The 142,510-nt window shown below is 36.2% G+C and overlaps 16 protein-coding genes, 1 long non-coding RNA gene and 2 pseudogenes across 28 annotated transcripts in view; 8 read left to right on the top strand and 11 right to left on the bottom strand.

The window, feature by feature from the left end:
* LOC103957055 (phospholipase SGR2) overlaps positions 1–6,623 on the top strand; it is a 10,207-nt gene extending 3,584 nt beyond the window's left edge. Inside the window, exons 9-22 of one of the 4 annotated variants that reach the window (XM_018649830.2) lie at positions 882–1,031; positions 1,162–1,227; positions 1,325–1,867; positions 1,962–2,040; positions 2,145–2,266; positions 2,457–2,529; positions 3,002–3,104; positions 3,404–3,497; positions 3,652–3,714; positions 4,057–4,105; positions 4,372–4,475; positions 4,747–4,793; positions 5,052–5,274; positions 6,409–6,623. In XM_018649830.2, coding sequence (XP_018505346.2) covers positions 882–1,031; positions 1,162–1,227; positions 1,325–1,867; positions 1,962–2,040; positions 2,145–2,266; positions 2,457–2,529; positions 3,002–3,104; positions 3,404–3,497; positions 3,652–3,714; positions 4,057–4,105; positions 4,372–4,475; positions 4,747–4,793; positions 5,052–5,274; positions 6,409–6,444 — 1,752 coding nt within the window. In that variant the 3' untranslated portion in view covers positions 6,445–6,623. Of the gene's footprint in view, positions 1–881; positions 1,032–1,161; positions 1,228–1,324; positions 1,868–1,961; positions 2,041–2,144; positions 2,267–2,456; positions 2,530–3,001; positions 3,105–3,403; positions 3,498–3,651; positions 3,715–4,056; positions 4,106–4,371; positions 4,476–4,746; positions 4,794–5,051; positions 5,299–5,322; positions 5,869–6,408 lie in introns of those variants that run through there. The other 3 variants (XM_009369133.3, XM_009369130.3, XM_048581210.1) reach the window with 3 other exon arrangements.
* A 1,565-nt stretch (positions 6,624–8,188) lies between these two features.
* Positions 8,189–10,525, top strand: LOC103957122 (wall-associated receptor kinase 3). 3 transcript variants are annotated; one of them, XM_048581186.1, is made up of 3 exons: positions 8,189–8,389; positions 8,525–8,689; positions 9,184–10,525. In XM_048581186.1, the coding sequence occupies exon 3, from the start codon at positions 9,192–9,194 to the stop codon at positions 10,371–10,373; it is 1,182 nt and encodes a 393-aa protein (XP_048437143.1). In that variant the 5' UTR covers positions 8,189–8,389; positions 8,525–8,689; positions 9,184–9,191; the 3' UTR covers positions 10,374–10,525. The 3 variants fall into 3 exon arrangements, with proteins under 3 accessions (XP_048437143.1, XP_048437147.1, XP_009367491.2); XM_048581190.1 differs by having other exon boundaries at positions 8,190–8,389; positions 9,227–10,525; XM_009369216.3 differs by having other exon boundaries at positions 8,190–8,389; positions 9,163–10,525.
* A 241-nt stretch (positions 10,526–10,766) lies between these two features.
* Positions 10,767–13,242, bottom strand: LOC125475829. Of its 2 annotated transcripts, XR_007257233.1 has the most exons (6): positions 12,714–13,242; positions 12,360–12,429; positions 12,166–12,247; positions 11,940–12,002; positions 11,081–11,155; positions 10,767–10,915 (listed from the first exon to the last, which is right to left on the bottom strand). It is a non-coding gene; the product is annotated as an uncharacterized LOC125475829 (long non-coding RNA). The 2 variants fall into 2 exon arrangements; XR_007257232.1 differs by having other exon boundaries at positions 11,940–12,247; positions 12,714–13,239.
* A 6,046-nt stretch (positions 13,243–19,288) lies between these two features.
* Positions 19,289–22,223, bottom strand: LOC103957121 (gibberellin 20 oxidase 2-like). Its single transcript, XM_009369215.2, has 3 exons — positions 21,439–22,223; positions 20,873–21,194; positions 19,289–19,792 (listed from the first exon to the last, which is right to left on the bottom strand). The coding sequence occupies exons 1-3, from the start codon at positions 21,999–22,001 to the stop codon at positions 19,517–19,519; spliced, it is 1,161 nt and encodes a 386-aa protein (XP_009367490.1). The 5' UTR covers positions 22,002–22,223; the 3' UTR covers positions 19,289–19,516.
* Positions 22,224–27,970: 5,747 nt separating this feature from the next.
* On the bottom strand, positions 27,971–28,924 carry LOC103957054. Its single transcript, XM_018649822.2, has one exon. The coding sequence runs from the start codon at positions 28,922–28,924 to the stop codon at positions 27,971–27,973; it is 954 nt and encodes a 317-aa protein (XP_018505338.1).
* Positions 28,925–32,563: 3,639 nt separating this feature from the next.
* On the top strand, positions 32,564–32,926 carry LOC125480146. The gene has a single exon (XM_048590541.1). The coding sequence runs from the start codon at positions 32,564–32,566 to the stop codon at positions 32,924–32,926; it is 363 nt and encodes a 120-aa protein (XP_048446498.1).
* Positions 32,927–34,624: 1,698 nt separating this feature from the next.
* LOC103957120 (early nodulin-55-2) lies at positions 34,625–35,595 on the top strand. Its single transcript, XM_009369214.3, has 2 exons — positions 34,625–34,833; positions 35,093–35,595. Exons 1-2 carry the CDS (start codon positions 34,659–34,661, stop codon positions 35,350–35,352), a joined length of 435 nt encoding a protein of 144 aa, XP_009367489.1. The 5' UTR covers positions 34,625–34,658; the 3' UTR covers positions 35,353–35,595.
* A 3,110-nt stretch (positions 35,596–38,705) lies between these two features.
* On the bottom strand, positions 38,706–39,649 carry LOC103957053 (transcription factor MYB73). The gene has a single exon (XM_009369128.3). The coding sequence runs from the start codon at positions 39,548–39,550 to the stop codon at positions 38,834–38,836; it is 717 nt and encodes a 238-aa protein (XP_009367403.1). The 5' UTR covers positions 39,551–39,649; the 3' UTR covers positions 38,706–38,833.
* A 7,582-nt stretch (positions 39,650–47,231) lies between these two features.
* Positions 47,232–48,285, bottom strand: LOC103957052 (protein MIZU-KUSSEI 1). The gene has a single exon (XM_009369127.3). The coding sequence runs from the start codon at positions 48,058–48,060 to the stop codon at positions 47,356–47,358; it is 705 nt and encodes a 234-aa protein (XP_009367402.1). The 5' UTR covers positions 48,061–48,285; the 3' UTR covers positions 47,232–47,355.
* Positions 48,286–51,756: 3,471 nt separating this feature from the next.
* LOC103957051 lies at positions 51,757–57,395 on the top strand. Its single transcript, XM_009369125.3, has 18 exons — positions 51,757–52,065; positions 52,172–52,359; positions 52,501–52,605; positions 52,701–52,772; positions 52,897–53,044; positions 53,289–53,371; positions 53,882–53,937; positions 54,204–54,340; positions 54,450–54,540; positions 54,647–54,712; positions 54,835–55,057; positions 55,349–55,450; positions 55,680–55,765; positions 55,854–55,976; positions 56,264–56,333; positions 56,425–56,516; positions 56,686–56,790; positions 56,886–57,395. Exons 1-18 carry the CDS (start codon positions 51,773–51,775, stop codon positions 56,997–56,999), a joined length of 2,154 nt encoding a protein of 717 aa, XP_009367400.2. The 5' UTR covers positions 51,757–51,772; the 3' UTR covers positions 57,000–57,395.
* A 4,883-nt stretch (positions 57,396–62,278) lies between these two features.
* On the bottom strand, positions 62,279–63,301 carry LOC103957050. Its single transcript, XM_009369124.3, has one exon. The coding sequence runs from the start codon at positions 63,299–63,301 to the stop codon at positions 62,279–62,281; it is 1,023 nt and encodes a 340-aa protein (XP_009367399.2).
* An 8,054-nt stretch (positions 63,302–71,355) lies between these two features.
* On the bottom strand, positions 71,356–75,297 carry LOC103957049. 2 transcript variants are annotated; one of them, XM_009369120.3, is made up of 12 exons: positions 75,022–75,297; positions 74,712–74,783; positions 74,102–74,203; positions 73,881–73,997; positions 73,440–73,683; positions 73,147–73,307; positions 72,751–73,058; positions 72,546–72,645; positions 72,331–72,390; positions 72,119–72,202; positions 71,925–72,041; positions 71,356–71,817 (listed from the first exon to the last, which is right to left on the bottom strand). In XM_009369120.3, the coding sequence occupies exons 2-12, from the start codon at positions 74,769–74,771 to the stop codon at positions 71,518–71,520; spliced, it is 1,653 nt and encodes a 550-aa protein (XP_009367395.1). In that variant the 5' UTR covers positions 74,772–74,783; positions 75,022–75,297; the 3' UTR covers positions 71,356–71,517. The 2 variants fall into 2 exon arrangements, with proteins under 2 accessions (XP_009367395.1, XP_009367396.1); XM_009369121.3 differs by having other exon boundaries at positions 74,102–74,197.
* A 10,796-nt stretch (positions 75,298–86,093) lies between these two features.
* On the top strand, positions 86,094–89,906 carry LOC103957119 (annotated as a pseudogene).
* A 2,167-nt stretch (positions 89,907–92,073) lies between these two features.
* On the top strand, positions 92,074–97,390 carry LOC103957118 (annotated as a pseudogene).
* Positions 97,391–97,812: 422 nt separating this feature from the next.
* Positions 97,813–101,652, bottom strand: LOC103957047 (uroporphyrinogen-III synthase, chloroplastic). Its single transcript, XM_048581162.1, is given in 11 exon segments — positions 97,813–98,199; positions 98,298–98,371; positions 98,579–98,713; positions 98,814–98,899; positions 99,383–99,438; positions 99,683–99,778; positions 100,128–100,197; positions 100,199–100,247; positions 100,339–100,408; positions 100,686–100,773; positions 101,397–101,652. Coding segments are annotated over 10 exon segments (897 nt in total). The 5' UTR covers positions 101,595–101,652; the 3' UTR covers positions 97,813–98,199; positions 98,298–98,322.
* Positions 101,653–104,082: 2,430 nt separating this feature from the next.
* LOC103957117 (polyadenylate-binding protein RBP47-like) lies at positions 104,083–108,064 on the bottom strand. Of its 2 annotated transcripts, none has more exons than XM_048581158.1 (6): positions 107,287–108,064; positions 105,585–106,065; positions 105,012–105,079; positions 104,795–104,925; positions 104,599–104,695; positions 104,083–104,442 (listed from the first exon to the last, which is right to left on the bottom strand). In XM_048581158.1, the coding sequence occupies exons 1-6, from the start codon at positions 107,671–107,673 to the stop codon at positions 104,269–104,271; spliced, it is 1,338 nt and encodes a 445-aa protein (XP_048437115.1). In that variant the 5' UTR covers positions 107,674–108,064; the 3' UTR covers positions 104,083–104,268. The 2 variants fall into 2 exon arrangements, with proteins under 2 accessions (XP_048437115.1, XP_009367486.2); XM_009369211.3 differs by having other exon boundaries at positions 104,083–104,445; positions 107,287–108,054.
* Positions 108,065–124,898: 16,834 nt separating this feature from the next.
* On the top strand, positions 124,899–132,529 carry LOC103957048. 4 transcript variants are annotated; one of them, XM_048581146.1, is made up of 16 exons: positions 124,899–125,252; positions 125,843–126,231; positions 126,377–126,602; positions 126,715–126,957; positions 127,093–127,208; positions 127,365–127,463; positions 127,573–127,660; positions 128,237–128,466; positions 129,446–129,630; positions 129,723–129,922; positions 130,449–130,781; positions 130,902–131,003; positions 131,186–131,483; positions 131,628–131,776; positions 131,849–132,133; positions 132,221–132,529. In XM_048581146.1, exons 2-16 carry the CDS (start codon positions 125,933–125,935, stop codon positions 132,428–132,430), a joined length of 3,063 nt encoding a protein of 1,020 aa, XP_048437103.1. In that variant the 5' UTR covers positions 124,899–125,252; positions 125,843–125,932; the 3' UTR covers positions 132,431–132,529. The 4 variants fall into 4 exon arrangements, with proteins under 4 accessions (XP_048437103.1, XP_048437102.1, XP_048437107.1 ...); XM_048581145.1 differs by having other exon boundaries at positions 126,715–127,208; XM_048581150.1 differs by lacking the exon at positions 125,843–126,231 and having other exon boundaries at positions 126,715–127,208.
* Positions 132,530–132,779: 250 nt separating this feature from the next.
* On the bottom strand, positions 132,780–134,875 carry LOC103957046 (probable inactive heme oxygenase 2, chloroplastic). Its single transcript, XM_018649828.2, is given in 6 exon segments — positions 132,780–133,202; positions 133,307–133,442; positions 133,547–133,654; positions 133,957–134,180; positions 134,267–134,557; positions 134,560–134,875. Coding segments are annotated over 5 exon segments (999 nt in total). The 5' UTR covers positions 134,834–134,875; the 3' UTR covers positions 132,780–133,202; positions 133,307–133,340.
* A 465-nt stretch (positions 134,876–135,340) lies between these two features.
* LOC103957045 lies at positions 135,341–141,344 on the bottom strand. The gene is given in 12 exon segments (XM_009369107.3): positions 135,341–135,918; positions 136,124–136,222; positions 136,311–136,412; positions 136,549–136,632; positions 136,740–136,824; positions 137,352–137,428; positions 137,666–137,707; positions 137,803–138,525; positions 138,527–138,958; positions 139,111–139,487; positions 139,490–140,267; positions 140,603–141,344. Coding segments are annotated over 11 exon segments (2,859 nt in total). The 5' UTR covers positions 140,217–140,267; positions 140,603–141,344; the 3' UTR covers positions 135,341–135,807.
* Positions 141,345–142,510: the final 1,166 nt, after the last annotated feature.

The raw sequence follows: 142,510 nt of genomic DNA, 5'->3' as shown, positions 1-142,510 counted from the left end.
AATCTCTTTTGTATGCTGTTCATCCCATTTTCTTTCTACTTGTTTTTTTTAATTATCGCAAAACTCTTCTGTTTCTTACTATATGAAATAAAATGGATCACCGCTCCTGTGATGCTTGTGAGACTAACTTGTGTTGTTTGAGTATTATAAACAGGGAGGTAAGAGAGTACCCACTGTGTTGGATGTGGTTGTCTATCATAATGATGATCACCATTCTTCTCCTTAAATATGAGTAAACATTCGTTTCCTAGAGTAAAAATATTTCGTGGTCGTCATTCTTTTCCTTAAATTTGACTTGCTAATCATCTCCTTACCTTGATGGTCTGGTCTATTTAAATTACTTCTATTTAAGAGGTCTGGTCTAGTATTTTAGATTTAATCTTTGTCGGTGGATTCCTTGTCAACTTTTTGTAAGTCTTCCCGTTAATAAAAAATCTGTTTCTTGTCAAAAGAATAGGAAATGAAAATCTTCTTACATTAAAGCTTGTTAGGCTCCTCACTTCCATGGAATGTGTAATTTGAAATATCATGGAGATTTTAGAAACATGAATTTGAATTGGCGATCACTCGGAGATACCATTATATGACAATACTTCTTTATATGAAGAAAAATTAGCTAAGGTGGCTGATTTGTTGCGGTATGTGCTGCATTCTGTTCTGATATTTTGCGTGCCTCTGTTTAATGTCATTTTGGATTTATATGTTTCCTTTTCAAACAAATAATTTGGTTTCATTTCTTCATCATCTTCTCATTTTCATTCCTCATTTTCCTTTTGTGCCTTTAATATGCAATTCTATCCTAACTTTACTTTCCTCTTTTTTTTTTTTTTTTTTTTTTTTTTCCCATTGCTTTTACAAACTGATTGATATTTTGATTTCAGTGGAGAAAAGGTTTGAAGCTTAGTGGTGAAACTGCAGTCGAAAAATGTACTTTAGATGGTGTTAAGGGTTTACGTGTCATGCTGAGTGCAACTGTTCATGATGTGTTATACTACATGAGTCCCATATATTGTCAGGACATCATCAACTCGGTAGTGCATACTTATGCTTTAAATTTCTGTGTCTACTTTTATGATAATGTTGGTATGATTTCACTTTTCCAATTCTTTTGCATTCTTGGATGTGAATGGCATCTTACTTGCACACAATTTTTCCCAATAGGTATCCAACCAATTAAATCGGTTATATTTGAAATTTCTTCGGAGGAATCCAGGTTATGATGGAAAGGTATGCGGTTAAAAAGCGTTTTACTATTTTCTTTAGTCACACTTTGTCCATATAAGATTATATTTAAATTGAGTGCTTTCATCTCACATCCGTATAGGTTTCCATATATGGTCATTCTTTGGGAAGTGTCCTCTCCTATGATATCCTTTGTCATCAGGAGAATTTGTCCTCCCCATTTCCAATGGATTGGGCGTTCAAAGAACAGGCTAGAGATGGAGAATCTTCGCCTGATAATCAATCTACATACGACACTCCAACTAATTTGGGAGATGCAATTGCCTTTGTAAACAATCAAACTGATGACACAATGGGTTCAATTCATGACGGCAATATGAGTGCACAACCAAATCTTTTGATACATGAGGATGGAAATGCTGAAGATGCCTCGAATGTTGTTGGTTGCAACACATCAGATTCTAATGAGTTTGTTGCAAGGTCTATGGACTCGAAACAACTACATGGTGATAAATATGTTAATGAATCAGTTTGTAAATCAAATGACATGCTTAAATGCGATGGGTTGGATGAAACCAAAACCATAAACTGTGGAGTCCGGGTTGATGGTGCTGATGATGTGGTAGAAAAAGTATGCGAAGAAATGAGCAATAAAGACCAAGTAGTCAAATTGCTGAGGGAAGAGGTGAGAATATATAATTGGATAGGCTGTTCTGCCTAGCCTTTTGTGGGCACCATTTATATAAAATGTATATATTCAATGAATTCTCTATTTTCAGATTGATTCACTCAAGTCCAAAATATCAGAATTGGAAGCCAAATGTGGTGATAGAGATCGTAGTCCAGGATTGCATCAAGGTGCTCTATGATATGTGGATTTAATTGTTTTTTTTTTTCATTTAATTTTTTGTTTTCAGTGTATAAAATGGGCTCTTATGCGTCCATATATATAATCTGAACAGAAAATGAAGAGGTTCCTGCAACTGTGGCAAAGCAACCCATTTCTGTGGAATTGCCTGTTGCACAAGATGGTTCACCCAAGAATTATACCCCTTATATCACATACACAAAACTTGAGTTCAAGGTGCAAGAAAGTTGTCCATTTGTTGTATATCATTCTTCCATTTTGACAGTAGCATTTGCAAAATTAAAATTTTGAATTTTTGCATCTAAAAAATACGGATTGGATTCTTTCATATTTCTATGAATGCAAACAGGAGATATAGTTTGTTTTGGATTTCGCTACTCATTAATTGTAAATCTTCATATTTCAGGTTGATACATTCTTTGCAGTTGGATCACCCCTTGGGGTTTTTCTTGCCCTTCGTAATATTCGTATTGGGATTGGTAATGATCGATGACTATGTCTTAATATGCTTTGCATGTTGATGTTTTTCATTCTTTGCAGTTGGATCACCCAAATTCCTAAATTTTCTCTATGAAGGATCTTTTGATGCTCTTGTATGCTTATACAATTTCAAGGCACATGCGTGCTGTGTCCAGTTATATTGGGCTCTTTAAAAACAATTTAGTTTTGTTACCATGTCTATTGGTGTTTGGTGACATCTGCGCTGATTCTACTGAGTGGGTTTTTTCTGTAATTGAAATGATACATGTCATTTTTCTACTGCATATTGGTATGCTGGTGGGGATCCGTGTTTAAGGTGTTTTGTTGTTTTGTGCATTTGTTTACTCACTTTGTATATCTTTCCTTCTTCAATAAATTTAAGATCTGCCAGGAGATGTATTTTCAGATATTCTTGTTTTTGCTTTTGATGTGAGGCCTAAATCTGAATTTAATTTATCATTTCATTTTCAGGAAAGGGGACAGAATATTGGGAAGAGGAAAATATAAGTGAGGAGATGCCAGCTTGTCGGCAGATGTTCAATATATTTCACCCCTTTGATCCCGTTGCATATAGGTCTGCTGCAATCCAGCTCTCGTGATGCTAGTATTTAATATGAAATCCAATTTAAGTTGAAGCATTACCGCATCATTTCTCTGAGGGATGTGGTTCGTACAGTGCATGACATGATACCTTTTGTTGAATAGATTCCACTTAGTTTGCTGAAAGTGCAAAATATTGAATGATATCATCTGGAAATTCTTATATATACAACTTTATGTTTATCGCTCGTATTGCTTTATCTGTTAGTGTTCTCTTGTTTGTTGATCTAGGAGCACAGCACATGATAGAACTTTTTTCATATTGAAATGCAGAATAGAACCACTTGTGTGTAAAGAATACCTCAGCAAGCGACCTGTTATCATACCCTATCACAAAGGTGGAAAGAGGTTGCATATTGGATTTCAGGTAAAGCATTTTTAACATACATGATTGTGGATTGCCTACCTCAGCTCTATCTCTTCCCCCCTCCCCCACCCACACTCACACGCACGCACGCGTTCTCTCTCTCTCTCTCTCTCTCTCTCTCTCTCTTACACTCGAGCACTGCTATGTGATGCAGGAATTTACTGAAGATTTAGCTGCTCGTTCTCAAGCAATGATGGATCGTCTAAACTTCGTAAAGGTGGGTGTGGTTAGACTCCTAGAAGTTGATATAACTTTCTAATCTGTTATAGGCGTATATCAGCTGCGTCTATAGTAATTGTATATATGTTAAGATACACTTTAAGTAAACTAGGGTTTTGAACTTTGCATATGTGAATCCCCTCTCTCTGTCCAAATTAGTTTTTTAAGTTTCAAGGTTGAGTGTCAACTTATAGGTTATTTATAAGTTGCGACAAAAAAAATAAAAATCGTAATATGAGACTCTGCAAGGATGGGTGGTTTGAAACCCTCCACGCTTTGGTTCCTATATTATGTTAGAAATTATTCTAATATCAAGATTTTGTTTTATGTTTGAACACAGATTAAAGTGCTGACAGTTTGCCAGTCAAGAAATGCAGACACCCTAGAAGGTAGTAGATTTTGTCTTTTGATCCTTCACTCTGTATCCTCCTCTTCTTAATGATACAGATATCTGAGAACAAATTTTTAACAAAAGTGGTCCTCTGTAGTGATCTTGTTTTCATATAGAAAAAAGAAAGAACAGTCTGGGGTTTGGAAGTATAAACGACCCTAGGCCCTAAATATGAAAACGTAATTCAATACAGTTTCTTTTCCGTCACATCTTTCATAAAGCTCCTGCATATTTCTTATTTTTGTTAATTTTGTTACATGGTAGAAGGAGCAGAAACAGCTCCAGAAATGGAAGAGAGATCCTATGGTTCTCTTATGATGGAAAGAGTAACAGGAAGTGAAGAAGGGCGGATTGATCATGTGCTTCAAGTGCGTAGATATGCCCACCATCTCATTCACTCCACATAGACATAGACGTAGACATACAAACAGAGACACACAAGAATTCACACTTGTGCACACTCGTACCTGTGCATGCCTGAGTCTCATTTATTTTCCTTTCAAAAATATGCCCTGCAACTGCTTGCCTTATAGCCTTGTTACTTTTACCCAGTTAGACACGTAACAACTACTGACCTTATGCCATTAGTACCAGCTCATTTCTTTGATTCCTCAGTGAGATTTTTTGTTGATCATGCAGGATAAGACATTTGAACATCCGTATCTTTCTGCAATTGGAGCACATACGTACGTACTCACTTCAAATGTTTCCTCATACTTGCAATTGGAATTGTTATCCGTCATTTGTTTATCAAGTGAACTATTACTACTGTAAACTGTTGATGCAAATTGTCGTGTATGCCTAAGCCATATTTGTTTATTTAGTTGTTGAGATTTTTCTTGCAATTGTTTAACGACCATATTAATTCAGCTCTTCTTGCCTTTATCTGCAACCAGAATGTTCCTCATTTTCATTTGAAAACTTAACTGAGTCTTGTTGTGCAGAAACTATTGGAGGGATTATGATACTGCCCTTTTCATATTGAAACACTTGTACCGAGAAATACACGATGAGAGCTTACTTGAGGAATCTAGTAGGCGAAACTCAAAAACTGAGAGTGGTTTCACAGGCTGGTCTGATCAAAGAGAGACGGCAGAGGAGCAGCTTCCCTTGACATTCTCTGAAAGTACGGTCAGAAATTTCTCAAAGAAAGCTAACAAGTTTCCGAAAAACTCCATAGTTATAACATAGCTTTCCATTCATTTGTGGTTGCAGGATGAGGATGCTAAATTAGGTGGTTGCGGCAGGGATTAAAACCATTTGGAGTTATATAACCTTAGTCTTTTTTCCTACAAACAATTGCTGCACGGCAGGATGTCCAAGCTATCCCAGCTTCCATAGGACCGTGGCAGACTGGAACTAGTTAAAAAACCTCAAGTTACGATATGAAGGTCGGCGGGCGCAGGGAGCGGGGAGCAGGTGGGGTTGCGTGCTGGTGTTAATTCATATAGGTGCACGTACAAGATATCTTGTTTTATGTATATCTGTGTAAAGAAACACAAATGCGGTCTGATATGCTGAATGAAATTAGTTTTAGATTTCAGAGTTGAGAATGTCAGTAGAATATTTGGTCAAGAATTATAAATCCTTGGATAGTTATTCCTAACATATGATTTTAATTTCAGATTAAACATTTGTTGCTTTCAAAGATTTGACTAAAGTGCTTTGACTTATGTATATAGAGACGTAAGGTATGTGTAAAAATAATACATATTAAATGTAAAAATTCTATCTGCGGTGCAAGTTACCGTGTTTGTTCAATGGCAAATTCTCGTTTTTTTAGTCATTTGGTAACCAATGATTCATGGTCATATGCAATCTTGAATTTGATATTAAAAGTTGAAATTAAAATAGTAAAGCACGGCCATATTCTTCACCATTAATATCAAATTCAAAAGTAAGTGACCATACATTTCTTGGTTACTTGTCAGTATCATGACCAAGAGTGAATTTGTGTTCAATCCACGGCAGTCTGCGGAGGAGGATCCCAGCTTCCTTCGACATTCTCTGAAACAAGTTTACGGTCATAAATTTCTCAACGAATGCTAACAAGATTCTTCAAAACTCAAGAGTTATATAACATACCTTTTGCGAGCTTATTGATTAAAATTATATTTTCATTGTTTTTACTTTTCGTATTTAATGACGAGCCAAGGAAATAATTTTTTTTCTTTTTTAAAAAAGTTTCTAATCAGGGGACATTAATTTTACCCCACATAATAAAGAAGAAAGAAAAACAGAAGATACATGAAATAGAGATGGAGGAGGACATAAACCCTAATTCCTAAACCCTCTAAACCAAAACTTAGAAGGTCTAAATCTGCAAAAAATTGTTGAAAAACACCAAAATGCTAGGAAAAAAACAAGGAAAGTCTACGATGTCTTTGTTAAGTGAAGGAGTTGTTTTAACAAAAATACCGTTAAAATGGTGGTCACGTAGTCGTTCAAGTGACAACTTAACGAGGATATTTGATAAATTTTTCACGGAAATATCAAAATGATTTACGATAGACAAACTCAGGGAAGTTCTATCAAAAATACCGTTAAAATGGTGGTCACGTAGTCGTTCAAGTGACAACTTAATGAGGATATTTGATAAATTTTTCACGGAAATATCAAAATGATTTACGATAGACAAACTCAGGAAAGTTCTATCAATTTTCATTGTCAGATATCGAAATGAGGAGTTATGTCAGTCTCAAGAATCCTTTTAGCTAAAAAGCAAAAAAAAATAAAGGTGGAAAACTACATTTCAAAATCCATCTAAGTCGTACGTGTTGAGAGTTGTCTCACATCGGTGAGAGGACAAGTTTGTTATGTGCTTATATGATCTTGGGCTACTCCCTATATTGTCAATTTGTTTTACGGTGGAACCCCTATTTCATCATGGTATCAGAGCAGGTTGTCACACGTGTGAAGCCCAACGGCCACACGCGTTCCACGTCACCCTGTTGTGTTGTCCACGTGTTAGGCTTGAAAATCGACCACACGTGCGGGGACGTGTTGAGAGTTGTCCCACATCAGTGAGGGGACAAGTTTGCCATGTGCTTATATGGTATTAGGCTACTCCTTATATTGCCAATTGGTTTTACGGTGGAACCCCAATTTCATCAGTACGATCATTTGGAATTACATTTATGATCAAGGATAATGTTAGGGAGACTAAATTTTTAAACTAATTTTTGTAACTAAATGATGTGAGTGTTGATGATTTGATTATTACCTAAGGTATTGATTAACATGTTTATTTTTTATTAATGAGTCAATAACACTTATTTAATTCACAAATTTAATTTAAACATTTAACCTGTCTAGCATTACTCTCACTACCAATATCCAAAGGGGTTTGAACTGGTAAGATAAGTAAGATAGCAATAGCTCTGGTAGCTGAGTGCAAAGTCAATGTATTGACAAAGTATGAAATTTGTTTTCTTGTTCAAAGAATGTATGAAGTTGAGTGCAACGATACTTTAAAACTAACTTTCCACGAAACATGTACACAAAGAAAATTCTAACCACATGTCTTTGATATAGACGATGAGTTTGCATGAAAAATCAAAGACAACGACAAGAGTAATTGTAGAGAATAATTTGTCCATTGTAATCAATTAATATAATAAAAATGAAGGAAGTTAAGGTTCTACTATAAAATTAATTAGTAATATGAAAAGTAGTTTAGATTATATATAAGCATATGCAAGTCTCTCTTTTTTTCGATGTGGAATTTTTCAAGCATAGCACGTAAATAAGACAAAGTAGTCATAAAGCATGTGTGGCCGTTAGGCTTTACACGCAGGATAACCTACTATGATACCATGAAGAAAGTTGAGGTTTCATTAATAAAATCAATTAGCAAAATGAGAAATAGCCCGACATTTAAGCCAATGCAAAATAAAATCACTTGAAATATTTTCTTAACAATGAGGCACGAGATAATTCACCAAAAAAATAAAAAGCATTTAATCGGACTCGAACTGGTCCGATTCACATTTGTGGCAACGATTGTTCGTGGAAAGTTTGTTCGAACTCCAACTGGTCGTCATCGAGTTATACATGCGACTAGTCGCATGTTAAAAATAAAAGAAATGCTAATTGGCAAAGTCTAGTCTCCGGGGAATAGTCGGTCTTCTTCCTATCTAGCTATGATCTATCAACAAAGGGGCCAAATTGATATCTCATTTCAGAAACAAACTAACACCTTAAAAATTTCATGACTACCACGAGTCTGATGAACCTGCAAAACAGCAGAAAATCTTCAAAGAGCTCAGCGGGCACCAGTGTGGTAATTTTCATAGCTTAAGCTTGTTTTTTGTGTATCTTTCAATCTTTGTAATGTCATTTGCTTTCAAAACTTTAGTACTACTACTAATTAATACAACTTGCTTTCTGAAAATTATGGGTCATGTTATTTTTGCAGACATTAATGAATGTGAGGATGCAAACCTCAATAACTGCGAACAGAAATGTACTAATACAGAAGGAGGCTATGCTTGTTCTTGCCGCAAGGGGTACCATAGCAAGGGTAAAGTAGACGGAGAAGGTTGCACCCCTAATCCAACATTACTTGTTCAGATTATCGTTGGTAAGTATGAACATATATATTTGTTGACTGGTTTACTGCTTTTTCAACATTTATTCCGACTGTTCCTACTTCATTAGAAATGTGATTAGTGAATGGCATTGGTTGAAGTCAAACATATATAGCAGTGCAACCATCATACTCCAAAAAGTTAACTTGGGCTCTCTTTTTTTACCTACTTGCCTGACCTTAGGACTGACCGTTAAAGATAGTTTCTAAACGTGGTTCAAATAACAACGTCCAATCTGCAATATACTGGTTACAAGAAAGACTATTATGGTTGATATCCGGCTACGGAACAAACGTCCGTTCTATGTCAAACTACATTTCGTTGTTGCAGTCAACAAAACGTAGCAACACATTATGTTGAATATATTAATAAGTTAATGATGATGCGTTTGGTTTTCTTAATAAAGAATGGACACCTTGCACACAGACGTTATAATTCATACTTAATTTGTTGGAAATTAATGTGGGAATCGGGGTTGGCCTCATAGCGTTGCTAATGGGAAGCTCTTGGTTGTATTTGGGCTACAAAAGATGGAAGCTCATAAAGCTGAAGGAGAAGTTCTTCAGGCAAAATGGAGGACTAATGCTACAACAACAACTTTCAGAACGACAGGGGTCCACTCATGAAACTGCCAAAATCTTCACAGCAGAAGAACTTGAGAAGGCCACAAATAATTACAATGAGTCTAAAATCATTGGCAGAGGAGGTTTTGGTACAGTGTACAAAGGAATTTTAGTAGACGGCCGAGTAATTGCTATCAAGAAATCCAAAATGGTGGATCAAAGCCAAATAGAGCAATTCATAAATGAGGTACTGGTGCTTTCACAGATCAACCATAGGAATGTGGTTAAGCTTTTAGGTTGTTGTTTCGAGACACAAGTGCCACTGCTAGTTTATGAGTATGTAACAAATGGAACACTCTTTGACTACATCCATAATACAACCAAGGAATCCAGACCAAACACCTCTTGGGAAATCCATCTAAAGATAGCTTCAGAAGCAGCTGGAGTGCTGTCATACTTGCACTCTGCGGCCTCTGTTCCTATCATTCACAGAGATGTCAAGTCAACAAACATACTCTTAGATGAAAATCTCACAGCCAAAGTGTCTGATTTCGGAGCCTCGAGATTGGTTCCGTTAGGCCAAGTTCAGTTGTCCACAATGGTGCAAGGAACTATGGGGTATTTAGACCCCGAATACTTGCAGACAAGCCAATTGACTGAGAAAAGCGATGTCTATAGTTTCGGGGTTGTCCTCGTAGAGCTATTGACAAGAAAGAAGGCGGTTTTCTTTGACAAACCGGGGGAACAGATAAATTTGGCTATGTATTTTCTTTCAGCATTGAAAGATGACCGCTTGCTGCAAGTTCTAGATGATTGGATTGTGACTGAGGCAAACATTGAGCAGCTTAAAGAAGTTTCTATACTTGCAAAGAGGTGTTTGAGAGTAAAAGGAGAAGAAAGACCAACGATGCAGGAAGTTGCAATGGAGCTAGAGGGACTGAGAAGGATGGTATTGCATCCGTGGGTGAATGACGAATCCATTTCAGAAGAGACTCAGCACTTGCTTGGTGGAATATCATTGGAAACTATTAGTTATGAAGGAGGTGGCGATTCAGTTTTAGGGTATGATACTATGAGGAACCACGTTGTATTACCAGTTAATGGTGGGAGATGATTGTGCCAGTGAACAAGTCCGTTTTATAATTTTATTGTGGGTGTTTGTGTGCTTTTTTTGCCTAATGTTCGACGGAGTGATATCTATCAGTTAATTAATTTTAATTACCTTGTTTAGTTTGGAGTAAATGTAATTTTGTAGTGAAAGGAAAAATCTCGTACTTAATGCTTGCATCCGATGGAGTGTTTTTTTACCCCTTCTCAAACTACGTTCATTGCTTTTTTTTTTATGCACACTTAACTTAAAAATGAATCATCAAAATCAAAATTTTATGTGACACCAGGGTTTTTCTTAAACAAGCATTAAGAATTAACTAATTCAAATTTAAGAAAGTGATTCTAACGCACCCCCTTTTAACTTCTCATATTTTTTTTTTTTAATAATTGGATTGAATAAAATAAAAGAACCATCAGGTCCTGATTAAATAGTCGATACTTTCACATTTTGACTGGACAAAGGGGCCAAATAAGCAGGCGTTTGGTGACACATCCTGATCCTGAATGTCTATCTAGACATCCGAATTGCAATGTGTTGGCCGACACCTAAAAGGTGATGAAGCCATAAAATGTAGTAATGTGAAAAATGTGAATAAATTAAAACCGAAAAGTGACTAATTTAGAGTGCATGTGAGCATGATTGAACCCATATCATACAAATGATGTCAAAGCATAGATAAATTGTATTAAAAGAAAAGTAGACATTTATACCGAAAGGAGAAGTCTTCTACATAACAGCTTTTACCAACAATCTTTGTCGTCACAAAATCTCTGCCATTAAAAATCCTGGATGAGCAAAAAACAAGGATGAGTGGACCTGAAAATAAAATTTTGTAAAACCTTTTCGAAAAGTGTAACCCCTCGCTGTAAAACAAGTATATGGTTTCCCAAAAATATTATGGTAATAGTATACAATAGGTACCCTGCAATAGAAGTGAGTCAAATATGTAGGGTTAAACAAGGTATCTCAACATTAAGTCTCAAACCATTATTATAAGAAATCAATGCTCATTAATTTATATAGGCACACAAATCTATTGCAAAGATATTCAAACAATGGAACATGTTGGGTGTAGGTTTACATTCTAGTCCTCCATGAATTGCGCTAGTGGCATCACATCACACAAAAGGACAGGCTGACATCTAACTTTGTATCCAAAGTGAATGAAAACGGTGCATGGTTTACATTCTAGTCCTCCATCACGTGAATTGTGCTAGTGACATCACATACAAGTCCAAAACATCACATCATACAAAAGAACAGGCTGACATCTAACTCTGTATCCAAAGTGAATGAAAACAGTGCATGTGAACTACACGTGAAGTTTGTCCTTGGCTAAGGACAGTACAAATAACTAAGAGACAACGTGCAAACATGTAATCTTGAGCAAATAAAACGTAAGAATATCATGCCACAAGTTTATACTCACAAATAATATTAAAAACATAAAGTGTATAACAAGTCTATTTGTAAAACTAAATATGACATGTCACATCTTAGTAATGAAAGCAATTGTCGGGAAAATCCATATATACATATATTTACATAAAAATAAAGAGACCCACTCACAAATACTTGTGAAGTCACATCCTTTCAAGCTGAGAAAGTCGGAGTCTCTGATAGTTATCGCACCTAAGTATAACATTGTGACGCATTAGTAAAACTCAATTTAAACGGTCAAATTTGAGAAAACAGAGTGCGAATTTGAAATCAGATTGTCAAAATACGCTAAGAGGGATTCTGATCAAATTTTGTAAAAAGTCAAACACAAAATATTCCATATGCATTTTCGAACCGGGCCGGGCCGGATTCCGGGTCGCGGATCTGGATTCGGGTCGCGGATCTGGGCTTCCGTTCGCCGCTGCAACCGCCGAAAACTGGCGATTTGGCCGGAAAACTTCAAATGGTCATAACGGGTTCATTTTTCAACCAAATTTCAAAGATTCAAAAGCCAAAATGAAGCTCAAGAGGTAAGGAGCAAAAATATACCTAAGTGGGACACAAGTTGTGCCGGAACTAGTCGGAAATGGCCTGCAATTCCGCGGTCCTTCGCCGGAAACTGGAGAAAAAAGTATAAACATGCATGCAGGGGTTAGAGCTCGAGATTGAGTTCAGGACTATTCCCAATCTATCACAGAGACATAGAGGGAGAGATTTGATGTGTTGGGAAAGCCCACCAACTTTGAACTCGACGGCATTTCGCCGGAGTTCATCGTCGGGGATGAGTTCGAAGCACAGATGATGATAGAGAGTGAACCCTCAATTTAAACTTATAATTCAACATCACATAGGTTAAAATATCATCCATAAACCCAGAAATTTAGAGAACAAGGCATAGTTCACCTGGGTTCAAGCTTTGAGAGCTATGGAGCTCTCAACTTCAATGGTGCCGAGGTCCTCACTGCAGCGATCTCACATGCAAGACCACGATCCTTGCATCCCACAGACTTCGAATATGTAGAAAATAGGGCTTAGTTGTGAAGGTAAGTGGGAGAGTGAGAGCTCTCTTCTCTCGGGTTTAGAGAGAGTGAGGTTTTCAGAAAAATGAGGGAGTGCATTGGGAGAGGTTGAGAGAGATGAGTGAAATGAAAGTGGAAATTAATTGTTGAGTGAGTGGGTAGAGAGAGAGAGAGAGAGAGAGAGAGAGAGAGAGAGTTGTGAAGTGAAAAGGGACATAGTGAGAGATGCGACGTGAGATAGGCGAGAGAGGGAATCCGATCCTTCCGGTCCCAAATAAACTGAACTTATTCAGCAAAAAATTTGTACTATTAAAATTTGATCCAATAATAAATTTTACCGCACAAATCTTTTGTTTAAAAAGCTCAGTTTATTTGGATAGGGGATCGGTTTTTGAAGAAAGAAAGCAACGGGAGAGAGAATAAGAGACCGGCCGAAAAGGAAGAAAACTATGGTCATGTGTGTGATGGAACAAGTGTGGGCTTTCAACAGAAGAAATATTATTTTAATAACACACTTGTCCACAACCCATGTGATGTTGAATTTTTCAAACCCATGCATGCATTTAGTCTGCACCAGGGTCATCAGATAGATAAGAGAAGGGCAGCCTACTGCGCCAAGCCACAGTTCAAGTTTTCAAATTATCCCGGTAATTTTACATTAGAAATGTTATTAGCATTTCAAAAATCTCATTCTACATTTTTTATAAGTGTTTTTTTCTTTCTTAATATAAAAAGTTTAGAGTGTAAATGTGATTTTGAAATGCTAATAACAATTCCCTTTTACATAGTTTCGAACATACCTGGTTCGTCACAATTCTGAATTAAGTTCTGCTTATGCCCACACGCTCGTAAAAATAAGCACTATTCAAAAATAGTAAAATAAGAGTAAAAAAGTGAAAGGAAAGTTGAGATCTGCGTGGAAGGCATACGTGGCATCTCATGAGCATTCTGATAATTTCACTACTACTAAGAATAAAATACAATAAATTTCGAGACGAGATGTCACAATTGGATTAGGAGTATGAAGGAAAATGCAATGGAGATAAGGATGCTTTGTTGGATGTGTGAGCACACGAGAAATGATAGGATTAAGAACGAAGATATATGAGTTAAAGTAGGAGTGGTCGTAATTGAAGACAAAATGAGAGAAAATTGGTTAAGATGATTTGTACACCTGAACCTAAGACCTATATATGTTTGGGTTAGAAGATGCGGCTATGCAAGGGAAGCTTAGGGTAAAAGGGGTAAAAAAGACCTAGGAAGACTTTGAAATAAACTATAATAAAAGATATGAAGTACTTTGAGCTAACAAAAGATTTGGCGTAAAACTGAGCGTAATAGCATTTTAGAATTCATACAGTTGATCGTACTTAGTAGGATAAAGTTTAATTGTTGTATATAAATAAACTTAAAATTAATTGACTTTCCAAGATAAACCCAAAGAAGATTCACATACCATGATTTGTATGAAAATCATAGACAATACAACAAATACTGTAATGAATTCAGATGTTTGGAGCCGCTAATATAATAAAATAGAAAATGTAACTGGTTCTCTAAAAGGATCGAGACTACCAATTTATCAAGAGGAAGCACTATTACTATATTTAACTTAACCCAAGTTACCAACCATTATTGGAGGAAGTCAACAACCCTCTAAAGTAAACACTTGCTATGAAGCACGCGAGACAGAATTACCAGAACAAAAATTTGGCTTTTGGAATTGTTTGAAGAACCAGCCATATACAAAAATAAAAAGGATTTAGAGCAATGAATCATATTTTATATAAAATGTATGTGGGTGGCTAGAGTCGAAAGGGAATTATCTTAGTTAAATAAATGAGTTCATAAAGGGAATTATCTATCTACAAGACTACAAACAATGTAGTTAGTGTGAAATGAGTTGATTAGTGGTTTTCATCTCGTTCGCTGAATTGATGTGATCTTTTATTTTAAGAATGATTTTATGTGTGCTTTAGTGTAGAATCTATTGCGTCTATCATCTTTGCAAGTTTATGATGCGAATTACTCTCCAAATTAAAAAAATTAATAATTGAAAAAAATGTGTGCTTTAGTGTAGAATCTATTGCGTCTATCATCTTTGCAAGTTTATGATGCGAATTACTCTCCAAATTAAAAAAATTAATAATTGAAAAAAATGTCATTTTTTTGTCAAAACTTAAAAAACAAAAAAAACAAAACCAAAAAAAAAACAAAAACAAAAAAAAACAAAATAGATATACTCACTATCACATCTCGGACCCACTCCACCACTGTAGCACGATATTGTCCGCTTTGGACCCCGACCTATGCCCATTCCCGCTCATAGCGCCTTCTGGTATTTAAACACTCTTAGATTCAAATTAATTCATATTTTTTTTTATCATCATCGCACTTTTTGGCTTTGTCACCTTCCGGGTGTCGACCAGCACAGCTCGATTCGAAGTCCTAGTAGATATTCCGGGTCAGGCTGTGTCACTCGCTTTGCACCATATTGTACATAATATGTTCTTAGGAGACATGAAGATGTAAAAAAGAGGATCCTATCAACTTGTTCCGACCTAGAATAATAAGTTCATGTGTCAAAGTAAAAACATTGGTTTTTTGGTCAGTTTCACATCAGCTAATTTAACCATTTTCTTGACCAACTTTATGAAATGGATGACATGACAAAATCAGTGAAAACAAAAAAATAAACTCACAAAGTTGCAATTTCAAGGAGAAAAATGGAACGTACAAACAATTAAGCCTAAAACAAATATTAGGTGGGCTGAACATCTGTACTTTGATTGGTTGGCAAAACATATAAAGTTAAGGAAAACTAATAAAAATGACTTGAAAATTTTAAGTTTTAATCAAAATGATAAAAAGGCGTTGTAAATGAATAGTACCAGGAGTAACTTTTTAGAGTAAAAATGTCATTTTCGTTAAAAGTGAACAGTACCGGAAATGTTTCGTTAAAATTCCCATACAATTATGGCCTTAGGCTTATAGAAATATTTGTGGGCGTTAAAGCACTCTCTTAAGTTTTTTCATTAGGCACAACACCTCATTGGCAGAAAAATATGAAGTTTCTCCAAAGACTTGCCTAGTGCTTTAATAATACTTGTGGATAAAATTGGTGGCTCATCAGACAATTGTATATAGAGATCAATTAGTGATAGTAATTTAATTGTGAAGTTTGCCTATGTGTTAGATCTAAATGCTAATATGAATACCAAGTGACGATGGAGCTTTATCTGGGAGTTGCATCTTCCTCCTAAAGTGCTCTCTTTTCTTTGTTTTGTGTTGCTAGACAAATTATTAACCAATGCTCAACGAGTTTGGCTACAGATTCTTCATGGCGGCAGATATGATGTTGCTTTTGAACCAATTTTCACGTCTTTGGAGAAGTTTTCCTGTTTCCTGATCAATTTTTACTGATGCATGTACTACTAATTGATTCCAAAATAATTTCTCTTCCAAAACATTAGTCTTGGATAATCTGGAATAGAGGCTTATTTTTTGTATCACTTTTTGGTTCTTGTTGCCCTGCGAAACAAATTAAAGTATTTTTGAATAGGATTTTGCTCTTTATAATGATCCAAATCTGTTATTATTGCCTACTTGAAAGATTGGCTTCAAAGGAAGATGGTTTCCTCCATAACGCCCATTCGAACACATGTTTTCTTTATTGGGAATCTCCTCCTGAGGGTTGGATAAAGCTTAATATTATGGGCGTCACAAGGGGTGGCCAATTTCATCGATGCTGGTGGTGACCTCAGAAACTCGTCGAGGTAGTTCTATGGCTTTTGTTCTAATCTTGGTCGAGATGAGATCTTATGTGCTTGCAGTACAATTGATTTCAAATGCAAAAGTGGATAATCACCTTCTAGGAAGTTTAGTACTGAATTGTCGTACCCTTATGCACCAAAGTTGGTCTTGTGAAATTCGTAAGCTCTTCTTTCTTGTCGTCAGTTGCTAGTTATAGATATAAGTGAGGTCTTGTGGCCTCATAATATTATTATGTAATTTTTCCTTTTCTTTCGGGCTTATGCCCTGTTGTCAACCAACAAAATTTGAAACTTTTGAGTGCCTCCAAAAACAAGGTTAAATATATATCTTTGCACGGAAAATATATATTAACTACTGAATTACATATCTTCTCAGTTAAATACCAATTTTATCTTTTTGCTTTGCTCAAATATTTGACCAATTTGGTCCTTCTGTTTTACTCCGTTAACAATCTTTGTCCCTCCGGACTAAAAAATTAAAAAAATAAAAAATTAAAAAAACAAGAAAGAAAAACAAAACTTGGTCCCTTCTTTCGAATGTGACGTTAATATAATCTGATGCACATGCTTCATCTAAAAGGTTAATCACTTCACCTGTGCAATCTGTGTAAATTTCTTTATCCAAAATTTCAGTATTTCAATTCAATCGAAAACTGCTGTAATAAGTGTCCGGATCAATCTAGAGAAATGTAGAACAAATCGATGACTTTAGGAAATTTCTGATTACACCTCTGCTGGGCAAATTCGACACCAAGGGTCCCAAATATTTGTCCAACCTGCTGACAAACCTGCTAGACAGAAATGAAATCATGCACGTTGCTGCCCTTCTTTTAAAGAACCAAAATCGTAGCTGTTAGTGGCCTCTGAATTATTGACATTGCTTAAATATTGGCCCGATTGATCAGTCCATAATTTGCGTTTATTTGTACGTACTACTACTTGTTAGCTTATCCAATATTGCACCACTTCTAGGACCAAGTTGTTTTCAATGGGGAATATAATATTAGTCCACTTATAAGGGGATCAATACTTGTATTGCTATCGGTGGGGGCCGAGCTAGGATTTTCATCTTCATTGAAACACGGACTAACATGTATATTTTTGTATCGATCGGCAAACATAAACATAAACATAATTAAGGGGTCCAATTTATAAATGCATGCATTATGTATTTCCTACCAAGTACAAAACATGAGACGTTTTAATAACCATTTTTTGCTTGTAGTTTTTTGTTTTGACTTTTTGTTTATGAGATATGAGGAAAATATATAGAGGGGGAAGGGATGAAGAAAGGTGATGGGAGATAGGAAAAGAAAGAAGAGTGAACAAAACAAAAACTATTTTTTTTAGTACAACAAAAGAAAAACTAATTGAAAGTGAAAACAACTTAAAACAATTTTTTGCTGTTGGTTTAGTTTTCATCTTTTTAGTTTTGCTTTTGTCTTTTTTGTAATATCATTCATCCACTCTTCTTCGACTCTCATTTTCCTTACATTTTTCTTTATTACACTAAAACAAAAGTAAAAACTAAAAACGAAATAATTATTTAATGAGCTAAACACATTGAATTTGAATTGCGGTAAATTGTTATCTTCTCTAACAGAGCTTTATTAATTAACAAGATCATTCACACTTGGAGATGTTCCAGTTTTGTCTCGTTTTCTTTAATTTTCTTTTATGACTTTCTTCGATATGATCATTTGGTAAAACAACCCCACCACCTACTTTTGGATCAATCATCTAAATTCTAAATATCTAAATAGGTTAACTCTCCATTAACTGAGATTTTGAGTTATTTCAGTTAAAAGAAAGCTAGATTCTATGTGGTTTATATTCACATTTTGACAACAAAAACATATTTTTGTGTTGATCAACATATATATGGAAACATATAATATATAATCTGCCAATGCTTGCATTACTCGTTGGGAAAATAGTTGTTATAAACTACAAAAGTACAAGTTGAAGCATGATAGTTTTAACTTACTAAACACAAACATTTGAATACTTAAAACACGCGCATACAGATTTATAGACCTACCTCTGCAGTCCTTCTATCTCCTTTCGATCCCAACAAATGTGGTTGGTTGGTCTCTAGCTGAAGACCATCTGAGTTGAGAAGCTAAAGGGAGTTTTGGTTGTCCGTAGCTTTGGCTCCTAACAAATTTATTTGTTTCCTCCTTGGGATGTCCATCTTGGTTGTCCTATATTGCAAAGGAAAAAAAAAAAAAAAAGAGCCTCGTGTCAGGGTTTTTATTTTTTCGTGAAGCTTTGCATGTCCCAGTAAAATGTACAAGTGGATTCCCTCGAAATCGTGAAAAGATATTTAACTGACGAGTAACTTATGCATTCTCATTTTCATCTGTTACGCTCTCCTCTTTTATCTATCGGTTAAATTAAATAAATCAAAAGATAACTAAATGACATGTACGACGGTGTAGGTACATTCAAATAGAGACATGGAGGCAATCTTTTATCTCCTTTTGTGATTCTTGCTAGAGTTAGATTATATACGACCGTTTTGTCTTTGAGATTTGCTGTCACCGTCAACGTCAGTGTGTAACTAAAGGGACTAACACTACATCTGATTCTTACCTAACCCGACTGTGATGAGTCAAACTATGAGATATTTACAAGGCAAAAACAGAGAGAAAGGAAAAGAAGAACTCCTGCATGCATATGGTAATACAATTAAAAATGAGCATTCATTGATAACTAAGATTTGCATTAATATTTATTATTGAAACTAGCTAGCTACTTATTGGTTAAGTACTCTTACAACTCGATCAACTGCGTACACTGTTTAATATAAAAATATCACTCTCTTACATGAGCGCGCACCCTCTCATAGAACTAGAGAACCAGAGAACTTCAACTGTGTACTACTCCATTGCTAGCTAGCTAGAGATATATTTTAATTGGTGGAGTTGGATTCAAATAGGAACCAATTGGTGAAGTTTTGGAGGGTAGCTTCATCAGCCCTGTAATGGCATTGAGTGAATCGGAGCAAATCTGACCATGTGAAATCCGGGTACTTTCTTGTCTCTTGTTCTTTGCGCAGAAGATCCTCGGGGGGCTTCACAACCTTGTCATCCCTTGGGCACAAAAAGAACGCCAACGATCTCCTCTCCTTGTACCTGTTCACCGTTGCCCTATGCAAGCAACTCTTGTATTTCCCATTCGATAATGCCTATATACAAACATAATTAAAATATTGATTAATTAATTAATAAATTAGTTAAACTATATAATTATTGGCCAATAGGATCCTCTCCAGATCCTTTTGGTGAGAATCCTAGGGATCCGTGAATATTGTCCGTTTATTGTACATCGTGCAATCAATTTTTATCAGGTACTGTTTGTATTTAATTTTAAATAAAAAAATTTAAAATGATTTCTGACCGCACGATGTACGATGAGTGGACACGATTCACAAATCCCCTGGATCCTCACAAAGAGGATCTGGTGAGGATCTGGATTCAATTATTGGTAATCGCACTATTCAACTTTATGAGAACAAAATATATAGTGCAAGTTGGCCCTTTACGACGGTGAAAATGTGTTAAATTCTTGTGTTACGGTCTGATTTTGAATCATGTCAGCTCCTAATTAATTTAACCAAATTTATCGTTTAACAAAAAAAAAAAAAATATATATATATATATATATAGTATATATGTGCATGCAGGGAACAATTTATACACAAACAATTACTTGATAATGTTAATTGATGGGGCATTGATTATTATTTTCATTGCATTCTTCAATACTCTCAACATATGCATCATGATACTACCTGTTCCCAGTGGCTTTGAGTACTCATTGCTTGTCTGCCATGCCATACATTGAGACTCATTAATTTGGTTTTTTTTTTCTAGAATATACACATACAAAACCCTAATATTTGCACCAAAAATATGCATGTGTTTACGCGTGTGCAACAAAACCGCAGATTGTACAAATGCTAATGGGGGCCGACCACTAGCCACTAGGATTCTTGTATTTTCTGTTAACACTAACCCAGCCCCCATATCAATCCTTTACTATTCTTGTACGTCAAGAATTCCTAATATCCATAATCTGGAACATCGATGGAAAGACACCTTGTTTTTTTCTTTTTGTTGGAGTGGCCACAGTTTTTTTCCTAAAATTGATTAATCTATGAAACCATAGTGGTGCCACGTACAAACTTGGTGGGGAAACCAATATTACTCAAGCATAATTACTATCCTAAATATTCCTTTTCAATTATAAGGGCATGTATGCGTACCGAGAAGGTATCACCAATGTTGATGACTAGGGCACCTTGAATCGGTCGAACCGAATGCCACTTCTTGTTGACAAACACATCAAGCCCTCCAACTTGGTCTTGATTGAGTATGGTCAAGGATGTTGGATCACAATGAGGTCCGGTTCCGAGAGAAAGACTTGGCTCTTGGCAAGTCGGGTAGAAGTTGCACCTCATGATTGAGTGAGCATCTTCAAAGAATTCTCTGTAATGCATCCGATCCACTCCCAAGCTGATTGCAAGCAGTTCCATTATTGAAAGAGCCAAAACATTCATTGATTCACAGTACCTTTGATAGACCAGCCTATATAAACAAATTAGGAAGCAAATTAAGAGTAGTGTTTATAATAGTTTGTGTACTTTTAAATTAACTTGTGTTTAATTTGTTTGCAAACACTAAAATTGTTTGCAAACACTAATTTAAACACGTCCAGCTTGTTTATAAAAATACTATTTAGAAAATGCTGCCCACACGTGTAGGAAAAACAAACGTAATTAGTGTGTCATGTAGCACTACTGATCATGTACCATTTATAGATAAGACTTACCCTGTTTGTTCAAAATGTTCGCCTAGTTTGGACTTGAAGAAATCCGCCACAACTGTGTCGGTGCCATTCGCTTGGAAACCAAAAGACAAAGTTTCCTTCCATGGCAAATTGGTTGAGAATCGATCAGCATGAGACCCAGAATAACCCCAAGGGCTACTAGGTACCCTTTTCACCTTTGCTTTCTCTTCGACGGGGAGCTTGAAGAAATGATCCATGTGATCATCAGCGAGTTTGAGGAGATTTGGATCAACGCCGTGGTTGGTCACTTGAAAAAAACCATGGCTCAAGCAAGATGCCCTAATGAGCTTGGCAGCATGCTCGGTTGCCACAGCATCACCCTTGAAGAAACCCTCAAGATCTACCAATGGTTCATTGAGCTCCTCAAGAGCAGCAACCAAGTGTCGTTCAGGCCAAATGAAACCAGTGGGGACATGGGATTGTTTTTGCAAATATGATGAGTCAATGAAAGGAGCAATACCTCCCTTTTGGATATGGCTATTGGTTTCCTGATGGTTTTCGAGCTTTGATGGAGAGGACAAGAGAACTGAGGCACTCGAATCCATAGTTTGGTATTGTAGGACACGGACAATTTTTTTTTTTCGGCTAAGGAGACACGGACAATTGTGAGAATAGGCCAAGATAGGTTCCAATTTATATAGAATTCATAAGAGGAGTGTTCCAAAGGGTGGGGAAAGAAACTTGGGGTCTGGTATTCGGACGGCCAAGACGTTCGTGTGTATACACGATTATATTTGGAAATTGATTTCAAAGGAAATATTTGGCTGAATGAACGATCTGTATTTCGTTGCCAAAACACTGAATCTTATCAGTAATTTTTTTTGGTACGTAACGAGCGTATTTGGAAGATTGATTTTAAAGAAAATATAGAGGTTGGATCCTTTTCCATAAATAAAATGAACACAATAATGAGTTGGGTGTACATTGAACACAATAATGAATTTGATTAAAACATCGTATGGTAAATTTCTCTTACCAAAACACAAGAAATCGTTTACTAATTTTCTATGGCGGATCTTGGAAAAATAATTCGAAAGGCCACATGTAAAAATTCACGAACATTTCTTACACATAAAATAATCTTAAAATTTATTAACTAGTTGGAGAGCATGTATAAACGGCAACTCCAACCTTTAAAGGGGCAGCACCCAAGTCATCTATGGAGATTCACCAAAGTTCAAAGGATCGGCTGACCCCGCTTGCTCCTTAATGGGTCCGCACTTGCTAATTTTGTATTTTATTTTATAAATACAATGTACTTCACATTAATTAGATAAGAAATAATGAAATATAGAAGTAAACACGATAGACAACCGCCACTAAAACTCATGTATTTGGGAAGTAAACCAAATTGAGAAGTAAATACGATAGACAATGAACACAGTAATGAGTTGGGTGTATTGTATGTGGCGTGTACATTGAACACAGTAAGAGTTGGTTAAAACATCTTAATACAAATATATTTGTTTGGGATTATCCTTTGTATACCTACATGTAGGGTAAATTTCTCTTACCAAAACACACGAAATCATTTAGGGCTCGTTTGTAAGTGCTTTCTAAATGACTAAAACCATTTTTAGTTAAATTGATTTTGGTTTCCAAGGGCACTTTAAGTATTTTTTGGAAGAAGCACTTGGTTCTATTTGCAGAAAACACTTCGAGTGCTTTTCCAAGACTCACTTGAATTTTTACTAAGGATTTGTTTCAAAAATATTTTCACCACAAATGCTTTAAGTCATTTAAAAGCACTTCCAAACGAGGTCTAATTTTGTTACAAAATACAATGTATTTTATCTATATCTAAACTACATATTAATGAAACCCTCTTTGTCAACTAAAAGAGGGTGAAGAGACATTTTTATCTTCTATCACAACAAAAAATTTAAGGATAATAACGTAATTTCACAAAACAAAATTTTGTTTTTTTTGTTAAGCCTCACCTACAAGTGATTCTATCATCTCTAATTTTTTTTTAAATAAAAAATAAACCTCTCTCCCTCTCTTCCCACCCTCACGTTTTGTCTCTCTCTTCCTCTTTCCTTTGATTTCAAAATAAAAATGAAAAATTTCACACACATTTTATGTATGGGCATATACTAGTATAGTATATATAAAGGGAGAAGGCAAAAATGGTGAAACGTTCATAATTCCAAAATTGCCCATTTCCCATTAAATTTTCAAATAAAGTAAATAATTTACAAAAAAAGAACCCCATGGATTAGTTAGTAACTAACTTTATTATTTTCTAAAATATATTATTATTATTTTGTTTTTCTATTTTTTCAAATAAAAAATAAAAAAGTCAACGTGTGTGGCAAGAGATTAGTTTTATATAAACTAGTATATGCCCACACACAAAATGTATGTGAAATTTTTCATTTTTGTTCTTAAAATTGAAGGATAGAGGCAGAGAGACAAAACGTGGAGGAGAGATAGAGGGAGGTTTATTTTTTAACTTTTATTTAAAAAAAATTAAAGATGATAGAATCACCTATAGGCGAGGTTTAAACCAAAAAAAGTAAAATTTTATGTTGCAAAATTACGTTACTGTCCTTAACTTTTTTGTTGTGATAAAAGATAAAAATGTCTTTTCACCCCTTTTTTATTAATAAAGAAGATTTCATTAATATGTAGTTTAGATACAATATATTTGAAATAACTACATATAGTTCACATTAATTAGATAAGAAATAACAAAATTGAAGTAAACACAATAGACACCGCCACTAAAACTCATGTGCTTGGTTCCCCTCATCAGTAGGGGCATTTTAGGCAACCGAAAATAGAAATTGGGTGAAATTAAATTTAATTAATGAATTTGCTTAGTTAGTGATAGAAAAGAATACTTGTGGTTTTTAAATAAAGAAAATTCAATTTCAAAGGGTAAGTCACATTTTCAAACTGAAATTCACACACCTGTTGAATAATTTAAGGTTGAAAACGTTACATCGTCCGTATGACTAACCCTAAACTGCATCAAGAATCCATGGTTAGGTAGCTTAATTAGCCTTTATTTTCCTCAAAATTTTTCATTAGAAAATAGCAAATGCTAAACAAAGGGTTAATAATACTAACATTCTCTGAGGTTTATTGAGTTTTCACAAAATCCCTAACTCTTGAGACATTACACTAACATCCCTTGGGTTTTAATTCCCTTGTCATCTAACCCCTTGAGTAAAAAATTTGCTTGTAAATTACTTAACGACCCGCTTATTAATTACTTGAAACTAATAAAGAAAAGCTTTATAATTATATATAAACAAATTATAAAACATTAAAAATTAAGAAAAGGACAATACGACAATGATCGCAACATCAACCCAAGGGTTTTTGTATTGTAATTTAATTCTACTATTGATTCCTTGGGGCCATCCAAGACGATGAAGCTCTGAGTTGTCGCTCTAATTTTTCATTTGAGTGGATACAAAGAATCCAAATTGAATCTCAAAATTCAATTTACTAAAACCTACACAGAAGCCATATAGGCTGGTTGGACACAACGACACCAGTGAAAACCAAATTAACGAGCTTGGCGAGATAAACAACTACGTCGTCCTTACCTCTGACGTTTTGATTTCTAAATTTTTTGTTTTTTAATATATAATGTTTTGATTTCATATCTTTTTTTTCTATATATTTATAAAGATTTTCTTATTCAACAAAAAATTGAGCTTTTCTTTACTTGTAAGGGTAAATTAGTAAATTTATAACTACATTTTTTTTACTCAAGGGATTATTATATGAAAGGGAATTAAAATCTGAGAAGGTATTAATTTAATGACTCAAACATGAGTGAATTATGTGAAAAATTAATAAATCTCAAGAAATGTTAGTGTAATTGACCTGCTAAACAGAAGATGAAGTGCTCCCAGCCGACAGGGATATCTTGTTTTTATTTAATCCTTTTGATTTGTAGCAATATATATCAAAACGGCGTCACGTGGACTCGACATTCTTGTTTTTCTCAAGGACACAATATATCTCATATCTATGGCCTACCTGTCCTTCCTTTGTTTAGTTTTTTTTTTTTTTTTGCTGAAAGCCTGAAACAGTGTCAAAATTTAGGGTTGATGGAATTTTTGAGACAATTATGGAGGGATTCGAACGGATCAATCCAACGTCAACAGTTGAAGATGGAAATTTTGATGTGTTTGGACTTTGATTGATAGCATAGATAAACTCAGAGTCAAGCTCACTTTGTAGCATCTTACGAGTTGTTAAATTTATGCATTAAAAACAAATTCAGTCACACGTCATTTCGATTCTGTTGGAAGAAATAGGGTCTAATTGTTATATTAAATCACATAGAAAATTAAGAAACAATTCATGCAATTATATATCAAAGTAATGCATGTATATGGGTAACCAATGTTAAATGAACATGAGATAATGGATTAAAAAAACCTGAAAACACGGTCGAGGAAAGTGTTAGACCTTGTGTTATTAAGACAATTTTATGCCCCACTATGGTGCTCATGGTTGATCGGCACTTGTCTCCCAAGATACAACGATCACATCCATGTAATAGTAGCACTCCAGATCACAAGGCTCATGATTGTGTTGAAAACTCTCTCATATGGATTTAGTGAGACTCTCTAATATTTAATGCACTATATGTATGAATATATGTATGATTAAAAGTTGTTTTATGTTTATAGGAGGTTTCCCTATTTATAGAATTTGAGATACATCTTTAGAAAACATGTGACTATTTATGAAGAATAAAAAGTTACAACTCTTCATTTGAATAGGCACATCTTTCTACCAAAACACTCTACTTCTAATTTCCATTCAATTAATAAAATTAATATAATAATAATAATAATAAATTTTCCAACAGATTCGTCTCTCAAAACAAAACCAAGGTGCAAAACAGTCCGTGAAGGAACTCCCTCTCAATGTTCCATGTCCAATCCAATGCCCAAAATGAAACTCAGAAAAAGAAAGGCCCATGAACATATTGATAGCCTTTTCTTTCAGTTATTTTTTCCCAACATCTTGATTACAAGGGATATTTTAGACTAAGGTAAATTTTATTTGAACTCACATAATTTTTTTTCTATATTCAACTTAAATTGTAAAAGAAAATTGTCTTTTTTACCCTATTGCATAATTACCATCGAGTATAAAATGAAATTAACATTAAAACTAAAATTTATCAATAAACGCACCCCTAATAATCAAACCCTACCATACCAAATCACCATTTTTACAAAACACTATCAATACTGACAATAAACATAGACAAAAACACTGAAAAGAACCTTCAAATGGTGGTCCATAAGGATCTAAACTATTGAGATGGTCGAAAGCCGAGCTAATTGATTTCACAAGCCATGCAGATTTGATGTCCGAAAACCAGGCCACTACATAATATACTGGGAGATCAAAGGATAAGTTGACGAGAGAGTTCTGGGTGAATGTTGTAGAGAAATGGATGAATCAAATTTGGATCATGGCTATGTGGTCTCGAGGAGAAGCAATTTGATATGGCCTCTTGAGCTTCGAATTGTGAAGAAGGGAACTTTCAAGAAATTTTTGGAACAGTTCAAGTGAAAAACTGATCAGTTTTTCAAATTATTAACATTCAATAAGCCAATAATATATAGAACATTTTCATATGTACCCAAATTCAAGCTAGTTAGCTATAAGGGGATTTTTTTTTTTTTTGTTAGATCCAATTTAATTTGAGATTTTATTTTATAAATGGGTGTAAAAATAATTGTATGCTCTGAATTGGGTTTGGAAGGGTAGTTTAGGTGATAAATTTGGGTTTAAAGAGATATTAATTCTTTAATTGCAAATAATATGAGTGTAGAAAGATGTTACATGGGTTCAAATAAAATTTCCCTTAGGCTAATATACACTATAGAAAAGGAAAGGATTTGAACCACCTGACACAATATGTTAAAGAGGAAGATTTTAATTGTCAGGACAATCTACCACTTGATTTTTTTTCAACATTAAAAAGAAAATACAACCAAACTAAAAAGTTTGATGATATTTCTCCCTATCTAACATATTGAATAGCATAGTCACGTAGTACTACAATCTAGTGATATTTTGTTTCACTTGTAAGTGGAAGATTTTAAGTTTTACTAGATCACTACCAAATTATTATAGTTGGCCCAAATCATTCACCTTAGTGTAAATGTATTGTTGCACTGAAAAACAATATAACTAATATTATGATTATATGATGATATTCACTTTTAAGTGAATTCGCTTGATTTTCTCCACCAAAAAAAAAAAAAAAAAAAAAGCATCAATTATATTCCTCGTATTACCTTTAAATCAAATGTTTAAATAAGGATACAAATTTTTTTTGAAAGCTACTAATAAAATTAAATAAAAACCCAAACCAAATAAATATACAGAAGAGAATTAATTAGTTGGATGATCCAGTAGATCATTTCCACATTGCCAAACCATAAAATGAATAATTTCACAACCTTTCAAATATACGCATGACCACACACACACGCACACGCGCGCACACACACAAAATATTAATCTACAAGAAAATAAAACAATCAAGAGAAATTAAAGGGTTATCAATGTCCTCAGCAGGAAGAGAGTCCATATAGTCAGCCAATGCTTCTCCAGCTGCAACCTCATCGATTTTAGAGGTGATCCTGTGAATTCTCATCTCTGTTTCTCTGCTGTTCAAACAAGGCCGGAGTCGCCGGCTCGAATTGTTGTAATTCGCGTTGGGGTTGTGTGGCTCGATACAAGTCTTGGATGTGGATTTAGTTGCGGCCTCACGCTGGTCCGTCGCGCAACAATATGAGCCTGCAGGCCTAACATTCAATGCACCGTTAGGTCTCAAATGACTTAATTCTTTTGGTGGGATTGGCATGTTGAACCTTCTACTTGGGGAGGGTGACCTCGAAGTTCTACTTGGATGTGAATATGCAGAGATCATAGGCCTCTCTGGCTCTTTTCGGAAGCTCTTTTGCCTTCCTAGAGAAGTTGGCGAGCTTGATCTCACTCTCTTCCGTGGCGTAACTGACACATTTGCCCTTTTAGGGTTCGGCAGCGGCTTCTTGTTCACTACAGTGGCAGAAACAGGCTTTTGCGGCAATGCCGATGGGGAAAATCTCGAAAAGCTTGCATCTTTGATCGAGTTAATGCGAATGACATGCGGGTTCTCCTTGTAACACGACCACAAGAACTCGTTGGAGAAAGACCGATCAATTTTCGAGCTGGAGGCTGAAGAAGCACTTGACAAGGCTGAGCTCAAGGAGGAAGCGCTTGTGTAGGAAGTGCTTGTGGTGCAAGGGAAGGAGGAGGCAGAGGAAGTGGAGTTGGAAGGGGATTGAGGACAAGGTGAAATTTTGTTGGAAGCAGAAATTGGAGGGATGGTGATCCTAGGAGGAGGCTGCGAAATTATCAACTTGTCTTGGACATTGTTGAATTCTTGCAGGAAGTGTTTTTTGGGTGTGCATTTGCTAATGCAGGAACCCATTTGCTGGAATTTGAATTAATGCAGGAACATAATGGTAAGTGATTACACAATTTATATGGTTGGTAGTAGCTTTTTTTTATTTAATTTGTGGGAAATGATGGAAAAAGTGGGTGTGTGAATGTGGCTTTTGCTTTTTCTTCTTTTGCTTTTCGGATATTTGAATTTTGTTGCCGGGTATGAATTCCGTTGAGCAACGGCTAGGTTGACAGGGACGATGATATCAAATGGTGGTGGCTACTTTCATCACATGCCTCTTCAGCTTCTAGAATACACATTGCAGCCAACTTTTTTGTAAGATTTTTTTTACGTGCGAATATTGCACGATGATTGAAATTGTTTATTTTCTAGTTCATCCTTTAAATGTCAACTTTGTAAAAAATTCAACCAAATCAAAATTTGTTTAATTGTTCGATTAATGTTTTGAAAATTGAATGTTTAACTAAATAACATTGTTAGATAACTAAACGATTTCTGATCTAATCGATTTTTGTCAAACTTGATTGTTAAAGATACTATAGAAAATAAATAGTTTGGATGCAACATTATAGGATAAGAAAAAGAACTAAGAAAATAGCGAAAATGTTAAATAAAAATATTACCAGCATGCCTCTGCAAAGAATATCTTATACGGCATCCAATTAACTTCTTGTTACACTTTGGGCATGGCAAAATAGTCCACCGACGAATTGGTCGGCCCACTTAAACCCAATATTTATTTGGGGCTTAAGCTTTACCCAAGCCTATTTGCACTTTTAGGTACATTTGAGGTCCACTATGTAGGCAGTGCCTCTATTGCTTCACTGTTACTTCAATTAGGGTAGTAAATCCACTGGATACAATTCCAAGTTATATTTTAAATTGAATTAAATTCTAGATTGAAAAGTAATCCTTTATGAATATATATTTCTCTTAATATAATGTTCACTAAGTCACGCCGATCTCAAATTTAAACTCTTTCTTAAAACGAGTTCAGCCGAGTAAACAACCATAAGCTCAAGCTTCGTCCAGAAACAAGCCAAACCAAGCTAAGCTCGAGTTTGAAAATTTTATTCAAGCCAAGTTGAGACAAGCTCTAAAGCCTTGTATTCTACGTGGCTCGGCTCATTTACACCCTCAACCTTCAATGGTTATCCATTTAGGCAAATTTCATTTTTCGCAAATCCACACCATCGTTACTTGATAATCAACGATTCAACCGCATTCAACTAAAATTCGTGATTTAGTTGGATTTCTCTTCCGGGTGCGGGAAGAAATTCTAAATTTGAATGCTCCGTACACTTGAATAAAATTCGCAAAAAATTGAACACAGTCAAGAAAATTGTCATTAGCAAGCAATTAACCGACTTGATTGTCCAAAAGAACAAACTCCATTTGCAAGTTGCAACTGATCATCTGACTCCCATAAGAAACAACTCATCGTGAACAATACTAACATTAACTAGTATCATCACCAAACAAGATTTGGCAAATAGATCCATACAACTTGCAACCCTAATTACACTTCCCCCCACCGAACGGGGGATTTCCTGTGGTTATTTCACAACTAGATAGGCTTCATAAAAATATACATATAAACGTATGGGTACACATCGTACTTAACTTTATGACGACGAGTATGTAGATCAAATGGTTACGGGCGATTAACTAAGTCGGCCAAAATCTGCTTGATTACGGCTCCTCTAGGTGGCACTGGTGCTCTACCCCCACCGCCGTTTGGCGGGGCCTGGCCGGGTCTTCCTCCGCCGTTGGGTTCGCTCATCTTCACTCTTTCTGCTTGGCCTTGGATTAAATTAGCCAATCCCCAACCAACAAACACAACACAAGAATTTTTGTAAGGTGCTATTTATCCTCGGGCCAGCTGTTTAAGCTTCAACATTATTCATCCATTTCTTGTCCTGTTGTGATCATGTAGGTTAAATTATGAAGTGGGCATCCCCATAGTCTTACTGTGGATTACTCATCAGCCCCACACAAAATTCCACCTACACAAATTCAAGAATCCGATTACCACGTTTTATTACGATTTAACAATATTTTTTCTTCAAATTTGCAAGTGGAAGATTTTGATAAACTATCATAAATGGTAAGTTCGATATTAACTTAGTATGATGCACAACTAAAGTTATGATCAAGCTAATTACTTGAAAATAGGGTAACTTAATCCGTGTATAAAACCAGTTTTAAACTGGTTATCTGGACAATGCGATGTGATTCGTTCAATCATTTAGGATTGGCTCAAAATAATAGCATGGTCCTGCACACCGTGGAACCCAATCATAGGCAGTGGCGTCACCATGCTTACGTCAGCACTAGTCCGAGGCCCGACAATCTTATCCATACACTTGCACATGGCATCTAGAAGGCGGTTTAACTGAGAAGAGATAAGAAATGCTCAGGATATTCTCTTCTTTTTTTTTTTCTTTTTTTTTTTTTTTTAACGAGACATGTTTTTAGAAGTATGGCTCTTTATAGCTTTTCTATCTCCTCACATTTTTGCTACATCGATTTATAATGTTGGTATAGAAATTGACATTAAATTGTAAAATGACAAAGAGTTTCACTTTGAATGAAAGAGTCTCTTTAACATTTCTTATAAGATATAATATTGTTGTTCAGTTTATTAACAAGCGATATTCTAGATTAAATTTATTTAAACTACAAAATAACAGAAATTCGAACTTTAATATCGATGAGATAACTTGTTGCAGGGTCAACCCTTTATTCTCACAAGGGGCCCAAGCCCAAAGAAACCTTTGCGTAAGTAACAAAAATCAAAAGGTGTAAAACAATCGAAGCCCAATTACAAGCCCAATTTTGTCAGGCTCAATCCCCATCCCATATTACATGTTCATGAATCATGTGTGACTCGGAGAATTGGCGGTGGTATTTGTTAGCACGATTTCTTCACACGGTGACAGAAGGGAACTGACATAGCTCGATGACGTTTTTCCGAAAAGTGCTTCTCTTGGAAAGTGATTATACGCTTCCAAGATTCCAACTATTCCAGTTACTTTTTACTTTGCTTTTGTCCTTTACTCACCCTTGGGTTCCTCCAATTTAAATATAACTTAAGTGAATGATTGTATTACGAGCTAGTGAAATATTTTTTTGTACTTATAAATAAAAGATTTTAAGTTCAAATTTTGGAAATATTCCACCATCTCATTTAAGACAGTCGCATCGAACTTTCCTTCACCTCTAGAGAACTTGCGTAGGGCATTTAGACGACGTCATCTATGAGAATCTCATAAATATATAATCTTGGGTATTACTGTTACATTGATTTCTTTCACTAGCTACGAAAATTGTTCTAGTCGTACTACCTTACCGAAAATTTACTTGTCACAAAAGGGGTAAAAGCCGTAAAATAAAAAATCAATTGATGAGAATAAACTTTAGATCAGGCCTTTTCTTCCAAACATGTGAATAAATCCCTAAAGCCTAAATCCAAGAATCAAGTTCCAAAAAGCAAATAATGCATTGCTCACAATAGGCCACAAAAACCCTAAAGCCTAAACCCTATTCTGATTTCTTGAGCAACTCACAAAAAAGCTTTAAACTTTTGCAGCATTTGGACAGCATTTCAAGGCACAAGGAGCAGAAAACCCAGCATTTCCCTCTTCCGGGTCAGCCCAAAAAATGTCAAGGCCATTTGATCAGACCCAGCAATCTCCACCAGACTTTGTGCTGCAGCAAAGCACCAACACTTCTCACTCACCCCATGGCTCCGTTGGAGCAGTTGTTGGTGTTCTTATTGTGGTGCTACTTTTGGGTCTGGTTGCTGCTGTGATTGGAAGGGTCTGCTCTGGAAGGAGTATTTTGGGGTACGGACATTACGATTTGGGGAGCTGGGCAGAAGCGAAATGTGCATCCTGCCTTGATGGAAGAATCAACACTCAGATTCCAAGGCCTAATGTGTCTGCTACTTCATCTGCAACTGCAAACCCAGCACAAACCCAGCAAGAATCTGAGCTTCAACCTCCACAAACTGCGAACGTTTGATTTCTGGCTATTGGGTTTTGGATTTGGTATTGGTACCTACCCAACAAGTTTCCTATTTTTTTTTTTTTGTTTGTTTATTCTTTATTTTCGATCTTCATCTGTTCTCTGTTGCTGGGTACATTATTAGAGCGGGGAAGCCATACATTCTGTGATGTTGGTGTCAATGATTTTGGAAGGATGAAATGAATCAAACTGTGATTTGTCTGTAACGTATCGATTCAAGTTTTTTCCTTAAGCAATTGCCATATTTTTCATTTGATCGATCACCGGAGTCACATGATCTTTACGATCACATTAAACCATTCAACAGAAAAAGTAATTGCAAGGGAAAAGTAGTCAATGTGGTCTACTGAGCACAATAACTTCAGCAGCTGGTAGAAATTGGTGACTGAATTGGGGGAATAGGTGGAAAAGGCTAAAAATTCAAAAATCCACATGCTATAACAAGCTTAACAAGGCCTAGAACGCATCGTTTTCAACCCAGAAAAGGGAATAATTTTGTTGATTCTGCAAGCATATAACTCATCCAAGTCACATTCAAGAATACTTGGGGTCCACACTTGCTTTAATGCCCTTAGCTGGCGGTAGTTTACAACTTCCAGATGAGTAATGTTGAATCTCCAGATTTTTAGTTGTGTTAAATTTGATTTTTGCTTTCAATTGAGCTGCAGGTAAAAGTACGTTAAAACAGTAAGCCGAACCAGTTCTACAGGATTTGCCACGTATCTGCAAAGAAATTACTGTTTCTGTTTCCAGTTATATACACGGTCGATATTATTATACTTTAAACTAATCTAAACAGCTAGGAAGAGGATTGAAGTAATGTGCATAGGGTGGAGCAAATCCGCAATAAACAATTCCCGCTATTTGTATATTTGTGGGGTAAGAATACGTTAATCACAAGTAGGCTTTTAAGAAAACTGTTCAGACCCAGAAAAGGGTGCACTTTTTAGCAAGCCCAATTGTCATTCATCATAGGGTTTCCAGAGAACAGCTTTTCTACCCTGTGCATTGCCCCCTGCACATGGCTGCGTGTTGTGCGTATCAACTCATCACATCCACCGGTTTTTAATCTATAAAAAATGGAGGGCTGATGTTTGTTGTAATTGGGGCATGCGCGCAGTACATACGTGCAGGAGAGTAAAAATCTTCCAGAGAAATGTTCAAAACTTATTATTCCTTCCCTTCATCCAAATTTTCTCATTAACCAAACAGACACCTTGATCATATTAAGATTGTAAAAATTCCCAAGTTTCCACATGCCGTTGTTTGACCGTTTAATTCTCGTCTGTAAACGAACCCACACCTACCCTCCGTTGCCTTAGCTGACCTCTTAAACTGTTAATGCGCCACTAATCATAGCCATTGCATGACATTCTTGTACTTAATGGATGATTACCAAATTTACGATGACCAGAATCACTTGTCAACCATTCATTTTTACTCTTTTACCCCTGCAGTCTTCTGGTCATGCTGTCACACAATCAACTAACGAGTAAGGTTATGATGTAATCTGAAAGTTGGCAATTCAGTAATTACCAAATGAGAAAATAGGGTTTGAAATTCAGCTTCTGGAATCTGAAAATGTGAAAAATGTTGAAACCAAAGAGACAGAGGCAAATCTAATCACTTTCGATTTCCTATATAAACCCCATAACCCTCTCACGTTTTCTCATCGCCTTCTCACACAATCAAGTTTCTATATTTTTATAAGGACATTACTAGAGGAGCAATGGCTTTCAGTTCTAATGCGCAAGGGTTCATCCTCCTCCTAGCTGCTGCCTCTCTCTTGGCAGTGACTGAGGCCAGAACCGTGGTTGTTGGTGGGTCTGAAGGCTGGCGTTTCGGCTACAACTACACTGACTGGGCGCTCCAAAACAACCCCTTTTACATAAATGACCAACTAGGTTAGTATCATTTAACATCAAAATTCTATGTGCATGACATCCCTTCTTGAATTTTAATAGACATGCTTTTATATTGTACGATAACATGTGTATGTGACTACGATATCAACGCACTATCAATGGCAACATCGGCAGTTAGTTCTTTAATAAAAAATGGACATACAGATGTCCATTATTCCGTAGATCGATTATTCCATGCATGCATACGTCAACTATTTATGTGTGTGTAGTGTATAAGTTCTTGGTTTAACTTTTGCAGTTTTCAAGTACGATCCACCGAGTGAGGCGAACTCCGGCTACAGCGTATACCAACTGCCGAACCTATGGAGCTACATAACTTGCGACTTTAGCAACGCCAAGCTGCTGGCGAGTCAGATGCAGGGAGGTGGCGACGGCTTCAAGGTGGAGCTGACTCAGTGGAGTCCTTATTACTTTGCCAGTGGTGAAAAAGATGGCAAGAACTGCAAGGATGGGCTGATGAAGCTGTTTGCCATCCCACTGCCACGTTGGAATAATTAATCGCAGAGTTTGAAAACACACAAATAAAAAGGTCCGGGAAGACGAGACGGTGTACAAAAATACACACGCACGCACACCAGATTGATTATGTACTTCAATTATTCTGGAGGGTTTCGAGTCAAATAATAATTTCCCCATGATACTTGTAGAGGGAATCGTGTCTGAATAATTTGTACTTGTTTCTTGATTTTCATAGAGTCATATACACAATAAAGATGATTTTGTCAGTTTAAATCTGAACCATTAATCAGGTTGATTCTTATCCGAATGATTAATCTGAACCATTTATCATAATTAATTCTTATCTGAATGGTTAATTCATATTCATACAAGTTAAATTTGTGCTAAAACATGAAAGCCTTAGGTAGGGATTTAGTACCTAGTATCCGGTCTACATCTCGTTTGCACTGTGATCCGTTGCCTCATATAATATAGTTCCTACTCAAATATACTAATGTTCAAGCCTGACTTGCTGCGCCAAACTAGATTTGGTTTGTTTCTATCGTGAGTTAAATTTCGACGAGCCAATGACAAGCCATACCTGGTACTAAATCGAACTAGAACCAATTTATAGCAGTAACTGCAACCGACACTCTCTCTCATGCATTGTGACGGGCTACTTCACACTGTAGTTTATATCCAAGAATATCTGTCTCCTACAAAAATTGGCCATGGCCTATGGGCCTTTAACAGTCCAGAAACTATGACCAATAATGTCTATTACTTGCATGACTCAATTCACAACCATAAAAACTTTTCTACGAAGTTGGCATGAGCATTTAAAACGTGCAGACCATGCATGCGTGAATCGATCACACAAATCCAAAAGTGCTTCTGTAGAAGCAGAAGTGGGGAACACAAAGTGACAGTTTTGCTTCCAACCGCGCCAAAACAAGGTCCCGCTATTCGACCATACGTATGCTTTGTTAGCTTTTCCTCCAGTGGAAGAAAAGATGGTGAAAAAGTCCTCGCGTACTTAGTTTTCAAATATATATTACAAGTCGGCGGTGGGTTTAAATTGTTTTCAAAGACTTTGAATCTGTTTTTATTCGGAAACATGAAACATATTCTGCTTGATTCTAAATAGTAAATACCTAAACTCTTGAAGAAAACCTTTGGCTTTCAAGTCATTTGTATTGATTTAACGGTTGGCAAGTTGTGGAGTTGATTTTAGCCGTCAAAACTTACTATCAATTTGTATTATATCTCTAATACAGGTAGGATATATCTATATATATGAGTATCATCTCTATTAGAAAGATAGTACGATTACATAGTAAGAATAACATTTTTTTTTTTTCAGATTTTGGCCTTCTTTCCTTTTGAGGGTACACTAGCTTTAGGGCTTCCTAGGGGTGTGTCCATAGTCGGAGGCGAGACTTTATACTCGTTGTCTGAAAAACCTAGTTTTCCTAAGGTTTTCTTGCTAACTTGAAATGCTTGCCTAATTAGATAACTGATTCAACCAATTTTCCCCACTCATGTATGATTGAAGATAATGGACACAAATTTATGTAAATATCTTACCCAATTTCTTTCTTAATTAGGTGTAACAAATAATATGCTTATTATTCCATGATGTGTAAGTTAACTAATTTTCCATCAATATTGAAGTACTCTGAAGTTGGTCAACAATAGCGTTGACCAGTTTATTAATCTTATTTAGATTAAATAAATTATGTCGTTAGCGTTTGTTGATATTCGATAATAAATTAAATAATACATTCTTATCCCAAATGTTGTTCAGTGTTTCAATGGATGTACACAACATGCTATATGCTGCTAATCATATTCTCTCACCAGCTGGAATTTCATTAGCTAAAAGTGTTATACTATATTATACTAAATTAGTTACGGAAAATCTGCCATACCAACATAAACGACATGGTTAATTCAACCGTGTACACGATATTTTTAAGTCGTACGTGTTTTTATGACAGATAATCTCAATTTTCAAAAAAAATAATTGGCATATGAACATGTATGACATGCAAATTTGTCTGAACGATTTGATCAAAAAAGTTTCCTACTTCTTAAAAAAAAAAAAAAAATCAAATTACAACAAAATGTCCATCAAGCACCTAAAATTTTCTAAATCCCAAAACTAGTTGGTATCGCGATAATTTGAAGATTCCATCACACTAGAAAAAGAAAACTGATGCGCATAAACAAGCACATCCGTCAAATTAACGTTCTAATAAATATGACGAAACAAAATATCGTGAAATCTACTTTCCCGTTTTTGATATCTAGCTATATTATATGTGATATACGTTATTTTGCAAACAATCTTAGACTTAAAAAAGCACATGCATGTCATTAAACAGTGAAAATAATTTTATATTTGGACAAAACAAAAAAATAGGCATCAAAATAATAATATTTTTTATTTTTCAAATTACGTATGAGTACATATGCAATATTATTTCTGTTACTACATTAAAGTTTCATCTATCTCGAACTAATTAATTGTAGCACGTAACATCTTGATTTTGAGAGATTTTTCAGTGTAATCGTCAATGGCGTAGCCACACTAAGGGCTACGGTGGGCTGTAGCCCAGGGAGGATTTGTAGCAATATGTATATATACTTTAGTGTGTAGATATAATAGACAAAAAAAATGTGTAAGAAGAATTATTTTTAATGAAACTAGCCCAGTGAGTATTTAGCACAATTAAAAATATAAAAATTACCATGAAAATTGTGATGTCATTTTGTTCAAGATTATTATGCTTTGATATAGTGGGGTTTATATTAGTTTCAACCAATTTTTTAATATTGTCTTTACTTCTATTTTCAGTGTTTTGCTTTGATCTAGTTGTGTGATTGTAATTGAGATATCAAGTTTTCTATCTCCTTCTTGTGTTTAAATCTAAATATATGTGAAATTTGATGATTCATTGTAATTTTGTTAGTTTGCAATTGCGAAGCTTATTGAGTTCCTGCCAGGCAAATTTTAAGTATATAAATACAAAAGTTAAACTTAAATTTTTGCATAGAATACGTGTCTAGCAAAAACCAAAAAATTTGATTTTAGGGTAATTTTTTTAGCTAGCCCACCCATAAAATATTTTCTGGCTCCGCCATTGCTAACCGTTACACGAGATGATACACCACGTGTTCTTATATAAATGATGAGTTATGTGTGTTAAAAGATTAATAACTTAAAAATTAAAATTTTTCACTACTTGCATAAAAATACATAGTGTATCATCCTTGTTTCCGTCACAACTAAATATTTCCCCACAACTTTTGTGTCTATTCTACTCGGTTTCCACTTGTTCGTTGATGACAGGCCGGAACACCAGTTTTAACAAAACTAGACTTTCATAATTTTTTTTTTTAAACAAGAATTAAATATATTTTTTTTAGTTTACATTCATTCGAACAATCTTACAATTTTTAGCCTCTAAGAATTAATGGAAGCCAACATATTAACAAAAACATAATCCGAAATTAAATCAAAACATCATTAATTTTATCAAAGAAGCCCCGAAGGCTCTGAAAATGTTGTCGTCACGTAATCTCTAACCTCCCTGGCAATCACATCCCTCATCGCGTCCCAAAACCCCGCCGGCACACTCTCATTATTCCTCCGCTGCTCCGCCACCATCGCCCCGCCGCTTCCGCTACCAATCCCCGGCGGTGCCAAAGTCAACTCCGTCAACGGGTCAAACTCCATCGACCCATTAACCAAAGATCCGGAAACCGAACTCGTGCTCATCCCCTCATTGCTACCCACATTGCCGCCGGCGCCAAGAAAACTGCCACCCTCCGTTAGTTGATCTCCCCTGACCCTCCGCTTCAACGTGGAGTTCCAGTGATTTTTCACCGCGTTGTCGGTCCGACCCGGAAGCAGGCGCGCAATGGTGGCCCATCTGTTTCCGAACCGGGCCTGTGCGGCCAAGATGGTCTCGTCCTCGGCCTGCGAAAAGGATCGATGCTGGACGCTCGGGCTCAGCTGGTTGCACCACCTTAGCCTGCACGACTTCCCGGACCGTCCCTTTATATACCGGCTTATCAATGACCAGTTTCTAGGCCCGTAGCGCTCGACGAGCCGGGTCAAGACCCGGTCCTCCTCAGCGCTCCACGGGCCCTTGATTCGTTCGGGCTTATTGGGATTTCTCGGAAGAGAAGACTCCGACGAGGACGTGTCGGAAGACGAAGCAGAAGACGAGCAAATATTCAATGCTTCCATGGAAATACAGTGTTGGTGTTTGTTCGAGGAGAGTGAGGAGTGAGTGCCCGAGAGGTGTTTGTGAAAATTCCTAGGAAGGGGGGGGGGGGTGAGGGGAGGACTGAAATGAATGAGAGAAAGGTTGTGTGTTTGGGGATTATATATTTAGGGAAAGAGGTGCATGCACTTCTGAGTACTTTTATGGGAAGGGATCGAGAGGGGAAGGGCTACTTCCACGAAATTGGCTTTTGTAAAGTGGGTGGGGGTGCTAACTTGAACCGAGTGCGTAGATGCGTACCCCTTGTCTGTATCATCATTTTTTATTTACGGATATTTCTTTCCCTTGTCTGTAGCCTCTGGTTTTGTTTATTTTACTATTTTGAGCTTCCCACGATATATTGAGACAAGGTGAGCTGTCATGTTTTCTCCCTTGTGACAATTTTTTGAAAGCGTTGAACTGTCATTTAATATTATCGGTTAAATTTATACAAGACATAAATCATGCGTAAAATAGATAGTTTGGTTAAATTTGATCAGACACTTACTAACATTTTAACTCAAGGGTAGCTATTAAATTTGATAATATTTTTTCCAATTTAACAATTGTCGTATAAGAAATTTAACTTAAATCATCTCCAATTAAATAGAGAAGTATCATTAAACAAAATAATCATTAAAAGATACTCGAGGACGAGACCATCTCGTCCGAAAGTTGGTCTCAGCCTGCGTAAAGTTGAAAATAAAAAGGAATAAAATCATTCTCGTACATGGGACAAGTCTCAAGAACAAGAAGCGTGACTACTTTATAAATTAGGGAGCGTTTAACACATGACAGGAAACTCAGAGCTGTTAATCACAAAACAAAGTTTCAAAACCGCAAGTGGGCCACAACCAACTTTTTTGACCATTTTTTAGCCCCAGACACACACTCTGTCTCTCTCTCTCTCTCTCTCTCGTTTACAACCAATTTAACAGCTGTGAAAAATGGACCAAGATTGTCTTCCTCTTCACTTTTTATCCCCTTTCATCATCTTTTACTTTTTCAGCTATTGGTTCCATGTCAAGTTAATTTAATACTTTAGATTTTATCATCTCATCAATAGCACTAAAGCATCTTTTAACCCAATTTTCTTGACTTTTTATGCTGCCTTCCCGCTCTTCCAATTTTTCTGAACTTCACTTCTCGCCGATTCAATTTCTGGATCACAATCACAACAAAGTTCATCATCTAAACTTTTGCAACTCTATCCTTATACCATTTTACACCACTGCATCTTTATTGGGTCTTCTCGGGTTTCTGTTTTATGTTTTTTATTTTTTATTTTTTGCTTGTTTTTACTATAGGATTTGGATTTTCTTTTTAATAACGTGTTGGGGTCCTTTTTTTTATGATTGAACGTGTCCCATTATTTGTTTTTATAGAGTAATTGAGAACAATTTTAAAGTATACAAAAGTTTTAGTACTAGTTAATTAAAGTTCACATCCTCCTCCGTAAATAAACAAATTTGAGATGATGATTTTTTTCTCACCTATATCTTTTTCTCTATTGCATATAGGATGGAAAATGATTGATTTTGATGATTATAGGCTTTGAGTTTGAATGTAAGTGGTGACCACTGGAGATGAAGAGAGGAAGACAACTTATTGTTATTGCAGAAGCAGCTATGCCATACATAAAGATTGCAGAGGCCAATTTATTGTTATTTTGGACTTGTTGAGCCTGCATTACCAGAGGCTTAATTGAAAATTTTGCTTCTATTGTAAGTACAACAGATTGTAGGCAAAGTTGTTGAGTTAGATAGGTTTGGATCTCGTTGGTTTATGCGAAACAAATATTTTGTGCATATTTTTGAATCTGCATATTCTTGTGCTGCAGTCCATGCTTATTAATTTTGAATATGCAAAAAAGTTATGCTTGTATTGGAAGCATGTATTGGTACTCCAGTCCAGGCTTATGTAAAATGCATTTCAGAAACAAAGGCAACATAAAAGGCAGATAGGAGAGGGTGGAAAGGCAGCAGAAAAAGTTAGGAAATTTGGGCTTTAAAGTTGTTTTAGTGTTGTTGATGAAGTGACAGAATCTGGAGTATTAAATTAACTTGGTATGAAATTAATGACTGAAAAAGTAAAAGAAGATGAAAAGTAAAAAGGGCAGACAATCTTAGTCCGTGAAAAAGTCCCCTTCAATCAGTCCCTTTAGCCTATAGAGTCACTTAAATATGGAAATCAACGGCTTCTGATAGAACCTGTCCCAAAAGCAAACCCCGATAAAAAGGAAGGGCCTCCTTGTAAATAACAAAAAATTAAGATTAAGATTGACTTTAACTTCTTAGACGTAGGAAGGTCCCACTCCCAGGCTGTAAGAATCTCACGTGATTTCAGTTGAACCCCCTCTTTGACTTTTGAGGCTCTCTTCCAATAAAGTTATACTCATCTTCGTCGAGCGTTACCCGTCCCTCACTTAATAGTAATACCCCAAAGTTTTCATTGTTTTGTCGTCTAGTGCAAAATGTGTAAAGTGATTATCGATCGATCGATATATAATCTAAAGAAACGAATTATGTAGAATTTGTTTGGTGTTTATGATATTTGATAATTCTTTAAGTTCAATGTACAAGAATGAAGAAATGAATGCATACTTCTAAAGGTCGAATTCAAAGTAAACTTAACATTTTCAACTCTACATTACTGTTATAATTGAACTTTATTATGATACAATGCATTCATGTTCAATGTACATTGGATTTATTAAGTTATCATATCCAATTTAATTCTAAACACCAAATAACGTCATAATGTTTTAGACTAATTAAATGATAAAGTTATAGTGTTTCTACTCTCCATACGCTATAATATGTCAATTTAAAGTGTTCATATTGAGTACGGCCTCAGCCCTTCTGCTACATCTTTAATAACCCACAATCAGCACGAGACCATAGTAGCAAACATACAAATCTCTTTTGGTTGTTTAATTTGTTTCAGGTTAAATAAATTTTTGTCGAAAAAAATGAGCAATTTTTTAAGGTTAGTGCTTTTCACACATTTTTTTTTATTTCTCATACACTCCTTTCAATTTTCGATCATCGGATCAAACGAACTTTCACTCGGGCTACCTTTCTTATTGGGCAAGTTGCCACACATTGTTCGAACCAGGATCCTCGCCGGATCCATTCCCTAGGGATCCTAGGGATTGCGCAATTGTGTCCGTTTATCGTATATCGTGCGGTCAATTTTCGTTAGGTACTATTTATATTTGAATTTTAAATTTTAAATGATTTCTGACCGCACGATATACGGTGAACGACATGATTGTGTGATCCTTATGATTCCTAGGGAATGGATCCGGCGAGGATCCTGGTTCCCATTGTTCAATACCCTAACTATAGTAAATAGCTTAATTTGTCGAGAAGAACCAAAAAACAATTACTTCATACCGATCACGCTACCAGTGGCGTCGTCACAACCATCAATCAACTACTTGATGCTCTGGTCTCTGAGTCAAGCATGCCCAAGAGAGTCTTCAAACAGAAAAGGAATACAACCAGGAGGACTTTGCGACTAAAAATAGCCTAGGTCATAAGTCAATCGAATGGTTGCCAAGTATCTGAAGAAGATCCAATGACCAAAATTAACAAAAAACGTGTGAAAGTAAAAGTGAATGTGTGGATAGTTAACCTTTATTAAAATTTTAGATAACATCTTGTAAAACAAAAGTGAAGATCCTCGTCGGTCCTCTTTGTGAGGATCCCAAAGATCCTCAAATCATATATATTCATCGTACATTGTGCCGTCATAAATCATTGTAAATTTTTTTAATTTAAAACTGAATATAAACAATACCTGAAGGAAACCACCGCTGTACAAGTATCAATTTTTTAGTAATTTTCAAAATTTTGGGCAGAAAACTGAGACCCACGCGCGGACGAGCTCAGTAGTAATATAGATCCCGCGATCTGAACACGATCGTTGTGATGATTGCATTCTAGGAGCCCACGTGGCATTATTAATGAATTTTGGCGGACTTGTGGTGAACTTTTGGCAAGAAGCAGTTGGGCAGTTGATACCACAGCTAGCTGGCATCAGATTAGTCACCGACTTGTTTCAGATTTTTCATTACAACAAAAAGAACTATATACGTACGAATGTCCTTTAGTAGAAAAAAAAGCCCTCGAGCTGTAGGGCACTGACCATAATGTTAACTTTTAGTCTCAAATTAGAGTCGCGCTAGAATTGGTCATGTAGACGCAAAAGAGATGTGCTAGAATTAATTGTGTGAGCGATGCAAAAAAGCAGATGGTGATTAGTGTGTGTACGAACGATTGAGAGACACGTAAATGCATGTTGTAAGATCATTTAGAGTCTCGTTACGAGTAATAATTTGGTGAAGAAAATCTAGTAAATACATTTGATAAAATAATCTGTAAATTCCATATTTAGGGTAACTCTCACTCTAAATTGCACTCTCATACGTAAGGCCCCGGAACTCTAACTCCAACCTCGAATTTTCTGAAAAAAAAAAACATTTTCTTTATACCATCGCTCCAAAGGCAGATCTACAGTGCTACTATAACTATAGAAATACTTTCTTATGTTTTTCTGATATAAGTTGCAAAGTTTTTTCCAAGCAGAACAATGTAACAAAAATTCGAAGAGAAACAGATAAAAAGAGATGATTATGTACGGTAGGTACCGGCAGGTGGGCCCCAAATTTGGACTCCTTTTTTCATTGGTAGATATATTCACTGATGGGAGGAGATTTGGGATGCCTGGTCTGGTAACTATCAGGGTGTCCCGCGATGTCCCCTTCCAACCCAGTTGCCGGTTGGGTCGGTCCCACGGTTAGGGTGGCAGCCCAAACCGCGTGAGAGCTAGTGCCTTGTCCTTCTCGTGCCGGTCAACAGTTTGGTCAACCACGGTTGTTTGATATTCTCCTTGTTTTTCTTATACCCGCCCGGTTTTTTTCCTTTGCCTCTTGTTTTTGCGTTCATTCGTTTTAGATTAATATATTAGGAAAGGCTCCTTTCCTAAGCTTAATTTGTATGTGTTGATTTCTTTCGAAAATTTGTGAATACCGAAAATTAGAAAACGACACCTCATCTCTTTGCATACGTAGATGAACAGGTCAAGACATAACTCTAATATAATAGTTGTATAAAAAAAAAAAAAATTATCATCATCAGATTAAATAAATGAAACAGAAAACATAAACAAGATTAAATAAATATATATACACAAAAAGAACGCTTTCCTGCCCCCCTCACAAAAGAGTTAAATTGTCTCTTTTGTGCTATATGACTAATAACTGTAACCTTCCAAAGATCAAAAGCTATAAATCTAGCAATTATCTACAATATTACAATTAACAAGTCGCTTTTATAAACAGAAACTCAAATGGATGCAAAGCTGCTGACAGATGGATCAAAATTAAAAAAACCAAAGCACAAGACTTCTCAAACTAGGGAAGATCTAATTAAGTATATTCTTCTTACCAACCTAACCCAATCCCTATCCAATAAGGTTGGCTTCAATTCATTTGGATGAGGTTTTTCTGGACAACTCTCTTTGACCATCTTTAATTTAATGCATTCAAAGCTGAAACGTAAGCCCTGTTTCTATTTCTGTCTATTACGTCGGAAATTATTATGTCCAAGAGTTGGACTAGGTGGATTGTCCGACGTAGTGAAAAGAAATAAGTAGGGTTTTTTCATTTGAGTACCACAGTCTCATGTACATGCAAACTTCAATGCTAGCGTTATGCTCTTTAGTGATTGGGCCAGACAGTCTATTAGATATTTCTGTTGAACACAATAACGATTCCTAAGTGACAGAAGAGAAAAACTAAAAATAGTCCCACAAGCGCGTATAAGCTGATCTTGACCGTCACCAGTATCTGAGTCCCGGACAAGCACGGATAACCATGGTTAGTCCGCGCACACACATCCTGGCATTTTCCTTGACAAAATGAAGCCGGCTGTAAATAACAAAGTTGGGTTAGCAAGGATTCATACAAGGATTTTGGAAGCTTGAGCAATTGCAGGTTTTGTACAATGCTGGAAGCCCATTCTTGTTGCCCGTTACTGTCCTTGTTACTGGACCATCAACTGAATCCAGTACAACTCACTTTTGGGCTTTTGAGGCCTCACTAAACATTATACGTGGGAGTACGTATTCAATTAGAAATTTGAGAAATTTCAATGAATTTATAAATTAATAGATTTTTAAGGAGTTTAATTGATTTATAGAGATTTCATGTAAAATTTTGATTCAATTCCCTTGAAATCTCATGGGGAAAGATGAGATATATTTAAAATACACCACGAAATCTCTCAAATTCTCTCTAATTCCTCAACCTTTTCAATTTCTTTAAAATCAAATTTTAATTAAATACAGCTGGAATGTTATAAACTTCTTTAAAATCTTAATTGGATGCCCCCATATTTCTAACAATGTTGTTAAACTCTCTCAAAATCCTGATTAAATACACATTGAATTTCAGAGAACTACTTAAAATCCTGATTGAATGCCCCTAGATTCATTAAAATAATTAAAATTACTCAAAATCCCAATTGAATACATCCCCCCTTAGGTTTTCTTCCTTGCACTTGCGGATTCTGATCATGAATTGCACATGACCCGACGAAGTGACATAGACGAGATATAGTAACCAAATATCAACATCATCTTGACAACGTTATATTGATGTACTGATACAAAATATCGACACTATACCAACAATATCTACCTAATATCGATGTAACATTTGCTGAATATCAATGTTGTTGCCATATCATTGATATTCAATTGCACTATTGTCATTTGTATCGCTATTTGAGTCATGCCAGAGGGGAATCTTTTGAATTATACATACTAGAGGCACATTTTAATTTCTTTTCCTTCTTGTTTTCTATAAATTTATTTTGGAAAGGGGGTTGCGTGCATAGATGGCACATGACCCGACTGAGCGACATAGACAAGATATAGTAACCAAATATCAACGTCATCTTGACAACATTATATTGATGTACTGATACCAAAATATCGACACTATGTCAACAATATCTACCTAATATCGATGTAACATCTACTGAATATCAACATTGGTACCATATCATTGATATTCAATGGCACTGTTGTCATCCGTGTCGCTATTCCGGTCATGCCGGAGGAGAATTTTCTGAATTATACATATAAGAGGCATATTTCAATTTCTTTTCCTTCTCATTTTCTTTAATTTTATATTTGAAAGGGGGTTGGGGCAGAAAACATTAATTTCAAAGATAAAAGAATGTGGTCCAAACACTTTCCAGCCCTTTATTCTTTCCTATGTATCATCATGGAATGATCAAGACAATATCTTGAAGGCAATTCATGAGATTTGAGAGACATTTTTTATTTTATTTCTTCTGCTGTGATTTGTGTGGTAAATCAATTTGGTGGCCTAATTGTAATGTGCTTTCTATACCTTATCCGGTCGTTAAAACTTAGGCTAGCCCAAAAAGTTTAGTTGTTATTTATTTATTGTATAAGTCAATTATAGTCCACATGAAGATTTCCTCCATGCTAAATAGACCATTGCTAATTGGATAGATAATGTCACATTGCACTCGAATTCGAATACCTTTTCCGTCAAGTGGAGAGAAGTTTCAGAATTTACTTTGTCAGAGAAAAATGAAACTTTTTGGAACTCAACTACTCCAATCATTGAAGCTCAAAACAATCAATTCATGCATTTGAGAACCTTAATTAGTTTACATAGACACAAAGTTATATTATATATAACCTAGATTAATTAATAAAAAAAGTACATAATTTTTTGCTAATTAAACTAATGAGCTCTTACAAAGAAAATACTTAATTCTGGCCCTGCAGCACCATCTGGATTAATCATGTACAAAGCTTCAGAGTCCTTTGATCCAACCACCCTCTCAAACCTTGCCCTAATGTAAGTCAGCTCCCCATCTCCTGCATACTCCTTCTGATCAGAAGGGCATGGAAGAACCCCTGCCCCCATCGAAACACCCCTCAAAGTTTGCATAACATGAAGCTCATCCTCCGACATTTGCTTCCTCCTAATAGAATACCCTACCTTTCTTCCATTGCAGTATACAGCCCACACAAACTCCTCCATAAGCTTCTTCTTGTGTGTCTTCGTCTCGCTCTCCAGCGCGATTCGGACTATATCCGACGCCATTTCCTTGTGAAACACACTACTGTGCATTGGCAGCTCTATCACAAAGAGTGGCATGCAATGAGGGTCTTCTTGTATGGCTAGGCTTACCCTCCCCTTTCGATAGCCGAAAATTGTACCTGTTGTGGCATGATCCTTCAGTAACGGCTTCCGGGGCCTGCCTAGCAAGGCAACCATTTTGCAGCCTGATGTTAACATGGGAAAGAGCTTGAACATCTTGAGAAGGCCTCCGGATGAAGATTTTGTTGAACGTTTTTGGCCCGGCGTGTGAGCATGCCGGATTAGGTTAAATATGGCTGAGTTCTCTATGTGGTGGAAGGGGCTAGAGTGCACAGACGGCATTGTAGTTAGGTTTTGAGGTTCAGAAATCAATTAAGAAAATACAAGGAGTGGTAAGTTAGATAAGAGTGTCTGAAATTGTACGCTAATTGGAAATATATATAGAGAGAGTGGAAGGTTGGAGAATAGGGCTTCAAAGTTTAGTTCGGTTGGTCACTCGGGACTCTGTGTTTGGATACTTTCAGTTGAACGACGTCGTTTCGGGGTTTGTTTGTGTGATTGAAATCTTTGAAGTGGGAAAGGGAATGGAGACCCTTCAATTTTTTTCTCAAGTTGGTTAAGGGAGAAAGGGAACTTAATGGGGCTAAAGAATAAAGTATGATGTGACAAAGTTTAGTGATGAAAAGTGGAGGGGTGTTGAATGTGATAAGAGAGGTCGGACCACACAGATTGTGGGTGAAGGGGCCATGGCAGGAAGAAAAAGAAAAACAACACTATTTGTGTCGTTATATGTGACAAGTTATTTCTTTTTATTTGTAGGTCATTTATTGTTCGTAAGGAGTTAAATTTCTCTGCCTACAAAACTATTTATTGTATGTAAGAAGTTATTTTTCTTTATTTGTAAATCACTCATTGTATGTAATGGCTTATTCTCTATTTACAGATTACTCAGTGTGTGTAATGGCTTATTTATCTCTACTAGCAGATCACTCGTTTACAAATAATGATTTTTTACATGTAAGTAGCCAAGTATATTACGAAAAGAAACTCGAAATGACGTATAAAAAGGAACGTGGAAATGTTGGTTATGCATGTGACTCTCTGGTCATCAAATAAGGCATCAATGTCACTAGCTTTATGCTTTTCCAAACCCCATCCTAAATGCCTCAATAATTATTGAGGTGCAGCTCATCTTTCCCCTCATAATATTTTTCTCCTGTTTATCCATATTGGAATTAAACTATGCTTTCTTTCCATTGTTTAGTGACTATCCCTTTCACTGTTCCATTTTATAGTTATTTCCTCTTATATGTCAGAGATGGTCTTATCACAAACGCCATGTTAGGCATCAAAAGTTAGTGCTGCAAATAATTGGATTCTATATATACCAAGTGTTTTTCTAGTTTCTGGTTTGTGTTCAACTAGGCATCCGTGGCACAATTAGGAGCAAAACTTTCACGCTCCCGAAATGTCTTGGTGCCAATATTTGAATCCAATCACGCACAAACTTGTCACGTAAAATGTGACTGATTTAAAATACCGTCATCGTGACATCTTAGGTTTGACGCAAAGTTAGAAACCCTAACTTTTAGTAAGTAACAAAATCGTTTATTTGAAGTTCTTCCACATGTTTAACAAGAGGGTCCAAACATGAGATAACTAGTGTCCATGCTGGGGCTCCTTTCCCATGATCTAGTATTTAGAGGCAGTATTGTCGGTATCACCAAAGCATGATCATTGACAAAGTTAACCAAAACAGCATCTTTTAATGGTGCCCACAATCTCAATAAAGTTTATAGCCTCTTTTTTTTGTTTAGTGCAACTAAACGTGGTTGTGTTTGTTTTACACTTGAAACTTTAATCTTGCTTTGCAACAAGTATTAACCATAACTAGAAATGGAGTAGAGAGATGGAACAATGCTTAGTCTTTTTCAATGAGAAGTGAAATATGTGAGACGTGACGTTACTGGTTATGTACAATCATGTCTTTGTTTTTGTTTTATCAAACGTTTAATCATGTGATTGTATATAACCGCGTATGAATCATATGTGCTCTTGAAATAGAGATTTCGCAAACACAAGTGCATGAGCCGATCACCTAACAACACATCTGCTCGATAGTTTGGTTTATTGGGAGCATTAGTTAAAGCTGTGAAACCTAGTGAGGAACTTAGGTATGGGAGATCTTTGGCAATGCAATAATACAAGTCCAAGGACAAGAAAGTTGAGTGCTCGTATAACTCATTAAAAAAAGGGATTTAACTCCATGACCATGTCCATTTGGCTTTTGGGAAATGACCCACTGACTGAGCGATCATGTACCACAAGCATATGTTGGATAGAAAAGCTCTGGTTACTTTATAATTTGGAGTTTGGAAGCAATGCAAGACCAAGTTACCTGCAGCAGAGGTGGGTTCCATATGCATATGCATATGTATTTACCAAAGGAGTTTTAGTCTTCACTGATGCAACATAAAGTTGCAACTAAACCATGATCTGACCACTTACAATAGTGAAAAAAACCAATAATATAAGATTGGATTGGTTTGAGATGGGGACGTTAATGTTCGGTTTTTCATTTCGATACCGACACCAGTTACTCGGCCATCCTAAATGGTTACAGTGTACTTTTGTCATTTTTGATGCATTAATTTCTTACTTAGATTTCAAGTTGAACACTTGAGTTTTTAGCTAAGCTCAAGAGTGAAAACTTAGAATCCAAGCTTGTAATGCTATTTTTCATCCTTCAAGAATCAACACTTGTCAAAGATGAGCTCAAAATTTACAAAATAAAAAAATTGATGAAACGTGGCATGTTTAAGGTAAGTTGCAACTTTCATTCTAAAAAATGATAGTTTTGGTGAAACCAGACTGACAACGCATTCACACGTAATTCATGGTTAACGCCTGGATGAAAATATAATTATGTATACAAATTTGATTTGATAACTGAATCTTGGAGGATTGATAATTGAATATGATATTTTTGGCACGTAAAGCAAATTTAAAAAAGAGTAGTTAGAAGATTGTTTGAAAACTCCTCCACCTTTAGAATTATTATTGCGCTTTGGATGGGATCGTCAACTCTTTTGGTTTTTCAAGTGACACGATATCTATAAAAGCACTTATAAGAAAAGCTTTCTTGAATGTGGAAGTTAGCTAGAGATTGGACAATCCATGGCCAAACAAAGAAGTGAAAATCTCTCTCATCACTCAATTTCAATGATTGATCTACAAGTTGTTAACTCAGGCGCTTGTTTACTAGAAAAGGATTGAATTTGTGTATATAAAGATTTAACTCTTTTCACTTGTTTTTAAATAGTTTTTATTTGGATACTTACGTTCTAACATGATGTTAGACATGTTATCTATTTGCGTCTAACGACTATACCCGCTCTTGCGTCTCCAAAATACGCGTTGTTCACTTGTTTGGCAGAAGGGTGAAATCCTTGCATTATTGTTTAAGGGTTGTGCTATCCACACACTCAATTTTACCTTTCACATACTCTTGTTAATTTCTATTTTGATCTTATTTAATTCATTCAATCCGACGTGCAGAAAATTGAAAGAGGTGTGTGAATAGCACCACTCTTGTTTAAAACGATATTGAATCTCTTCACTTACCAATTAGTTTTCAGCTAGATGCTAACATCATAACTATTTGTTTGTTAAATAATATTATTCCGCAGTCCTTTTGCACGATTTAGAATGTTCTCATTTCGCTCACCGCTACAGTACTAAGTTTGATGGATCCAGAAGTTCGAATCCACACACTCATATTCGAAATAAAAAAAAGAGGATAATGTGTTAGAAGGTAGAAACTTAGAAAGTCTAGATTGGGCTTAAAGGCTAACAACATATGCGGCCATAAAAACTTAGAACCATCTCACGGCCCGTATGAAGCCTCAGAATCACAGTCGGCCTCTAGCGTTTGGAAGGCCCGCGTATTCCCGCCCATTCCGAAACGCTCCCAAGTCCCAACAGTTATTTATTTTTCTGTAAATGTTTAAAAAACGGTTTTATATTTTTAAAATATAAAAACGGAGAGTCAGAAATGGCTGCTCTCACTCTCACTCTCACTCGCACTCGCTTATCTTCGTCTTCCTTCAATCGAATCAGTCAACGATTGAGCTCCAGAGTACAGACGAACAGCCACCGTCGCCACCAAATGGCTACTTCTTCCTCCCCCGAAGTCAAGCAATCGGAGAAAATCGTAGCTCCTTACGGGTCCTGGAAATCTCCAATCTCCGCCGATGTCGTCTCTGGCGCCTCCAAGAGACTCGGCGGCACCGCCGTCGATTCCCTCGGCCGCCTCATCTGGCTCGAGTCCCGTCCATCTGAATCTGGGTAACCATCTCTCTCTCTCTCTCTCTGTCTATATATGTATCTCTGTACTTTTTCGATTCTTCGTGAATGTATGTATTTAATGAGGAATTATTTGGTGGATGTATAGACGTGTGGTTCTGGTGAGGGAACCGGAGAGGCCGGAGGACGAACCGGTTGATATTACGCCGAAGGACTATGCGGTTCGGACGGTGGCGCAGGAGTACGGCGGCGGTGCATTCAGCGTTTCAGGGGATACAATCGTTTTCTGTAATTACAAGGATCAGCGTCTTTACAAGCAGTCCCTAAGTTCGAAAGGTATGTGATGTTATCAATCTCGCAGCTTTTATATGCTTGTTGTGATTCTAATTCTCGAGAAAAGTTGGTAATAATTGTTTAATTTGAAAAGATGATAACTTGTATTAATATTGGTGTTGTGTTCGTATGGGTGCCAATTAGATTCTGCTCCTACACCACTCACTCCGGATTATGGCGGGCCGGTAATTAGTTATGCTGATGGCGTGTTTGATGCACGTTTTAATCGTTTTGTCACTGTACGGGAAGGTATGTGAATGTAGTGCATTGTATTTGTATATACATTTTCTTTTCAGTTTATAACTTATGAGGAATTGTGTATCAATTTTCTCATTTTTGTGTAGATCGTCGTGAAAGCAGCATTAATTCGATAACAACAATTGTAACAGTAGAGCTTGATGGCAAGGAAATTCAGGGTAAGGGTTTATCAAAAACCCATGTCTTGCTTCAGTTTACAGTGCCATAGTATATGTTAACTGCGAAAAACATTGCGGTATATTTGACAGTACTCGACTAATGTGGACACCATTTGACATACAGAACCAGAAGTACTAGTTGGTGGGACGGATTTCTATGCCTTCCCGCGTTTTGATCCGAAGGGTGAACGTCTGGCATGGATTGAATGGTGCCATCCTAATATGCCATGGGATAGGTCTCAACTTTGGGTTGGGTATATATCCGAGAAGGGGTAAGAAAATCTCTTTTCAGGATGCCATTGCCCTTCTTATCATTTCCTTTCTAAAAGTAATCTTTCCAAGATAAATTAGGTCAACACCGAAGAAACTAATAACCATTGGAAGTTTGATATGTCAGTACACACTCCATGCAGATTGAAGTCAGTTTTATTTATGCATTACTACTATAATAGTATAATACATATAGTCAATATGGAATTATTACCAAACCAAGTGTTATATGCTGCTTTCTCGCAGAGAAGTCTATAAACGAATTTGTGTTGCTGGCTCTGATCCTTCCATTAAGGAGTCCCCAATTGAACCCAAGTGGTCCTCTAAAGGTACCTTTTTTTACTTGCTTGAGTAACATATTTAAGTAGCTTTTACTAAACAAATGGTCTATCTTTGAATTATTAAACAGCGGAATTTTGGTATCTGCAGTCTTATCAAATTGTCATGCTAACAATAAGATATAATAGACTGAACTAGGTTGACTACAGGAATCCTCTATGATCGCTATCAAGGAAACGCTAAATGTGCATCCTTTGCAAAAAGGGAAATTTCTTTTATCTTTGGAAAGTACTGGTGGGATAAACAATATTGAATGATTATACAGTATCAACTAAGGATCAGATTTTCATGGCTAGTTCTTGGCTTTTATATTCACAATGGAACACTTAAAGCATTCTACTCTCTTAGAATCTACCTATTTCTTTTGCTCTTGTTTATTCTGCATAGTGATAATTATGTATTACACGTTCAAATATTTTTATTAATGTTGGCCAAAAACCGTTGAACTTTCAGATGCTTGATGCCATTGCATGTTTTAATTGGTTATACTTGAATTACAGGGGAACTATTTTTTATTACTGACAGAAAAAGTGGGTACTGGAATCTTTATAAATGGGTGAGTTCTGTACTTCAGCATTTCTGTCTGGCTTATTTATTGCAAATGATAAGAACAGTATACTCCATCTAACATGGTTAAGTTACATCGTGTTTAATTGGACAATGAATTTGTAATTTCCATTTAATTGGATAACAGTATTTGGTGTCAAAGAAGAGTGCTCAATTTAATTTTTGCTGGACCTGCTGTCTAGTCAGACAACAATTGTTTGGCAGTTGGCATTGATTGGCTTCAATATGATATATTCAGTTTTTCTGTGTCCACAGGTTGAGTCTAGTAATGAGGTCGTATCAGTTTATTCCTTGGATGCCGAGTTTTCCAAGCCATTATGGGTTTTTGGCATGAATTCTTATGAATTTATCGAGAGCCATGAAAGTAAAAACATAATTGCTTGCAGCTACAGGTAAGAATTATTTTTGGTTGTTTTGAGTCTATCTTATTTTGACTTGTAATTTGCAGTGATTGCATCAATGTGGTTTAGTCTTGCTTAAGTAATGGATGCTTGTGTGCAGGCAGAAGGGGAGGTCATATCTTGGAATCCTGGATGATGCTCAGGGCTCACTGTCTCTGCTTAATACTCCTTTTACAGATATTGATAATATTGTACGCCTAGAAACGTTGTTTTCACTAAGTTTCAGTGCTGAAGTTGTGAAGTATTCGACCTGATTATAGTTTTTTCTTTGTTAAATTTTCATATTTATCTATGCAGACCTTGGGGATCAATTGCCTGTACATTGAAGGAGCATCAGAAGTTCAACCTTTGGCTGTTGCTAAGGTGTTTGCCATCTTTTATGTCGCGTCCTAAATTACCTTTTTCTCTTGTCAGGCAAAGGCCATTGTTTTGGAAATTGAACCACTTGTGTTTTTGTCTTCAAATAATTTCATTCTCCCTTGCAGGTGGCTTTAGATGATCATAGAACGAAGGCAGTTGACTTCAAGATTATTTGGTCTTCCTCACCTGATTGCTTAAAATATCAGTCCTACTTCAGCCTACCCGAATTAATCGAGTTCCCAACAGAAGTTCCTGGTCAAACTGCCTTCGCATACTTTTACCCACCAACAAATCCCAATTACCAAGCTCCTCAGGGCGAAAAGCCTCCACTGTTATTGAAAAGCCACGGTATGTGTGGTTTAAAATTTTCATAGTTACATGTCCTAAGTTTCCTGCATTTGGTCTTTCTTCTGCAAATATAGCTCTGTGCTCTCTGAAAGGGTGATATATTGCAGAGGATATCATGTTATCAATAATTTTGCTACACTAATAAGTAGTAAATTTACAATTAAGCTTTTGTAAGGCCTTTGACTTAGGTGTCCTTTGTAGTCAAAATATATCCATTCTCTTGAATGTCTAGTTGAGCTCTTCTTGTCAATAGAATTTGTTACATCATTGTATTTCTTTGATTTACAACAGGAGGGCCCACAGCTGAATCACATGGAATCTTAAATTTGAGTATTCAGTATTGGACTAGTCGTGGTTGGGCATTTGTCGATGTTAACTATGGTGGAAGCACTGGTTTGTTCTTAACCTTATGTTTTTCTTATTTCACTTTGGGGGGAATTTTTGCAGTTCATCCTGACCTTTTGTTATCTCTGATTACACTCAATCTTTCAAACTCTATTACTCTATTTTGTTTTCTTTCTATGTCACATATGTCATGTGGCTATCAATGGTGTTAGTTTGTCCGTAAAATGAATCGAATTTTAAATTACATTCTACTATATCTAAGACATTGCGTTTCAAGGTTATGGCAGAGAATATCGGGAACGGCTCTTGAACAAATGGGGAATTGTGGATGTAAATGATTGTTGCAGCTGTGCTAGATATCTGGTATCCATTTATCTCCCCTCTATTAAATGGTGATGTTGATTTTGATGGATCACACATCAAGCTTGGTAATATATACTTTGTTATTTAGGTGGATTCCGGAAAGGTAGATGGGGAACGACTTTGTATTACTGGGGGATCTGCAGGTGGCTACACAACCCTAGCTGCTCTTGCTTTCAGAGATACCTTCAAGGCAGGATCTTCCTTGTATGGTGTGAGTACCTAACTTTATATTCGATTTATTATTAATTTCTCGCCTCTCTCAACTAATCTCTCGTTTTCTATTAACTAAAGAACTGAGGGAGGGATTATATTATTGCATTATGTAAGCTTTATTGTTTTAGATTATTTCAGATTTGGCTTTTGCTTCTTCTCTTTCTTTTCCAATTTTTTTTTTCTCTGCTTCCTCTGTTGCTACCAAAATCTCTTTTTATACTGCACAGCATTCTACAAGAACTAGTTAACTGAATATCTTCTTCTTTTGTATTGATCCCCGAGCAGGTAGCTGACTTAAACATGTTGAGGGCAGAAACTCACAAATTTGAGTCTCATTATATTGATAATCTCGTTGGTAAGTCAGAAGATGACATTTGGTGCTTTACGTTGCTCTTCTTGTTTTTATTGATAGTGTTTGAAAATGAGCCAATTTTAACCGGTCGCAGGTAGTGAAAAGGATTATCATGATAGGTCACCCATCAACTTTGCTGATAAGTTTTCTTGCCCGATAATCTTATTCCAAGGGTTGGAAGACAAGGTGAGCAGATGTTGCCTTTTTTTTTTTTTTTTTTTACCAGTCACGATATAATAAGGCAAGAATATGTTGATGAGAAAGGAATCGAGGAATTTATTGATAACATTTGGTATGTTTGGGTTTTAGTTATTATCTTAAAGTTTAGTTTTATGAACTACGATTTATTTTGTAGGTTGTACCCCCAGATCAAGCTCGTAAAATTTATCAGGCTTTGAAGGAAAAGGGTCTGCCTGTTGCTCATGTGGAGTATGAAGGAGAACAACATGGCTTCCGCAAGGTATTTTGTTTTGTATTCCGTTTTCTATTGTATGTTGTAGTAACAAATTCAAATGATTCGAAAGAGTAAATTGATCTTGTACCACTTGTACGCAGGCTGAGAACATTAAGTTCACGCTTGAACAGCAAATGGTTTTCTTTGCTCGTTTAGTTGGAAACTTCAAGGTTGCGGATGAGATCAATCCGATCAAAATCGACAACTTCGACTAAACATTCAACCTGAAAGAGGCGCCTCAAGGTGGAATTTTTTGAGTCTTGTGTTTTCATGCGAAGGAATTGGTTTACTGGTTTGCTTTTTCTGAAGAGACTTCTGTGCCATCTGAGGAGTGGAAAACAATTATCTAGTTTTACCAAGAAGAACGTGGATAAATAACTTTGAGATGGCGCTTGAAATATTGACGCAAATGGGAATGGCTACATCTTCTTTGGTTTTCCTAAACCCTATTTGAAGTTTGTGTTGATATACTCATGTATCCTCGGTTGTATATCATTGTGTGTTTATTTTTCTCTTGATAGACGTATCTTGAAAGAACGCACTTATGTCTGTATATGAATTTGCTTGTATGTTCTTTGATATTTTATACATAGATGTTTTTATTCGCTAAATTTTTGGTCCGGGATCCAATGATTTGAGTTATTGTGCATATAAGATCGTATGAGCATAAATAAAACTCTTTATGTACAAAGACCATAAAATGAATTTCTCCATCTACATGACGTTCATCTCTGCATGTCGGTTTCACTTGAATTCTCAAATTCAACGTGTCAGTCGTAAACCACTCAGAGTCCCAACCCAACTAAAACGCATAGCTTCAAGACTTTGACCACTTATTCCTTCGAATCTATGAAAATGGAGAAAATCAGAGCTCCTTATGGGTCCTGAAAACCCCCCATCACCGCCGAGTTGTCTCCGGCGCCTCCAAGCCACTCGGTGACACTGCCGTTGATTCCCTTGGCCACCTCTTCTGGCTCGAATCACGCCCCCATGCTCGGTATCTATATCTATCCAACCATCTATCATTTCATCCTCCCCTTTACTTAACGGTAGAGGTGAATTTGGTAGAACACCCATCAAGCCATGGTAATATATATTTCGTTATCTAGGTGGACTTGGAGAAGGTAGATGGCGAACGGCTATGTATTACTGGACTCTGCAGGTGGTTATACAACGTTAGCTGCTCTTGCTTTTAGAGACACCTTAAATGCGTGAGCTTCGTTGTATGGCGTGAGTGCTTAACTCTTTAAGTAGTTTACTATTCATATCTTTGTCTCAGTAAGTATCCTTTTATATAACACAGTATACCTATATCTATATTCTATACGAAAACCGACAATTATTTTTGTCACGTTGATGAACAGATAGCTAACTTCACAATGCTGAGGTGAGGGCAGAAACTCACAGATTTGAATCTCACTGTATCGATAATCTTGTTGGTAAGTCAGACAATGAAATTTTATGCTTTACTTTGTTGAGGTCATTCGAAATTGAAGCAAACATAAGTGGTTGCAGGTAATGAAAAGGATTACTTTGTTGAGGTCACTGTATCGATAATATTATAGGGAATGCAGGCTGAGGCTGAGAGCATTAAGTTCTCAACAAATGGTCGTCTTTGCACGTTTAGTCGGATGCTTCAAGGTTGCACATGAGATTACCCCAATCAGAATTGATGACTTCGATTAAGCATTTATTAAAAGAGGTGCCTATGCGCCCCTTTGTAATATGTATGAGGTAATATGTCTGCAGATTTTGTTTCGTTATTTGGCTTCCATGCAATCTGGATGAGAAAAATTTGCTAGATTTTAAAAAGGGTTATTTAGATACAAGCTCATGCAACACTTATTTTCTTGACAAAATTCCATTTCATTTTAAACATCTAAATAAAACCCAAATTTGAAGTAGACTGCCATGTAAACAAATAAATACCTATTATTTTCAAACCATTTACAATTGTGCCACAACACTCTAATTATGTTAATGAATTTAATTATCCATCATAATTGTGGGTAAGAAGTGCCTTATTAAAATTATTTACTTTATACTTCTCTTACCATCATATGTTTCATTTCTTTTATTTGTTTGACAATCATTGTAGGTAAATTATTTTGCATGTATGTATTAGGCATATTTTGTTAAAATTATATATATGCATGCAAAGAATTTACCTATATTTTTATATAAAATAATATGTAATTAATTAATTTTGAATCAACTGGCTAAAAAAAATTTATTTATTTTGTAGGTAAATTATTTTTCATGTGAAATTACATATATACTAGCCACATTTTGTTATTATTATATAGAGTGTGCAATCAATTGACATTCTTTTATTTTGTAGATAAATTGTTTTATATATATATTTTTTTGCAAAATATTGGTATTTAATTAATTTTGAATAAAAAATATTTTTTTATTTTGTAGGTAAATTATTTTGCATATATCATTACGTAAATTACTAGGAACTTATATTGTTATTATATATATGTTGTGCAAAATAATTCACCTATGTTATATTTAAAATATTGATAATTTTGAATAAAATCACTTTTTTATATTTGTAGAATATATTAATTTACCTGTTAGCATCATGTGAATACCACTATATAAGGAAAATTGGTATCATGTAAATTTTTGTTATTAAATGCATAAGAATCATGACATTTAAATTTTTTCCCAAATCCCCATAAGGTATTTGAAGACATTTAATTGAATGAAATAATGTAAAATAAATGTAGATAATAAGTGAGACCCAAAGTAAGTGTTATTAGGGGTAATTTAGACATCCAAAAATACAAATTTTGCCAAGTCAACCTTAATTATGGATATTGCTTAGTTGGAGTCTAGTCATTGGGTTTTTGTTAGAGAAATTTACAATGACGGGTTTTAGTTAAAGAATATTGAATTTCAAGGGGTGTACTCATATTTTCTGTTTAAAAATTGAGAAATTAGGTTCTCATCCCTCTTTTTTTAAAGGAAAGCTAGTAAAAGGGTTTGAAAACTTTGAGTTTTAACTAAAATGACAAAATAAAGGGTAAAATGAATAGTACCAGGATTGACTTTAACAAAAAGCTCCCGGTACTGTTTACTTTAACGAAAAACCACATTTTTACACTAAAAAGTCAATTCTGGTACTATTCAATTTACCCTTTATTTTGTCATTTTTGTTAAAATTCAAAGTTTTCAAGCAATTTTCATTAATTTTCCTTATTTTTAACCCCATTGATTGAAACCTTATTCCTTTTTAATTAATCAAGGTCTCTTGGTTTTAATAAACATCATTAATTATTTCAATAATAAAATATTTTACATATCAAGATAATTAAATTTTATTTCTAAATTATTCATTTAGTGCTAGAAACGTTACATTTGATATATTTATATTTATGGCTAAATTTTGTATCATATATTTTTATTTTTAGTTTGTACCCATTTTAATTTGCAACCCTTTTTTAGAATTATGCCAATTTTCTATTCAGTTTTAGTTTGTACCCATATATTAAAATTTTTTTTTGTGTCCATATTTTTCAAACTTTTATTTATACTCATATTTTTTAAAACCTTTTATTAAACTGTACCCATAATTAATTAATAATGTACCCATTTGTCTTTAAAAATGTTCCACTTTGTTATATGTAAAATGTACCCATTAATTTTTTTTATATGAAATGTATTGTAACATCTCACATCGACTAACGGAGAGGGGGTGATGTGCCTTATATATACATGCCCACCTCCATATAGCGTGAGGCTTTTTGGAAGCTCACTGGCTTCGGGTTCTATCGGAATTCTGAAGTTAAGCAAGTTCGGGCGAAAGCAATTCCAGGATGGGTGACCCACTGGGAAGTTCTTGCGTGAGTTCCTAGAAACAAAACCGTGAGGACGTGGCCGGAGCCTAAAGCGGACAATATCGTGCTACGGCATAGTCCAAACTACCTATAGATATTTGTTAACTTTCTTTTCAACAATTAAGGACAGAGTCCAAACTCTCTCGAACAATTTCATGTAGTAAGTTTGCAAATGATCATGTATCAATAGTTGGGTTATTTTAATGAGTTGTCTCATTGGTTATAGAGATAAGTTCGATACAAGTTTTTAGGGATTTTAAAGTTATTCAGGGGTCTATATGTCGCACCTTGAGATTTTTTATTGTTCTCCGAAGGTTCCGATACTTGAATTTTTTTAATTGTCAAATTTTTAGTCAAAAAATACCGAACTTAAAAAATTTAACAGTTAAAATGACGTCTGAAACCATATAATTTTTTTTATCGAACTCTTTTTAATCACTTCCTTAAAAAACAAGAACATATGACGTATTGACTTCTAGATGGCTGAATTAGGATAATCAAATATGAGGTCTATCACTCTATGTGACAAAACTGAATTTCGATGGGGAAGAGGATCCTCTCCTGAGCTCTGGATGGGGATCTTCCTGACCAGTTCATCTGGACCGTTTAAATTTAATCCAACGGCTCCAAACAAGAAGATCTTCTAAAAGTTATAATAATTACAACCGTTGGATTAAATTTAAACGGTCCGGAGGATCCCCATCATGAGCTCAGGAGAGGATCATCTTCCTTTGGATGGGTCTATGTCAAACCGTGTTGTATGTCTGATACAACATGTCCTTTTCTTTTATGGCATCACCAAATATTTTTGTGGTCAGTATTCTGATATTTTTCCCTTTTTTTTTTTGGTCAAATGGATTGGGTGTGGTAGGGTCTTGGAATTATTGCAGGGAGTCATTCCTAGTGTGCACAATAAAGGTGTTAGTTCTTCTGTAAAATGGAATTGTAAATTCTCACTACAGTCAGGTGCAGCCTGCTTATGAACTCTTAGCTTGTTGCTTCCCTTAGGTTTTCTGAAATCATACTTTCTTATAAGATAAAGTGTTCATATTCGATTTCATTAAAGTGCCAGAGGTTTTGTAGTTAAAGTGATTAAGAATAATTAATCCTACTTTTGAAGTTAGATACAATAAGATTGAATTTTGATTTGAATTCGGATTGAATCCGACTTCTAATCCAGTAACCAAATACGATTTGAATTTGATAATCTTCGAATATGGAGTAAGGCTGATTTATGGTAACGAACAAAAGTTATTTTTTTTTGTCAAACACAAACAAAAGTTATGGCAAATTAATAAATACCAGTTAGAAGATGGCAAAAATCTCATACTCTCTAATAGGCTTTGAGAAGGAAACTCAAAACAGCGGACAATTATGGGATTTGATAATCTATGCTTCTTCCAGCATGTAAATAACTTTGAGATAAAACAAAGAAATTAAGAATTGTATATATACAAAGTAACGGGGCAATCATATCTTGATTTTTATGATTTTTCACTGCACACCACTAACTACACTCCTCTCATATATGTATTCTACATTGGTAATTAACAAAAATAACAAATTTAATTACAACAAAAAAGGGATAAAAAAACATAAAATTTTCTTAAGAATAAATCAATCATCAATTGGGCAATTGGGGATAGTCATTTTCTTGAAAGAGACCCAAAGCCATTGGCAAGGGCACTGACTGCGGGATTGAAGGCCAATCTACCCAAAATGCCCTGCTTGTAAGGCAAGAAGGTTTTCTTCTTCATATCATTAGACGCTGCTTTGTTCACAGTGTAATGCAACTCGTGAGCTGAAACTGGCGGCCCTTTTCTCCTCGAGCTCGAAACCGAGGCCGGGCTGTCTATTGACCTGAAGCTGGAGTACTTCCTGAATGGATCTTTATCTGTGGCTCTTCCCTCCGATGCGCTTCGAAACAACAAAAAATCCTTCAGTTTCCATTTTCTTGAAGCCTTAGAAACTATGCAGGATGTAAACATAGCTGTAGGAGCTAACTGCTTGTTGTTTTGTTGTGGCTGCTGTTGCTTCTGTTGATTTTGTTTTTCTTCTTCTACCCATTGGTACTCTGAAACCCTCAAAGGTGACACCGATCTCGTCGCTCTTCTGCCTGAAATGGAGGATGACAAGGCTGCTGGAGCTCTCTCTCTACCTCTTTGTTGTTGTTGATCGCTTCTTCTCTCGCTTCTTCTTGTGTAGTTGCCCAATTGGGTCGGGGACGATGACCCAAATGGATATTCTTTACCCTTTTTCCGTCTAGGCGAAAGAACCTTACGGAAAATGGATGGAGGAGGTGGAGGCTTATTAAAGGGTCTTATGACGCCGCCATCGAAAAGCTCTTCAGCTGAGAGGGAAGTTCTTTGTACCTCTTCACCAACATCAAAAGCAAAGTCATCGAATCCAAAGTCCTCCTCACGTTTATGTGATTTCGGTGATCTTGGGGTGGCTGCTTGAGATGCTGTCTCATCATCTTTCCAGTTACTCGTGTTGGAAAATTCCTCAAAATCCCTATAAAACTCGGACATCCGAGTTGGGCTTGTTGGTGCACTCATATAGAAGTCTCCAAACCGCCGTGGTGTCGAAGGTGCAGTCACAGACGGCGAGGATCGAGCGCTGTTAAAATCGAAATCCATGTCTGCTCTACTTGTTATCAGCACCTCCATTGATATGATCCAATCTATAGTTTGCTTTGCTTCTTGTGTTGGGAGAGTTTGGTTTTTGAGAGGGACTGGAAAATGAAAAGACAAAGGTGAATAATATATATGGAGTACAAGTAGAAGAAGGAACGTAGAAATGAGAATAAAAGGTAGAGATTGTTGACCAATGACCATCACAGTAAGACTTGAATTAGATTAATGTGGGGCTGCCTTTTAATACTCTGTGGTTAAACATGGTTTATTTTCTATTACCTTTTTTTTTTTTGGGTAATGTTTATTTTCTATTATTACTTGTGCTATAAATCACTAAAACATCATATGCCAAAGTCTCATCATTCCTTTTTTGTTTTTGTTTTGGTTTTTGTTTTTTTTTTTTTTTTTTACCGTAGGAATTTTCCTTAAAACATTAATAGAGAGCAACATTACTTAAAAATAAACGCGGATGTTAAACTCTATCGTTCATTATTATATGTAATTGGTAATATAATACATCAAATGATTCTTATTTTTGATATCCATAAAATTTTCTTTATATAATGGTGAGGTTAATTTATATTAAAGTATAACTCATGGCGCAATGAATGGCATCACTCATTTCACCTGTGTTTCTTTGCCTCCAAGTTTAATTGGTTTGACCACAATGCATGCGGTCAACGTAGTCGATTGCTTTCACCTGAGATGTGGGATTAATTATAACCATAAGTTTGGTATGTGTTTATAAAGCCCAACCAAATGATGTGAAGAAAATATGAAATGTTAGTATAATACGTCTTAATCATGGGAAACGTAACTAGGGTTGCTTGAGAAATATGGTAAAACACGTAACTTGGCTCTTTTTATTTATTTTATATGCTATTGGGTTTCCCGTTGAAGATGACGAAGAAGTAAAATTTAAGGAAAAACTAAAGTTAATTATGCAGATTAATTGGCATGATGATTGTTACCGCAATATGGTGGATGTATCGTAAATTAATTCATCCATATTTTTGTTTTGTTTGTAAATTCGGTTAATTCAATTGATTAGAGAATATTTTGTACCTTTGTACTTAAGTTCAAATTTCTCTCAATTTATAAAGTCCTTATCAAAAATTATATTTTTTTATTCGATTTTGATGCCCTCCGACCTGAAAGATTAGCTGAATTGATTAAAGATTTTGTTTGATGGCTTTATAAACGTGCCTAAAATCGCTCTTATTAAATCTCACTTCTAGAAATATTTGAAGCCTCATCAATTTTCTTGAGCCTAAGGGTGTGCTTATAATTCAACATCTAATAAGACTCCGATGTTGTTGGGTGCAGCTATATATCTTGCTTTGGGACCCAAAATATCTAAATGGTGACAAAATGTTGTACAGCTGACAAATTTAGCCGAATCTCAAGCTGTACATAAGCCCCTTTTGTTGATTTTTTGATGCAGAAAAACAAATTTGTTAGGGAAACCTTATCACCTTTTACACCTATCCAAATTTACCTCCAACAATTTTTGCTCCTCTCTATAATTTTCTTCAGTAACCTTTTCTTATTGTAAATTAAGGAGAAATACTTCTATAGCATCAATATATTGTCGTTGTAACATTTTTTTTATTATTGTAAATGACAGTTGCAAGTCTTTTCACATAATGACGAAGTATTGTGTCATATCTGTATTGCCCGCGAAACAAAGAGTGAGTCAAATTCTTTTTTCAATTCATGTGTCACTGGATGTTGCATGCAGTGCTGTCCACATTATAACTTGGTACAACAAATACATGTGGCCTTTGGTGAGGAACAAAAGATGCAAAAGCGCATGGCGGGGTTAGGGTCTTAGAAAGAGATGTAAAGTAGTGGTTGGGCAATGCAGCCGGCAGGCTGCATGAATAATGCTTTCAATATGTGGGTGCACGTTTGTGCCCATCCATATATTATTTTGATGCATATTGACAAGCATTTGCCGTCCAATATGCGCTCCCCCTTGTATAAACTTTAATACCTAATTTAGTAGGATTTTTGTGCTTATTTGTGAATGGTATAAACAAATGTTCTTTACTATTTGTATATAACTAAGTAGATCTTTGCTGATAAAGATATATGGAGACTAATTCTTAAAGAGTAATGTTCTTTCGCTATATTTATATTTTAAACGGATTTTTATCACAAATGGTCTTTGAGATTGATCAAACTCATCATTTTGGTTCCTCACTTTCTAAATCAATCAATGTTGTCACTGACATTCACTACCGCACAATTTGGTCCTTAAGTTAAGATTCCGTCAACTATTCTATTAGTTTGTATGTGGGACCCACAAATCTAATGAAATGGTTACACGTGGATTACACAAAATAAGGGTTTTTATCGTAAATGGTCCCTGATATTGATCTAACTCCTCATTTTGGTCTATGAGTTTCAAAAAAATCGATAAATTTGGTCCCTGATTTTCAATACCGCACATCAATTTAATCCTTCTGTTAAAGTTTCGTCAATATTTTTTGTCCCACTAATCCAATCATATGGCACCACGTGGATTAACTATAATAAACGTTTTTTTTTTAAGATTTAAAACTAAAAGTAAAATAAGAAACTAAAAACCAAAACTAAAAGAAAAAAAGGTCATCGTCATCTTCATCAGGGTATGGTCAAAAAGAAAAGGAAGGCACCATGACACCACTAAAGTAATTGGCCTCCTGAACTCACTTATCATTCTCTCTATTTGGTTATAATCCTATCAGTTTTGAATTGAATTTGGATTCCATTTTATCGAATTTAGATTGATTTTTTTTTTCCAATTGGGGTTGCGGGATCCGAGAAAAATGTCAGAGGGGAATACTCGTCCGTTGGTTCACTCTTAAAGAAAATAGTTTCTTATAGTTAATTCACGTGGAGCCATATGATTAGATTAGTGGGACCACATCAGCACACAAACGAAAAATATTGATGAAATTTTAACGGAAGGAATAAATTGATGTGCAGTAGTGAAAGTCAGGGATCAAATTTATCGATTTTTGAAACTTAGGGACCAAAATGAGGAGTTTGATCAATGTCAGGGATCATTTGTGATAAAAACCCTTATTTTGTGTAATCATGTGTCACCGTTTCATTAGATTTGTGGGTACCACATACAAACTAACAGAATAGTTGACGGAATCTTAACGGAATGACCAAATTGATGTGGGGTAGTGAATGTCAGGGACCACATTGATTGATTTTGAAAATGAGGGACCAAAATGATGAGTTTGATCAATCTCAGGGACCATTTGTGATAAAAACCCCAACAACATATATTTTTATATTATCAATTTGTGAATTTGAAATTCGCAAGTGTTGCCCTCAAGCGAGGAGCTATACCATGGTAGGGTGTTTCTTAAAAAATACTCGTAAGTAAATTTGTTTGATACAATTAAAAATCAAAATACGCTAACAATTATAGTAATAAACTACAAAGATTATTTATTAATAGAATAACGGCTAGAAATTGAAGGCTACATTTTGACTGATTTGTATCTAATGAATAACCAAACGCCCTATTTATAGAGCTAACCCTAATTCCTACTAGGCAAGTAAGCGAAACCCTAATCTTAGTAAGCAAGGGAACCAAAATTTAAGCACACAAGAAAACTCATAAAATACCGAACTACGCTTATATGATAAATTAACTTTTCCAAACCCCTCCCCCCTCCCCATGTCAAACTCATGGTACACACCATGAGTTTGCCAACATGAAGTCAGATGTTGATCGCCGATGTTGATGTTGATGGAGATGTCGATGGAGATTTCTGGATGCCGAAGCCATGAACATTCCATATGCATGTAGATTCAAAAGTTGTTGGGGTGTACGAAATTAAAGAAGGCATATGAATGCTCATCGTCTCTAAATGAACGAGGTTTTCGTATTTCACCATCAACGAAAAAAATAGAACTGATCACAAATTTTCAATGCAAGATTTCAATGCCAGTGGAAACTTCAAACAAACAAAACAGAAAATCCAATCTATCCCCATTTACACGTCACTTAAGTTGTGATCAGTCCAAACACTTGAGTAATCGTTGTGGTCAAGCAACAAAAACTTTTGCTTGAGCCTTTAAAGCAGCATGCAGCCCAACAGCTTTTCACTGTCAACCATCCCAAATTCGTTGATAATCTCAGATCAGGATTCTCTCCTAAGCCTAGGAGGTTGAGCCTTCTGAGCAAATCACACGGCCTGTTGGATCAAAATTCAACAGCTACAATTATTATAACTTTTAAAAAAGCCTCCAGTTTGTATTCAACGGTCTGTATAATTTGCTCAGGAAGCTTAGCCTCCTAAGTTCAGGAGAGGATCCTGATTCGATAATCTCGCATTGATTCAAAATAAAGTCAATAAGTTGCTCAACCGTTTAAGTATCTGAATTTTCGTGGACAGTTATATGCTCATGGAACCATGTGTGTGGCAAAGAATCTTCTTCAATTTTAGAGGTACGTATAAATTTGAAAATTCCGTCTTAGTTGCATAAAACAAATGCCAAATGGGATTAAGAAAAAAGAAAAGACCATCTAGAAGTGAAGACAGCTCATGGAGTTGAATCGTTGGCTGACAAAAGTAATATCAAAATGTGCATGACACGCACATGAGTGCACATCTATTCCCTAAAAATTTAAATCAAAACAAGGCATCGTAATCGTACGTACGTATGCAAATTAAAAAAAAATTCTTAACTCATGACAAGGTACAAATTGACACACAACCCATAAAATAAACATGCCCCGGCCCTTCAAGGTTCATGTATGTACAAGAAGCTAGCTAACTTCGAATAAAATAAAAAATAAAAAAATTTAACAAGAACTAGAAGCTCCTGTGTTTGTAGCCTACATGGTGCTCATTAACAACTCTTGGCTTTGCTTTGTTCTTTCTAATATTATTTTTAAACAAGCGATATCGAGAAAGAAGATAGTTTGACGTATGACCTCGAGTACACGGGTTAACACTTTGTTCTCTTAACCACTTGTTGCAAATAGTGGCTTTGATTTAAGCAAGCTAATTATACATTGAAGAAATGAAAATGATAATCAAACACTTTTTTCTCTCATGATACACTCTCGTTTAATTATGCACCTTATTTGATTTATTCAATCTGATAATTGTGCATGCGATAACCTTTGGCTTGTTGTGGAGCGAGGCTAGTGCCTCTCACTCTTCAATAAGAGAGTATTATCCACGAATTAATAAATAAAATAAACTAATAGAGATGATTAGTTGGGTTCATATCAATTCATTAGGTCAACTTGCCTTTTCAAATAATAAACCATTTGGCAAGCATCTTAATACTAAACAACAGCCTCTCTCGCAACTCCCATGCATGAAATTGTTTTTTGTTTTCATGGTGTTCATTTTGGCGTATAAAACGTGCTGAATATCATTGGATTCGTCTATGTTTTCAGTTCCCTGTCGTTAATATAAATCATGAAAATGTCAACCCTTAAAAATTTGTTAGGAATTGGGATTGATCTAATCTAGGGTTCAGCCAGCCCATGTTCTAAATTATGTCTTCTCCAAGCCTCTTGAGTTGGTGATCACCGATTGGTGCTGTTGCTGCCATGCATCCTATTGTTAGCCCCCATTATTGGTTCACCTCTACTACTTTTGGTATTGTGTGATTCGGCTTCATAAACTGGTTATATGTTCAGTCGAGAAATATTAGTTGCAAATTACGATCCCAGAAATATGCAAATCTAACTCATTGAAGGTCACAAAACAAAGTTTAGCGTTGCGACAGTGAAGGAAACCCTAGCTAAAGATAAAAAGAAGTCGCTCACCAGTTACACCCTTGCCGCTAACCTATGACTTGACTTTCCTCTAGGACCACATCTCATGTTTCCATTTGATTTGTTTGTGGTATTGCGATATTTTTGGACGTGGTGGTGAATGATGATTTCTACTTCGATGGCAGTGTCAAAGTGTCAAGAGGCATCGCAACTAAGAGCATACATTGTTTCAAATTAGGGTGTTTTAACGAAATACTCCCGGTACTATTCACTTTTAACGAAAAACTACATTTTTACTTTTCCTGACTACTATTCACTACACATTTATTTGTTCTTTTTCATTAAAACTACAGTTTTTTTTTTTTTTAATTTTTCGTTAGTTTTCCTTCCAAATTACGGGTTAAACCTTCAAGACAAATCCCATAAACGTTGCAATTGACAGAAATGACATAATTCTCATCTAGAACGTTCAGATTAGTCACTAGAGAAAGTTTACCAATATTTAGCAAAATGTTTGTTCGTGGTTGCGATGTCTCTTGCAATTGGGTTGAATAATCATTTTGTCCCTCCTTCAAATTGTGTTGCTTGAGCATTACAATTTTTTCGATTCAAAATAATATTATATTTATGGGGTGTGATATCCACACACCATTTTTTACTTCTCACACATCTTTTAATTTTCGGCTGTCGGATCAAATGAATTGAAGAAGATCAACAGACAGAAATTAACAAAGGGTGTGTCAGAAATAAAAAGAGATGTGTGGATAGCACATCCCTATATTTATATCGTTTTTTATAAAAAAAAATATAACAAAAACAAAAAAAGTACACACATATCAAACCGTGATTTATGAGTTTAACTCTGTCGATTAGAAGGAAAAATAAGAAATCCAAAACCATTCAGCTCCAAGTTTCTTTCAAGTCATTGCAGCTGTTCCTCATCATGTTCACTCTGTGAATGGACCCATAAATGATAAATATATGTACCTAAAAAAAGGGACTCTAAACACAGTTGTCTTGTATAGCAGTAGGAAGATACACAGTCCAAATGTCTTTCAAAAAGATATTGGTGCAGTAGCCCTGCAACGGTTAGGTTTGGGCCTCAAACGGTAGCCGTACTATTTGTTTGAGTACCAACTTTTGACGCCAACAAAATGCTGTGGGGCGATCCAGATTTGTCACGGGTGTTGTGCTATTTCAGAAGACAGAATATCTCCAAGCCTGAAGTCGGCAGGTACAGAAAATCTAACTATTCTGTATGTTCTTTAGTAAAGGGTGATAATTGTGGTAATTTTTGTTAATATTACTCAACATCCCGCATTAGAAAAATAACATATTTTGCTATGATTTAAGAGTTTTGGGGGAAGGGATTATAAGTCGGTGTTGTAATGGCACGTCCTACTTATGAGCTCTTAAAAATTGGTATTAATTAGGGGATTGTGAATCCGTCTTAAAAGAAGGAAATGGTTGCCACTAGGTGGGACGCCGGAGACACTGGTATGGAAGGGTGGTGTAATATTCTAAGTCGGTTTTGTAGTGCACGTTTTACCCATGAACTCTTAACAATTTGTATCAGAACCTGATTTCGAGTTAAAGAATATTAATAAATGAGTGTTCACTCATCCTAAGTTGGCTGACGATGACGTAGGTACAAAAGCGTGGTGGAATGTATGGAACATCAGATTTAACGCTGTAAACTCGATTAATAAGAATTACAGAAAGAAAATGTAACTTGTATGAATGCATGGAAATATTGTCGGGTTTTTTTTTGCTGATTTTTGCCTTTGGTTAAACGCCCCACTCAGGTTTAGACTCTAAGGAGTGACCCCTCCACATTGAAAAGCGTGGTTTGGTCGTTGATTCGATGTGGATGCATGATGGAAAGGTATGCGTCGTGAAAATGACAAATTTTAGGACCACTCACTCAACTTGTTTCCAATAAAATTTTCTTGAGCATGGACCAATACTTGGATTCTCCAGCTATACAGATCCGATCATAACCAGCGCTTTTTATATAAGCAATATCAAAGGAGGGGGAATTGAATAGAGTATCAGAGTGTAAAGGTGAAAGCTCTTCATTATTTGAGTTACATACTCCACTACTGGGAATAGGGAGTAGAACACATAACTAGAGAACATATGTAAGTACTCTATTTGAGCTACAAGCCCTCGTGTCGATCGGAGAATGGAGTAGAACACAGGATCATAATGCATATGTGAATGCTCTAGACTACTTGAGCTACAAGCCCTAGTATCGGAAAATTGGGAGTAGAACACATGACCCGAGTGCAGATGTAAATGGTATAGACTACTAAAGCTAAAAACTACTTCTAATCATAGCTAGTGCTTTCAAACTCGACGCATTTCTCTCATTATTACTCACAAGTTACAAGAGAGCATGTATTATACATGTAATTTGCATATATGTCTATATCTATGTACAAAATCATAAACCCCAAAACCCTTACAATGATGTGAACAATAATTTGCAGAGCCAAAAGATGGATCATGTGCATAGAAGGTACCTAAAATTAAACTCATACGGCATTACTTGGACAAATTGTAAAAGAGGCTCATTTTTACCTCTTTCAAGAAGCTTAAGTGCCTCTTTTCCTAGTTCACTTGGGAGCTGAAGGCAGATCCAATCAAGCAATGACTCCAAATCCTTAGCAAAATCAGGTAAATACCAATCCAAAATCTTTGGAATTGCAAACCTATGTGATGAAATTCCAACTGCAGCTTGTAGGTACTCTCTTTTTGCAACTTCCAGTTCATTTTCAACTTGGGATGCAGTGTACACTCTCACCTACATTTTGGCAGAGATCATTTATTAATAATGTCAGTTAGCCGCGTTCATAATTAAATGATAATAGACAGATAGATTTTGTTTATTCCGTGTGTAAACAAACTTACAGAAGGGGAGGACCAGCTGCCACATGATAGCGCAAACGTTACCAATGGTTCGGATAATTCCAATCCGAAAGTATTTCTTGCCGTCATCTCATCATTTTTTGTACCCTTGGAGAAGGTCTGGTCAGGAGTTAAAATTATGATGAGAAATCTTCTCTTATCTATCTTCTATGTGCAAGCAAGTTGAGTCTACTTACATATTTTGAGTGAAAAGGCAATCTCAAGATGAAATGTTCAATCGTTATTGCATTCAGTATGTGTCCCCCAACATTTATTGTCGCCTGATTCACAAGAAACACAACCATATGGTCCATATATGAATTATTGACAAGCAGAAGTAATTCAACAATCTGGTTTGCTATATAAAATTTGTGAAAATTTTGTGTCATAAACAAGACATATTTCATACCTTCTGCATTAGGGCAACAATTATCTCGGGACTCTCAGGTATGCCGTGCTCGAGGAAGGCCTGCAGTATTGAACAATTGCAGCAGATGAAACAATTTCGTAACATAAACTTGACGGGAAACAAACAAGGAAACGAAGACTTGATTACTAAGGCGTAATGGCACACGATTGATCTGAAGTGTTAAATAAGAATCTCTTTTGATGGCTCTTACATACATTCATCATGCAGGAGTTGTATATATTGATCCAGAAGGCAAGCTTCTCCTGATGATTGAGGCTTTGTAAATTTACAGAAGCAAGTTTCCGTAGCAGTAGTCTGCAAATTCAGCCAATAAATATGACTATAAGTACTACTAAAATAATCATCATATCATGCAACAAGGTTGGAAACCAACCAAACATTTCAAAACAGAGAACTTACTTCAATCTGCGGAGTAGGAACAAAGCATTTGCTGTTTGGTTTGGATTAATATTCCGAGCTTCAATTGCGTGTAATTGCTTATATGGACCGATATCTCTTTGTCCAAATTCCAAACAAATATCATAAGGATCCCAATTTTCTGCAGGACCCGAATTCTTAACTGAACTCATTCTCATGAGAATGCTTGATAAGCAATTGATAATATTTTCTGAAATTTTGTTAGGACTGTTATCTCCTGACAACTCCTTATCCGGCATACTAGGAAGTCTTGCTTGCGCACTTTCTTGATCCGCAGTTCTAGTTTCAAACTGAACATGCAACACAAGTGAAACAATGTTCATTGCACTGCAAACGAGTGTAATTAACTTAATGAAATTTGGTAATTTTAGTATGTACCTGTAGTTTCTGAGGCCCTAAACTCTTATCTGCAGCTCTGTGATCGATTGGAGGTCTCTTCGCTGGAGTCCTAACCTGACCTTTATGGATCAAGGCTCTCTCATTGCTCTTCGTAGAATTATTATATGATTGGTTCTCTTTTCCCTGCTTATCATCTGAAACTGCAATTAAGAACATTGAAAATCTCATGGCCTAGAAATTAGCATGTGATTGTTTGATCTCTGGCTGTGACTCCTTTCTCCCATGTTTTCCGTTGGTCAATTTTCAGCAATTAGGATGAACATATTGCTTACCGTAAGAGGATGGACAATCCTTTTCAGTGGAATTGGTAGAATTGTTTCCCCCTTGAGATTGAAATTTGGGATTCTTTATCGGGTACGAATCAGATGAAACAGCTGAGGATGTTTCCATTTTCCTCTTGGAGGTTGAAATGTATACAGCTTCCTGATACAAGTCCTTCCTAAAATGCACTACCTGTTCTTCGAGCTGAACCACCTCCTCTTCCAAAACCGCCACTTCTGCTAGAAGCTCTAATGTCTACAAAATTTAAAATTACAATTGAAATTACTGTCAAAACTTCTTTAAGTTCATTAGTCCTAATTACTTTCTTGAACAATGGACATTGGTGCAAAATACGTGGGTCAAACTAGTTGGCCAGGACAACGAATTTATTTTCCCGTAAATTATAGCATATTAGAATATCGCTTTGTCTACAGGAATAGTGAAGTACTCACATAAGGAGGCAGATAAGGAGGAAGACGAGGAAGAGCTCCTAAGGGTCTTGTAAATGCCCTCTGCAAAGCTCTGTGTACATTCTCTTCATGTCTGAGCTTCTTCTTCAACTTATCAACCTAAACAAATTACAGTGTTCAACTCAATAATCAATACTAATTAAAAAGATAGAGAGCATATGAAATTACGTAACATAAAAAGTAAAAAAAAAAAAAATTCATACGTCTTGTTGTAAAGCCAATTTTCTCTCTCTGCTCGAAGCTCTTCCATTGCTGATTACTTTTCTGGTATCTGTAATCTTAGTCCCTTGCATTGAAACCTTTTCCTTTAAATATACAACAATTAGCTTCCAATACAAAAAACTGAACTGGGCAGAGAAGAAAACTTGTAAAAGTTAAACCCCATGTTGGAAATGGATCAAAGAAGTTAAATTCACTTTCTTGTGTTGAAAACCAGTACAAGGGTCAACGGAGAATGGAAAAAGATACTATATAATTTTCCTGAGAAAATTTCGTGAGGCAGGGGAGATAAACAACTACTGAGATTGAAGCGGAAGAACCATCACGGAAATCTATCTAAAGATGTCAGCAATTTAAAATTTTTTGGGAGGCTCCAAACTTTGAAGCCATGATTTGTGGTGAAAAACGGTTAAAGCTAAAAGTTGAAATGATAACAAATTCGCGCTCCATGGAAATTTTCCATAGGCTCCTCTCACAGTGAAAGCATTAAAAGGCCAAAAAAAAAAAAAAATCCGTTTTTCGAAAATTATGATTAAAAAATGTGAGAAAAGTGCATAACGTAGCTTAGCTCAGAGTTCAGAGTATATGATTTACATTTTTATTCTTCTCAGGTGGCTTCATAGACTGCAGCCTTGTCCTCACTCTGGTGTTCATCTTCCAACTTGTCTGCAAAATTGTTAGCGAACCAATCTAATTACTTCATTAGAGAAACAAACTTTGAAATGAGCAAAATTCAATTAGGATTTTCTAGTAATACTCCGGAGTTTTTGACGGTTAGATTATTGGTCAATGATAAAATGACCAATATCTAACTGCTAAAAACCTTGAAGTATAGATACTTTGGAGCACCGGAGAATTTTCGAAGAAGATGAGTTGAATTGCTATAAAGAGATCAGATTCATACCCTTTTACAGAAAATAGTTCATTCCTTTAAACAAAAACAGAGACAAGAACTTCAAGTTTCAATGCCACTAAACAGTAATCACTCTCCAATCTCTCCTGCCTTCCTCGTTCATGGTGAACTAAAAAGTGCAAAACTAACCAAACCCATGTCACAAATTCTTGGGTATTTGAGCTGGGATGCTTTAGATTAAGCAAAACTTAGAGAGGGAGAGAGAGAGAGAGAGTGAGCGTTGGGTTTTGGATATGCAGAAAGATAAGGGAAAAGAGCATCTAAGAGCAATGTGCAGAGCCGTACAAAAAAACTAGAAGCAAAGTCCACCACAGCAATGGTGCTTTCTCACTTCTTTGCGTCATCATGAACCAACGTGCACCTTTCTCTTTTAAGCTCCTGCAACGTAGCACCGACTCTGCTGCCTTTTATTTCACACCTTCTTCTTCTTTCCCTATTTTTTTTTGTAATTCCGAGAATGCCCCTGATTCATGCCATAACTGTCAAAACTCAATGGGGAAAATACACTAGGAGACATAAATTGTGTTACCAAAGTTATAAAAGTTTGTATTTATGTGTTCATATTTCTAGCAAGATCATGTAGTTGACTACTGGGGAAGACCGAGAGGGATTTATATATTTCTGGTTTTTCCACAATTTATGTGGATGTCAAGTGACAAGTATGATTTGTTGATGCATTAAATAAGATGTGGGGGTGTTTATTTGAAGGCAAAAGCTGCCCAAATCACATGTTTTGCCAACCAGCTAAATGGGTTTTAATCATGGAAAAAGAAATAAAATATATGGGCACTAGCTCCTGGATTGCTTGACCATTCAAGATTTGATTCAGAGTTCAGACTTGTTCTTGTTAATTTACCATGTGTCACCGATTCTTCATTCATGCATGCTTAGTTAATGTTGTTATTTAATTCCTTATGTGCAGACGCTCCAATATTTAATAAATTGGATCCGATTTTCTTATGTTCTTTTTATTGGAGACTATATATATGATAATTATAAAGATCGTTATAATGAGATGGCATGTCATAATAAATGTAAATTTCTCACAGATAAATCGTTTTTTGCACTTGAGAATTACTTCCTTCAACTAAGTGAAGGTAATTACCATTTTCAATTAAGTAAAGTCAATTAATTACCAAAAACTAAAACTGGTTTGTAATATTTATTCAGTTAGGGGAGACAAAAAACTTTGCAGCTGTGAAATACTGAAATTATTGTTGGGGCTTCTCAACTTAGCATCATAATTCAATACTAGGATACAGTTAATTAGAGTAAGAACTTGAGAATTCTAATTAGAGTAATGACAGTACAAAAAAAAAAATTGAAGAAATAGGGACGAAACAAACAATCTTCTTATCTCTAACATAATACGTTATTTATAAGTTGAGGAATAAACTCATCCCCTAAAGGGAATGCAAGTTTTATCCTTTGCAATATTGCACAATCAAAATCGTTCTTATTCTAGTCTATATTTAAAGATCAATCCTACAACAACAAAAAAAAAAAAAAAAAAAAAAAACCAAATTAGAAATCGTTTAATAGTTCAATTGTTGTTGTCAAAATTTTAGTGTTCAACTAAATAACTCATCTATTTATTGGACATGGTTAAGCAATTAAACAATTTCACTTTGGGTAGAACTGATCTTTAAAAGAAAATTGAGAAAATAAACAATTCAAATACAAGAAAGTTCAATGAGAAGGTTGGTAGCATTCATTTTTTATGACTACTACTATTAGAATAATACTATAACGTACTTTCACCATAAAAAATTCATAAAGTAACTGTTCAAAATCTTAATTTTCATGTGAAGATCATGCCTACAAAAATTTTTTCGAAACAGAGTACGTTTAGTCATTTAAATATATCAAATATATGAACATTTAATTACCAAGTAACATATTTAATAAATTAATAAGTCATCAATTAGTTGATAAATTAATAATTAATAATTTATTGATTATTTAATATTTATTAGCTTAACATATTTTTATATCGAAAAATTAATTAGAAATTTAACTGTATAATTGTGATAAGAGATGATCATGCACACATGGGATATTGGAATTGGTGTTCTGAAAGGAAAGCTATCATGATGTTGATGGCAGGAAATTACAAATGTGTGAGTATATAAGTAAAGTGACACAAATCCTCACTGCAAATGCTGGCCCAACGCATGGCCCATTTTAGAAAAATAAAATTCCCAGGATGGTCCAACACTTGCAAAAACAAAGAGAAAAATAAAAACTACAAAATATGGACACGGCATTCCAGCCACGTGAGAGCGATCTCCAGCACAAAATGGGGTGACTGATGCAACCTATTTCAATGCTTATTTGATTACTTAATTATTAGATTAGTTTAATTGTCCATTATCAAGTAACTAATCAACTAATTAATAATTTAGTCGATTATTGTGAAATGACCTCAAGCAACCTCTCTTGGAAGGGTAGTTTCATCATTTTCTTGCAGGACTAGCAAAAGCGTAACGAAACAAAACTCAAATCAGCTATACCTTTCGTGCAAATTAGTTTTTCTTTTAAAAAATGAGATTACTTTCTTTAGCTTCCTTTAAATATTCATTTATTTGTCTTCCAAAAATGGGTAATTGATTTTTTCTGGATTTGCTGAGGAAGTTGGAGCCAGTTTTTTTTTTCAAGAAATGTAAGTAAGGTGGAAAAGATTATGCAAATTATGGCGTCCTAGTAAATGTCATTTTCGACTGCCATCAAATTCATTACTTATCTAATTAATAATTGAATGGAGCTGTTGAACGTGATGGCAATGTGAAGTATATATGCATTAAAGCCGGTTTACATTAATTTAGAGGGGACCTGATGATGTATCTTGCGCTGCAGGAAAAACCAGGACATATAATATACTTTTAGTATTGTTTGTGAGAAATTCTAAAAGTTCTGTTACCCTTTGTTTTAATAAATTTAGGGCGTGTTTGATTGGCTTCTCTAAGTTTTACTGGACTGGCTATGAAACTTAGATCGTGTTTGGTGCAAGCAGGGATTATGTTTAATGAGACTAAGTCGGAGCAAGACCCCCCGAAAAGGAGAGGATTGCTAATCCCGTCTCCTACACTTGCTTTGCTTCATCTCAGGCTCGTCCAGGACTCCAATATTCTTCGCATAGTCCTCATAGCCGTCTAACGATCGACAACGGACCTGCATTATCGTCGAACCCAAATCCCTAAAAGACAAGATATTTGAAAGAACGCTGCCAGAGGAGGGCTGTTGCAAGCGCAACAACGACTAGAAGTGTTCCCAATCCCGCTTCAATGACGACACTACAAGCACAAACCACCACTTCAAAGAGGTCAGACCCAAAATCGAACGGATCTAGGCCAACCAAGCTTGCACATTCGGGATTCCACGCCCACCGAACAAAAACTTGAAAAACCAAGGTCGATTCTTCGTTTTGCATAAATTTTTTTTTTTTGGCAATTAATCGGAAAAAAAAGGGAAGGGAAGGAGAGTGTGGGACAGAGAGAACGAGGGAGATAAAAGGAAGAAAAAGATGGGACTGTGGAGGCTTCCAGAGAGAGTTAGAGGTTTTTTTAGAATAAAAAAAAGGTAGAATTAATTAATATAATATTATTAGATATGAATTAAAAATATAAAATTATAGTTTGGTATTATCCTTCTTTTTAGTCCGACACTGCACCAAACTAAGTCAGTCCAGCTTAGTGTAGTCTTCTCTAAGGCATTCTAGCTTAGTCCCTGAAGTTAGTTCAGTCCGAGATAGTTCCGTGCAACAAATGCACCCTTATATTATTATTGGTAAGGTTTACTAGTGGTGGAGCTAAATTTTCAGTTCATTGGGATCATGATAAGGGAGATATTGTAACATTTTTTTTGTATATATAATTCATGACTCGTTCTTATATTATGGACTCATCGTTGTATGATATCATTTTCAATATCGACACTATTATTTTGACGTATACAATCAAATTATAACTACATATTGATATTCAATATATGATTAGTCTCTTTCACTGTACAATCAAATTTGATTATCATAACCAAATACATCATCTTTTGCGAAAGATCAATCCTTTCAATTGATTGAACTCACTATGAAAGACTATGGATCAATCATTTCAATCGATTGAACTCACTATGAATGACTATTGTTTAATAGAGTGTTTGAGAATAATGGAAATCAAATAAGAAATCAAACGCATGAAGACATAAAACTTAAGCTGAACCTAATTATTGGAAGTTTTTATTGGGATAATGGGGATCAGTAGCAAGAATTATATGGAGTAATATAGAGCTGCTGGGGGTCATGTTATATGTTACATGATAATGCTGATATTATAAAATGTTTATTACACTACTTATGTTGATAGTTACACAATAATTGTATTGTTACAGTATAGATATAAGCTCTACCTTCACGTTTAATGGTATTAAAGTATGACATTAACATTTAACGTCCAAAATACAATAAATGTAAGTTACACTACCATAATCGGCTAATTTTAAAGTCCAACATTACAACAAATAACATAGAATCTCATTACTGTAAAATGCTGATTATTACATTATTCACATCATATTAGTATATAACACTGTAAAAGCAGAACGTGATGCGTCACCTCATTACATTACAAAAGCATCGTTTGATTAAAAGTATCATTACATTTTTTTAAGGAAAACTAATGAAAAAGGCTTGAAAACTTTGAGTTTTAACAATAACGACAAAATAAAGGGTAAAGTGAATAGTACCATAATTGATTTTTTAGTGTAAAAATGTAGTTTTTTATTAAAGTGAACAGTACCAGAAACTTTTCGTTAAAGTTCTTTTTTTTGAAAGGTGTCATAAACTAAACTTTTTCTGTAACAATTATTTTTCTCTTGGCTGTAGTTAAGCATCCTGTAATTTTTCTTTAAATTGTCTATAGTAGATTTGCTGGTTTGACCAACCATAAAGAAAATGAGAAATTGAGAATGGAAAATATAACAATTCTTGGGCATTAGATTTCTATCTATTTGATAAATGACCAAAATTAAGAAAGAAAACTAATGAAAATGGTTTGAAAACTTTAAGTTTTAATCAAAATGATAAAAATGTGTTGTAAGTGAATAATACCATGAATGACTTTTTAAAGTAAAAATGTCATTTTTCTTTAAAATGAACAGTACTGAGAATGTTTTATCAAAACTCCCAAATTAAGAATCGTTAGGGGGGCATTAGACACACAGAAACTATTGCTTGATCATACAACAATTAAGATTTGTTGTTTCAACCGACCATTCTCTCTGGCAAAAGAAATTACAATTTTTGAAGAATCTAAGTTTTAAAAAGAACACAAAAATTACTACTATTATAAAACTACACATCAAATTTCTAATCTGAGTAAAAAAGGATTTGCCATAATATATAGGAGAACATGTTCCAAAATCGTTCATAATTAATCTTTGATTAATTCGTTGTGGTGTCCCGGCTTCAACTGAGAGCCTTTTATATATACACCACCCCACAAGTCATTTCGTGCACAAAGCCATCTACTCAGCCATGTTTTCTATAAAGTGCTCATTTTTTGCGGTCTTTTAAAAGCTTTTCAGTGTGGGGACTTTGATGAGTACCTCATTGAGGCCTATCGAGCTCATAGCTTTTATCTAATTCCTTTTCTCCTCTCTTATTTGTTTCCATAATTGCAATGTAATTGTAATAAAACTAACACACTTTTTTCATATTACATTACATTAGAAGGTTTCAAATTCTCGACCTCCCCTAGTCATACTTATTACCCTATCCACTTTCACCGCTAAACTAACCTCTATGGCTTAAACTCACACACTTGCATAATGCCAGCCAACAAACTCGAATTTGCAGTAAATCTCCAATTGTAACATGTCATAGCTCAATCCTCATCAAGATATAGTAACCTTTGAGTCATATCGGCACGGTTTTGTTGGCTTTCATATTCACAATAACAAAATGTTATGTAAACATATAAAGCACAACACTAGGGTTACCACAATCTACCTCGAAGGACGTCTGGCGTCTCTGTCAGCACACTTCAGGTCAAGTCCAGCTATAACTTCCATCTTAATCCAACTTTATGAATAAAACATTTCCAAAATTTAAATGTGACAAAAAACATGAAACTAATAATCAATTTTTTTTTTTTTTGGAATGCTAATTATGGAGAGCAAAGTACAATCATTTCTGGAAAATGATGGTTGATAATTTAGGAAATACATGGCAAACAAATAATCATGGAATGTTGGTCCAAAGCTGGATGTGGGCTTGATCAGTAACAGGTCCTACTATCCTTGCATGCTAAATAACTGAGATGAATCTGGTTCTAGGGTTTCTGGGGACTTTTTAGGTGCACGTCTGGCCAAAATAGAAAGTGAGAAATGTATTTTTGCAGTACTAGTAGTTCTGATAAAAGAGAAGGAAAAGCAGCTACATGTTTAAAAGTCTATCTCTTTTAGGTCCACCACATAAGAATCAAAGCTAGCATGCTTTGGCTTGGGGCTCTTTGTGGTTTATGTTAGTTAAGGTCAATTGATGTTTGGCTGTGTCCTATGTAAGGGTCCATTGTTAGACCAGCCGAAGTGACACCATACAAATCCACATTATTGGATTATTGAATGATAAAGCTAGCTCAAGATCGATATATGTGTGCTTTTATCAGAATAAAGGGAGAGATTTGGTATGCTTTTTACACTAGGGTAAAATAATTCACCGGGATTTGTTCATAGCTCTCACAAGGACAAAAGTTTTGCCAGCTAGCTGAACCATTTTTGCATCCTTTACTCTACACTTAACTTTGTCTTCTAATCACAAGGCAGGGCATATCTCAATGTGTACTTCATACTAAAAAATGCACGCCTACATTTATGAATACGTCGTATTTATTATTTAATTATGATGAAAGTTGGTGATACGTACCATTTGTTTATTTGTTCATGTATTGTTATTAGTTGAGGGAACATTAGGAAACCCCAATCTCTAACATGTTAATAAGAGATCTACATTGCACGAACTTACAAATCAATTGCGAACTTCCTAGTTTTTCGATGTGGGACATTTTTCACATTTTTAGGCCATCTCCAATCAAAGGGTCCATAGGGCCAGAGGGCCGAAAATAGTCCGAAAACTGTCTCCAACTGAGAGCCAGGCTAGAAGGCTCGTGGGCCCCACGAAATCTGAAAGGGCCAAAGGGCTAGCCCCTTACAGCCAGCCAGCTAGCCTTGGGCTGGTCAAATTTTTTGCTTAAAACTGTCGGATATAATCGATAGGAATAAGAGCAATAGTCTCGGTTATAACCGACACGAATAGTTGGAAAAATTTTGAATACAACGGCTAACTGATGTCAGCTAGGCTTGATTTTTGAATTTTTTTTTTATTTACAAATTTTTCCTATAACTTCTATTTTTAAATTATATTTTTTTTCTATAACTTCCTATAACTTCTATTTTACAAAATTTGTTTCATATATTTTTTTAATTCTATTTTTTTTTCCTATAACTTCTATTATACAAAATTTGTTTCATATTTTTTTTTAAATTCCATTTTTTCCTATAACTTCTATTTTACAAAATTTGTTTCATATTTTTTTTTAAAATTCTATTTTTTTCCTATAACTTCTATTTTACAAAATTTGTTTCACATTTTTTTTTAAATTCCATTTTTTCCTATAACTTCTATTTTACAAAATTTGATTCATATTTTTTTTTTAAATTCCATTTTTTCCTATAACTTCTTGTGACATCCCACATCGCCGAGGGGAGTGATCCTTATATGTATATTCTCATCCCTACCTAGCACGAGGCTTTTTGGAAGCTCACTGGCTTCAGGTTCCATCGGAACTCTGAAGTTAAGCTAGTAGCGCTCAAGAGCACTCTCATGATGGGTGACCCACTGGGAAGTTCTCGTCTGAGTTCCCAGAAACAAAACCGTGAGGGCGTGGTCGAGGTCTAAAGCGGACAATATCGTGCTACAGTGGTGGAGTGGGCTTAGGATGTGGTGGGCCCCGGGCCGGGATGTGACACTTCTATTTTACAAAATTGGTTTCATATATATATTTTTTAAATTCTATTTTTTTCCTATAACTTCTATTTTACAAAATTTGTTTCATATTTTTATTTAAATTCTATTTTTTTCCTATAACTTCCTAAGCGATTATACAACATTAAATTAAATTAAGTAACATGAAACAACATGAAACAATATGAAACAACATTAACCAACATAAAAATTATGAAACAAATTGTAGTTTTTAAATAATAAATTATGTTTGGCCCTCGGTTGGAAACGGTTTTTTGTGGCAGGGCTAAAACGAGCCCTATGGCCCTTTGACCATCGGTTGGAGATGGAGGCAAATATGATTATGTATTGTTCATTAAAATATTAATATCTTGGAGGGTTAGAAGGCTAAAACCAATCATCTGGCCAGCCCTCGATTGGAGATGGTCTTACACGTCCTCTTCTAAAACCATGAAACAAGTTGAGATTTCTCGCAAAGCAAATAATAAAACGAGTTGCATGCACGTGAGCTGGTTACTAATGAACGGAAATGGATATTTATATGATGAGGTAATAAAACTTTGTCCAAAGTTATAATCAGTGTTCGAAAAAACGCCCTAGGCGGCCGCCTAGGAGCTAGGCTCCTTGGAACCAAGGCGATTTTGTGCAAAATGGCTGGAAAAATCGGGGTGGCTCTAGGTGGCCGCCTAGGCGGGCTAGGCGATGCTAGGGGGCTAGGTGGTTTTTTTATTTTATTTTTATTTTTTTTTTGTGAATTTTGTTTAAAGTCTAAGTTCTAATTATACCTTGAAATTTTGTTACTTTTATAAAATAGGTGTGTTGTGTATCAACTTAAATTCCGGGATGCTAAAGATAAGTATCTTACATTACTAAATTTCTTATTTTCCTCCTATTTTCCATTTTATGTTGTTTTAAATTGTGAACTTGTTGTACATGTGTCATCCTACAATACTCCTCACTATGGTTACATGGCATATATGCTTAATGTGTTTTTAAATTTTGGACTTGTTGGATACTCTTTTTGCATTTTATCATTCTTTTATTATCTTATCTATGGATTTCATACAAGTATAATTTTTTGTTAGTGTCAATATGCACTTATTTACAAGATATACAAGAAATTTACCTAAATCCGCCTAGGCGCCACCTAGCTGCTTAGGCGCTAAGCGCTAGCCCGCCGCCTAACTAGCGCGTAGTGTTTTTTAGAACCTTGGTTATAATATAAGATTTCTTTTTGGCCTTTTTGCTTCTCAAAGATTTAAATATTGGTGGTGGATTTAGTAGAGAGGAAGAGTCCAAGATTTCTCAGGGTGATGAGGACGGGAAATGCGACAAAGCTGCAAGTAAACAACGAGAAATCTCGAGAGGTTGTTCAAAGTTTCAAGGACCCGTCATTTTCTGCTTATATGTTTTTAGGGTTTGCCAGCTTGAACCAGGGAGTGCTGGTCCCTGCTTATTTGTCTTTCTTCTACTATTTCTCTAATTGTATATCTACTTCTTCTCTCGCAACCAACAATGTCCATCAACTGTTTGCTCTCACATCCAAATTCCAACCCCAAATTATGCAGTCATTTTCCGATCAAGTAAATTAAAAGAACTGGTTTCACATTTGAGCAATTAATTCAGGTGAACTGTTAATTTATATGCTGGCCCTCCACAGTGGAGGGTAGTCAAGCCTCAACCTTCTTTATTTTGTTTGTTTGTATGTTAAGATTTCGAAGATCTTTTTTAGTCTTGGGTGTGGTGATGAAATTGTCGGGTGCATGTGCTCCCAAGACAAAACTAGTCGTATGTCATGAATAACTTTCTGATCCAACTTCTTGGCAGGCTTGTTGATTACGTCTAGAGTAGAATTGGGCCACAAAGTTAGCTTGGTTGTGTTGAAGGATTACCTTCAGCTTTGTGCAAGGAATTAAACACCAAATCAAAGATTGGAGGGATCATGTTGATACTAAGATAAACAAGTGTACAGTAGTTGCACACATTTAAAACAAATAGTAGTTCCTTTGGCACGAGAGAGTCTAATGTTCAATATCCGATCTACGTATCTGTACGATTTTAAACACAAGATCTTCCATAGTCTATTATTTCCTGTTTTGAGACCCACCATTATCTCATATAAGACCCTACTCCCCTATCACATCACTCCATAACTCACTACCTCAGAGTTCCTCACAAAAGAATCTCTTCATTGACACAATTTTTGTAAGGGCTAAAATTGACTTCATCAAAGTGTTTTGTACAAAACATTAAAAAGTGTTTTTGGACTGCATTTTTCATTTCTTTTTGGAAAAACACATTTAAAGTTACTTTAGGAATTACTTCTAAGTGCTTTTCATTAATCACTCTAAATTTCGGTACAAAATCTTTGCAATAAAAGTAATTTAAATATAGAAGGAAAAAAGTTATGTTTATGACTCCGAAAAAGTCATCTTGTAATCTTCCTTTTTTATCTTTGTTTTTAAAGTGCTAACTCCATATGCATATGAATTCCTTGTGCCAGTCACTACCAGAAACATCTGTAAAATTCTCGCAAATATGTCCACAACTTCCCAAGTTGGTACTCTCAAACACCAACAAAATCACTCTCCAATATACATCATTAGCAAAAGTTCTTTCGTTCTAAGTTCTAATTGAAAGATATGTAGGCTGCTAAGCTAGTATCAGCAAATGAATTGAGATGATTTATATGTTAGAAGCATATTAGGAGATATACCATAGCATTTGAAGCTAGTAGCACTCTTGTGCAAGAACTGAACAAGAAGAACATACTCATGAAACTACTTTGTAATTGTACACACATTTAAAACAAACATATGAGACTCGAGGATTAGCCTGTATTTACAATGTTTTGTCTCACATGTGAAGTGCATTGGTTTCTCCAATTTAAAAAATTTACAAATCCGAATACATAGTTAATTACACGTAAACGCCTAAGTAATCTCGTCTTAAGCACTTGCATGGCTTATTAGGTCTATAAATTGAAGTTATGGTTTAGTCGATATATCAGATCCCCAAGTCTGTTCTTAGCAGTAAATCGTGAAAAATGAAGCTTTCATTTCTTTCATGTTTGTTGCTTCTCTCTTGCTACCAGTTGGCCTTTTTCATATTATCATGCAATGCTAGCATTTACCAAATGAAGAACCTCAACAAATTGATCAAGTCTCGCAAATCTGGAAATCCTCTTCATTCTAAATCATGGGATCGCTTAGATGTCGCACCAGACCACTATTCTCCGGTGTATGTCGGATCACAAGAAGGGTTGATGGAAGCTGATAAGATTGATGCCTTGCCAGGACAACCTGAAGGAGTAAATTTTAATCACTATGCAGGCTATGTTACTGTGGACCCTAAAGCTGGGAGAGAATTGTTCTACTATTTTGTGGAGTCACCCCAAAATTCTTCAACCAATCCTCTAGTGGTGTCATTACATGGAGGTAAATGTTACTAAAATTTTAACAAGTCCCACGTTGAAAACATGACTAAATAACATATAACTTATATTGAATGGTTTCACTTCTAATTGTACTCAAGCATTTTGTGATAAAACTCAACACTTATGTATATTGGATTACACATGTATTTAAGTTGAGGGCAGTCTTAGTGCGGTTAGTATAGTGGACTTCTAGCTGGTCTATCCGAAGTCTTCACAATTACTCCTCTATCTCTGAAACAAGTAATTTCAAATGTAAATAGGGTAAAGTAATATTGTTGTCTCCGTCACAGGACCTGGAGGATGCTCTCCTTTTGGATATGGAGCCTTGGAAGAACTAGGACCATTCAGAGTTAGCAGTGACAACAAGACACTAATCTCTAATGACTATGCTTGGAACAACGGTATTACATACATGTAGCACCTTAATTATATCTTCATTCTTAATTAACTAATGTAAAATAGCGTCTCAAGGCGATATGTAGATTTGATTATAAGAGGAACAAATGAATGGCATGCAGTGGCAAACGTGCTCTTCTTGGAGACTCCATTAGGGACTGGGTTCTCATATTCAAACACATCGTCTGACTATAAAACTGTGGGTGATCAGAGCACAGCTGAGGACAACTACGTTTTCCTTGTAAACTGGTTGGAGAGATTTCCCCAATATAAAACCAGGGATTTGTTCATCACTGGAGAGAGTAATGCAGGCCATTATGCACCTCAACTTGCTTACACCATTCTCTCTAACAACAATGTCACCAATCAAACAAAAATCAATCTCAAAGGAATTGCAGTGAGTACTCGATTAATTTGGATTTATTTGCGTCCTAATGCTAAACCATGACATTTTTTTTATCACAAAAATGCTTATGTTATTCTACTCTTATAGTATTATAGTAATACAGTATAAGAAGTTGAGGTTTTATCATAAAACTAATTGATAGTTAATATAGGTAGTAGTCTAATTCTTTATTAGCACCTGCAATGTTGGTATACTTCCAAACTGGGACATTTCTTCACTTCCTCTCACATTCTTACGTGTGCTAAATATTCAAGCCTAACACAAAGACAACACGGATTGGTGGGTGACATGGAGTACGTGTGTGCATTGTGCTTCATAGGTGGAGCAGTACTGTTGAGGCCAATGACCTATGTGTTGTTTATGTGTTTGACTTAAGTAACGCCACACGTAAGTGATGTTTGAGAGTAGAAATTCCATGCTAGGATATTAAAGGACCTTGCATTGCATGTATTTACAAAAAGTTAACCTACTCTCCACATTCCTAATCTATTTCATAATGGAGTCTTCTTACCTGAACGCATGGGTGTGGTCCACAATAATTTACTGGCAACATAAGGATTTGCATGGTAATACAAGTCTTTCAAATTAACATCACTCAATATACCGATGATATTAATGTATGGTTAATTATTTTATACTTGCAGATTGGGAATCCTTATATCGATGATAATACCGCTCTACTAGCCCTTTTCGATAATTTGTGGACACATGCTTTCAACTCTGACGAAACCAATGCAGGAATACACAAATATTGTAACCTTACTAATTTAGGTGATAATCCCTCCGAAGAGTGTAGCTAAATATGTGTCTCAAGCAAGCATGGAGCTAGGAGAATATATTGATATTGCCAACATCTATGCTCCAGTTTGCCCAACATCAGAGGACGATTCAGAACCCAAATCTGCCTCAACTGGTTCTGCAAGTCTCTAAACTGATTTAAACAAAATAATGCATGAAAAAAGAACAAAAAAATAATAATCTGATCAGAAGTTATTAATTAAAAGATACATAAAATCTTCTTCTGAGCATATTGGTTGACCGTATATAATTTGATAGTTGATGTGTTATTAACAGTTTGGCATGAAGCTGGCTGATGTGATCAAATGGCAATAAGGCCTTGGCTCTGTTTTTGTATAACAGTTATTCTCATAAGGAGTGCTTTTATTAGAAATATGCATGTTTGAATTTTACCAAAAAGACATGCAATTCTTGAAAAACACTTAGAGATGTTATGGGAAGCATCTCTGCAACATAAAGAAGCATATCACAAGTGCTTCTCCATGAAACATTTCCATGATCTAATAGTACCATTTTTATTTATTTTTTTTGCCATACTCAGTCATAACACTTTTGATTGCCAAAAAACACTTTTAGTCTTTCTAGATTTAGTCCCAAACATCCCCTGGCTGTCTTGAGCTAATTATTTGACCAGAAAATATAATCCTTTTAACATTTTTCCTGTTGTCAACACTGTTTGAAGGGAGAGTTGTTTCCCACTAGGTTAGATACACAATGAATCAATTGCAAGGACTTAATTATGACTTGGATTTTATGTTACATGCATTATCAGGTTGCTGCTGATTTTGATCCATGTTCTGACAACTATGTGGAGGCCTATCTAAACCTTGCCGAGGTGCAGTCAGCTCTTCATGCAAGGCCTACAAAGTGGACTGCTTGCAGGTAAATATATAAGAAAGTTCTGTTTGTTCTGCAGCAAATTTTCACTTTCACCAAGAAAAAAAGCAGCAAGATTTCACACCTTGGTTCACAACTACAAATCAACTTAATTGAAATGTATAGTGCTGGATCATCTGAGGATAAATACACACACACACACACACACACACATCTAACCTTTTCTTGTGGTCACTAGTGAGACTGATTGGACGGACAGCCCAACAACCATGCTACCCACAATACAACAGCTCATAGAAAGTGGGATAAGCTTGTGGATATATAGGTGAGGCACCTTGAGCTTGAATTGTTAAGCTTCTATAATATTTGCTAAATTGTATGATCACAGATGGAATGGGAACTAATTAGTTTTTATGTTGAATGCAATTGGCAGTGGAGACACCGATGGGTACTTTTCAGTCACATCTTCTAGATACGCCCTACACATCCTCAACTTACCAATCCAGACACCCTGGAGGCCATGGCACTCTAGTACTGAAGAGGTAACACTTAATTCTTTTGTTGATAAGGATGGTAGGATGCCCATTGAATTTTTTATATGTTTATTTGGAACGCTTGCTAAGTGGTGTATCGTTTATGTATTATGTTATAAGTGATGATTTAGTCAATATATATCCTAATTCTAAGATATATATTACTAAAAAAAATACATATTATAATTTGAATAAAATAATAATTAGAGAAGACAGTGTCCAAGTACATTGATAAATTAATTAATTAATTTCCCCACGATCATGTTTGGCCTATTGGCACATATGGCAATCCAGGTCGGAGGATATGTGGTTGGGTACGAAGGGCTGACATTTGCTACGGTGAGGGGAGCTGGGCTCATGGTTCCCACCTACCAACCAGAGCGAGCACTCACCTTGATCTCATCTTTCCTTCAAGGACAGCTTCCTCCTCTCCCTCCCCCTCCCTCTCCCTAATTCCAAGAACATCATTTTCCGCCGGCACCGCGCGCTGCCGTCGTATGGAATGTGGAGCTATTCACTCAGCCAGATAGTCATTTGGTTTATGAGGTGTTTTCAATAATATAAGCCCAATTTAATAGGCTTTAGACTTCAGTTTCAATAATATTTACTTTTCCGGAGCTCTAGGGTTTTCATATCCTACATCGATGTTTATTGTCTCTTTTATTTAGAAAATAATACAAGCTTCACATTCCTACTTAATAATATGAAGTAAAAGTTGAAAAACGATTGAAAGTGGGGTTGAAGAGGAGCAATATGTCACAATTCACATATGTATCTACATGAAATAGAAAAGCGACGATTTTCGCACACTATTTTTCTCTTTGATATTACACCACTGTTATTTTTTATTATTTGATTCTCATTTGATTTATTTTTTATCTTTTGATTCTCTTTTAAAAAAGATTATTGTACATTAGAAGACATATCAATATAATTGTTATACAATCATGATTATTATTTATCAATTCATATTATAATAAGTAGATCTACTTATTAATATTATAATTCTAGAACCATGACATATAAACCTGACTGTTTATCTATATTATAACACATAAGATAGTAGAATTAAATAACTGTGACCGTTGGACTAAAAAACTTCTCCACGGTTTACCAGTTCCTTTAAATAATAAAAAGATCCAAACTTGAGTTTACCAAAAAAAAAAAAAAAAAGATCCAAACTTGCTAAACTAATTATCCAATCAAATGATTGGAACTGCGGCATTCAAAGCACAAGTACCCTTGTTCTACGATATAATGGACACATGAATCGTAGCTTAGAATCTTTAGATGTGGCATTTTAATATGAACTATAAAGCTACTCAGTACTATGGTCTGGTGGTATTCTTCTTCACTTAGAAGTGAGAGGTCTTAGATTCGAATCTCGTAGATGGCGAATTTGATACCAAATTAGATTGTCCATTGTGTGGCTTCGCCGAGCTCTCATTCTCCTTAGTGTAAAAAATATCGATGTACTAAAAAAAAGAACTATAAATGAATAAACAACTGTATTCTCATTTAGCACAAAGCTACGATGAAAATACAGTTGCGGGATATGTTTAGTCCAAGGCCGATTATTCCTTATTTACCAAGCAACAAGGAAAGTGCTCTACAGTCTTTCTCATTTATGTTGACCACATTTTGATTACATGAAATGATTTGCATGCCATTGATAGTCTTAAAAGTTCTTTAAATATGAAATTTCGTATCAAAGATCTTGGTAGTTTAAAGTATTTTTTGGCATAGAAGTGGCGTGCTTCATGAAAGGTATTTCATGATTTGAGAATAAAAATCAATGGCCGGCCACCCCATTTTGTGATATCAATGAAACAACTCTCCATATTGTCGTAAATCCCTTGTTTTATAAACGAACACGACACATTAAGATTGATTACCATTTTGTTCAAGATAAGATTATGAAAGGAAAGATTGTCACTGGATTCGTTCCATCCAAATCCCAGTTGGCAGACATTTTACCAAGGCCATAGGCAAGGAATGCTTTTGTTTTTTGTTAGACAAGTTTAGTGTTTACGATGTTTACTCTCCAATTTGATGGACAGTATTGAGAAAGTCAATAACGTACAAGATATTTGCATAGATTAGCATCCAATCAACGTTGACTTAAGTAAATATGTTGGAATGAGTACCTTCCTACTTAGTGTTGGTTGTATCAATTAGCTAGATATTTACTTTTTTGCTTTGTATCAATTGTACCAATAATAAGAATCAATTATAGGATTCTTTCCTATTAATATTTGTATATTGTAACATTTGAAAATAACCAATCAAGAAAATACTCAAACTATCAAATTCAATTGTTTCCGCATATATGGGTCCAAAGAAAATCTTCTCGAGACAATGATAGGCTGTGTTAAATAATAATATTTTTCATAATTTTCTAGCCATTGTTTGTATTCCTGTTTTAGCCATTGTACCTAGCCATTGTCTCTAGCCATTGTATGTATTTCATTCCTAGTATGCTTTATGTTGTCCCTAAAGCTAAGGCCTTAGCATTCTCATCCCAAACTTTCAGTTCTTGAAATTTATTTCTACAAATGGTATAAGCTAGTGTTTGATACTAGTTCACCAGCATATTCAGACAACATAAATAGTGGAGATCATGAAGCTTTCACTGCTTACACATTTGCTTCTCCTGTCAAGCTACCTATTAGCCTTTCTTATAATATCATGCAACGGCAACCAAATCGATCGACAACGTCAACAAGTTATATTAAGTCTTGCAAATCTGCGAATCCTACTCGGACAGACTTGTGGGATGTCTTCAATGTTGCAGAAGACCAATTTTCTGCGGTTTATATTGGACTCCAACATGGGTTGAAGGAAGCTGATAAGATTGGTTCTTTGCCAGGACAACCTCAAGGTGTAAACTTTGATCAATATGCAGGGTATATTACTGTGGACCAGAAAGCTGGGAGAGCATTGTTCTACTACTTTGTAGAGTCGCCGCAGGATTCATCAACTAATTAAACCATTGGTGCTATGGTTAAATGGAGGTAAATATTGCTTTGAAGTGTTACTATACAATTATTCATCTATCCTATAAGTTCCTCACCTTTTTAATTATGTTATCGTGGAGGTATATATGCGTATTAATATTCTTCAATCGATCGAGAGAGATGAGGGCGAATCTGTGTGTGAGGGGGGTTAATGAGATGGGCTAATAAAAACTACAAAATTTAAAAATTGAATAATTTGAATTTTCGAATCCTTCTACTCTGGGTCATTCCTAATAAAACATTTATTTGTAACAAAAAACTATATAACCACTGGGAGCAAGTTGTAGGTTTTTTCTAGGAAAACAACAAATCGTTGGATTGATGGATAACATCATTTGTGACAGCAGTACTACGTTAAGGGAAAATAATACTTAGAAATTAGATAAAATTGTTGAAATATCTCACATTGATTGTATTTATGAGAAAAAAAATATCTTAACCCTTTCAACTAATACCGAGGTTTTTTGTGATAAAACCTCACACCTGACAGATTGTGCATGGTAATTACCAAGTTGAAAACAATATCAATGTTGTTGAAAGTATACCTTTCCGTTTCTCTGATAATTTCACTACTATAATAATAGACTTATTAAACGATCGATATCGATCGGTTTGTTGTTTAGCTATCAACCAAATTTGATATAAACAGCCACGATATATGTAACTAGTGCTTAAAGTGAAAAAGAATGCATGGGGTTTGCATCCCAAATGTTTCCTGGCCTGCCACCCCGCGAGCTAGGTGGACAACACTTGCGAGTTGCAAGAATTTTCCAAATAATCTTGTACTCTTGAGCACCAATTAACTATGCCTGTATGTACGTAGTGTGTTTTCCAATATACATAAATCAAACACGGTTTGTGGTATAATTCTTGTGGAAAATCATGAGACATCATCCCTTTTAATAAAAAAATTATGGTGTTTTGTAGTATAGGATATTTCAAACTTTTTAATTGTTAGATTTTTAATGAAAAATATAAAAACTATAAGGGAAATTTTATTTAAATTCATGTAATCTCTTTCTACATCAAACTTACTTGTTGCACTCATTTGATTTTTAATTAAACTATTAATATCCCTTTAAACCATGTACTACCGAAAATACCCTTACAAACCTAATTCAATATGCAAATTTATCTTTACACCCATTTGACTCTTAACTCTATTAATGACATTGTGCAGCCATCCAATGATTTTAGCTTTTGAAAAGGTATCAGGCAAGGTTCAGTAGGTGGATTTGTTAGCTATTTAATTCTTTATCTGGAGTGATTGTGGATGACTCATTTCCTAAATCAGTGTCTTCAAGCATTGATCAATTACAAGAAAAATGTAAATCGTATTGGAGGGCACATGGACACAGGACAGCAGCAGCCATACATGTACTAGCAGTAGCAGCAGTAGTAGAAATCGTCTTGGATGGTGTTTTGGGGTACTGACAGACACCGGGAGAGTGTCTGCAACAATTTGTTGTTGTAGAAAGTTTAACAAAGGGTACTATGCAGGATTGATGAAAAAAAATTAAAACCTAAAAACTCATTTTAACCTCTAAAAAATGTTAAATTAAACGAATAAAATATTCATAAATCGAGTTCTACATTAATTGGAGGATTTAAAACTTCAAAATCACCATCTATCAATAAATAAATAAATAACTTATTTTTCTCTATAAGAACTATTAAGGTTTTAGCCGAAATAATTGTAGGATAAATAAAGAGTGATGCTAGGGTTTAATTATAGTGTGTAGGTTTATTGATAGATTTGAGTTTTATTATTAATTTTATTTAGTACTTAATAGTAATTATGCAATATGGTAAAATAGACAATTAATATTTAAAATTTAAGTTAAAGATGGAAAGAGGTTATATGAGTATAAATAAAAATTTCCGAACTATAGGATCCACCACTAAATGAAGATATTTTATGTCCACCACTAAATTATAGTGTCTAATCTTAAAAAAGTGCTAGGATGATAGGATCCACCACTAAATGAAGATATTTTATGACCATGCCAGCAGATTCTAAAGGTTTAAAAATAACTGTTACTAAGTTGTCTGAATGGTTTTGAGCCATGTAATGTGTTATATATTCTGATTTCCACTTGTACAGGCCATACTATTTTCTCTCTCCATGAAAAGAAAGCACATACAAGACACACGAGAGAAAACAAACAATCAAAATTAACAAAAATGGACAAGAACGAAGTACTTTTTGGCCAGTTCTCAATGTTTTTGCCACAACTACTTATGAAGTTATAAAGTCTAATGACAGTTTGACCATAAAATTGTTATTAACTACCATTACATGACACAATTTTATGCTACAACAATGCCATCAACAGTTCACATCTCTTATATAGTCTCAGAATTAGAGCTAAAACTTTTTAGCTCCAAGTACTCACTATAATTAACTGGCTAAACCGTCTTCAACAACTCAAAGCTGACATGCAATCTTTTAACACCTCAATGCTGACTTGTCACTCAGTATCAGACGACAGTTTCATGCTACAACAATGCCACCTCCAATAAATTCATGTGCATGATTTCTGTTGTTGTGTACATATATTCAGGACCAGGATGCTCATCTTTTGGATATGGAGCCATGGAAAAACTTGGACCCTTTAGAGTCAACAGTTATAGAATGACACTATTCAGAAACGACTATGCTTGGAACAACGGTAATTACAAAAATTCAGTCAACTTCAGCAATTTTTTTCATGGAACATAACAATTAGTGGTACGAAAAATGAAAAGCTGAAATTAAAAATATAAAACCTATTAGTTGTAGAAATCAAACAACGGCTAAAACATTCAGAGCATTGAGTGCTGTAGGGCACTGAAGCCACACAATCCCCAACTTTAGACTCGTTAGAATAATAAACACCAAAAAATGTGGCAGTGGCAAACGGGATCTTCTTGGAGTCACCAGCGGTAGTTGGGTTCTCATATTCAAACACAACATCCAACTATGAAAACGAGGGTGACAAGAGAACAGCGGAAGAAATCCCTGCAAAACAATATCAGAAGCCGCTAAATCTCTCTCAAAATCTTCTGCTAGTATATCTGCAGCTAGCTAGAGAGCTCAAAGGAATATAATATACATTATATTAGACTGAGTTAATCAAGCGTCCAAACTAAATGATTAACTGGGATCCTATGCTATATATCATGATGCAGGATGATGATTTTGATCCGGAAAAGGCTTCGCTGCTGAAGAATTCAGCAGCAGGTCCTGCTCACACACAATCCCGGTTGAACACATATCCAAGTTTTGATTTTTTTAATCAAAACTTGAACACGTGTTCAACCGGGATTGGGTGTGAGCAGGACCTACTGCTAAATTTGCAGCAGCAAGTCCAATTCTTTTGATCCATGCTCTGACAATTATGTGGCGACCTATCTAAATCTTCTAGGGAAAAGACTTGGCTACTGAAAGATTCAGCAGCCACTCTTGCTGCCAACCAATCACGATTGGACACGTGTCCAAGTTAGCCAAATCTCGTTCATCTTCCAGTGGTCATCTTGCGGGTATATATATTTTTGGACAACTTTGTTCCTTAACGGTACATTAAATATGCACTACAACAAGGGTTGCTGGGAGCTAATTTTAACACCTTAAAAATGTCATTCTGCACTCTAATTTTATAGAAAACAAGAGAAAATTTGTCTAATAAAAGAGAAAAGCGGCACGTAGGCTAGGGCAATTCTGCCCTGACGTGGCTTCGCCACTGATAAATTATTTTAAATTGTCAGACAGGGAAAGAGAAAGACGTTTTACTTATAACTAACTCACTCTTATTTTTCATGCATTGCGTCTAGTGGAGTTGGATGGACGGACAGCCCAACCACCATTCTACCCACCGTAAAGCAGCTGATAGCAAGGGGGATACGTTTATGGATATACGGGTGAAACCCTTCAGTTGATTAAGCTAAGTTTAATGATCCCAAAGTTCCCCTTCCACTTGAGAAGATTAATTTTCATGAGAAATGCTAAGGATACAATCTCAAGTGAGACTCTCTACCACATCATCATTAGCATTAATTTCATTACTAATATTATAAAATATTATGTAAAAAAAAAAAAAAAAAAAATGAGATAACAAATGTTCTATGGAAAATCTTACTTTTGAGAGTCTTCTTAGCATTTCTCAATTTTCTTTCACTAATTGGTTAAGGCTATATTATATCAGGATATACGTTATATAGATATAAACACATGCATATTATAATTATATTTTAGTAATCAATAGCACCCGAGATTTTTTTTGTTAAATATGCGACCCGCAGTGGAGATACTGATGGGAGAGTACCGGTCACATCTTCTAGATACGCCATAAACACTTGAAATTGCCTCTACAAGCTCCATGGCGACCCTGGTGTTGAAATGGACAGGTACTTAAACATCCACATCCTGTTAGAGTATTTTTAGTATTAATAGATAAACACGTGTTATAACAAGAGTAAACTATAATACCAGTAGATATGATACAAAAGCGTAAATCCATACACTAATTTATACATGTCAATCCAAGATGGGATGACACATTTTCCTTAATTCTGGTGTAATTGGCTGGCAGGTTGGAGGATATGTAGCTGGGTACAAAGGGTTGGCATTCATCACCATAAGAGGAGCAGGTCATATCAACCGCAGCGATCACTTACCTTCATCTCATCTCTTCTTCAGGGGAAGCTTCCACCTTCCTCCTAATTGAATCATATCAATTTCCGAACCCCCCTTGATTAATCCTAAGTTAATTATCTGAATATCCAGATATTTACGATCAAATATTCAAAAAGTATATATGATAACCATATATCTCTACTAATTAATGAAACTCTCTTTGTCAACCAAAAGAGAGAGAAGACAAATTAGTCTTCTATCACACAAAAAAGAATGATGGGCAATAATGTAATTTTATATGTTCAAATTTTATTATTTTTTATTGAAACCTCACATCCAGATGACATTAAAATACCTTTAATAAAAAAATAAAAATTCAAAAACAAAAACCTCCCCCGTCCCCCCCCCCCCCCAAACGTTCTCTCATTCTCTCTTCCTCTCTCCTTCTATTTTCTAAAAAAATGTTTTCATACATACAAAATGTATATGCAAATGCTAGTATATATAAATTAAATAATTATAACAATGACCAAGATGATCGTATAATATCATTTATTGGGTTTTTTGTTGTTTAGAAATTTGTGTTGGACGAAAATGATTCATGTTATAAATTTTTCTTTTACAAAGCTTATAGATAAGAGGAAGATTTGTCTCATTTAAAAATATTTTTTTCTTTGTCAAGATTTTTTTCATGCACTAAATGATATGATGCATTCAACACCAACAATGACAAGAACTCTCGAAAAATTAAGAATAAAATATACAAAGAATTTGTTCAAAAAAAATGTACAAATAATTAGACTCGTATCTCGTTACTACACATGAACTAGCAGTCAAACATGGCACCAAAACTGATGATACATAGCGTAATTGAGTAAACAAAATTTACATATACAAGGGTAAGCTTCCTTTCCACATATGATACAATAATCTCTTCACGGACCAGGAGGAAGCTTTGCCTAATGAATATGATCCCCTCAGGGTGTTGAATATCTTGACGTCTTCCATTCATACTCTTTGCAAATATTTCATCCTCGTTCTGCATTTATGCAGAAACTAGGAAACTCAACTTTCCATTTCTGCTCCGGTTATCTCCTGGTCAGCCTGCCTGGGCCTGGGAGAGAATTGAAGACACGCGGCTTATTTAATCCATACAACCACAGGAAAAAAGAGGATGGAAGTTGCTAAACCGTAGCAGAAGAGAAACTCTACCTGAAAAAATAGACTGCCTGCAAATTTACAAATGTACATTTGCTTGCAACGCTTCTAGTATGCTACCCACCCACCTGTTGTCCAAAACAAAAGGTTCAGAAAGAAAAAGAAAAGAAAATGGATATAAGAAGGCATCTCATAGTAGCCTACTACAACGATCGTCAGGGGAAATATCAGATATAAGAAAATCTGAACAATGAAAACTATAGAGTACATTTGAATTCACCATCTCTTCACATCGGATGAAAGGATAATATACAGTAATGAAAGGTCAATATTACCCTTCAAGACCTGGGTTTGCCGGGTAGTAAACATTTCTCAGGCCTAATTTCTTAGCAGCCTTAGCAGTTGTCTGACCAATACAGGCAACTGAATTGCTCCATTTCTCTGGCTCTGAAATAAGACCGACCCAGGCACTGTTGGAGAAAACAGATAGGTGAAAAACAAATAACTCTTAAGTAGCTTCAGGAAACTATCTACATGCTACATATGACAAAAAAGCAACCAGTTACTGACCGAATAGCTGAAGGAGAAGCAACTGCTATGACAGGAGCGGTGAGTGCCTGCTTTAAAACTGTTTGGTCGACATGATGGACAGGTCCCTAGAAGGAAGTATCCCAAGAAACATGATAAGTTATGACGGGAATAAGTCATTAGCTATCACAAGTAGTCCTATTCAATTAGTGCTAATATAACATCAACTGTCGACCTGCAACCTATAACAAAAAGGTTCAGACAAACATATCAAAATCCAAATGTCCACATTACACTGTAGCAAGGCAATGATTGAGAAGAGGAGCAGGGACGCCTATTGATCCTGAATGACGTACTAACTTTTATGGTGGACAACTATAATTTCCAAAACCAAAAACCTGGAAAGAGAAATTATCTTTGATGGAATCCAACAGCAACACAGAAAAGATGACCAATCGATGACAACAAATATAGAAAAGAGAAGTGTAAATATATTGTCGTTAATCTACAAGAAATTTTTCACAGAACCGTTAATAAAAAGTCGAAATTATAGATCACTTAAAACCAATATAAGGAGACCACACTTGCATGCCAAAGTTGAGTAAGCACACCGTTGTGTATGTATTTAGCCTTGTGACCTCAAACCCACGATTGGACAGGCCTTCCTCTGAAACAAATATAAAAGATGAAAATGATGAATCAAAGATATATGACAGCGCACATAATCTTAATAGCCACTACAACTCTAAATTGACCAAACTGCAGGCTTCATCACGTGACATACCCTACGTATCCCAAAAATAAGAATCGCAAAAGATTGCAATCATGAATATGCCTAATCCTAAAATGGCGAAAGCAATAAAAACTCTATCCAAAAGAAGCAGGCATCCAGATTGAAGCATTCCACGTACCAATCTCATTGCTGGCCTTCGCAGAAGCAGGATATAAAACAGTGCATTTTTCAATCCCATTCTTAGGAAGCTCTGAAGCCAAAACCTTGCCTGTTGCTGAAGAGTCGCAGTTATTAAAATAAGAGCAAGAATCAGAATCCAGGAATGGCATGGAGAGCATACCCACAATATTGAGTCTTAAATTAAACAAAAGAAAACGATAATAAAATCAAGCTCAGCAATCTAGAAAACTTTTGTTCAGATATTCATTATTCAATGCATTTCATTCTTCAATGCATCTACATTTGGAGAGTTTCTAATTTAATTAGTACTTTCCAGTGGTTTCATAATGTTTTTTAAGATGAAGTTCGCCTTTCTTGGACCTTCACATTGATTGAAGGAAGCATAACATGCAATAGTACAGATTGTACAAACTAAATTATTGCCTACACGGTTTCATAAGTACCTTTGGATGGCACAAAGGCAATGTTGAGGGATCGCTTTGAGGACTGTACTACCTCCTCAAATATGCTTGCCTGTACCAGCCCCCACAACCCCTACTGTAACATTTGGACTTCCAGCAGCCCTAAAGGTCAATAATAAAGTAACAATTTGTATGAACAAGTCTTTAAATGTAAAATACGCCAGGTTTTTGTTTATTGAGTTTTCTCCCTTACTTCCAGGCCTCTAAGAAGACTGAACCCGCTTCAGGGGAAGTGATGACAATCCAATCAAATGTAGTATCTGCTGCCAATAAGGGCCATTAAATGAAGAACGTTGTTAGAAAATAGTTGTACATTTGTTTGGACTATGCTAGGTGAGCATGTAATCAAATAAACACAATCCATCACAAATTATTTTCATACACACGGCACATAACTTGAACTTTGTGAAGAGAAATTTGGAAACATCGAGCTGAAGTTTGAAGGCCAAAGGACAAAATGGGTCAAGTCAACTTGGTTGCATTATCTGTGAAATTACTCAACGACATCGACAAATTAGAAAAGAAAGTTGAAGAATTTACCACTTAACACTGTAGAAAGCCTATCCAGATCAGGCCCCCGTGTATGCTGAATGAGCGGAAGCTCCAAACAGCTGATTCCCTGCTTGGCCTGCACTCAAAATTCGAAAATTCAATCACACTGCCACCAGAGCGACCTATTCTACAAATACACATAAACACACACATACATCCGTATAGACATAAACAGGCATACGCGTACGCATACGTATTGACGCAAAAAGGCAAGCATTTTCAAATTTCGTGTTTAGGTGCCGAAAAATAAGTCAACTGAATATGAAAGAATTAAACTTTCAAATGTGAATGTGTTGGAGAATATCAAAAAATTAAACTTTCGAAAAACGGTGGAAATGGGAAAATTGCAAATTGATGATTTACAAATGCTGAAGAACAAAATGCCGTAAACTGCCAATCACTGTCACATTTCATCAAACACCTGGCTGGTAATCCAAGGCTAAACTGCAGCCCGAAAACATTTCAAAATATACTTTTAGAATTTTGACAACCAATCAACAGTACATGCAGAGTATTTCACATTTCACAAGATCAAATTCGAAAATGCAAGAAAGAGGGCGTCCCCAGAGTACATTTCCAAAATGTACAACCCTAGAAATCCAACACAGCACAAACAGCTAAATTTCCAGTCCCCCAACAAAATCGCAGGTAAACAAATGGCAGAGACAGGGAAAGCGAGAGGCGGAGAGCAATGCGTACCAGGGAGGCGATGAGCTTGCTGTTCTTGCCGTGCTCTCTAGTCACGACGACTCTCGGCGGCGCGTGTGAATTGGAGGTGGAAGTTACGGAGGCCACTTGGATTCTGGAAGCAACCACGAAGGTTCGCCGTTGAAGTGGCGGACAAGAAGGTGGGTAGGAAATAGGAGGAGAGAGAGAGAAGAGAGAAAGGTGTGCCATTCGAAACGTGTTGCACAGGCAGGATTGCAGCAGGCCAGCCCATTGCCATGTCAAGTATACAAAATCTCTATTAATTAATTAATTACTTTTCCATTAATCATCTGATTAGGCTATGAAAATTATAGATTAGTCCACTATGACTGACCAGAATGGTCGGATGACACGTGTAGGGTGGGTTAGTGGACACGTGGTAGTTCTTGGTGGGATGTGTCACATGGCTGTGGACTGCCCGCCAGGCACCCAACCAATCAGCTTCCTGTCATGTGCTTGTCTTTGGAGCTATCATTGTGCTGCACGTAGGATATGGTTTCCTTTTTCACCTCCACCTTAAGGGCATCTCCAAGAACGGCCAAAAATTCATGATTAGAATTATCTCCCTTCTTGATTGTTAATTCTCTTCCTATCCTTCCTCTTCTCTTACACTTTCTTTTTTATCTTTCTCTTTGTAAAAAATAAATAAATATAAGATGTTGAAGTGGCTAAATCGTAACTTTCAAACAGGAGAGGAGGGAATGAGAGGAAAATTAAGGGAAGAGAGAATCCTACTTCAAAATTCATAATTAGTGGAGGATATAGTCCTCATTTATTTCAAAATCCGACCACATTCAACAATGTGGTCTAAACATTGTAAAATTTTATGATCCCTTGTTACATGTTTTAACTTTATAACAAAGAAAAACATTTTACATCATGTCATCCTCACACACTACTTCACGTGTAATCGTAGAGCTTCACTCTTAGACGAACATGTTGTAATGTCATAAAGAAAGTTGAACTTCAGATCCTAAAACCAAGTAGCAAAATTTCTTAATTTTATTGCAAGGATTAAGTCTGTTGAAGGTAGAAATCTGCATAATCATTTTTTAGTTTGTGCTAAATTTTGGTTCCCCATGTGTCCCGAATGCCCAACCCAACTCAAGGGTGTTGTGCGCCCCAAGGTTCCAACACCCGCCAGCTCAATTTTGATTCATGGTGCTCAGATTTGAGTATGTTTATGGCTACTTGATCGTACGTCGATGTGAGCAGTATAATATATATAAGACTGGGACCTGCACAATGATGATGATGGTTGTTGTCAATTATCACTAACGCACTCTACGCACATTATTCTAAACAATCCGCTTGCAAATGTTTATCTAGAAATAACTTATATGTCATAAGTAGATGCAAACACGTTTAAACTTTCAATAAATTAAAGCATGATTTTAAAAAAATTCGTGTGAAATTTTAACGTTTTTGGTTATCTGAAATAGTGAAACTAAGTTCATTTATCTTATTATATTGACACTCTAAAACTACGTAAAATCCAGTGCATTGGCTTGTCATGTTTACTGAATGTAGTTCAAAAATAACCAATCCAACCCGTAAAACTCATGTTGGAGCAGAAATTTTTGGATCCTCTAGTGTTCGCTTGCTACCAATGAAAAAAATAAGGGAGGCGTACTCACAAAAGAGCTTGCCGCTCAAGTAGCGAGTGTTTGAGATGATTACAGCAAATTTTTTTTTTTTTTTTTGGATGAATCCAGGGTATTCCTCACACGTAGGCAAGGACTAATCCCTCGAGCCGGGTCAGACCCCATTCGCGGAGCAAGCTCTCCCAATGATGGTTGCTCCATTCACAAGGCTCGAACTCGAGACCTTGCTTAAGGGAAACAAGCTCCTTACCACTTGAACCACCAAGCATTGGTACTACAGCACAATTTAGAGTGAATGTGTACCCATATTTCCACTTCCCCATGTTTAAGGTGCTGGTGACTTGCTTAGTTGTGGAGTATATTTGTCTCCCACATCCCAACATATGGGTTATGAAAATTAATAAACATACAAAAACATGCAAACAATAAGAAACAACCCCCCACTCAACCCTTCTCTAAGAAAAAACCCCAACATATTGAGTTGGAAAGAGTTTGTCATCGGAAACCTTGTTGCCTCTGAACAATGCTACTACGACGACAAGCGGTACACAATGTTATTCTCATGGACCGCTTCGTGAACGATAAGAAGGATGTGTATGAGGAAAAAAATTTCATTGTAATCGGAATATTAGTGGTACACGACGTGTTTTTATATAAGTGGTGGAAATTTTTATTTTTTAAGTTATTAACTTGTTAATACACATATCCCATCATTTGTATAGTGACACGTGATGTACCAACCCATGTTTCGGTCATACTGAAAAATCTCTCCTCAGTAGAGAATGAGAGAAGCGTGCGGCCACAAAACAACAAGTTCAAAACATAACACAGGTGCAACTTTGGACAAGCATGCTAAAAAATGCTTTCTCAAATTTGCCTTCTATTTGCGGCACGGCCTTCTGCAGTACTTGTTCAGGTCTTCACCCTAAAATAGACTGCAGGCCCGTGTAAAACATAACACAAGGGCAACTTTGCACTAGCATGTTAAAGATTATCTCGCATATTTTCAATTCATGGAGGCCATGTACTAATCGAATAATAGTTTCCCTAAAAATTAGGTAAATGTGAAGAAATGATCAACGAAATCCCTTGCATAACTACCTTAAGTTGTCAAAATTCAGTTCCACTCCACAATTAGAGGGATTTATAAGAATTCTAGAGAACCGAGCAAATTACAGGTCCATGAAGTCTGATTTCTAAACTACTCATGCTGCTTACTCACTGTTGGTAGGTTGCTACCGTACACAGGAGCTGCTGCCTCAACTTACTTGTTGTTGGTGGGTGCCATACATCGGATAAGCTCCATATGCGGCCGCAGCTGCAGCATACATGCTTGGGTCATGATGTGGTGGTAGAGCATAGCCGTAACCTTCATAAACAGGTCCTCCATAGTAGGCGGCACCTCCCCATTGGTTGCCAAAATCCGATCTGAACTGCTGAAAATCAAAATCAAGGAAAACAAAAGAGTGGTGAGAATAAACAAAACTAATGGCATGATAGAGGCGTTACAATTGTATTTCTTCACATAACACGAAGAAGACGAGTTTCGTTGTGGACTTGGGAAGGGGTTATGAAAGGGAGAAATATACCTGCTTATTTGCTGGATTGCGACCCCATGAAAGGCGGACTGTTTGCTTGCCAATTACTGTGCCATTCAGTTTCGGCAATGCCTCCTCGGCGTTATTTCTGTCACAAGAGGTCAAAAGGATCATGTCCCAACTCGTTGTTAAGTAAAAACTATGCCACCACCAGTGTTGCAGACCAATATCATGACGAACAGTTTACCTGTTAGCAAATTGTACAAATCCACATCCTTTTCCAACTGGTATTTTAACGGAAACTATCTCGCCATACTGAGAGAAGGGCTGCCTGAGATCTTCATCGGTAACATTAGGATCAAGCCCCCCAACAAATATCTACAAATGACATACACATCAGCGAAGGGGGTAGAGAAAAGCATAGTGTCGATTGGTTAAAAAACCATGAAAGTTGGAAGACTCACTGTCGTGTTTGTAGAATCTCCATCAGATTGGAATCCTTGGGTTGGTGTACCATTTGAAACATAACCCCCTGCACAAACCACAAAATATAAGCAGAGAAAAGAGAACATAACATTCAAGCCATGGTCATGCAGAGATTAGCCTCTTTCACAATATAAAACCATCGTTTGAAAACGGAACAATCTAATTTGCTGGCGAATAGATCACAAAGGACTAGAAAACTACAAACAGCTAATAAAAAAAAGTCCAACAGAAGGAAGAGGATTGATGACTACAACTATTCCAGAAAGATATCATCAATTTAATGTGCAATATGTGGGAAAACCGGCTCCTACTTGCCAAAATGAACTTTAAACACCTTAACTAAGCAGTGAATACTTCTAGCAGTAGATTCAAATATTCCATGATGGAGGTAAAACTACAGCATGACATTCATATAACTCCTTACTACATATATACAAAAGATTTGAAGTACCAAAACTCAACTTCAAATAGAGAGTGCAAGTTGAGGCAAATACCTTTGTTACCAAAGAGAAGAACAAAACACCTACTTATCAAAAAGCAGAACTAAATACCTTGTGAAGAGTATTGCTGCTGATACGCAGATGATTTCCTAGGTGTTGCGGCACCGATGCGCATAGGCCTGCTGGAACAAAAGCTACCATTCATTTCAGTCATAGCCTGTGACCTTTCATTCTCGTCTCCAAACCTCACAAAACCGTAACCCTTTGAACGGCCAGTGTTGGCATCAAAGACAACTTTTGCAGCTTTAACAGATGGATATTTACTAGAAAAAGTTTCGTGCAATAAACCATCTGTAACATCTGCAGCTAAATCTCCTACAAAAATGGAAAGATCAGGAGCATTATCTGAACGCTTATCACCCGTGCTAAATGTAGCCCAGTTCAGACGGAAGGGCTGTTCTGTGTTGGGCATTAGAATGCCAGCGTAGTTCTGTAGAACCTTCTCAGCTGTTGCATGTGAAAAAAATTCTACGAATCCGTAGCCCTCTGATAAAAGAGTCTGCTTATTGCGAATAACCTTGATGGAGGCAATCTGCAAGGCATAGGAAATACATGTTATCGAAAAGGGCAGTAATGATCAATTAAACAATAGGTAACAATTTCTTCAACAAATAAACACAATTTCATGCCTGGACAAACAAAATATCATAACTTTGAAAATCTACCTTCTGACAGAATTAGAAATCAGAACAAGCAATATGCACTCAAAATATATTCTTCCGGTTTGTACTTTTCAGCCTTTTCTTTCAGCAAGTGCCTCAAATATGTACAGTTTCCAGTACATTTTTAGTAATGCCTCAAAATACCCAAATGAGAAAAAAAGCCTAAAGAAGTACTGTTGTTCGTGCACATTCCTTTCCCATCCAGCATTAGCCACCACAAGGGCAAAAATTTCCAATAGTATACCACTATAATTATATATCCCCTCTTTAGTCCATCATTAATTGGGTTAGCTTAACACTTTCAGAACTTGTTTGGTACGCTATACTATATAACTATGTCTACTGGATAAATTAATTTGGCATCGGATAATACTGACTTTATCAACCACAAAAGTTGCACCATTTTTGTCATGTATACCAACAGATCCTTTATCAAAAAATAGGGATTAGATGTGGGACCCACCCCACATCGAGCTTCAATGATCTGAATCGTCTATTTTGTAAGTTTCGATTCATAGATTATCCTTGCAAAAATTCAATTCAATCCGAAATCATTTGCTTATTTAATTATCAAGATAAAATTTCATTGTTTCTTATATAACAAAGTATTCATTAATTTCTTTGAACCCAATTGGATGTCTTAAACATTTCCGATTTGACTAATATTTTGTAAGGATGATCTATGAGGTGCAACTTGAAAAATAGATCGTTGAAGTTCGATGTGAAGTGTACTCCATACCTAATCCCTGTTTTTTGAAAAAAACGGAGATCCCTTTTGTTAAAGGATCTGTGTATACCAAATGCAGCTCAGATAAATATACCAACCCATAAAACCCCACACAGAACTATATCAAAATTAAATGAACAAATAAAACCATGCAAAAAGTCATTAAAACCCAGCAAAATGCTTGCAACCCAATTAAGCAGAAACCTCAAAGCATCCAACTTTCAACTCAAACATCAATTTTCAAAATAAATCAAAATAAAGTTTTCATCTTTACTATGAATTAATATACCGACGTTACAAGTCAAAAAAAAAAACCCATACAAATGTGCACGTGAACATATATATAGACAGGAGAGAGAGAGACCTCGCCGGTGGAAGCAAAGCAGGTGTGGAGGTAATTCTCGTCCATCCAATGGTGCAAATCGCCCACCCAGATGGTCTTATTCTCGCCGCCGCTAGATCCCAACTGCTGCTGCTGGAGGTGTTGTACGTGCTGCTGCTGCTGGTATTGGTGGTACGCCATGTAGTGCTGCGGCGGAGGCGGAGGCGTCGCGTAATGCTGCGGCGGCATCATCTGGTGCTGCATTACCATCGCCGCCGCCGGGTACTGCATCCCCATCCACTGCTGCTGCTGCTGCGGCGGCGGCGGCGTCGTCTGAGCTTGAGCCTGTTGCGGCTGCGGCCGTTGGTTATTACTCTGTTGCTGCTCCTCCTGCTGCTGCACCAACGAATCAGAGCCGTTCGATTGCATCCTCGCACCACAAAAACACACTCTTTCTTCTCTCTCTCCCTCCGCTAAACGACGCAGTTAAATTCGAAATTTAGAAAGTTATGGATTCAACGAATCTGAGAAGTACTTCTGGGAGTTCTAGAGGGAGAAAGAGAGAGAGCTTTTCCGAATCTGGAGGTTTTAGAGAGAGAAAGTAAGAGGGAGGGACGAGGGGCTTGGGCTGCGGGAGGAAGGGGAGGATTTATTATTTGTGAGGACGACGGATTCATGGGTTGGCCTCGTAAAATGCGGTTGGTTTCTCCACCGACGGATGAAACGGTGGGGTCTGTTGTCGACCGTTGGATCACACACACAACTGATAAGTTATAAGCACAGCTGCACAAGTATACTGTTTTGTTGATCCGCCGCCAGCTGCCCTTTGTCCTCGTAACGAAAATATTTCCTTTTTTATTTTTATTTTTTATAATACTTTTGGGGCTTTTTGGATCTACCGCGTGACTTCACGCTCTGTTCTTGGATTTCAGTGAGGATTTATTGAGGTGAAAAGAAATCCTTATTTTTTTTATTGGATTAGGATTCTTTTTTAACTTTCTTTCTTTTTTTATTTTTTTTTAATTTCTTCCATCTCCGTTTATCACATTTTTTTTAATGATTTAAGTGTGATCGTTCAAATAAAATGAAAGAAGATGAGGAAAAAAAAAAAAAAAAAAAGGAGAAAATCCTTCTCTTTTTTTACCGAACGCGGATAAGTACGGAGGTCAGGAGAAAGGGCAGAGGAGGATGTTTGGGTTGGCAAACTGAAGTTTGGGTCCTCTTCTGGAAAGCTATAGATGGAACAAGGTTGCAGAACACAAGGGTTGCCGACAATAGAAGGAAAGTATCAAAATCAATTCAAATCGAGTTAGATTTTGAGGGTGAGAGAGAAAGATGGAGAGAGAATGGTAGCTGCAATCAACAACTAGGAGTTAAAGGCTAGATTCAACGGTGATTAATCATTTCACAATAAATTCATGCGCTTTTTTTTTTTTTTTCTTTTTTTAATATAGTAACTTTCATTAAGTATACTGTTCCAATTAAAATGTTGTACTGTGAAGATAAATCATAAATAAGTTGACAATTAAGTTTTGGGTTGTGATTTTCACACACCCTTAGCTACTTTTTCCATACTCCCCTCCATATTTTTTAGTACTTAATTTGTATCCTACTATTTAATCTTCCATATATACCCCTCCCTATTTAATCTTTCATTAATTACCATCAAAAAGTAAGAAGGGTATATATGGAAGATTAAATAGTAAGATACCAATTAAGTATTAAAAATAAAAAAGGAATGTGGAAAAGTAATTAAGGGTGTGAAAATCACAACCCTTAAGTTCTTACGAATACAAGTACTATCCTCTAATCTTCTACATTTCTCCTACCATTTTTGCTCTTATATACTCCTCATTTTCCTTATGTACTATTTTTCGTCATCACTAACACAAAAATAAAAAATAGCTTTAGCGTAATATGTTTGAGTTTGACCACAATGCATTACCAAATTAGACATTAATTGCCACAAGAATTATGACTAAGGGATGAATTGTGATGTAATTCTTAAAATTGTCATTCTTTTTGTTGGAGAATAAGATTCTAAATCAGGCATATGACAAAATAGTATACAATTAATATATGAGAGTTTCCGCCTCATAAGGTTTTTGTTGATAAAATCCAACACCTAATAATAAGTGGTTAAGTTGGGACAATATCGGTGATGGTAGTCAACCATGCTAGGACTGTAAAGTTTACTGTGGTATTAGAGCAACTATTCTTTCGACACGCCTTACGCTTGATTTACTGGAGTGGAACTTACCTTCTTAAGTTGGGCTTTCTAAAAATTATGCTACCTCATGCTCAAAAAGTTGTGTTGACTCCAATCCTTGCATGATGACCAGGCTCTCGAAAAGTTGCATTAGCTCTTGTACAATGACTTGACAAGTTCTCGATGTGGGAATTGGTTCCCCTTGTGACCTTGTGTGAAGCAACTTGTTAGGGGGCGTATTGCATAATAAGATCTCAAATCGGGTATAGACAAAAATAATATATAATTCATATATGAAAGTTTCACCCTTAATATCATTAAGGCATTTTGTGACAAAATTCAACAATTAGTAATAGGCCGTTAAGTTGGGATAATATCGGTGATCTGGTGGTAGACCATGTTGGTCTTATAGGACGCGTGTGCTTGGCCTTGTTAAGTTTCACTTGACTGGACCATATTACATATTAGTATAAGCATGTGTTTGTTACAAGCAAGACTAAGCTTAATAGGATAAAAGAGGACTCACCCCGACTAAATCCCTCACTAGGAGGTCTTAGCGACCTCAAGGGTGCTTTTGTTTGCACTCACTAGCATTCACTAGACTGGACTGGACTAAGTGTCAGTCTAGTCCCATGTTTGATACAAACCTGGACAAGCTTTACTGAGACTCGTCCTGACTAAACGGGACTAAGAACTTCACTAAAGGGTCTTAGCAAGACCCCCCGCGGCTGGACTACCAAGCCAACTCCTCCCCGCTTCGTCCCTCCTCGCTTCGCCCCTCCCATCTACTTGTTCCTCACAAGATTCAGAACCCAAGTCCCATGTACAAACTATGGCCTGCTTCGCCCCTTTCATTTGAAACGCACAACAGTCTCTCTAATCACAGTGCACCTAGTCCAGACTCCCTGATCCCATACCTTCGCCATTGACGCCAAAGAAGCAAACCCATTAATACCCAGGTGACCCAGACTCTGATTTGGCTTTTGATTCGCTAATTGGGTCCTAGAAAAATTAGGAAGAAAAGATGGAGATGAATGGAGAAGAATAGGAAGAAAAAGATGGAGATGAAGAGAGAAAGAGAGGGACGAAGAGAAAGAGGGAGAAGGGCGAAGAAAAATTAGGAAGAAACAAAGAGAAAGGGACCGAGCAAAATTAGGAAGAAAAAGGGGATTAGCATAAAAGAATTGGGAATGGAAATTGGAGGTTTCTAGAATGAAAAAAAATAGACAGTAGTAGTAATAAAATATTACTAAATATGTATTAAATAATATAAAATATATATAAATATGAGTAAATAATATAATATTAGAATTTGTTATTATCCAGCTTTTTAGTCTGACATTGCACCAAACGTTTCACTAAGTTAATCCAACTTAGTTTAATCTAAGCTAGTTTAGGTTAGTCCCTAAAGTCAGTCCAGTTAGTCTGGTACAACAAATGCGCTGCAAAAAAACTACGGGTTGCTATCCCATCTCCTTCATCTGCAAGTAGCGTCCTGCGAATCCAGTTTCTCCTACATCGTATGCGACGCCTCATCGCCAACTCTGACACCTCACCCAACCTCGTCGCTTAATCATGTCTCCAAAACTTGCGTCCTTTGTATGTTGCATGGCGTCGTTTGCAACAACAACTCTCAAATGATGCCTAAGATGCAGAAACACAACCATGCTTAGCGTCATCATCTGCGTAGTGTCGTCTATAGCACTTAAATCTCAACACAGCAACAACAACAATTCCAATAACAACGTCGTCTACACAATTTCAGAGGAGGCGCGACGAAGTCTCTGCATAATCTGACAAAGCCTCTGCAAATTGAAAAAAAGAAGAGAAATGAAATAAAAAGAAGAAGAGAAATTCTGGACTAGAAGAAAAATCCTGGAAGAGAAGGGAAAGGAAGGTAGAGAGATGGGGGAGAGAGTGAGCCAAATAAAAAAGTGATAATAAAAAATTATTGGTAAGATAAATTGATAAATGACAAAAAAGTATTTAAAACCAAAAATAATTTAGTTGTTATTTAGTTCGATACTGCACTAAACACCTTATTATTCTTATACTATTTAGTTCATGCCTAACCAATTTAGTTTAGTCTTTAAAGCTAGTTTAGTCCAAGATAATTTGGTACAACAAACATACCCATAAAGTTTATCACTGTTGACTGATCATAATTACAAAATGGTGGAATGTCCGAATGATTACGGTATTTTTTTTTTAAACTTATTATATTTCGGGTTCAAACCCTCACCATTTTCCCCTCACCCGTAATTTAGACTAACAGATATATGCACACCGTTTATGCGACAAGCTTTTTTTATTAGCAAGGGCGCTACGCTCATGGGTGAGAGAAAGAGGCGTGCGCTTTCAACTGAATGTTATGAAGGGGATGCATGGGATGGTAATTAGATGAGCAATATTTTACTGCTCTCACACACTCTGTCTTCAAGACTCACGAGGAAGAGAAACTTATAACTGCCATTGCATCGAGAGGGAAAAAATTGCTTGGTGTTCCAGAAAAAAGGCTGAAGACCTGTCAGAATTTCAAGTTTGGCAAAGCAGTTACTTCCTTATTTTCCAGTGCTGGGTAAAAAGAGGATTTGGATCCTCTCGGCTGAACCTCCTAAGTAAAGCACACGAATCGTTGGATTTTGATCTAACAACTATAAACAGAGAGGCCTTCTAAAAGTTATAATAATTGTACCCGTTGGATTTTGATCCAACGATCCATGTGCTTTGCTCAGGAAGCTCAGCCTCCTGAACTTAGGAGATGATCCAAATAAAAAAAGAATCACAAATTTCCTTTAATTTAACATTTTTCGTGAGTCGTGTGATTATACATTATACATGTTAAATCACATATCTAATAGAAGTGAAACTTATCGATCTATATGCATAAGTGTCAATTTAATAAATTAAGATGTGGTTTAAAATGTGCATAGGGTCTCAATAAGTGATTACAAAGTAATGAATTATCCTAGTGGTTACGGTCTTTCTTTTTAACTCAGTATTTTTCGGGTTTAAACCTTGTTCCCACCTGCACGTGCATGCGAGAGACCTTTTTATTATCACGGGCACTACGCGCGCCTTAAAATATCTATGTAAATTGATATCACGTGTCATATGGTATTAAGGATTTTTTTTTTAATTAGACGCACTACACGCCAGTTACATATGTGCGAGATACCATTTAAATTACATGATCTATATATTACTTAAAGATTTTTTTTATCACTGCGTTGTTAGAAAATTTAATATTATTATTATATTAAATTAAATAGGGTAAAGTACAAAAAACTACCTCAACTATTGGTGTCACGACACTTTCATACCTCATCTTTTAAAATTGACAATGTCATACCTCATCTTACGAATTTGTGTCAATGTTATACCTTCCGTTAGCTTGGCCATTTATTTCTCAATTAAATGTTGATGTGTCTTGATCCGGGACCCATTTTTTATTAAAAAATTATTTAAAACTAAAAAAAATCATTTAATATTTTTCAAATATTAAAATAATAAAGAAAAGTTATTTAAAAAAAAAAAAAAAACCAACATCACAACATCAGTTCGTCCCCTTCCCCCTTCTCTCTCTTCTCCCCATCTTCATTTTCTTCCTCCTTTTCTGCAACTGCAACCCAGAAAAAAAGAAGAGAAAAAAAAAAAAAACCAATTTGTTTTCCCCGCTCCCCACCCCCTCTTCTCCCTGCACCCACTCTCCGCACCCAACCTCCCCACCTTTGCACCCACCCTCTGCACCCAACCTCACACCCATTACCTGCAACCCAAAAAAAAAAAAAAAAAACCCATATCTCGTTGAGGTGAATCGGGAAACCTTCGCAAGGCCAATTTCGAAGGTTGAGAACCTGGGCACGGAGAAAATGGAGGGGGGGAATGGGTGTGGAGGGAAGAGGGTGGGTGCGGGGGGGACGGACGAACTGGGTTTTTTTTTTTCATTATTTCTCTCTTCTTCTTCTTGTTTTTCTTTTGCAGGGCGCCGAGGGGGGGGGGGAGAGGAGGACGAGAGTTTCCCATTTTTTTTTTCCCTTCTTCTTCTTCTTCTTCTTCTTCTTCAGGTTGGATTGAGGTTGGTTTTTTTTTTTTTTTTTTTTTTTTCTTTCTTTCTTCCTTCTCTCTTCTTCTTCTTGTTTTTCTTTTGCAGGGTGGGGGGGGGGGGGGAGGGAGGACGAGAGTTTCTCATTTTTTTTTTAAATTCTTTGTTCTCTTCTTCTTCTTCCTCTTCTTCTTCTTTCTTTTCCTTTTTCTTCTTCTTCTTCTTCTTCTTCCTCTTTCGGGTTGGGTTGGGGTTGGTTTTTTTTTTTTTTTTTTTTTTTTTTTTTTTGCTTTCTTCTTCTTCTTCCTCCTCCTTCTTTATGAGTTGCAGGGGGTTGGGTTTGTGGTGGGAGGATGAACTGGGTTTGGTTTGGGTTTTTTTTTTTTTTTTTTTCTCTTTCTTCTTCTTCTTCTTCCTCCTTCTTCTTCTTTTTGGGTTGCAGGAAGATGGGGAAGAGAGAGAGAGAGAGAGGAGGGAGGGACGAAAGGAGAGGTTTATTTTTTTATTTTTTTATGTACTTTTTAAAATATTTTAATATTTAAATAATATTAAATGATTTTTTGTTTTTAATAATATTTTAATAATTTTTTAATAAAAAATGGGTCCCGTATCAAGTCACGTCAGCATTTAACTGAGAAATAAACGGCCAAACTAACGGAAGGTATAACATTGACACAATTTCTAAAGATGAGGTATGACATTGTTAATTTTAAAAGATGAGGTATGAAAGTGTCGTAACACCAATAGTTGAGGTAGTTTTTTGTACTTTACCCAATTAAATAATTGAATGGAAATTAGAAGTGGAGCGTTTTGGTAGAAAGATGTGTTTATTCAAATGTAGAGTTGCAATATTTGACTCTTCATGACTAGTTACATACTTTCCAAAGAGGTATCTCAAATTCTATAAATAGAGAAGCCCCCTATAATCATAAAAAAACTTTTCATTTTTACATAATCATACATAGAGTGCACTAAATATTAGAGAGTCTCATTGAGTCCCTATAAGAGAGTTTTCAACACAATCGTGATTCATAGAGCTTTGTGATTTGGAGTGCTACTATTATAAGGACGTGGTCATTGTATCTTAGGAGACAATCGCCGATCAACTATGAGCACCGTAGTGGAGCATAAACTGTCTTAAGGACAAAGTGTCCAACACTTGGTTGGACCGTATTTCTAGGTTTTTTTAGTCCATTATGTCATGTTCATTTAACGTTGGTTACTCATGTGCATGCATTACTTTGATATATAATTGCATGAATTATTTCTTGATTTTCTATGTGATTGAATATAGTAATTAGACCTAATTTTTTCAACACGCGTTAAGCGTTACTTATTCCTATTTTCAATTGGAGGATGCAAGTATTATTCATATATAAAGATCCTTGGCAAAAGCAAAGAAAATAATTAAATTCGAACTATAAATTTAACAATGCAGAAAAAGATAAGGGGAGAAGAGAATTAATTTTTTTATTATTTATACACCATGGGATATTACATTTAACATGATCCTGGTGTTATAGGTAGGGGACAGGTGCCTTCATCTACTGCCGCATAGCTCTGGGGTATGTGGTTGTATTTGGACAAAGCAGGCGGCTTTGCTTCATGCAATGATGCTGGCATGGGCGGCATAGGATCTTGAACAGCTGAATTTGTGTCTTCTGTGTTCAACAACCTTGCTTCAGCTGCAATGATTCCATAAGAGAGAATTAATGCAAGAAGAAACAAATTTGGCCACAGAAGCTTGGATCTTTTGGCTACGAGCGCCATGAGAGAGAGAGAGAGAGAGAGAGAGAGAGAGAGAGAGAGAGAGAGAGAGAGATGGAGGTGTTCTTTCAATTGAATCTTATGAAGGGTATCTATAGGATAGTTAGATGAGCAGCATTTTACTGCTCTCACACACTCTTTCTTCAAGACTCACGAGGCAGAGAAACTTGCAACTGCCATTGCATGGAGAAGGAAAGAATTGCTTGGTGTTCCGGAAAAAAAGGCTGCAGACCTGTCAGAATTTCAGGTTTGTCAAAGCAGTTACATCCTTGTTTTCCAGTAAAAAAATCACAAATTTCCTTTAATTAAACATTTTTTCTTGAGTCGTGTGATTAGACGTTACGTTCTGTTCATGGCATAAGTTTCACTAGTAGTTTAAAATGTGCATGGTCTGAGAAAATGATTCAAATAGCTTTGTTTATGTCACTCTATGCACAGGGCAGAGGCCAAAGGCCTCTCAATTCGAAAACCACAGGTTTGAACGAAATGGAGAAGTGAGCTGAGTTATATAGTGGATTGTCAAGATTTGAGAGTCCGGTTAGCGGTCTACTATTAATTATATCGATATTGTCTTAATTTTATCACATGCATAGCCCGTGAGGTGTTGTGTTTTATCATAAAATGCCTCAATGTTATTTGTAGTGAGACCATTTATGTATAATTAGTATTATATCTTAACAAGTTTTCGACGTGGGATTGCATTCTTGAAAAAGTATACCACCATAATAATTAGTTACTAAATTTATCATTTGTGACAATCGAACATAAAAACTCATACTCACAAGTGACAACAAATACTAAATCTGAGTGGTACTAAATCATCTGATAGTGGCAGATATCAATTATTATGTTATGGTTACCCATAAGTTTTTTTAAAAATACAGGTTCAAAAGTACCAATGTTAAATAAGACCGTAAGTGATGGCTGGTCCATGTCGTAGGTGTGTTGTTGAATGATCAGATTATAGTTCACACCGTTAAAAACTGTAACTCCTATATATCATGGAATTTCTGAGGGCTAATTTAACCCATAAAAGTGGATGGGAAATTAAAAAAAAAAAAAAAAAAAATCTAACTTTACGTTGATGTATCTTTTTTAAAAAGTAAAGCCTTCACTATGGTTTAAGATGTCGTTGATAAGTTAATTTGCAATAGAACATGTATGGTTACACAATATTTGTTACAAATATGCAAACGATCAAGCTTTGAAATCAAGTAATACATTGAGAAACAAAATTCAAATTTATACTAATTGATACAACGGAGGACATATATATACATATATATATATATATATGTATACATATTTCCAAATACATAAGGAAAACACTTACATATAAGATCACAGATGAAAATAAAATATTTATATAGAAGGCTAAGGTACATGCTAATAAAGCCTTAATTAATATTCTTAATATATATGTATGATCGATTGCAGTTCATTTTTTTTATTTTTTTGGCTAACGATTGCATTAATAATTACTTAATTTACTGATTTGGCTCTACTTGAGGTCCTACAGAATGACCAGCACCGGGACTGTGCCCCGGTGTTGTGGGCCGGTAATCGGAAGTACTGTGATAGCCTAGAACCGGTGGCACAGAGTCTGATAATTCATTTTCGAACAGGTTTCGGCGCCAGTTGAGATAATTGTCGCGGCTGATCATTGATGTCGATCCTCCGTTCGTGTGAACTGTTTTCAGAAATCTTTCTTCAGTTGAAATGATCCCATAAGAGGAAATTAGAACAACAAGAAGAACACTGAGCTTGCCATTGGCCATGATAATAAGATTAGTTTAGAAAACAACTGATGGAAGAGAGAGAGAGAGAGAGAGAGAGAGAGAGAGGTGTGCTGTGGTTCCAACTGAATGCAATGGAGGGTATATATAGAGTTTGAGCTGGGGAGTTGGCGTAGTGGAGTGAAATTCTTGAAATATGAAATTCGAGCAAATTCAAAGAGGTACTTAGTACATTAATTAAGATTTAAACGGTTAAATGATTATATGTTCCTCTCCTCAAGATTCTCTCAATTTTCATGTCCCGTGCATAGCCTTATGTATGTTTCTAACTTGCTTTACAATGTTTTTCAAATGTATTTTCTAGCCTGGCTAATTAAGGGTAGCTGTAGGGATTAAATTGTATCTAATGTTTCAATAAATTAAGGAAGAATTTAAATGGTGCGAAACATCCAGACCCACTAGCCGGAGCCGGATGAGACGTTTCTGGCATGAATCCAACATTTGACCTATAGGACTGTGCAGTACTAAGCCTGTAACCATTCATGCATATTCAACTGTTTTACATGGCCAACATGTTCAAGCAGATTCATGATCTTCGTTTAACCAAAAGTACATATCATATTTCATGTGAAAGCGATGCAACGTTAATGTTTTACCTTAGTTCTTATTCATAAATATATGTTTTTGAAGTAATACAATATTCATTAAAGATGGAGCGATATATCGGTGATGTTGGTGGTGAATCATGATGGGCTTATAAAGTTTATCATGATATCAGAGCAAATTATTCTTTTGATATGTTTTGACTCGATTTACTTAGATCTAATTTGCCTCCTTGGGTTGGGCTTTCAAAAAGTTGCGCTAGTTCCAGCTTAAAGATATTGAATAACTGGGCCCTCAGAAATTGTGGGCCATCATAAATTGTGTTGGCTCTAGTTCTTAACTGAAGATCGGGCTCTTGAAAAGTTGCATAAGCTACGGTATAATCACTTGATCAGTTCTCGATATGGGAACTAATTTCTCTTGTGACCTTGTGTGAGGCCACTCATGAGGGGACTTGTTGGATAATGAGACCCCACATCGAGCATATGACAAAATAATATACAATTACTATATAGGAGTTTTCACCCCTAATATCACTAAGACTTTTTATGACCTAGTAATATATGGTTAAGTTAACACAAATCGGTGATGTTGGTGGTGGACCATGTTGGGTCTATAAAGTTTATCACTTTTGAATGATCATAATTACAAAGTAATGGAGTGTCCTAGTGGTTACGGTCTTCCTTTCAACTCAATATGTTTTGGGTTCAAACCATCTTCCCTCCCCTTTAATTTAGACTACTTCTCTACATGCGCTTCTGCGCATACGAGAGGCCTTTTCATTATCACAGGCGCTCCGAGGCCTCTTACAATATTTATCTAAATCGAAATCACATGTCATATGGTACCAAGGCTTTTTTGAATCAGGCGCGCTACGCGCTAGTTACATATGTGCGAGGGACCCTTTAAATTATGCACACTATACACTATTTATAGATTTTTAATAATTAAATTCAAGCTATGCAAAACTTAACCATGCAGAAAAATATATTGGGAGAAGAGTATTAATTTTTAATTATATTGATATACCATGGGATATTACTACATGTAACATGATCCTGGTGTTGTAGGCAGGAGAGAGGTGTCTTCATCTACTGCCGCATAGCTCTGGGGTGTTTGGCTTGTATTTGGCCACAGAAGCTTGGATCTGTTGGCTACGAGCGCCATGAGAGAGAGAGAGAGAGAGGTAGGTGTTCTTTAAACTGAATGTTATGAAGGGTATATATGGGATAGTTTGACGAGCAACATTTCACTGCTCTGACATACTCTTTCTTCAAGACTCACGAAGAAGAGAAACTTATAACTGCCATTGCATGGAGAAGGAAAGAAGTGCTTGGCGTTCCGGAAAAAAGGCTGAAGACTTGTCAGAATTTTAGGTTTGACAGAGCAGTTACATCCTTTGTCTTCCAGAGCTGGTAAAAAAAAAAAAAAATCACAAATTTCCTTTTAATTAAACATTTTTCTTGAGTCGTGTGATTATACGTTATGTTCTGTTCATGACATAAGTTTCACTAGTAGTCCTAAATTTACATGAATCACATATTAAATCACATATCTAATAAAAGTGAAACTGATCGATATACATAAGTCTCAGTTTAATAAATTATGACGTGAATGGTCTCAGAAAATGATTCAAATAGCTTTATTTTTGTCACGCTGTGCAGAGGGCAGAGGCCAAAGGCCCTTGAATTCGAAAATCAGTAAACCACAGGTTGAAGGACATAGCGAATTGAGATAAGAACCACAGGTTGAACGAAATATGGAATTCAGCTAAGTTATATAATGATACTGTCATGATTTAAGAGTCAGTTTTGTGGCCCACCATAATTATATTGATATTATCTCATTTTATTACACGCACAGCCTGATAGGTGTTGAATTTTATCATAAATTAAAGGTCTTGATGTTATTTGTAGTGTAACCATTCATGTAAAAGTAGTAATATTTTGGCAAGTTTCCATGTGGGTTTGTATTCTTCAAAAGGTACAATCATAATAATTTGTTATCAAACTTGCTATTTGTGAGAATCGAACATAAAAGCTCCTTACAAATAAAATCCAAATTTATACTAATTGATACAATGGATGACACACATCTATATATATCTCTCCAACTACATAAAGGAAGCACTTACATATAAGATCATAGATAAAAATAAAATACACTATACAGTCTAACTATAGATGAAAACTAGAATAATATTTTACAACCAAATTACACACACACACACACACACACACACACACACACACACATATATATGAACGATTAACTAATATTCTTAATATGTATATGACCGACTGCAGTTCTTTTTTTTCTTTTTTTCTTTTCTGGGCTAACGATTGCAGTTCATGATAGTCATGAACTTAATTGGACCCATATACAAATAAAGAAGTTAATAATGATTTAATTTACTGGTTTGGCTCTCTACTGCTTGAGGTCCAGCAGAATGACCAGCGTCATGGCCAGCACCTGGACTGTGCCCCGGCGTTGTGGACCGGTGGGAATCGCCACCAGAATCGGTTCGAACCGGTGGCACAGAGTCTGATAATTCATTTCCCAACACATTTCGGCGCGAGTTGAGATAATTGTCGTCACTGATCATTGATGTTGATCCCCCGTTCGTATGATCTGTTTTCAGAAACCTTTCTTCAGTTGAAATGATCCCATAAGAGAAAATTAGAACAAGAAGAAGCACACTGAGCTTGCCATTGGCCATGATAATAAGATTAGTTTAGAAAACAAACTGACGGGAGAGAGAGAGAGAGAGAGAGAGAGAGAGAGAGAGAGAGAGAGAGAGAGAGGTGTGCTGTGGTTCCAACTGACTGCATTGGAGGGTATATATAGAGTTTGAGCTGGGGAGTTGGCGTAGTGGAGTGAAATACTTGAAAAATGAAATTTGAGCAAATTCAAAGAGGTACTTAGTAAATTAATCAAGAAGTAAACGGTTAAATGATTATATGCTCCCCTCCTCAAGATTCTCTGAATATGCATGTCCCATGCATAACCATGTGTATGTTTCCAACTTGCGTACATTGTTTTTCAAATATGTTTTCTAGCCTGGCTAATCAAGTTTAGCTGTGGGGATTAAAATGTATGTAATGCTTCAACAAATTAAGGAAGAATTTAAATGGTGCGAAACATCCAGACCCACTAACCAGAGCCTGATGAGACGTTTCTGGCATGAATCCAACACTTGACCTACTGTGCTGTAACCATTCATGCATATTCAACTATTTTGAAGTAATACAAATCATCAAAGATGGAACAAATATCTAGCCTATATAAGAATGATGATGCACGATCGGTGAGCACATTAAAATCTTGCTGGAACTTGTAACTCAGTCGAAGGAAATAGAGTACTACGCATACCCCAAGAGAAACTAATCTTTGCTATAGTTTAGTAAAAGGTTTACAATGTATGTCTTAATTCCTATCAAGTACTAATAGTAATAATGCAATTGTTAAGCAGAAAATCAAAGATGCAAATTAAATAAATTAAAATTTCATCATTAAATTTTAAAATCAAATCTAACACTAGGGTTTAGTAAAAAGTCATCTAATTAAATGCTCACAGTTGAATTTTTTATACAATTTGAGTTAGCTAAGTTTTAATAGTAATATATATATATATATATATATATATATATATATATATAGTGCAGTCAAATGGTGTGAAAATTAAAGGCCGTTTTGTGCGCTGGTTATCATGAATCATATATGATAACTATCAAACTATCACAGGGGGACCCAAAAAAAAAAAAAAAAAAAAAAACCATCACAGTGGTGGCCGTTGAAGACGAATTTTAGGCCTTTATTTCATACGATACGTTCTGAGTTCGATTTCTACCACTGGTGAATCGCACGATGGTACCCAGAGGAGGCTAAAATACCTCTATGAGTCTTCCCGGTTCCCAAAAAGGTAGATTGTCGTAACGAAACCATCAAATAGTCTTTTTTTTAAAAAAAAAAATATGTATATATATATATATATATATATAAGTATCAAGCTAGGAATAGGATATTGTTTGGGGATACAGGCTATAAATCTCCTTTTGACTGAATCTTTAGTATATTCCGTGATCGAGTATACTTCGAACTGTACGTACGTAATGCCATTTTTTTCAGTTGAGCACTTAAGCATCTGGCCATGATTCTGTCGCCAATTCCGAGCCCTCCAAATACCCAATATTATGAAATCACCACGACCCAAGTCGATCTAATTAAGTACACTGGGCCATGTTGGTTGTCCTGGATTTTGATTTGGCTTGAAAAACTCACCAATATTATTGAGTTTTGAATGAAAATATACCAATTTCTATATTGTGTTCAAGTGAAGGTAGACCGTAGAAAAACCATGAAGAAAGCTTACTTTTCCTAATCCCCACAAAAATTAGGATTAAGAGAGAATTTTTTTCATGACTTCTCTACATTCTACCACTTACATAAAACTTTATAAGTTGACATCCATATTTTTATCTAACATTCATGAGTAATGCTACAATTATCATCTATTTGTAATATCATTTGTACCATGTTTCTAATAGAGGTTGGACTTGCCAACGTATATGGATCATATTTCTATTAGAGAGATGATACAAATATTAGTAAGAAGTAGCACTTTTGAACATTCATTGAATCTAATATAGGTTATCCAAGCCATGTAAATCATAGACAACAAATAAGTTAGAGCTTTCATCATGATTTGATTTCTAAGAATGAGAGAGATTTTGAATATAATAATCTCATCGTTATGTGAGTTTATTAATTCATAGATTATAATATGAATAGATGAAAAAATTAATATTCATAAAATTAGGGTACAAAGCTAATAAAAAATTATTAATAGAGCATCAGAAAAATCATTCTACCTTCCTCATTCTCTCACTTTTTTCACTAGGAAACAAAAGGCAATGACTTTTTTACGTGTTAATAATTATTTTTTATTAACAAATAGATACACGTGTTATATAACATGAGGGCATTACCCAGTGATTCATATATGTTAACACATAATTAGTGGTCTGGTCGCGCCTTTCAATTAACGGACAAATTTTTTGCACGGGTGAGAAGCAACTCACAATTGAAGAACAAGATGGGAAGCCACTAGATATAAAATATACGAGTTAAACAAATACCAATGGAGGTTAAACGTCATTCTAATCATCGTTTTCCTAACAAAAAATGGTGATATCAATGATTTTAGTCTGGCTAATACAAAATTAATCAAGACTTGGTCTAAGCATAATCCAAAGATCTTGAAGCATTACTAAAAGTGGTCGACTGCAAGTGTTCAATCTTGGTACCACGTGCGCAGTGCGCACTAACATTTTCAAAAACTAGTCTTGCTAGTAAAAGAAAGGTCATCAAGGTTTGAAGCCCCACAAAGATACACAGCAGCCCCTTATAGCCTATAGGAATAAGAAACTACAGTACTCAATGAAAAGTGTAATAATTCATGTTCTATGCCTTTCAACCCCCAATATATATTCTCTAAGTATCCAAATTGACTTCTATGGATACAAAATTTCATGTTCTCTTTCTTTCAGTAATGTCCGAATATTATACTTTCAAGAGAATTTCCTTAGTATTTCTCTTCCGCTTATCATTATGTGAAAAGAGAAACATGATAATGCTAGAGAATAAAATTCTCATCGGAAAAAAAAAAAAAAACAATTTATGGATTATTATATGTGGGAGTTCTCACCTAATACACCAAGTTTTTTTTTTGTGATAAAATCTAACGCCTAGTAATATATGGGTAAGATGGGACACATATTGATGATGTTGGTGGTGGACTATATATATTGGGTCTAAAACGTTTATCAGTGTATCAAAGCAGGTTATTCTTTGAACATGTCTAGAGCTCTATTTACTGGGCTCGAACCTTAAAATTGGACTTCTGAAAACTTACTCTACCTTCAACTTTAATGTACCAATGGACCTTCGAAAAGTTACGTTGACTCTAGTGAATGAATAATTATAACCACACTCTTGAAAAGTGGTGTAAGCTCATTTAAAGGGTCGTCCAAAATTTGTGAGATCTTGGTATCCACATCTGGTTGGTTCCTAAAGTCATGGAAGTCCCACCATCCAATTTGTTTTGACCCTACAAAATGGAGTAAGCTTTCATTCGACGAAAATTACTGTGAGTGACTAAGTACCTACTTCTTCAATTAAAATGAGGCTGACTTTTGTTGAAATTGAGAGAGCATTATAAGAGGCTGACAAATCTTAAGTTCTTACCAAGTCATTGAAAACCATAGATATGTAACTGAGATGAGTAATCTGTCGAAAAGGGTAATTGAGCACTTTGTGGAAGCTTAAGAGGGAGAGATTCTCCTCGCTTTAACGGCTGAGCTACTATATAAAAATAGTGTAAAGTCAATGGGAAGCAGTTGTTTAGGAGAGTGGAGGAAAAAACTCTGGTGGGAGAAAAATTACGAGTGCCAAGAGAAAGTAAGTTAATAGTATCTATGCTTTATACTTTATGTCACACATGATTAATAAATCTTCCAAGGTAAACCAAAAATGAACGAGTGCGCTCAATCTAGCTACCCACTCAAATATGCGTGGAACAAATCAAAGACGAGAAAGGAAGAAAGGCTGCTTACAAACTATGATTTTTGTTTTATGGATTAAAATAAAGAAGAACACTGCATCTTGTCAAGGATTTTTTTTTTTTCCTAACTTACTAAGTTACAAACCATATTTATAAATAGGAAAAATTAGTATCTGATTCCTAATTACTAATGTTTATTGATTAAAATCTTATCAGTTTTCAGATTTTGATCGAAATCCTAGCATTAATATATTAATCAATTTACGTGTCAGTTACATAATTTTTTTAAATAAAAATTAGTAATTGATTTAGGATTGTAATACTCACATCCTTATTAAACTCCTAATCAATTTTCAATTCAAAACATTTCCAAAAAAATAAAAATAAAAAAAGGCCAAATTTGTAATTGTTAGAAAATTAGTAATTTTCAATTGATTTAAGATCGAAGTAATTGTTAACCACGGTAGATAAATTCATGCTACGAGTAGAACAGTCCTTGGTGGACAACAGAGCCGAATTAGGTCGGATCCGAATTGGTTTCGTGTCAATCGAATCAAGACTAGAAGACATCAAATTGGGCTCAAGTAAAAAATAGGGCCAAAATATCTCAAAAGGTCCATAAAAACAAACACCAAAACATAAGCCCAACCCACCATCACCAGCCCAATAACGGCCTAAACGACTCTGCAACGAAAGCAAGGGCACGAGGGAAATGTGGAAGAAAACGGAAAACGCAAGCAAAAGGCAGAGAGAGAGAGAGCCCAAATGATTGAATTCAAGGATTCAACGGTCGTTGGCGTGAGAGTCTGGCCGGTGCGGTTTGGCGCAAAAATAAAAAGAGAATATGCCGTTGAAATAATGCTTTTGTGTCCTCGCAGACGTTCTTAAATGCCAAGTCGGTTGAGTCGAGTCTCTCAGAATCATAGAAAAAGATAACCGGGATTCCCAACTACTTGCAATACCCATATTCCCTCTCCACCTCCTCTCTCTCTCTCTCTCTCTAGAAAAGTTTTAATCTTGAGAGGTCTCCGAGCATTCTTGGATCAATTTCTGGTGGGTGTTTCCGGCGTCCGACGGTGGTTTCTGGTAATTTTGTGATTAATTTAGTTTGATTGTTATTTGCTTCTGTGCTTTCTGCAATGGTTTGCTTTTCGTTTTGGGTTTCCTGGAATTTTGGAATCAAACCCTAGTACCTAATACTCTCTGTATGGTTTCTGTTTTTCTGCTTCAAATCTGGGTTGCTCGCGTATTGGTGTCTGCTTTGTTAGTTTCTTCTGAGTAACTTTACGGTGTCGTTTGAGCTCTTTGCATTTTGGGCGATGTGATAAGCTTTGTTATCAGTTTTAATGAATTGGGTTACTTCTAATTATTTTCAAAAGTATTGATTTTTAGTTCGAACTTGGTGGTATGGTTGATAGAAATTTTTGTATCGATGTTAACTTGCATTGCAGACGATATTATCAGCTTGGAAATAGTTCTTTTTGTGCATTTGTATAAGATGAGAGACCGAAAGATGTTAGTAGAAACGAGGATAATCTGTCTTGCCCAGATCACTTCACACGTTTATTATCTGGGTTTCTTTTTTTTCTACGTAAAACAATATGAAACATTCGTAATTTGCTTATTTTGATCCACTTATTGACTTCTGTTTTTTTATAATCTGTCTTTGTGCTCAGGATATCGGAGTTGGTCTACGTGGTGATTCTGGCAATCACGACTGTAGTGTGGTTTATTTGTAATAACTTGAAGGAGTGCGTGTACATTGGATGGGGTCGGATGTGCAGTCCGTTGGTTTTCTAGATACCTTAAAAATGGAGAGGGTTAGGACAATTCTAACCCATACATATCCTTATCCGCATGAACATTCCCGTCATGCCGTAATTGCTGTTGTTGTCGGTTGCCTCTTTTTTATCTCATCCGACAACATCAACACCCTTATAGAAAAGTTAGACAACAATATTAAATGGTGGTCTATGTATGCATGCTTGCTGGGTTTCTTCTATTTCTTTTCGTCCCCATTTATAGGGAAGACTATCAAACCGAGCTATTCAAATTTCAGTAGGTGGTAAGTACATGTCTCTGTATCCTATCAATGTGAGTACATTTGCACTGTCTCACATTCGTACACCTGTACTCATACAGTGTATGTAAGTTTGCATGGAAGCGTTAAGAGTCGAAACAAGTTTTAAATTTGTGAATTGCTTTTGTAGGTATATACTCTGGATTCTAGTTGCGGCTGTCTATCATCTTCCTAGTTTTCAATCAATGGGAGTTGATATGAGGATGAATCTGTCTTTGGGCTTTAATGTATTTGTCACTTCTGTTTTGTTTCTTCTTTTCTTCCACATTATATTCATTGGCCTTTGGTACATTGGTCTCGTGTCGCGTGTTGCTGGAAGGAGGCCAGCAATTTTGACCATTCTCCAAAATTGTGCTGTAAGTTACAGTAACACCATTTCTACTCATGATTTTATATTTACTCAGGATGTAGTACAGGAGAACCTTAAATGCTTATGCATCAATATATTATCCACTTTTGTTCATGTAGGTTCTTAGCGTAGCCTGCTGTGTGTTTTATAGTCATTGTGGCAACCGTGCTATTCTGAGAGATAGACAACTGGTCCGACGAAACTCTTGGTTTAATTTCTGGAAGAAAGATGAGAGGAACACATGGCTTTCGAAGTTCCTCCGAATGAATGAGTTGAAAGATCAGGTCTGCTCATCTTGGTTTGCTCCAGTTGGATCTGCAAGTGATTATCCACTTTTGTCCAAATGGGTCATTTATGGTGAGGTACATGTAGAACAAGAAAAGGTCCCCTCCCCTCCGCAACCAGCACCCCACAAAATAAAAAACACTTTTACTGTTTGCTTCTTCTTTTTCTGTTATTATTATGTTTATATACTTATTAATGTTTTAAGTTCTCAGTTAGCATGCAATGGTGCATGTGCTGGTTCATCGGATGAAATCTCCCCATTATATTCATTATGGGCCACATTCATAGGCCTCTACATTGCTAATTATGTAGTGGAGAGATCAACAGGGTAAGTGGTGATTGTAAAACAGATTAAAAAAATGAAACTAATGGAAAATGAGGAAAATATGTAACAAAAATTTTGTTAGATGGAATGATTTATGGCCGTATGCTTTTCAATTCTTTTTATAATTGCCTCATGCTCATTTGCTTCTTAAATAAATAGGTGGGCTCTTACTCACCCCCTGTCTGTTGAAGAACGTCAGAAGTCAAAGAAGAAGCAAATGAAGCCAGATTTTTTGGATATGGTTCCTTGGTATTCAGGGTATATGCTTTCTCTGTGTATCTATGTCTCTCCTCTCTCCTCTTTCCCTTCCCTTCTATTCTCGTGCGCAGGAGGAGCTGTGCTCACTTTGCTGATGTTTGTATTGCAGAACATCAGCTGATTTATTCAAGACTGTCTTTGACCTCTTGGTATCAGTAACCGTCTTTGTCGGCCGCTTTGACATGCGTATGATGCAGGTAATCTCATAGCTTCATGTTCTGTATTCTATCTTAGCTTTGAGATTATCCTCTCAAAATTTTGAATGCCTATCATGCACTTGAATCATTTCATTTTTCCAATATACATGGTAGCATTCAAGAAATTTTTTTTCATTGTTTTACTTTTCCAGAGAAACCATTTTTTCCATTTACTATTTTAATTTGTATGCTTCTGTGACTTCCCTTATATATATACACTTATATATATATATATATATATATATATTACAAATAGTGTCTAATTGGTCAGAAGTTTCTTGTTCACAGTAGTGTCTATATATTCCTTGTTGTCAGTAGTATCTCCATGGTACACTATTGTATGGTTGTCTTTTATAAGTCTAATTAATTAATAAATAGAAAGAAGAAAAATGTTTGTTTGATTATTGGTTGATCATGAAACATATATTCTAAGTTCAAAAATTGATCTCTTGTTTTCTTTGGTTGAAATGAGCTGTCTTTTTATTTGTCAATATTTACTTTGTTTTGAAATTTCTTCTGTAATTTAAATAAGGGCCATGATATAGTGACATTTATGTTTCCCTCTCCACTGATCAGGCAGCTATGGACAAGGTCCATGATGGAGCCAAACAAAAGGATCTTTTATTTGATAACTTTGCCAAGAAGGATGATTTATGGTTTGACTTCATGGCTGATACTGGCGATGGTGGAAACTCATCTTATTCTGTGGCTCGGCTCCTTGCTCAACCTTCCATTAATATTAATAGAGATGATTCCATGCTGAAGTTACCACGTGGAGACTTGCTCCTTATTGGAGGGGATCTTGCGTAAGTTTGACATTCTTATTTGTGATTAACATATGGCATCATTGGCATGGCCGATCAGTTATTAACTTATTATATAGATTTTTGTTTCATCGTAAATTATAAGTGATGATTTGTGAGCTTCTTTCTGTGGCTTAAATGATTACTCTAAAGTAGTTCATCAGTAGTGTATTCTTGACATGGTATGAAATGAAATTAATTAATTTTTGAGTCTCAAATTTCCAAACCCTTATAGACCAAATATCTGTTTACGCTTAAAAGTGCTAGAAAAAATCCAAATGTTGTTTGACTGGAATTTATAGTTAAGATTTCGGATATGGTGGCTATTTCTTTTTGTTATAGATCTTTACGGAAGGTAGTTCTCTTCAATGACCACTCCTGGAACCGGATTGATCTGAGATTAAATATCCCTGTTGTAAGTGTAACTAGAGTTTTGTGGACTACGTAAACCGATGTTTGAGGTGGGAAATGTGAATTTCATCAGAAACTTTGATGAGCAAGCACTATGACGAAACCACCACTAACAACGCTATTGCCCTCAATGCTGTCTGCATCATATGTTGCCCTGCCCTGGTCCAACATTGACTTTTCATTGCCACCATTTTCTCTGCTTACACCATTTCACTGACCAGTTGAACATTGGTCAGCTGCTCAGCTGGTGCTGTCTACTTTATTCCCTGGTTGAGATAAAGTCTGTGTTGGAACCTTGGTTATGATAATGTTAATTACCTAAATACATGAATATGCCCATGATGTTTCATTTGAAGATTCCATTAAAGTTTTGCCGATGTTTTTCATCCTTTCCCTTCGTATGCATATGCCAATCATGTTTTGTTCGGACCTTTGTTTGTCATGAGCACTTCAACCTTTCATTCCATTGGTTTTTTTTTGTTTTGTTTAGGCATTTTAATATAAAAGCATACCTGATAATGATAGTTTATCATGTTAAATATCTAATAATCTGTGAATTTGATATGTTTAGGTATCCTAATCCATCATCTTTCACGTATGAAAGGCGCCTCTTTTGTCCTTTTGAGTATGCTCTCCAGCCTCCTCCATGGTCTAAACAAGAGCATATAGCTGTAGATAAGCCTGAACTACCTCGTGGTGTGTCTGAACTGAAGAAATATGATGGACCTCAGTGTTTTGTCATTCCTGGAAACCATGGTTCGCTTTACTTCTTAGCATGAACGTCTTTGTAAAACCTATAATGTTAATATGGTTTAGTACATATTCTTTGTTTCTTTTTGGAATTACAGATTGGTTTGATGGACTTCAAACATTCATGAGGTATATATGCCATAAAAACTGGTTGGGTGGGTGGTTTATGCCTCAAAAGAAGAGTTATTTCGCTCTTCAACTCCCTAAAAGATGGTGGGTATTTGGTTTTGATCTCGCACTCCATGGTGATATTGATGTGTACCAGTTCAAATTCTTTACAGAACTTATTAAGAACAAGGTATTTCTTATTTTTCTTTTGCTTTTTAATTTCAATATGGTTTACTTAAAGTGGCACCCATAGCTTATCAAGTTGTGCTGCATTTTGTGAGTTGTTTCTTTTGTCCTTTGCCTTTTCTTTTAACTTTTTGGAGATGTAAATAGAAGGATCCAATTTTTGTACGCACGGCTTTTTTAATTGTTTCTATGGTTAACATTACACAAGCCATATGTTGGTTGAGGATGAGACTGGTGCTTTTGTTTTTCTAATAGTGAACTGGGGAGGATTCACACTAGACTTGCTATGAGTTCATATATATTTTCCCCTGTTTATAAAAGTAGAAATGTTGTATATTATGTCTTAGAATTGAGAGTTTCACCAATGTGATAGCTACGCCTGTGCTTGATGCATGTAAACGTACATAAACTATGTATATGCTTACTAGGGACACTGTTGAGCTTTTTAGTGTTTGCTTATATCTAATTTTTCAAGTTCCAAAAATTTTCTGATCGTAGTTAACATTCCCATCTCATTATGTTTCTTTCAGGTTAGAGATCAGGACTCTGTAATCATTATGACGCATGAACCAAATTGGCTTCTTGATTGGTACTGGAACGATGTTTCTGGAAAGAATGTTGCACACCTGATATGCGATTATTTAAAAGGGAGATGTAAGCTTCGAGTGGCTGGAGATTTGCATCATTATATGCGTCATTCATTTATTAAAACAGATGGCCCAGTTCCCGTGCAACATTTAATTGTAAATGGTTGCGGTGGGGCTTTTCTACATCCCACTCACACTTTTAGTAATTTTAAGAAATTTTGTGGAGTTTCTTATGAGACCAAGGCTGCTTATCCGTCATTTGAAGATTCAAGCAGGGTTAGTTTTGGTTTTTAACTTATTATGAGACCAAGATTGTCAATAAAAATTCACATTTATATTTATTTCCTCCAAATTCTTAGTCCTAATTTGTGTTTCTTGTTCTGTTTTCTCTTTCAGATTGCTCTGGGAAATATTTTAAAGTTTCGAAAGAAGAACTGGCAATTTGATTTTATTGGTGGAATTATATACTTCATATTGGTTTGTTCTATGTTCCCACAGGTGAGTCATTGATTGATTCTTCGCTGTTATTGAAATAACTTGTGCCTTACCAATCTTTGTTAAACTAGTGTTTTTCCTTCCTTGGAGCTTGCAAAATTGTTTTTATGTTTGCTTATCCAGTGATGGGATCGTACTCTGTTATTGTGACATGAAAATTGTAATTTTCCTTTTTGTTTTTGTAGTGTAAGCTTGGTCATATCCTGCGAGAAGATTCATTTTCGGGTCACGTGGGATCTTTCTTTCAAACCGTGTGGAATGCTTTTATGTACATGCTGGCACGCTCTTATGTATCTTTAGCAGGTGCCCTGCTGCTGCTAATTGTGGCAGTTACATTTGTCCCCTCTAAGGTGTCTCGGAAGAAACGATTGATGATTGGAGTTCTTCATGTGTCTGCGCACCTGGCTGCAGCTCTAATTCTTATGTTACTGTTGGAACTGGGTGTTGAGATGTGCATCCAGCATAAACTACTGGGAACTTCAGGTGAGATTTATATTCTCTGTTATTTTCCGTCCTTATCTGTTGTATTTGTCCATCTGATCACTTTTAATTATCTGATAATTGTTACCATTATGAAAATCATGTTCTTGGCTTTTGTATGCTGTATGATCTACTTTTTACTTTCAGGCTATCATACTTTATATCAGTGGTACCGATCGGTGGAGAGTGAGCACTTTCCAGATCCAACTGGCCTTCGAGCTCGTATAGAACAATGGACTTTTGGCCTTTATCCAGCGTGCATCAAGTATTTCATGTCTGCATTTGATGTTCCAGAGGTATGGAAAACTCTTTGCAAACTCGATATTCCTTTTCTTTGTTATATATTGACAATGAAGTAATATCATCAGGTTATGGCTGTCACCCGAAACAATATATGCAAGAATGGGATGGAATCACTATCTAGAGCTGGTGGTGTCATATATTATGCTTCCGTGTTCCTCTATTTCTGGGTCTTTTCGACTCCAGTAGTTTCTTTGGTGTTTGGAAGTTATTTATACATCTGCATTAATTGGCTTCACATACACTTCGATGAAGCCTTTTCCTCTCTCCGAATTGCAAATTACAAGTCTTTCACCCGATTTCACATCAACAGTGACGGCGATCTTGAAGTTTACACTCTTGCGGTCGATAAGGTAAGAAAGCAATGCTCAATGCTGGTTCTCTTTCCGATAACATATTCAGGCCTTTTCAAAATTAACATCCAAAATTAAAACGTGCAGGTCCCCAAAAAATGGAAGCTAGACCCTGAATGGGATCGGGAGCCAAAACAGCCGGAACAAATGAGCCACCTTAGAGAATTTCCGAGCAAATGGAGTGCGTCAGCTGGTCAACAAGATCCGTTAAATACAGTTAAAATCGTTGATCAGTTTGTTATTCGACAAACAGATAAAACTGATGTTGGAGCAAGTGATGCATCAGTAGTTAGCTGATCTGCGCTTTGCTCTACTTGTAATATTATTGTAGCTCCCTTCGTTTAGATAGCAACGAATGAAAAGCAATAGGAAAAAAAATGAGTTTGTGTTGTGATATTTTGCATCCCAAATTTTTTACCTGCCCGATTTGTACAGAAACTTCGTCATGCGCATCGGTTCCGGATTGATTCGTGTCGTCCACGCCATGAACACAGATTCTTAGGTACAACGATCGGCAATATATCCCCTTGTTTACACCCGGAACAAGAGATGTAGATACAAAAAGATATATTACTGGTTACTGTAGCAGAATATCTCATCTACAACGGAGATTAGGGTTCAAATTCTCCCTACTTTGAAGGCCAAGGAGGGCAAAGGAAGTGCATTTAGAACATCCAATCTTGTAAACACAATGAAATTTACAAGAACAAAAAGTTCTGCTGAAAAATACGAAAAAAATAGATAAAAAAGCTGGAGGATTTAAATAAAAATATATGAATCAACAAAAAATTTAAATAGAAAAAAATTGATTTTCTGAACTGAAGTCGTTAATTATGTACATTCAATCTGATGAGTCAGATGAACCCAAGTTAGTGGGTGAAACTGAAGAATGCAGTTGATAGTTTGCATGCATGAAACTCTCATACGACGTCCCTCGGAGTGTTCTCTCCACATCTTCCCAGTCCTCGACTTGTTTCAACACCGGCGTTGTATGTATCTTAACCTTAACCTGACGGCTCTTGAGCTCCCTGTGTGGTAACCTTAGGAAGTCTTGAACCTCATCCAGTTTCTGCAAAACCAAATTTTTAGTTGACAAGACGTTGAATAATAAAGAATCTGTTAATTTCAGAGGAATTCAGAACACGAGCGTAAAGAACTGTCGTCCAGGTGTACCAATAAGTGAGATCCCGAGCATTTTGATTTCAGATTACTTGAGCTCCAAGATGATCAATCGAACTATCTGCCCCAAATACCGAAATGATTTTGTTGTTTCTTTTAAGCATTTGTTTTTGTCGTCTCGCGTCCAGTGCTGTAGTCACAAAACAAAAATTTCCACCTTCTAAGTACTAGTAAGAACTAAACACAATTGAAAACTCAACCAAAGTGAGAACAAATAGTTTCTCGGGCATTAACCTCTCCGAGCTTGTTGAGCTTCTCACGAACACCTTTCAATAACTCCTGCACGTCCTCTTCCCATGCGCAAAATGCCAACTCCCTTCCTTCCAGCAACTTCTCAGATACCTAAAATTCACCAATCCCAGTTTCCAGAAGGCAAAAGTAGCTACTAGTCAGTTGATTTGGTCCTGGCAAAAACACTCAAAAAAACCTCATTTTTCCACACAAAGATCAAAACTATCATGCTTTAACGAAAGAGACTGAAAGTAGTTGCAATAACTTGGAGTCCTACTCCACATCAATGCAATGTACTCTAGAATTTACGCAAATTCACCAACACCACCTCAGAATTCGGAACAATCAACGTAAAATTCAAGACTTTGAATCATATGGGCAAAGATTGGAAGTACCGAAAAATCGAAAAGTACCTGTCTTCCAATGACCTGCCCACCAGCTATGTGTGAAAAGTAGATGTTGTAGAAGTGGCAGAGGAACAATGGGGCAGACTCTTCTGCCAGCCCCTCCAAATACTTCGCATATGAAACTCCTGGATTACTGGGTTCTGGAATCACATTGCCCCGCTGCTTAAACCATTCGAGATCTTCCGAGAGACTCTCCGATCTCTCCAATCCAGTCTTCCTAAAATATGCATCTAGATTGAAGAAAAATAAAATACCCAATTAATTTGAAGAAAAAAAAGACAGTAACTTGATGAAATGAAATCAGCCATAAACTCACAAGCGACGTCGTTCGATTCATCGACAATGCGCTCGACGGTGTCGAAGACGAGCTTGCTGTCCACCAAGTACTTGATAAACCCTTCCAAGCTCGGCCGCCAAGTCTCCGTTTCACCCCCGTCGCCGTCGGCATCCGATTCCGAGGTGTTGTCCTCGACGGGGGCATTATCGTCATTTTCACCATCACCGTCATCGTTATCAGAAGAGGAATTGTTACTGTTGGTGTTCAATTTCTTGCCGTTGATGTTGCGGAGCTTCATGGCGACGAACCTCATCTCCTCAGTGATGCCTTGCTCTCCCCTGGGTACTGCTTCCGGTACCTCATCCTCCTCCTCACCACCGGCGGCGCCGTACCGTTGTTCGCCGTCGAAATGGGCGGCGGAGAAAGAGACGTGGAAGCGGCGGCGCTCGAGTCGGAGCAGCGGAGCGGCGGGGCTCGACGACGAAACTTTCTGGTTGAAATTGCTGAGCATTCGACGAATGGGGGTGTGGGAAAGACGAAATTGGCGATTGATGGTGAGACGGTTTTCTCCATGAACGACATCGTTGCGCATTGCATAATTTGCATTGCAGAAGATAATGGTGTTATGTTGCAAACAGTGTCACGAGCACCCTTAACCCATCCCAACCTATATATCTACCAACTCATCCCAACCTTAAAATGTGGAGATTCTACCGTGAGGACGGTATTTCAAATTAATCATGCATAAGGAGAATAACGTATCAATTGTTAGTAAGTTTGTCTCATCTAAGGGGGTAAGAAATAAATTGATTAAGAACTCGCTGATATTAATATTCAAACTTAAAACTTTTCACTTACAAGTGAAGAAGAATAATACTAAACTGTAACACTATCGTAATTTATTTTCGATGCAGGCACCACCGTACATGATAAATGACCTTAATATCGATAACTCACAACGGCACAACAATCGTAATTTCACAAGAACAAATAGTTGAGTTTTGGATTATCACAAGAAGAAAAAAACCTTGAAAAAGAAAATCCAGTATGAAAGTTGAGAGAATAGTCTGAGTTGAGAGTTTCTTTTCCAATCGGAATAATTACTTGTCTAAGTAAACCAGACAAACAATTGCAACTTTTATTCATTTCGTTTCGTATAAATCAAATCTTCACTAACACGGAGTTTTACATGGATATGATATCATACAACTGCTTTGTTTATGGTGCTATTCTACAAAAAATAAAACAATGCTAATGGGTACAATCAAGAACGGCAGCGATTCCGGAGAATGTACAAAACAATCTGCCGTCTTTCCGCTTCTGTCGATGGCAATTGTAGTTTCACGTAACAAGTCCGCTTACGGGTTGGAGCGGATTGGTTTCTGTTATACATACAGGATACCTGACTTAACTCTCATGTGTCAAAAATATGCTTTTTGGTTCCGCTTACCGCCCAGGCGTGACTCACGGTGACCTGATCCCTGTTGGATCAGAAACCACGAGGGACGCCTGGTGGTGTTGGATTTGGACGATTCATGAACATAATTTCTGAGGCATGCCTGCTTTGCACTATTGCCTGTTCATTTCTGGCTTGCTTTCAGCTTCCGCAAAAACTGTAAAATCTCTGTATATGAGGGATCGGTGCGGCTGAGTGGTTTGCATGAGTTTATGTGATCTGTTGAGTCTAATACCTGTCCCAAAGTTACAAAATTAATGCTGAAAATAAAAAGACATGTCGAGCATGGAACACTAACGAAATTAAGATATTCTAGTTTGTTATATATCATTTTTAGGGGATGACCTAATCGATTTATTTATTTGGTTTTAAAGCAAGTTAGTCAACCCTAAACCTAATCATTCTTTAAGTGATCTATACTTGTTCACAATCATACTTACAACGAGATCACCAAATCCAGGATATGCTGATTCGATTGATACAATTTCCATCCGGAAGGCCCATCCGCCATAGCCTTCAACGATTGGAGTTACCTTGGTCTGCAAAAGGAGTCATGACTCATTACATGATTAACAAGTTCACAAAGACGCAAATAGACACAAGCACAGCCTCACAACTTTAGACTACCTCACAGAAACTAAGGACTTGAAGCGTCCCCTTCTTGTGAAGGCGGCGGATATAGTCATTAAGCTCTACTAATCTTGGAGATCCACTTCTTAGCTCCCCTATCTAGGAAACATCAAGAAATAATTAAATAATTCTATTAACATTAATACGACAAGATTTGCTGGTTGTAACATTGAGAACCAGCGATGTGATACTATTGGAATGGAAAACTTTGTGGTTGTAAAGATCATATACTAACAGTTGGTGCTGGGCGAAACACCAGTCCCATCCTCCAAGGCATGTCTGCAAGTTTGCTTCCAAAATGCGGGCAGCTATAGAAAACCTGAAGCCAGCATAAAACACAAGAGTTATCACATAAAGAGTAATAATACACAGGTGGGAGAAGAACTGTACTGTAAGTGAAATATTCAATTATAGAGAGGTGCATACAACTCCAGCGGTGTTTTTCACAAGGTTATCAATATTATCTGCTCTTGCTTTATGTAATATCTGCTTGACGACCAGACCTCCCATGCTGCAAACAAGAGGAAGCTAGTACATTATTTAAAATCATCTATAAAATATAATGTATAAAACCTTAGTAATAAAAGGATGCTGTGAACCGTTCATAAAAAAAGAGAAAGATTGCATTAATTACTGCACTAAAATTTGAAGGGGGTAAAGGAAGACACTTTAAAAGACTATATCCTTCAGTTGTTAGACTGTCTACCACATTTGGTTTTTACCAGAAAGTTCATTTAAAAGAAAAACGTCCGCAGCACCTGCTCCCTTTACTTTTGTTTCGTTTTTCTTTTGGGATACAAAAAACTCTATGACAACACACAAGACCTCAAAGACATCCTTAAATTGGTCAACGTTAGAAATCGAAATTGAAAAAACAAAGAGGAGTTTATTTTTATATGTGTGTGTGTGTGTGTGTGTGTGATGACTGAAAAAAAAAAAATATATATATATATATCTATCTTATGGCTACTGTATGAGAAAACCGAAAATGGGACACCAGTGGGATAGATTTAAACACACAAGCAACACTGTACAGACCTGTGCGTCACGAAAACAACAGGTCGATTCCCAATACCTGCAGAAACAAGCTTCTCTAATAGCATTGAGCTAACTTCCTGCACAATCCAAAACAAAGGAAGACAATTGGAAACTGCAAGGAGCTAAAAACATCTCCATCAACTAGAGACTCAAACATGAGTTGTTGGCGAAACCAAAGATCATTGCCTAAAATTAACTCATGCACAGATTCATATGTTCTACAAATCAATACAGTCCCGAAGTCATTAGAATCTGAAGCACTAGCGCCCTTAACACCCTATAGAAACCAATTTTCGTCAACCAAAAACACTAACCTGAAGAGGCAGGCTAGCACCAGACCACTGTGTTAAATTTGTCTGCATATAGCATTCGGATAAAGAGTTAGATGCCAATGAGGGGACCAGCCTATAAAAGAAATAATAAATTTATTACAACCATCACCAGACCAAACCTTGTATTTAAGGGTAAACATACGAGCTCGAGGGAAGTCAGATGAAAGCCATTCACCTGGCCAGAATGTACCTAGCTTTCCTGCTTCCTGGTCAATCTTCTCTACTAAGCCAGACTTGGTGGATGACTTGTCCTCGGATATGCGCCAAGTCTTATAAGGGCCTCCACGGAGGCCATGGACAAAAACAATATCCAGAAGAGGCTCCCTTGTGTCTGCACTACTTTGAGATCCATTCACAGAACTGGATATGTTAACATCATCTGAAATTCTGCTCACAGATTTATCCACACCCTCAACAGAAATTGCCTCATCCGAAGAGGATGCATCGCTTGGACTTGTGTCCTGGTCACCTTTTTCAGGGCAATTCCAATGGGGAAGTTCAGGATTGATTAAGAATATCATGTCATCATAACGGGGACAATTTTTGTTTCCGTTTGCAATACCAGAGTCGGCAACGTCACCATTTGCAGAATCTTTATTAATTTGGCGACCACAAAATACATTTACGAGTGTTTTTCTAGCATAACTTTGAATTTTAAGATCACTACAACCTGCGATTTTACCATTAGCGCAATCCTCGAGCCATTTACACCAAGTTTTATCTGCTATTATGACTCTCTGGACTTTTGGATGTATCGAGAGAATTGTTAACAGCCTAGCTGCATGCCTACGGATGTGAGCTGTAGGTGGAACTTGGACACTAGATGGACTATTACTATCCTGGAATAGATGACTCTTTAGGAACAATTGAGGTTCGCTCTTGTGCCTCAAGCGTCTTAGAAGCATCATACGCTTCTATGGCAGCAAGTTTCTCATAATCATCACGTAACAAAAACCGTCTCAGCAAACTTAAGACTCCAAAATCTGTTAGTTTCTCCTGATATAAAGAATCGTCAGCACAAACTTCAGTCAGTGCTTTGATTCCCTTCAGAGTTGCCACTGCAGAATCTGCCGCATTAACCTTAGGCAAACTATCTTTCTCTAGAGTTTTAAATGGCCCAGAAAAAGGTTCAGCGGAAAGAAGATCTGCCAGTGGAAATGTATCAGTAGAATCAGTGGTTGTTCCTAGCTGATTTCCTGCTAGATTAACAACAGCTACCACTAACTGATTAGAAGTCTGTGCAGCGGAAAGCATGTTTGACTGATCAATTTGAGTCTGCAAAAGAAAAATTAAGGTTACTATGTACATTCTAAACAAAACTAGATTAGAGATATGAAACTTTAATTGGTTTAAGCATAATGCAAAATTGGAAGCAACCCTCTTAAAGGTACAAAAGAATTTGCAAACATGGAAATAAAAATGCTGACCTTCACTTTGACAGATCTAGCCTGAGGTGTTCCTTTAACTGATGATGCCTTTTTCTCAGTCAGAATTTCAGTAAGAAGAATAGCTAACCATCCCTGAGAAATGGGTACAGAGTATGGTCCATAATCTTCGAGAATGCGAGAAAGGATTTTTATTGCTGACAAACGTATAGTGTCAGAGGAAGATTTTCCAAACACCCAAGGAAGCAAAACAGCAGACCACCTTTGGCCTTCTTCAAGAGGTAAATGCAAGTCCCCAGAACAAAGCAATTCCAATGCCTTTGACAATGCTTCTTGCACATGATCATGCTTCATCGTCCGCTTCGCAGTGTCTCTCATCAGATGAAGACCCTTCTCCATCACAATCTTCTGTGCTTCAGGGCTCTCTCAACAGAAATCAAGAATGCTGACAAAGCCACCCGAGCCAAAGGAATGTCTTCATTTTTAGTTGCCTGATAAACAGTAGAAAGAAGACTGGAACTCCAATCAGAAACTGAATCAATCAGGGGTAGTTTCTGATCCTCTAATAGCAAGCGAGCCACCAAACTTCCATGCCATTTAACTGATCTCTCAGGCGCCATTAAAGCAGTCATGATAGCTTGCCCATCAGCATCCAGTTCCTGTATCCGCGATCTATTCACTTCCGATGCCATCGCCCAGTTAGCCAATGCCCAAGTAGCAAAAGGAACAGCAACATGTTGACAATTCAAATCATCCCAGAGGCCAGGAACAACAGCAGAAGACAGATTACTTTGTGCAATCGAACTTTCATGCGTATTTTGCAGGACAAGATTATGAGGAGTAACCCTTCCTGATCCCACCTCACTCGTTTCAACACTTCCCAGCTTCATAACTCTATTTGTTCTTGAAAGGCCTAAAACTGATGTACCCCCAAGAACCTTAATACCAATCCCCTTGATTCCAGTGTCCCCATCTTCGTCATCATTTTCACGTGACTCGTCCAAACGCATGCCACCATCTTCAATAACTTGAATGGCAGCTGCTATATCCCGTGTTTCAGCATTCGCTGACAGGGATGGTTTAAAGGACACTTCTCCTAAACTATCACAGTTGGCTGTGACGATATCCATAATGGCAGCTACAAGCATGCTCCTGCCTTTCAAGTGTTCATAAACATCGAGTGAACTGCGTCTTGCACGCTGCTTGGACAGAAATTCCATTGATTATATTAAAACAAAACCAAACGCATCAACAAACTCGGTTATGAAGCTCGAGTGATTTTAATTAAAATGGGGCTCAAAGGATCCTACCGATACTCACTCACTGGAAATTGCCTCAAAGCATTTCCCTATTGAAAGTTATCGTCTTTATCATGTTGATCTCGGTTACTATTCTAGTGCTCCGAATTCACAATAGAAGGACAATGCCAACGTTCATAACGAAAAACGAACTCAATGCGCAAATGCTAAAGGCACAAAATTTTCCTAATTTGAAGAATTTAACGAAATTCAAGAGAAGAATGGAGAAATCTCACCTTCTTAGACGGCTGAGGCTGGCAGGAGAAAATGAACTTTAAGAGATTGGGAACGGCACCGGGCCTGCCGAGCACGGCGGCGGACACATTAGGATCGGCGATCAAGAAGGCCAGAGCTCTAGCCGACTCGGCCTGGGTCCCACAGCCATCTCTTGGGACCGCCACCGACTCGAGCAGCCAATCGACAACGACGCCACCTCCAGCCCCAACAAGGGCGAACCTTCGGCTGGCATTGGCGGCGGCGATATCGGCAAGGAGCGCGGCGACCCGGAGCTCGAAGCCGGAGCGGACCTCGTGGTTAGCAGAGGACAAGACGGAGCTGAGAGAGTGCAACAAAACGGAGGCGGCGACGCCGGTCTGTTTGGCGTGGTGGAGAAGCTTCCTAAATGACTCGGTGGAATTGAGGACGGCGTGTCGTACGCCGTCATATAGAGAACTTGACGACTTGTCGTCGGAGTCCGTCGAAACGAAGACGTACGAGGCGATCAGGGCGGAGGCGAGAGTGCCAGAGATCGCGATGGCGGCGGTGCGAGGGAGAGAGGAAGAGAGAGGGATAGGATATAGAGGGTTTAAGCGGCGGCGGAGAACAGAAGGAGGATGCTGGACTTGATTGGAATTCTTGAGATTGCTGAGGGGCTCGTTGTGGTTTCTGGAAGCGGATGAGGAAAATAAAAGGGCGCGATTGTGATGACGGCGGTGGTGGGGGAAGAGGTGGTGGCAGTAGCGGCGGGTTGTGTAACAGAGGCGGAGCAACATTTGGGGAATTGGGAATTTGGGGATTGTGGGAAAACGATTATTTTAAGTTTGGGGAAAAGAAAAGAAAACGGGGAGAAGAGAAGGGGAGTGAAGGTGGTGGCGTTGGGGAGGGAGGCTTTCCATGGCGGGAGGAAATTTGGCGATTTATACGGGGAACTGTTCAGTATAAAACAAGGGTCTCCGGAGAGAGGAATTTTCTTGGGGGATATGCGAACCTCTGCCTCAAGTAACGGTATGGGCTGGTAAACTGGGCCTGATGGGCCTCGGCTACGCTTGGTTTTTCCTTTTTTTTTTTTTTTTTGTCAGAATTTTCTCTTTATTTTCTTAAAGCCCAAGTTTATGCCCTTTGCTAAGTCAGAATTTTCACCTTGCAAAGGGAATTGTCTTTGGGAACTCCACCCGTAAAACATGAACATCAAATTGCAAAATTATTTTTTTATTTTATAAAATATATTTTATTATTATTAAATTTTCTATTTTTTTAAACCATTTTATGATTTTTTTAAAATAAAATTTTAAAACCGACTTAATTTCGGAAGTTGGTGCTTATGACTGTTTCAAATCCAATGGGTGATAAACGCCACGTGTATAGCCGTTGGGGGTCTGGGTTTCTTTAACAACATCTGGGGAGCCCACAACAATAGATGTTGTCGATCCACTCTCTCTAATGCGTGCGTAATACATACGCTTGACACAAAATACAACAAACGTGGTTCACGTTAGCCAAGCCAACTTGCAAAAAATTGGGCAGATCTTGCACGGGCATTTGGTCAAGCTTGACTTGGCCCACCACTTGCCTTTTGATTTTTGGGTCGCTAGAGCAACTTCTGAGGTTAAAGGGCAAAAATGAAAGGAACTCATTTTATTTTGTTTTATGTAGAAGTCATATGGATTTTGATTTCAATTTCGAAAAGAATACGAAATCCATCAATTCCACGTATTATCGTTATGTAAGGTGAGAATAATATTGGTGAGGTTAGTAGCATGTATTAATCTATTTAAACATGACAAATACTTAGGTCTACCTCAAGAAAGATAATTATCATTTAATAGACAATTTAAATAAATACACGGCTAACACTTATTGGACTGGTGACGCAGCTCGAACTATGTCTTGAGGTAAGAGAGAATATGTCCTCACCCTAAGGAGCA

Source organism: the organism of the source record quoted next, unplaced genomic scaffold, assembly GCF_019419815.1.
Source record: "Pyrus x bretschneideri cultivar Hongxiangsu unplaced genomic scaffold, Pyrus_bretschneideri_v1 Contig1, whole genome shotgun sequence".
Lineage (NCBI taxonomy): Eukaryota > Viridiplantae > Streptophyta > Magnoliopsida > Rosales > Rosaceae > Pyrus > Pyrus x bretschneideri.
The sequence above is the reverse complement of the archived record's forward strand: the minus strand, read 5'-3'. Positions and strand labels throughout refer to the sequence as shown.

Coding starts and splice junctions, on each gene's coding strand:
- LOC103957122 (XM_048581186.1), top strand. CDS start 9,192: ATGGGAAGCTCTTGGTTGTATTTGGGCTACAAAAGATGGAAGCTCATA.
- LOC103957121 (XM_009369215.2), bottom strand. CDS start 22,001: ATGGATTCGAGTGCCTCAGTTCTCTTGTCCTCTCCATCAAAGCTCGAA. Junction 21,195..21,438: donor GAACATTTTGAACAAACAGG/GTAAGTCTTATC, acceptor TTGTTTATATAG/GCTGGTCTATCAAAGGTACT. Junction 19,793..20,872: donor ACATTGGTGATACCTTCTCG/GTACGCATACAT, acceptor GTTTGTATATAG/GCATTATCGAATGGGAAATA.
- LOC103957054 (XM_018649822.2), bottom strand. CDS start 28,924: ATGGGTTCCTGCATTAGCAAATGCACACCCAAAAAACACTTCCTGCAA.
- LOC125480146 (XM_048590541.1), top strand. CDS start 32,564: ATGTCAAGGCCATTTGATCAGACCCAGCAATCTCCACCAGACTTTGTG.
- LOC103957120 (XM_009369214.3), top strand. CDS start 34,659: ATGGCTTTCAGTTCTAATGCGCAAGGGTTCATCCTCCTCCTAGCTGCT. Junction 34,834..35,092: donor TTACATAAATGACCAACTAG/GTTAGTATCATT, acceptor TAACTTTTGCAG/TTTTCAAGTACGATCCACCG.
- LOC103957053 (XM_009369128.3), bottom strand. CDS start 39,550: ATGGAAGCATTGAATATTTGCTCGTCTTCTGCTTCGTCTTCCGACACG.
- LOC103957052 (XM_009369127.3), bottom strand. CDS start 48,060: ATGCCGTCTGTGCACTCTAGCCCCTTCCACCACATAGAGAACTCAGCC.
- LOC103957051 (XM_009369125.3), top strand. CDS start 51,773: ATGGCTGCTCTCACTCTCACTCTCACTCGCACTCGCTTATCTTCGTCT. Junction 53,372..53,881: donor ACCCAAGTGGTCCTCTAAAG/GTACCTTTTTTT, acceptor CTTGAATTACAG/GGGAACTATTTTTTATTACT. Junction 55,451..55,679: donor TAACTATGGTGGAAGCACTG/GTTTGTTCTTAA, acceptor TTGCGTTTCAAG/GTTATGGCAGAGAATATCGG.
- LOC103957050 (XM_009369124.3), bottom strand. CDS start 63,301: ATGGAGGTGCTGATAACAAGTAGAGCAGACATGGATTTCGATTTTAAC.
- LOC103957049 (XM_009369120.3), bottom strand. CDS start 74,771: ATGAACACCAGAGTGAGGACAAGGCTGCAGTCTATGAAGCCACCTGAG. Junction 73,684..73,880: donor CTCCTTATCTGCCTCCTTAT/GTGAGTACTTCA, acceptor TAAATTTTGTAG/ACATTAGAGCTTCTAGCAGA. Junction 72,391..72,545: donor ACAACTCCTGCATGATGAAT/GTATGTAAGAGC, acceptor TCAATACTGCAG/GCCTTCCTCGAGCACGGCAT.
- LOC103957117 (XM_009369211.3), bottom strand. CDS start 107,673: ATGCAATCGAACGGCTCTGATTCGTTGGTGCAGCAGCAGGAGGAGCAG. Junction 106,066..107,286: donor GCTTTGCTTCCACCGGCGAG/GTCTCTCTCTCT, acceptor TATGCCTTGCAG/ATTGCCTCCATCAAGGTTAT. Junction 105,080..105,584: donor GCAGCAATACTCTTCACAAG/GTATTTAGTTCT, acceptor TGGTTTGTGCAG/GGGGTTATGTTTCAAATGGT.
- LOC103957048 (XM_048581145.1), top strand. CDS start 125,933: ATGGGGTCGGATGTGCAGTCCGTTGGTTTTCTAGATACCTTAAAAATG. Junction 126,603..126,714: donor CCATTCTCCAAAATTGTGCT/GTAAGTTACAGT, acceptor TTGTTCATGTAG/GTTCTTAGCGTAGCCTGCTG. Junction 127,464..127,572: donor ATGGTTCCTTGGTATTCAGG/GTATATGCTTTC, acceptor TTTGTATTGCAG/AACATCAGCTGATTTATTCA.